Raw genomic sequence first — 144,179 nt, forward strand, 5'->3', positions numbered from 1 at the left:
GCTGACTCCTGTATAATATACGGGAGACTGGAGCACCGATGTTCCAAACTCCAGTACATTATACTGGACATTTATACTTGCTGGAACTCCAGTATATTATGCTGGAGTTCTAGTGTACTTATGCTAGAACTCCAACATATTATGCGGGAGTTCCAACATAGTTATCCTGGAACTCCCATATAATACGCTGGAGTTCCAGCATACCAGTATAATATACGGGCGTATTTTCCGGGTTTTGAACAGTGTTTTCGCTCAGATTTATCTTTACATGAAAAGTGGCTAAATTTCGATTACTTTTGAAACTGAGCTATTTTTGAATGACCAGTTGTAAATCTGGCTATTTTTATATTTCTCCCTATTTAAAATGAACAAATGAATAAATCATTATAATAATAAGTAGTGTAATTTTTTTTATATTTATACTCAATATATTTGTCGTGCTTGTTATCTATATATACATATTAAGTAAAATATTTTGAAGCGGTAACACGTGACACCGCTTGTTTCAGGGTATATTTGTCCAGAGTTTAACTTGTATACATTGATAATGTGAAAATGCATATTTATCATATCAAGTAACTAGAAGATAACTGCATGTAACAATCCATTAATGATGGAATTTCTAGTAACTGAAATATATAAGTCGTATTATTTGCTATAATATGTAATATTTGCACTGGCAATGTAATATAAAATTCTTTATACTATTAGTGTGTATAAGTTCAATCATATATATATATAAGAATGTGAGAGTACATAAGTCTAAAGCTGGAACAATTGAACAAACTCCATAATGAAACAGAAGAAGCAAGAATTGGCACAAACTTAAACGTGAAGAGAAAGATAGATCGAGTGTTTTGTGTCGCTTTCTCTTTTCATTTAGTCGGTGTATTTTCATGCAAATTTATATATTCCGTTACAACATGTTATTAATGAAAGTTTCTGCCTAGTCCACACTTTTTTATTTTTTTTATTTTTTTATAAAGCCAACAAAAGTTAACTCACAGTCAGCACCGCGAGCCAATTCTTGATTTTTACTTTCTAAAGGGCTCGTTTGGTATAAGGGATAATGAATAATTAATTCCGGATTAAATTCAAAATATGTTTATTGTGAGCACGTGATTTTTGTTTCGCACGACAATCGCTCCAAAAGAAATAAAAAATAATAATTGGCCCTGCTGTACAATTTTCGGATTTCTGTGCGGCACTTTGTTGATTTATTTGTGACTTTTGCCCATTTTTATTTTTTCTTATTTATTTATTTAAAATACAAAATGTGTGTGTCAGGCATAATTCGAACCGTAATCCGGTCGTTAAAAAAAAGAAAATCATAAATAGGCATCTTCGTCCGTGATTTTGATTTGTTTGATTTTACCTGTTTTGAAATATTTTAGTGTGTGTGAATAATTGTATTGAGTGTGTATTTAATTTTTTTTAATTTGATTTTTTTGCTTAGTTTTGTTTTTAAATAAAAAAAAAGAGAAAGAAAAGAAAAAGAAAAGACCCCTTCCGGACTTGGGCCAATTTTGACAAAATTGGCCCAAACAAACAGCCCAAAACCCAGGCCTGCCCGGTCCAGACCACCTGATACCCAGGGCGTCCAAACGACGCCGTTTTAGTCCAGTGTGATCTGGGCCGTTGATCTCAGATTGATCAACGGCCAAGATCACTTCCCCACCACCCACTGAGGAACCCGACCCGTTTTCACCCGGACCAACCCAAAACCCTTTACCCTCAAAACGACACCGTTCCACTTAAGACCATCAAATCCAAACCGTAGATCTAGATTGATCTAACGGTTGAGATCAACCCACCCACTAACTATATAAGCCCATAATCCTACCCTGCCCCCTATCCTAACCCCAGCCTTCGTCTCCATAAACCCTTCCCCTCAAACCCTAGCCGCCCCTGCACACCTTCACCAGAAACCCGGCGGCCTGAACGCCGGTGACCTCCACCTGAACACCATAGAACCCCCATGTCATCCTGAACCCAAATCTACCAACCACACACTTCGAATCTTGTCCCACCTTCTCGAATCTTCATTTGAAGATTCGAGTCGGAACCTAATCTACACCGATCTGCCTTAAATTCATACTAGGCACTCCCCATACCCCCCTCGTGACCAAACCATACTTGGTTTGTTGTAAGGGTCTGTTCGTTTTCTGTTTATGTCCTTGACTTCTATCAACTGTGCTTCAATCACTTTGCCTGAACCTCTGTTGTTTGTCTAAATTCCCCCTCCTATTCTGATAAGGCATTATGTATTTGTTTGTGCAAGTAGCTGATTTTCGAGTTTGGATTGACTAGTTGACTCCTCGAGTGCATTTCTGTTTAGTCAGTATAATTCGAACCATGATCGATACTGTTTAAATGTCTGATTTTTGGCTACGATTGTGTATGTTAATGCTAATATAGTCGAGTCGACATGTGTCGTCAATTAGTTTTCAACTGTCCGAACAATAACAAATCGACTTACTTCTGCTAAGCATTTGTTGAGTCATTTAAGAACCAGTTTTGTTTACTTATAGCTGTTGATTTGGATCAGTAATGTAAAAGGGATGTTTGGTTTAAATGCTGCATTGGAGGGCATGTGCACTCTTGCACAGCATGTGCATTGGTGCACCTCATGTGCTTTGTGCACAACCTGTGGCCTGCATAAAGGTCTTTGTTAAGTTTTAAATAATTTGACAGCATATGCTGTCAGATATATTCTACTGCCCATGTTTGTTTTTAGTTAATAAAATAGGAAAGATAAGTCTGCCAGGGAATATTGATGGGTTTAATACTTAATTAGCTAAAGTGGAACTGAAAATGGAAGGGCACATGGGAGGGGTACTGTGATATTAAAAAGAGGCTGTTAAAAGGAGTAGTTTTTAGGCTTATAAAGGGGGCACATTGAGAGATATAAGGAGGAGATAGACATACAGAAGGAGAGGAGGATACACACTGGACCTGGAGAGCTGAAAAAGAAAAACACACACACAGAGAAGAGAAGAGAGCAAAAAGAGAAAAGGATACCACCTGGTATTAAGGAGAGGACATACACTGTGAGGATAGAAGGGAAAAGATAGAGCTGGTTTTAGGAAAACACAGATAGAGAGATGTTAAGAGATAGAAGGTGTACAATCAACAATCAGAAACTGTTTCCTCCTATTATTATTTGGGTTTCAGTTGTTCAACTTGTTCAAATCAATTCTGATTCTTTGAAGTTCCAGTTGTGTCTATTAGTCGAGTGTTTTCATTGGTTTACTACTGGTTTGGTCTGTCTGGAGTTCTGATTCTACTCCACTGGGTGTTGCTGTCATTTGGTTATTGCTTCTTATTGGCCATAGTTGTATTTCTGCACTCGAGCCTGTTCTTGCTGTATTGCTTTGCCTGCTGCTATTCTGCCCTGCTGCTACTGATAGTGCTGTGATTGCTGCATTTTGTTGTCATTGTATTCTGCTGACTCCCTTTTTCTTCAATTATCAAATATTTCCAGGTACACAACCTCTGAAACCTTGTATTGTTGAAAGTTTGAAGTTGAAGCAGAAATAAAAGAAACGAACAGCTGTTTATGTTATAACATTGGTGTTAAAAAATAGGTCGAATGTTAGTTGGGCTCATATTTTTACTGCAAACTGCAAATATTTTGTATAAACTGGCATACATTCTGTTTGAGATGAACTGTTAGATAGCATTGTTCAATAGTAATGACAGTATGACATAGACAGCATGTTTGATTTAGTATACATTCAGTTCAGTATAACACTCTATTTGGTTTAGTTATGACTGTATAACATAGAGTCATGGCAAGCACTTGTATGTATTTTTGTCTAGACCACTGAATTGACAAATCTGTGGTACTAGGTCTGGGATAAATGTATCCCAAACAAACTCTCATGCAGTCACATTAAGAGTTTGGCTATGAATGCCAGCTCTCCTGTCAGATTATTTGTTCCAATATAGGTTCGATATCGGGTCTCGGTATAGATTACTTGTTTCAAAATAATGTGATGATTGTTGAGAGAAACAAATAGTCATTTTGAGTTCAATTAGTAGTAATTTTCCTAATAAACAACCGATTTCGTTATCAATTTCAAATAGGTTAGAGTTTAAAAATAGGACTTGGAGGTCGTTAAACATAACTCAATATATGTTGTTAGTTTGCTTGCAATCTCACTTACCAAAATTAATAAGTGTATCCACTCGATGAAGACGAAGCATGAGGTAACTCTCACCTCATAAACAATCAATCAGGTAATCAAACAAATTTGGGCTCGGCAAACATAATAAAGATTCATGTCTGTATTTGTTCAAACAAGCAAAGTTCGGTATCATCCTTCTTTTTAAAGATAAACGTAGTAGAAATGTAGCCACTGTAGGGTTCCCTTCTAAAATAATGAGACGAGCCTCGCCAAATAAAAATGCAAATTGCGGGGCCCTCAATAATTGATCATGATAAATACTTAGAATTTGGGACGGACTATTTAGTGAATTCCACTGCCCTCCCTAAAGAGAATAACGCGTTAGATTCTTTAGGCGCGACTTTAAGTAAATTATATTCTTAAATTCGGGTGCGCATTGATGCGACCCGAATCCAAATCTCAACGGAGTCGAAATGTGTTGACAACCACGGGTGCATTGATTGTGACGTGGTTCGAGATGCATTTTCACGACGTTGCAATTCTATAAAAATAAATGATAATAATAAAAGCGGTTTAAACTTAATAAAAGCACATAAGTCATAACATGTATTTAAATCAGATATTTAGCCATTATAACAATTTAAGCGACCGTGCTAGAACCACGGGATTCGAGGGTGCCTAACACCTTCCCTCGGGTCAACAGAATTCCTTACTTAGAATTTCTGGTTCGCAGACTTCATTTGGAAAAGTCGAAAATTTCCTCGATTTGGGATTCAAGATAAACCGGTGACTTGGGACACCAAAAGCCAAACCTTTCCCAAGTGGCGACTCTGAATTAAATAAATAATCCCATTTCGAATATTGTCACTTAAATTGGAGAAAACTCCACCCGCGCATCTTACCCTTCGGGGCGGGCGCGCAAAAAGGAGGTGTGACATTTATCATATGTTTGGTTGAGATAAAATTGTGATATAACTAATTTCGGGATTGTAATATTTTTTTCCCTATGGAAGGGTGAGATAACTAATCCCAGAATAACTTGTTTCTCAACCAAACGACCTCGAACCTACACCAAACGAAAAAAAAAACGCCCCTAAGAGTTTCATAAAACATGCATGTATTAAAACAGATATCCTACGAGCCTAAATAATTTCTTGCTTTTTGATAATAGGCTATATAGACGATATTTACACCCTAAGTGTACCATGCTTTATTGTTATTTTAAAGGTTAAATGATAACAAAATGTTCTAATTGGTGTTCTTTTGCTTCACAGGGGCTAATCCAAGTGAGGAAGAACTATGGAGTGTTTTGGAGTCAATAATGTGAAAAAAAAGGCCAATCAAGAAGTACCCGAGTAGAAAGAAGCAAAAAAGAGGACTGGGCTTGAAGCCACCGCGACCGCGGTCGATCGCGGCTGGACCGCGGTAGACTATTAAAGCGAGGCGGAATGATTGTTTCTCACCGCGGTCGCGCCGCGTTTTGCCGCGGCCGCGGTGAACTGTGCAGCTGCCAGAACTTTTGGGACCAAAGTGTAAATCGAGGAAAACTTATTCCAAACCCTTATAAACTCAATAAGCTCGCCCAAGAAGGTTTTAATCTTGTTTTTAGACTACTTTGGAGGTAAGAATAAGTGTGAGAAGAGCAACCAAACATTAGAGTTTTTCTATCTTCTCTTTATTATTGCAATTACGCATTATGAATAATTTAGTAGTTTTATCTTGTTTTGTTATGAGTAGCTAATTCCTTAGTCTAGGGTTTTGATGGAACCTATTGAAGGATGAATTTCTTATTATGTTAATATAGTTTGCCCAGTTTACTCTCTACTTGTTTAACTATGTTCTTGTTGTAGTTAATTGATAGGATCCTCAAGTAGTTGTGCCTATTTAGTGTGCATAACTCGGGAGAGAGTGCATATTTAGGTAATTGTTGAACAACACCACTCCCAAAGTATATGAGGGATCAATAACTGAGGGTTTAAAGGTGGAATTAGGGATAACGAAGCCTTGGGTGCAATCTAAAGTGAGCTGTAATAAACAAAGCCAGCTAGCGTAACTCGGGAGAGTGCGTCTAGTAAATTGTCGTGATTACTCAGGAGAGATTTGTGGTAATAAGAGTGTTCGTGATTGATAGAAACGAATAGACGAATTTATGTGAAACATAACTGGAAGGGATTTCATCAATAGGGGAAATCATAACCTTAGATCTTTCTCTTAATTGTTTACAACTTAATCATAGTTAATCTTTGTTTGCTTAATTAGAGTCAGTCTTAGTTAGTAGAAACATCCTCAAGTGTTATTCAAAATGTTTGGGAAGTTGATTACGTAGAATTTCGTAAGTCTAATAAGAGTAATTGATAGGTTAATTCCTTGTGGGTTCGACTCTGGGCGAAATACAAAGATTGTATTTACAACGTCCGTGTGTCCTTTTTATAAGGCTTAGTTGGGCGTGATCAAAATTTGGCATCATTGCCGGGGAATTAACGATGTTACCAATTACAATTGAAAGAAATACAAAAATTCTTAGTGTAGTCAGTTTTCTCTATACCCAATTTATACATTGAAATTTTAACGTTTGTTGACTTGGTTGTACAGGTGCATGCCTAGAAACTCATCGAGAGCTGGTGAAGTATTTGAAGCATTATCAAATCCCGAGAAAGTTTTCAAGGCCTTGAATCGGGCCAACCAGAAAAACAAACAACTGAACAATTCGAACCAGACATGGGGGATCACATAGTAGACCCAGCTGCGCCGGTAGCGCCAGTGGCACCTCTTGTGCCAGGGCTGCGCTATATGATTGGGCACAACCCACAGCAGAGAACTTGGCCACATCAATTTTAGTCCCGCAGATACAGACTGACTCGTTTCAAATCACGAACAACATGATGCACTTGTTACAGAACAGGGGACCCTTTTCGGGGTCACAAATCGAAGATCCTCAATAGCACTTGAAGAATTTCTTGTCAATCTGCAAAACTCAAAGGCAGCCCAACGTAACCCAGGAAGTAATCAAGATGTTATTGTTTCCATTCTCAATGACAGGAGCTGCCCAGACCTGGCTAAACTCACTCCACATTAATTCCATAACAACTTGGGAGGAGTTAGTCAAGCAATTTGTGAACAAGTTTCACCCACCCAACAAGACTGCTCAACAAATTGATGAAATTTTGAGTTTCAAACAGAGATCAATGGAGACACTGCACGAAACATGGGAACGATTCAAAGGGATGTTGGTTATATGTCAGCACCACGGTATTCTAGATCTGATGTTGGGGCAGCGGTTTTACATGGGTTTGTCAAATGGAGTGAAGGGTAATGTTGATGCTTCAGCTGGTGGAGCATTTTTGAGCAAAACATGGAGAGAAGGCCAGAGCCTACTTGACAAAATGGCATAGAATTCGGGGTGGACAACCAGGAATGCACCTATCACTCCAGTAGTTCACTCAGTGACCTTAGATCCATCCAACACTCTTGCTGAAAACATGGCCACGTTAATGACACAGATGAGTATACTCACCAAAAAGGTGGAAGAGTCAGGGCAGAAGCAGCAGGTACACATTGTAGATACTACCAATGAGGGCTTATGCACATCTTGCATTAGTCAGCCAATTGGTAACCAGAGGAATGCAGAAAGTGATCATCATCACTACCCTGTGTGTCTAATTATGGAGTTCAGAGACAGGGTGGTCAAAATTGGGGCCAACAAAATCAGCAGTACAGGCCAGTCCAGCCACAGCTCAATAATGGAAACATGGGAGGTATGAGACCTCACAACAATATGGTGCCTTATCAAAGCCCACAGGGATATAATAATCAAAATCAGCAGCAGGGGTATCATCCTCCTCAGCAGCAGCATGGTGGACTGCAAGAAGATGGGTTTGCTAGACTCGAGGCAATGATGCAGCAGGTTATTGGGTCAAATGCAAAAATTAGTGAAAGAGTAGATGCACATGATTCGGCTATTAAGAATATTGAAGTGCAGACGGGCAAGATTTCGATGTCTTTGAATAATCGTCCTCATGGGACATTACCTGCAAACACTCAAATAAATCCAAAAGATCAAGGCCCGAAGCAGCTGATGGCGGTAAGTCTACGTAATGGCAGGGACTTAGACTTTGAGCAAGAGAGGGCTCGAGAAAGCAGACAGGCTGAGACACTTGTACCAGTGCCCATTGAGCTAGATGAGTCAACGAAATTGACCGAGGTGACAGTACAGTTTGCCAAGGAATAACATAACACATAGATTGAGGCTGAGAAAGAAGCTGAGACAGCCAAGGAACTGGTAGTTGAGGTGGTAGCTGACAAAGAAAATACCCAAATCATTGGGAAGAAGAGAACCCCCGCACCATTCCCACAGAGGCTGGCCAAGTACCAAAAAGAGGAACAATACAAGAAATTCTTAGAGATGCTAAAACAAATCTAGGTAAATATTCCATTGATTGATGTTTTGAAGGAGATACATGGTTATGCAAAAATGATGAAGGACCTGATGTCCCGAAAATTCAATTTCTAAGACTTGGCCACAGTGACTCTTACTCAGACCTGCAGTGCGGTGGTGACTAGACCAATTGCTGAGAAGTTGTCTAACCCAGGGAGTTTCACAATTCCCTGCACTATTGGTAACTTTGCTTTCCCCAAAACACTTTTTTTTCTTCTTCTTTATTTTCTAATTTTTTTAACCCCCCTAATATTACCCGCCCATCCCCTCACTTTCCCCATCTTCTCTCTCTCTCTCTCTAAACCCTAACTCACCATCTCATCTCCTCTCTTCTCCTTCTTCTTCTTCTTCTTCACTTCAAACACATTCCCACCCATCTCCCCCAACCCCTACTCCTCTCACTCTTTACTCAGCCCAGGTATGGTATGCTTCTCTCCCTCTTCTATTGTATTTTTGTTTTAAGTTTTATATTAGTTCAATGTTTAATCGTGTAGTATCTCTAGTTGAATTTTTCTTTTAATTTTCTTCATTTTTGCTTTTTATTGGGGTATGTGCACAATGTTGTAGAAAGTGTGGACTTGTGTGTGTGGGACTAATTGTTGTGAGGTGAATTGGTGAAGTATAAATTGTTGATTTGGGGGAGGACTTGTTGTATCCCTGAGGGTTAATGTGTTAGGATAGTGCCTTGCTCACAAGGTGTTTGTGGAATTACCCCAATGGAGTTCTAAGGGCAAATGTGACCATGGTAGTGGTGAAGTCTGAGTAACCACCCATGGTTCACACAACTCACACCCTCACTAATAGGAGATTCTGTGTTTGATAGGTATAATGCATCCATCTAGGAAGAGACGCAACATAGGGTCCTCTGCTAGTGAACCGGGCAGTTTTTCGAGAGGTTGGGGTCAAGCTAGTGCGGCACAGTTTAACAGCACTAGGTTTGTCTCCAAACCGGCCGAGGACAGGTATAATGCCAAGGCGTCAAAGAAATTATTACCGGAGGTGCATATTGACCGGGACACTTTGCAAGTGGAATGCCCAAATATCTTTGCTGAGTTGAGAATGTGTCAGCTGGACATCTTCTTTGAGGAACCGGAGGAGGCGAATGTACAGATGGTTAGGGAATTCTATGTTAACTGCCCGGAACATGAGAATGGGGTTGTCACAGTACGCAACACCCGGGTAAATGCATCTCTCGAGGCCATCCGCCGAGTGTACTGGCTGCCAGTTTTCACAGGGGATAGAGATACTTACATTGCTTCTCATCTCCTAACTATCTGGTGGGCACTAATTCTAGAAGCAATATGTGTGCCAGACAGGGAGCATATATGGATAAAGCACTGGATCACATTGAACTCACAGTCTCTCAATTGGGAGGATAAGTGTTGGCTCACAATTATCAACAACTAGCTGCTACCCTCCAGCAATACAACTGATATCAATTGTCCATGAGCAGCTGCGATCTACTCTTTTATGACCCACCAGTATTTTGATGTCGCCAAGCTCCTATATGACGAGATGTTTATTCGCTCCCCCGAGGTACTCAAAGGATTTTACTTCCCCTCTCTAGTTACCAGGCTATGCCGTGCTGCAAGAGTTCAGGAAAATCCCAAAGTTGATGGGAAATTGCCATTGAAAGCCCCGTTCCAGGCTAGCAAAATCTCAATTGGGAGAGCCGGTAGTGATGGTTGAGGATGATGATGAAGCTGATGAGGATAATGTTGTACCACCTCCAAGAGCTGATGAGGCAGACCCATCACAGGCCCGCCGAAGTACCCGTCTGACAGCCTTGGAACAAGAAATGGCTGGTCTCAGCACTTCTGTCACTGACATGGGCACCAGAGTTGACACTCTGACCACTCAACAGGCCAAGTCAGAGAAAAAGATTATGGGATGGCTTCGAGCTCTAGGACGAGCATGTAACCTCGATCCTGGCACCATCTCTGATCAGGATTGAGCTTCAGGGAAGTTCCCTTTCCTTACTATGCTTTATATTTGTTGACATGGGGACATGCCAAAATTTTAAGTGTGGGGTGGGGGATGGCTGTTGTTATAAAAAGATTATATAACTTTGTATGATGTTGCTTTCTTTTTGATTGTTTGGTATTGTAGGGTCATGTTAGTTAACTTCGACTTGGCCCGAAGATGGACACCTTTCGACAGGTTTCTTGAGGGACATTAGTCGAACAAAAAAATAAAAAAAAATATAAAAACAAACAAAAAAGGGAATATAAGGACTCTTCCTGATGACAGATCCTTTTGAAAATTTCTTGAGGGAAGTAAGTCTAAAGAAAAGATCAAAAAGATTTTTTATTTTAGGTAGTGTAGTAACTCCCCCTTGGTTTTTATTTGGGTCACGGTTCTTTTCCAAGAGTTTATCTTGAACCAGGTGTAGGTAGTTTTTGTTTATTTAGTTTTTAGTTTTTAGTTAGTATTGATGGGCTACGAGCTGAAATAGAAAGAGAAACCCCTGGCATTGATACACCTGAACACAATAGATATTAGAGTGTAACGCTTAGTCTCAGTGATTGATTCTTGCTAAAATGGCTTAAATTATATGTTTGTAACTGACTTGAATACTCAAAGAAGAGTGTCTTGATAAGCCAATCTGGAGTGAGTCATGTGCCATGTGTGTGAGCTGTATTGTATTCTATGCTTTACATTTGATGCCTAGAACTTGCCCCGTGTGTTTGCAAAGCGAAATAGTAGCTGCATTCAGTCTTAGAAGTGATATAGGCATTTCTTGTTAAGCCAAATATATAGAGTAGACCCACCTAATTGTAATACATCGTAGTTAACCCCATTGAGCCTATAAGTCTGTTTCTTTGGCAACCACATTGCGAACCTTACCCAATTGTTTGAATGGCCTATCTGTTTGAACCCCTGGACCTCCCATGAGCACTTGAATGGTATTGAATTATGCAAAAGTTAAAGTGTGGGGTGGTGGTTTGTTTTTGAGTGAAACCAATGAAATAGAGGAAAGGTGCAGTTTTTGGAAAAGTAAAAAAAGAAGCACCACTTTCTAAAAAAAAAGAGAATGAATAAATGTAGTGTGGTAGATTGCTCGAGGGAAAAGCTTTGGGAAGGAACTTTGATAGAGTGTGGTGGATTGCTCGAGGACTAGCAATGATTTTAGTGCGGGGTGTTGATAATAGGCTATATAGACGATATTTACACCCTAAGTGTACCATGCTTTATTGTTGTTTTAAAGGTTAAATGATAACAAAATGCTCTAATTGGTGTTTTTTTTGCTTCCCAGGGACTAATCCAAGTGAGGAAGAACTATGGAGTATTTTGGAGTCAATAATGTGGAAAAAAAAAGGCCAATCAAGAAGCACCCGAGCGGAAAGAAGCAAAAAAGAGGACTGGGCTTGAAGCCACCGCGACCGCGGTCGACCGCGGCTGGACTGCGGTAGGCTATTGAAGCGAGGCAGAATGATTGTTTCTCACCGCGGTCGCGTCGCGTTTTGCCGCGGCCGCGGTGAACTGTGCAGCTGCCAGAACTTTTGGGACCAAAGTGTAAATCGAGGAAAAGTTATTCCAAACCCTTATAAACTCAATAAGCTCGCCCAATAAGGTTTTAAGCTTGTTTTTAGACTACTTTGGAGACAAGAACAACTGTGAGAAGAGCAACCAAACATTAGAATTTTTCTATCTTCTCTTTATTATTGCAATTACACATTATGAATAATTTAGTAGTTTTATCTTGTTTTGTTATGAGTAGCTAATTCCTTAGTCTAGGGTTTTGATGGAACCTATTGAAGGATGAATTTCTTATTATATTAATATAGTTTGCCCAGTTTACTCTCTACTTGTTCAACTACATTCTTGTTGTAGTTAATTGATAGGATTCTCAAGTAGTTGTGCCTATTTAGTGTGCATAACTCGGGAGAGAGTGCATATTTAGGTAATTGTTGAACAACAACACTCCCAAAGTATATGAGGGATCAATAACCGAGGGTGTAAAGGTGGGATTAGGGATAACGAAGCCTTGAGTACAATCTAAAGTGAGCTGTAATAAACAAAGTCAGCTAGCGTAACTCGGGAGAGTGCGTCTAGTAAATTATCGTGATTACTCGGGAGAAATTTACAATAATAAGAGTGTTCATGATTGATAGAAACGAATAGGCGAATTTATGTGAAACATAACCGGAAGGGATTCCATCAATAGGGAAAATCATAACCTTAGATCTTTCTCTTAATTGTTTACAACTTAATCATAGTTAATCTTTGTTTGCTTAATTAGAGTCAGTCTTAGTTAGTAGAAACATCCTCAAGTGTTATTCAAAACATTTGGAAAGTTGATTACATAGAATTTTGTATGTCTAACGAGAGTAATTGATAGGTTAATTCCTTGTGGGTTCGACTCTGGGCGAAATACTCAGATTATATTTGCAACGTCCGCGTGTCCTTTTTATAAGGCTTAGTTGGGCGCGATCACTTTTAAAAGAAATTCCCCAAAAATTTGCCCTTTTTTTCATGAACATTATTACCACTTATATTGGTTATTAGTCTATCTATTATTAATATTAGTGTGCAAGTTTGACGATGGAACTGTTTGACCAAAAAAACGTTAAACCTTTTGGCTAAACTAATTAATAGAGAAATGGAGGGTAAATTTTAGCCAAACATAATTAACTCTAGATCTAAACATATTGAATATCAAAATTGAAGGAGACCAAGCTTGTATAACATTCCTTAAGATGATTAACATATATTAAATATAAATAATAAGCCTACATCTTTAATTTATTGTTCCGTAATTGTAAGAGCAAAGAAGGAAAAGAGAGAAAGTTGTTGATAATTATGAGATCTATCTTTGTTGACTCAATAATGATGACTATGAGGGGTGATAACCAACACTGGGCCATTGGTTTGTTGTTGGAGATCTCCTCTTGTTCTCATCTTTAACATATTGATCCTCCCCTTTTCTTGGATGGGAGCCCCTCATATATATATATATATATATATATATATATATATATATATATATATATATATATATATATATTACCAATTTTTCTTTTTATCCAACGGTCTTTAATAGCGTACTCTCTCATGACTGTACTCTTCCTTACTCGCCCAAATATTACGACATATGTTCTGTGGTATAAGCTTTCTGACGGCTCGATCTCGGCAGTGGCCAAGACACTCATTGCTATTATGCCTCCTAGTCAAGACTACAGTTTGGTCGACCCCTTATCGTTCCTTTTAAGGACAACCATCTTGTGGTCAGATTTTGACGTATATAGTTAGTCCTTCCGCCCGTCAGGGTCACCTTTTGGCGAGCTCGATGGGTGGATTCTGTTGATTCAAAAGTTAGGAGAAATCTGAACATTATGTGCGGAACGAGGTCCTTAAGGCAAGGTGGCAACGTGACACTTCAGGGATTTCATTGGAACGTTATGTCAGTTCAGAGTTGGATCGTCGCATCGATTCAGGGTACCATGAATACCCATTATGCATCATTATGGCGCACGTTTCTCAGGCACCGTATCGTTTCCCGTGCCCTTTTAGTTTTTTGATTGGCAGCTCTTGGGTTTCCCGCTCAGGACATTTATGTTCCTATAAATAGGGGGAATCCCTTATTTGATTGTTGCATTTTTCAATTTACCTGAGAAAGAACTTTGCAAACTTCCTAATCCTTTGGTCTTTCATACTTCTGCTTTCGATAGAATTTGAATTGACCACTATCTCTTTTCCCCACCGTTCTTGTTTACCTCGATCAAGGGAAACAAATGGCTAGCACTTCTTCCCAATCCAATAGAGTTGTTGGTGCTCTGGTGCCAGAAAGTGACACATCCCTACTCAAAGAAGGAGTGGAGGTGGTGGAAGATGAGGGATTTCCAATGGTGGATGAGATAGTTCCTCATCCCGGGAAGGCGAGGACAGATTTTTATAGCCCTTCAGGAAGTGAGCCGGAGCCCGTTCCTTCCACTATGGACGAGGCGACGATCATGGCGCTCAAAGCTAAGTGGGGAATCTCTGCTAATGTCGGAATGGTGCTGGCGGGGAAGGATATTATTGTAAGCACGTGATTTTTGACCCTCCCCGAGAATTTTCACATTTTTAGCGTGAATATGTGAAATTGGGTCTAGTATAGCTATTTTAACTATTTTTACTTTATTTCGTTGCAAAAAGAAAAATTTCAAAAATATATATATAAACTTTAGTTTATGTATCTCTCGTAAACTTGAAAAATACAAAAATTGCACTTTATTTTTGTACTTTATATAATTTCGAAAATTACAAAAAATATAATTCTATTAAGGTTTTGTAGTCATTTTAATTTGGAAAAAATGCAAAAAATATTACTTTATATTTTATCTTTATATAAAAACGAAAATTACAAAAAAAAAATAGTTTTATTAATATTTTGTAGCTATTTTAAATCTTGAAAAATATTTAAAAAAAGATATAGTTTTGTTTAAATACTAGTCTTATTTTTGGTAGTTATTTTGCTTACATAGGACTAGTTAAGCAACGTGTTCCTATTTCTCGGGTCCGGGCAAAAGAATAATATTCGGGTTCAAACTACCCGGTTTTAGGCCTAATTTCGGACCTAGCCCATAATAAACCGTGTCCAGGACACATGGGGAACCCCACCACGCGTGGGGCTCATTTTTCTGGGCATTGTGTATTAAATACACGGACAAAGGGCCAAAGCAAGGGGGTTCTGAAATTTTTTGCACGGGTACTGTTCACGCTTCTTCTTCCTAAAGAAGAAGAAGCAAAAAACCCTAGCAACTGAAAAACCAACACCCCAAAACCACCATCAACAACCCTATTGTCACTCACCGGCGAACACCACCAAACGACCACTCCGTCACGACCCCTCCAGCAGCACCAAACAGACCCTTCCACTGTTCGAGCTTCTTCTTCCTAAAGAAGAAGAAGAGAAAACCCTACTCACTCCATCAACAACCTCACGCGTCAACCACTGCCCAAACCACCACCAAACGACCACCCCGTCTCCTCCCAAACTCCATCGCAACCAGTCTGTCACCTTCCCCATATTCTTCCTCCTCAAGAAAACCTAGGAAAAAACCCTAGCGACCATAACCCAAAAACCAGCAGCTCCCTCATCGTCGTCACTGCCCCGGTCGGAACTCCACCTCCATCACCACCTGCCGTAACAACCAGCACACGACCCCTTTCGTCGCCGGAAAACCAGTAGCTCGCTTTCTTCCTCCATTGAAACCAGCTCCATCCTCACGTTCGGTGACCACAACCAGCCTCCCGTCACACCAACAGGCCCCCTTCTCCGTAGTCCAGCCAGTAGCTGAACCAGCCACCAACTCCCAGTCGACCAGCGGCGAAAACAGCCAAGAGGAGCAGCGAAAATCAGCTGCAAATTAGCAAACAAAATGCTGCCAAAATAACCCGAAACAGCAGCTCCCATTACTAAAACACAAGAGTTTCAGTCGAGGTTCGAAGCTCCGTCGTGGTTCTGTTCATTTTTGGGTCTTAAAGCTGTCAAACAACCAAGGTTCAAATTCATTCTTTTAAGGTTAGATTCTTACTCGTCTTTCTTTTCAAATTTCGTGTAGTAAATTTTGATGAAATGAAGTTATATGGTAGATGGGTATTTCTATCCTCTCTATGAGGCTTGGGATAGTGAACATAGCCTTCTACATCCTTTACATGAGCGTAGATTTTGAAAGAGAACTATTCTGCTAAGGTTTTTTTTTTATTCTTATTTATCGTGACTTCTTTGTTTCTGGGGTTAGATGTTCTAATGCTAGAGTAGGTAACTTATTTGGCAGATGGATTGTTTCTCTTTGCTTTTTACCTTCATACATATTCACCTCTCAAATTATTTTAATTAGCTCAAATGAATTTTGCAAAGTTTTTATGTAGTAATAGTGTTTAGGAATGGCACAGTGATATTTTAAAGATGTTTGTGTCTTAAATGACTAATATATGTTTTAGTATACTTTGTTCCTTTCGTCCCTTGTGTAAATTAAGTTGTAGGGACAAATTTCGATATACGTGGTTATTTTATAAATTAAGTTATATATAAATGACTATATACGTAGTTATTTTAGCCTTGTCCTGTTTCTAAAAGAAAAAAAAGGAAAATAAATAAATAATAAAAAATGAGACGAGCCTCGCCAAAAATAAAAAAAAAAACAAGTTGCGGGGCCCTCTAAATGTATATATTAAATACTTAGATTCCGGGACGAGCCGTTTAACAAATTTCACGGCCCTACCCAAAAATAATAATGCGCTAGTTGCTTTAGGCGCGCATTCAATAATTTATTATCCTTAAACTCGGGTGCGCATTTATGTGACCCAAATCCAAGTCTCAACGAAATCGAAATGTGTCTCTAATCACGGGTACATTGACTGTGACGTGGTCTGAGATGCATTTCCATGACGTTGCAAATTCATTTTTAAAATAATAAATGGGACGAGCCTCGACAAACAAAAAATGCAAATTGCGGGGTCCTCAGTAAATACTTGTTTAAAATTACTTAGAATTCAGGAGGGTCGTCTAGCGAATTTCACGGCCTTCCCCAAAATAATAACACGATAGTCTCTTTAAAATCAGATAATCAAGCCGAATATAACAGTTGAGCGACCGTGCTAGAACCACGGAACTTGGGAATGCCTAACACCTTCTCCCGGGTTAACAGAATTCCTTATCCGGATTTCTGGTACGTAGACTGTAATATAGAGTCATTCTTTTCCTCGATTCGGGATTAAAATTGGTGACTTGGGACACCCTAAATCTCCCAAGTGGCGACTCTGAAATAAACAAACAAATCCCATTTCGATTGTCCTTTAATTGGAAAAAACTCCCTTGCGCCCCCGCGGGTGCGGAAAAAGGAGGTGTGACAGCTCTGGCGACTCTGCTGGGGATGATAAATGAAACCCAGAACCACTGGTTCAGGGTTAAGAATTCGAGCTTAAAATAATTGTTATTATTTGGCTTTATTTATTATCTGATTTTTACATGTTTTGAGCCTAATGTGCTAAATGCTGCTTTTACTGCTTTGATATTACGTGAACTGTATATAAATTGTGCCGAAACCCCTATCCTTTCTGAGTCTTCTAAATCATGAAGAAGGGTGTACTTCGTACGACTTCTTTTCTGTATAGTGTCAAATCCCAATTTAGAACGAGGTTCGGACAAGTTGCTAAGCCGGTGAAGCTTCTGTATTCCCGGTACGCTGCCCCCCCTCGGCTCGAGCTGTCCGCTCGGGTAAGCCAGGTCTAGAACAAACACCCAGGTTCTGAACTTAGTATAACAAAGCCACATGCCGGATCCCTAGTAGGAACGTTTATTTGCATCATGTGCATTTGACTTAGGGGACTCAACACAGGGGTTGGGTCCGTCTAGGACAAGCAACCTGAAAATAATAGACCATCTTTTGGCATCCTATGTGCTACATGTTGTACTTATTCAAGGGTGAATTGTTATGTTGATCACGTTTAATAAGAAGGCCGCACGTTTTTCTAGCATGATCTTATTTTAATCAAAAGCATGGGGAACATTTGTGGAATTCAAGAGGCCTTGGTATTCCATATGTCCCCCACGCTTTACATTTTGGGAAAAAACACATGGGGAACCTTTGTGGAATCCAAGAAGTCTTGGAATTCCCTATGTCCCCCATGCCACATTTTTGAAAAAATACAATAAATATATATATATATATATAAATAAATATAAAATATATATATATATATATATATATAAAAGAGCATGAAAATTCAAAAGATTTTGTATGTTGTCATCATTTTCCATAAATTAGAAAATCGTGAAAAAAGAGGAGAAAATAACAGTGTAGAGATATAACTACTTATTTTTAGAAAAAGCAATGTCCAAGTAGTATCGAAACTCTGCCGAAATTTTGAGAAAATAAAAAAAAAATATGTCTTATTAGTTTGTTTTATTAAAGCAAAGGAAAAGTAGAAAAAATAATCATTGTTTTGTCTTATTTTTTTTCTTTTTATTTTAAAAAAAAAACATTAATAGAAAAGAAAATAGTTTGTCTTGCCATAAAGATGAAAAAAAAAGAGTATTGTTTTTAAAATATGTGTTATTTGTTTGTTTATGAAAATGACAAAATTAAAATAATCCAAAAATATTTTCTCCATTATTGACTTCTTTAGGAAGTCTTTCTAATTGTTTTCAAAAAATAATATAAAAAAAAACAAATCCGAAAATATTTGATTCTTTTTTTTTTTCAAAATTGAAAAGAAAATTCAAAAAAAAACACATTTTTTGAGAAGCATTTCTTTTATTAAAAGCAAAATTCCGAAAAATATTTTCTTCTTCTTTAGAATGAAGAAAAAAAAAGCAAATGAAAATTCAAAAAAATATATCTTAGAAGTGTTTCTTTTAAAAAGAAAATCAATAAAAAAAATGCTTCCTTTCTTCTTTTAAAGTAGTTCTTTTGCCCGAACTACGCGGGTTTGATTCTCACCGGATGTGAGATACGTAGGCAACCCTCATCGGGTCCAACCCCACCTTTTGCTAAAAAAGCCAAAAAACAAATAATAATAATAATAACAAAAAATACATGTCAAATTTTAGTTTTTGTCATAAAGAAGTCGGGTGACGCTGTTTTATCAAGACATAGCCGAATGTTCCCGAAAGGGACGCCGGAAGGCTGACTTTGCATAAACTGCCACCTTTGGGTCATTTTAAGATTTGGTCCAGTTGACCCACATAGCCTTAAAAATCTTCGTCTCCGAGACGTTGACAGACCGTGTTTGCAATATTGACTTTTCTAATTTGAAAAACGATAAAAAGAGTTATAAATAAGTCAGGTGATGCTGTTTTGTCATAAATAGCCCAATGCTCCCGAAAGGGACGCCAGAAGACTGACTTGGCATAAACAGCCACCTTTGAGTCATTTTGAGTTGACCCACACAGCCTTATAAATCTTCGCCCCCGAGGCGCTGAAGGGCCGTGTTTGCAACACCAGGTTTATTTATAATTTGAAAAAAAAAACAAAGAGTCGGCGGTCAGGTGAATACCGTTTGAATTTTGTCATAATAAACCGAGCCAGCTTCGGCCGCGTCTTAAACCGTTCTTGCCGAAACAGCCTTAGAGTATCTTTCAGTTGTCGAAAGGTTGTTTTCGTAAAAGAATGGACAAGTTGGTAAAAGTGTCATAAAATAATCCTCCCCGACCTCAAAATTTATATGAAATTTGGAAGGGGCCACATTAGCAAAAAATAACTGTTTGGTTGCATTTAGCAAGCGGGGAAACGAACTGGCTATCTGTTTGGAGTTGGTAATTCTTTGATTAGAGTGTGCAAGTTAGTTTGATTTTCGAGTCCGTTTGTTGTCTCTTGTCAATAGTGTGGCTAGTTTTTAAACTTTTGCAATCAAGTTGGTTTTAATTTGAAAGTTGGAAATACCAAAAAAATGTGTTTATTATTGTTTATCTTTTATTAGTCCGAACTACGCAAGGTCTGATTCATGCGGGGTCATGATACGTAGGCAATCTCCATAAGATTCGACCACACACAAAAAAAAATGATGAAAAAGAGAAAAAAAAGAAAAAGAAAAACAAAGGTAAAAAAAATAATAAAAAAATAAATAAATGTATATATATATATATATATATATATATATATGTTGATAATAATAAGGATCGACTGAGTCTATTCTAACATATTTGGTGTTGAATTGTGAAGAAAGTTGAGGTGGTCTGTTTGTGCCTCAAAGAAAAATGACAACTAACGTCGAAGCTGTTACAAGTGCTCCAGAGACTCAGAGTCGGAGGGTTCCTCGTCATGAGTCACAATTTGCGATACAACAAGAGCAGTACCACTCTCCTGAGTACCACTCGTACTCGTTTGATCTTGCTGCAAAAATTGAGAAGCCTGCCCGAAAGATGGTACAGGAAGAAATGACCCAAAGAGTGAAAAGCTTAGAACGATGGTTGGAAAACATGCAAGGGTTGGCAGGCCAAAAGAGTGTTGCCTTCAAAGATCTATGTATGTTCCCCGATGTCCACTTGCCACCTGGTTTCAAGACTCCAAAATTTGAAAAGTACGATGGACATGGAGATCCCATAGCCCACCTGAAAAGGTATTGCAATCAACTGAGAGGTGCGGGAAGAAATGAAGAATTGTTGATGGCTTATTTTGTGGAAAGCCTTACGGGAGTAGCCTCCGAATGGTTTATGGATCAAGACACGTCTCGCTGGTATGTCTGGGATGACATGGCACAGGCCTTTGTCAGACAGTTCCAATACAACATCGACATTCCCCCAGACCGCATTTCCCTTTCAAACCTGAAGAAGAAACCAAGTGAAAGTTTCAGGGAATATGCCATAAAATGGAGAGAGCAAGCAGCTCGAGTTAAGCCACCCATGGATGACCACGAGCTAATTACTGTCTTCCTTCAAGCGCAAGAGCCAGATTACTTTCAAAACATGGTGTCCGCAGTTGGCAAAACCTTCTCGGAAGCAATCAAAATTGGAGAAATGGTAGAGAATGGTCTTAAGACAGGCAAAATTATAAGTCAAGCTGTTCTTAAGGCCGCAACTCAGGCTGTCCGGGTTGAGTCAGATAATCTTAGCGACACAAATGAGGAGATTGAAGAAATCATGATAACATCAGGGTCTAAAAGGGGTCCTAGGAGAACATCTCGAGGGTATGAGCAGCCTCCTCAAATTTTTTATGGCTCCCCTGAGCAGTATTATCCACCTCAGGACGCTCAATACTCTGTCGCTCCACCTCAGTATGTTGTCCAGCCACCAAAACACCTCAGGAGGCGAGCACGAGCATCACAAAATCTCCAGAAGTCTCCACAAAATTTTCAGATGCCCTATAACCCACATCCAAGCCAGTGGTATAAAGGGGAGCAAAGGTTGAAAGATAATTTTACACCAATAGGAGAGTCCTATGAAAGCTTATTTGAGAAGTTAAAGAATCATGACATGATTGCACCTATTCCTCCAAATCGTGTGGACCCACGTGCAAGAAGCTTTGACCCTTCTAAAAGGTGTGAATACCATTCCAATGCCCAGGGGCACAATGTTGAAAGCTGTCGGGATTTGAAAAGAGAAATAGAAAGAATGATCCAAGAAGGACGGATTGTGATCAATAACAGTGACATGGAGCACTCGAACCCTATCGAGAACTTGTTGACGGAGGGTGATGATGTTGAAGCGGGTAATGGTCTTGGCAATATTGATGCAAAGCTCAGTGGCTAAGATGCCAGGTTTTGATAAAGTGGGAGGACGCTTCGTTCCTTGGTCAGCAAGAGAGAAGCTTGTGGTGGCTTACTTTGTGGTCATTTCTGTTGTTCGGATTGTTAGGGTTATAATTCGGATTTTGTCCTGTGTCAAACTTTCTTATCTTTCCATTTTTTTTATAGTGGTTGTTTAAATTTTGTCCAGTTTGTTTCAGGATTTTGTTCTGGTTTATTTGGTTTGTTTTGTTATTCAAACCATTTCACCGGTCTAATGCAAAATCCGGTCTTATAAATATCCAGTCATCTTTTGTTTAGTCCTTTTGTCATTTTGTTCAGTGCCGATTCTAGTGACATGACATGCGCACACACTTTGGGCCTAGTTTTTAAAGTTAATCATAAAACCCTGGAAAGGCGATCAGACCATTTAAAGAAAATAAGGACGGTTTGAGATTATTCAGAGCTCGAGTCATGTGGAACTGGGGCAAGTTAAGCACAAAGAAAACCGTTAAAAGCAAGATTCGCCAAATTGGCATGAGGGTCGGTCATGATAATGAGAGTGTCGCCCAACGGTGCTTAGAAATGACAAAGGAAAAATAAAATGTTTAACATAATTGTCAAGTCCAGCACCATCAGAAGAGACTACAAATTTAAAGTGTGTTGTTTGCACTTGGCATGTTTTGAAGACTGAAATGACGAAGGCATTTTGTTCTGCTACCTAAACACTTTATCCTTCGTTACCCCTTTTGAGCCTTATTTATTTTTCTTTCATACCCCTCGTTCGGAATCAGTAACAACGAAAAAAAAGAGAAAGAAAGAAAACAACAACGAAAAAAAGAGAAAAAAAAAAAAAGAAAAGAAAAGAAAATTGATAACAAAGAAAAAAAGAATCAAATGAAAAAGAGGAATTGGGAACTACGTTTGACCTGTTTCCTCAAAGAGGATACGTAGGCGCTTCACGGCTCGGTCATAGTTTTGAAAAATGAAAAAAATCAATTAAAATATCCCCAAGCAAGAAACAGGGGCAAAAGTTGCGTTTGATGTAAATAAATCTAATTCTGAAGGTTGTAATTAATAACCCAAAATTAATGCATTTTTTGAGCCTTTAATACCCTTTCTTTCTAGCCCTATCCAAAACCCACATTACGGTCCAAAGAAAGACCTTCTGATCAGTCTTCAAAAGATGCCAAGTCAGACAAATGAAGAGTCTTACCGGCGAACATAACACAGCAGAAAGGACTCTAATCTCCAGCAGAAAGAGTCATACCGGCGACACTCCAAATCCCCAGCTGGAAAGTGATACAAATGAGAGAGTCTTATCGGTGAAAACCTTCACAGGCACCATAAGGCGATGAAAGCTGAGAGAAGAACCCAAAAATGAGAGAGACTTGATAGTGAAAACCCTCCGGGCACTACAAGTCGAATAAGATTGAGAATCAGATGGGGAATCGCCAATTGAAGATCTTGAAAGATGATTGACGGTAGAGGATAAGCCACATACGCATGTCATGGCCATTAGAGTCGGTATCTGCATTTGATAGGGTTTTTATTTATAGTTTCTTTTGTTAAAGAGTCATGTTTTTTTCCTTTGTCTTTTTATTCTGTTCCCTTTTATCTTTTTCCTTTCATAGAAAATCCCCAATAGAGTCTGTCTGGTCAGAACAAGTATGAAATGACTTCAAATAGGCCATCAGCTTTCCAAAATGAGATCTGACTAGTACATCCAAGTGGTATAGTCAGCAGGGAACAAACGCGAAGCCAGTGTCAAAAAGATATCCCCAGCAAAAGGGAATTGACAGAAGGATTGACAAGCGTCAAGAGGGATACTGTTGCCTTTATCAAAAGTTATAAACCTCAAGGCCAAGGCCCATGGACAAAGCAAGGAAAGCAGTGAGCATGATTTGGCGAAATCCATACTAGACTAAAAGGTCGGGGAAATGCCAGTTTCCGAGCTATGCCACAAAAGAAGAGGGATATCCCCAGCAGAAAGGGATTGTACCCAGCAAATAAAATCGTCCCCAACAAGTTGTGCAACGCAAAACAAGGAAGGAAAAAAGGAAAAGCCATCCCGTTGGGAGTATCACAACCAACCACCATGTTTTAAACTAACAATTTTGTTTGATTTGAAACAGGTAAAGGAAACGGCATTGATGCAGAAACGCATGCCACAAGGGATATTATCAAACTGGGGCAGAAAATTTTCCTTCCATTTAGAAAAATTTTCTGGAAGTCAGGTACCCCCAGCTGATAACATTTTACCCCCCAACAGGTAAGTAAATCAAGGGAGGTAGTCTTTGAAGGAAGAAGCTATGCAAAAACAAAACAAAAAGGGAATAATAAAAAAAAAGAATAATAAAAAGAAAAACAAAAAGAATAAAAAAAAAAAAAAAGGAAAGTCATCCCCGTCTAAATAATCCCCAACAGTTTCGAGGGAAGACAACACAGGTAAGTAAATAATTCAAAAAAGAAGAAGAAGGAAATGGTTCACGCATAGGAGACGCACTTCCTAAGTGAATATGTCATTAATATGAGACGCATTTCTTAATTTGAAATCATTAAAGTTTTTACCCATAGGAGATGCATTTCCTCCTAAGTTTGTTTCACTTTTACCCATAGGAGACGCATTTCCTCCTAAGTTTAGTTTTACCCATAGGAGATGCATTTCCTCCTAAGTGGTTGTTAAAGATATAAAAAAAACAACAAATAATGACCTAGTCTGATGAACCTTCTCCTAGGATCAAAATCTTAGTCTGACGAATTTTTCTCCTAAGATAGAGACCTAGTCTGACGAACCTTCTCCTAGGATCAAAATCTTAGTCTGATGAATCTTTCTCCTAAGATAGCCAAAAAACAAAAAATGACCTAGTCTGATGAACCTTCTCCTAGGATCAAAATCTTAGTCTGACGAATTTTTCTCCTAAGATAGAGACCTAGTCTGACGAACCTTCTCCTAGGATCAAAATCTTAGTCTGACGAATTTTTCTCCTAAGATAGAGACCTAGTCTGACGAACCTTCTCCTAGGATCAAAATCTTAGTCTGATGAACCTTCTCCTAGGATCAAAATCTTAGTCTGATGAATCTTTCTCCTAAGATAACAAAAAGAAAAGACCTAGTCTGATGAACCTTCTCCTAGGATCAAAATCTTAGTCTGATGAATCTTTCTCCTAAGATAACAAAAACAAAAATGACCTAGTCTGATGAACCTTCTCCTAGGATCAAAATCTTAGTCTGATGAATTTTTCTCCTAAGATAGAGACCTAGTCTGACGAACCTTCTCCTAGGATCAAAATCTTAGTCTGATGAATCTTTCTCCTAAGATAACCAAAAACAAAAAATGACTTAGTCTGACGATTTTTTCTCCTAAGATAGAGACCTAGTCTGACGAACCTTCTCCTAGGATCAAAATCTTAGTCCGATGAATCTTTCTCCTAAGATGCTAAAAAAAAACATTTTGAAAAAAGTCATTTTCCTAAAACCAGGCGCCCACCTGTATAACGAGAGGAATACATTTCAGTATTTGCATTCCTAAAGCCAGGCGCCCACCTGTATAACGAGAGGAATACATTTTGTTGTCCCAGGCGCCCACCTGTATAATGAGAGGAATACATTTCAGTTTTTACTTTCAAGTGTTGAAGTTGGGAGCCCGCCCAGATAACAGAGGCATACATTTCAGTTTTTACTTCCAAGTATTGAAATTGGGAGCCCGCCCATAATAACAGAGGCATACATTCAGTTTTACTATCAAGTGTTGAAATTGGGAGCCCGCCCATAATAACAGAGGCATACATTTCAGTCTTTACTTTTCAGGTGTTGAAATTGGGAGCCCGCCCATAATAACAGAGGAATACATTCAGTCTTTACTTTCAAGTGTTGAAATTGGGAGCCCGCCCATAGAACAGAGGAATACATTCAGTCTTTACTTTCAAGTGTTGAAATTGGGAGCCCGCCCATAGAACAGAGCATACATTCCAGTCTTTAAATTTCTTGCCAGGCGCCCACCTGTATAACGAGAGAAATACATTTCAGTCCTTACATTTCAAGCATTGAAGTTAGGCGCCCACCTGCATAACAAGGGAATACATCCTAATCTAGTGTTTAGTTCACTCTCAGCACTGCACCAGTAGTATCAGTGGGCTACGATTTTGCTAACGACTCACAAACCTCCCCAGTGCAAACTGGGTTAGGAAATTTTGTTTGTTTTGTTTGTTTTAATTGTCAGGGACCCGGCTGTAGAACGGAGTTTGTGGTATGTCAAAGATCGAAGAAGTCAGGAGTCCGCCTGTCAAAGATCAAGAAGTGACCCACTGGAAAGCAGAAGGATTACAACAGAAATCCCCAGCATTCAATGCAAGTTAGAAGCTCGCCTCAAGAACGCGAATCAATAGTCTGGGATGATCAACAGAAGCTGGTCACAAAAAAAACAAGAAAAAAGAAAAGAGAAAAACAAAAAAGGAGAAAAATACGGAAGTGGAGAACAGATGTGATCTGCTCAGGAACTAGCGCCTACAACTAGCAAGTATCAAGGTTCAAATCCAAAGTCTGTATGAAGCACCATTCAAGACTCAAGATCAAGTTTCAGAAGACTTAGAGATAGGAATCCTTGTAACTAGTAGCTGATAGGTTTAGTTAGTCTTTTTCAGTTATCATTTTTGATGTAATGACAGGACCGCGGACCGGAACCTCAACGGAACGGCACCTCGATCGGCTCTTCACCTCGGTACACTTCACTATCTCTCTCATATCCGAACTACACGTGGCCTGATTCCTGTAAAACCAAGGATATGTAGGCAGCTCAGATACCAGGGCTCGGTCACATTCCCTCCCTTTCCTTAAGTGTAGTCCGTCCAAGTAATGGTCGGGTCAAAAACACGTCTAGTCGTTCTTTGTCGGAAAACTCTTCGTGTTTCCAGTCAAAGAGGGGCAGCTGTAAGCACGTGATTTTTGACCCTCCCCGAGAATTTTCACATTTTTAGCGTGAATATGTGAAATTGGGTCTAGTATAGCTATTTTAACTATTTTTACTTTATTTCGTTGCAAAAAGAAAAATTTCAAAAATATATATATAAACTTTAGTTTATGTATCTCTCGTAAACTTGAAAAATACAAAAATTGCACTTTATTTTTGTACTTTATATAATTTAGAAAATTACAAAAAATATAATTCTATTAAGGTTTTGTAGTCATTTTAATTTGGAAAAAATACAAAAATATTACCTCATATTTTATCTTAATATTTAAAAACGAAAATTACAAAAAAATAGTTTTATTAATATTTTGTAGCTATTTTAAACCTTGAAAAATATTTAAAAAGATATAGTTTTGTTTAAATACTAGTCTTATTTTTGGTAGTTATTTTGCTTACATAGGACTAGTTAAGCAACGTGTTCCTATTTCTCGGGTCCGGGCAAAAGAATAATATTCGGGTTCAAACTACCCGGTTTTAGGCCTAATTTCGGACCTAGCCCATAATAAACCGTGTCCAGGACACATGGGAAACCCCACCACGCGTGGGGGACACAAACCTTGAACCCCACCACGCGTGGGGCTCATTTTTCTGGGCATTGTGTATCAAATACACGGACAAAGGGCCAAAGCAAGGGGGTTCTAAAATTTTTTGCACGGGTACTGTTCACGCTTCTTCTTCCTAAAGAAGAAGAAGCAAAAAACCCTAGCAACTGAAAAACCAACACCCCAAAACCACCATCAACAACCCTATTGTCACTCACCGACGAACACCACCAAACGACCACTCCGTCACGACCCCTCCAGCAGCACCAAACAGACCCTTCCACTGTTCGAGCTTATTCTTCCTAAAGAAGAAGAAGAGAAAACCCTACTCACTCCATCAACAACCTCACTCGTCAACCACTGCCCAAACCACCACCAAACCACCACCCCGTCTCCTCCCAAACTCCATCGCAACCAGTCTGTCACCTTCCCCATATTCTTACTCCTCAAGAAAACCTAGGAAAAAACCCTAGCGACCATAACCCAAAAACCAGCAGCTCCCTCATCGTCGTCACTGCCCCGGTCGAAACTCCACCTCCATCACCACCTGCCGTAACAACCAGCACACGACCCCTTTCGTCGCCGGAAAACCAGTAGCTCGCTTTCTTCCTCCATTGAAACCAGCTCCATCCTCACGTTCGGTGACCACAACCAGCCTCCCGTCACACCAACAGGCCCCCTTCTCCGTAGTCCAGCCAGTAGCTGAACCAGCCACCAACTCCCAGTCGACCAGCGGCGAAAACAGCCAAGAGGAGCAGCGAAAATCAGCTGCAAATTAGCAAACAAAATGCTGCCAAAATAACCCGAAACAGCAGCTCCCATCACTAAAACACAAGAGTTTCAGTCGAGGTTCGAAGCTCCGTCGTGGTTCTGTTCGTTTTTGGGTCTTAAAGCTATCAAACAACCAAGGTTCAAATTCATTCTTTTAAGGTTAGATTCTTACTCGTCTTTCTTTTCAAATTTCGTGTAGTAAATTTTGATGAAATGAAGTTATATGGTAGATGGGTATTTCTATCCTCTCTATGAGGCTTGGGATAGTGAACATAGCCTTCTACATCCTTTACATGAGCGTAGATTTTGAAAGAGAACTATTCTGCTAAGGTTTTTTTTTTATTCTTATTTATCGTGACTTCTTTGTTTCTGGGGTTAGATGTTCTAATGCTAGAGTAGGTAACTTATTTGGCAGATGGATTGTTTCTCTTTGCTTTTTACCTTCATACATATTCACCTCTCAAATTATTTTAATTAGCTCAAATGAATTTTGCAAAGTTTTTATGTAGTAATAGTGTTTAGGAATGGCACAGTGATATTTTAAAGATGTTTGTGTCTTAAATGACTAATATATGTTTTAGTATACTTTGTTCCTTTCGTCCCTTGTGTAAATTAAGTTGTAGGGACAAATTTCGATATACGTGGTTATTTTATAAATTAAGTTATATATAAATGACTATATACGTAGTTATTTTAGCCTTGTCCTGTTTCTAAAAGAAAAAAAAGGAAAATAAATAAATAATAAAAAATGAGACGAGCCTCGCCAAAAAAAAAAAAAAAACAAGCTGCGGGGCCCTCTAAATGTATATATTAAATACTTAGATTCCGGGACGGGCCGTTTAGCAAATTTCACGGCCCTACCCAAAAATAATAATGCGCTAGTTGCTTTTAGGCGCGCATTCAATAATTTATTATCCTTAAACTCGGGTGCGCATTTATGTGACCCAAATCCAAGTCTCAACGAAATCGAAATGTGTCTCTAATCACGGGTACATTGACTGTGATGTGGTCTGAGATGCATTTCCATGACGTTGCAAATTCATTTTTAAAATAATAAATGGGACGAGCCTCGACAAACAAAAAATGCAAATTGCGGGGTCCTCAGTAAATACTTGTTTAAAATTACTTAGAATTCAGGAGGGTCGTCTAGCGAATTTCACGGCCTTCCCCAAAATAATAACACGATAGTCTCTTTAAGCGCGTGTTTAATAATCTACTTTCTTAAAATTGGGTGTGCATTTCATGCGACCCAAATCCAAATCCCAAAACATCAAATAAAATATGTCTCGGATTGTGGGTGCATTTCATGTGACGCAATCCAAAGATATGTTTTAAGCGATGTTCACATTCCTTAAAAATAATAATAATGAAGCAGTAAAAAGTTAAAATTGGCACATTGGTTCATAATTATATTTAAAATCAGATAATCAAGCCGAATATAACAGTTGAGCGACCGTGCTAGAACCACGGAACTCGGGAATGCCTAACATCTTCTCCCGGGTTAACAGAATTCCTTATCCGGATTTCTGGTACATAGACTGTAATATAGAGTCATTCTTTTCCTCGATTCGGGATTAAAATTGGTGACTTGGGACACCCTAAATCTCCCAAGTGGCGACTCTGAAATAAACAAACAAATCCCGTTTCGATTGTCCTTTAATTGGAAAAAACTCCCTTGCGCCCCCGCGGGTGCGGAAAAGGAGGTGTGACAATTATGCATTTGCATCGCCCGGGGTACTGTGCGTTTTACGCGTACCCCTTCGTTATAGGGTACGTGCTTCTCCTTCCTTATTTGGTGGTGGAATTCTGTCGTTTCTATGAAGTGTGCCCGACTCAACTCTCTCCATATGCGTACAAACTCTTCCTAATGCTCATAAAGTACGCGGAACTGGCTGGCCGAGGAATTTTATTAGGGCACATGCTCCACATCTTTGCCCCTCATTTTCCTCGGGGTACGATAATACATATGCGCCATTGAGGAACCAAGAGTTTGGTGGTGAAGATAGACGATAAGGCCAATCGACGCTTTTTTGGGAAAACTACTTCTATGTGTGTACAGAGCACCTTGTGGTGAACTCGGCGGGGTTTGCAAAGACGTGGAATTTCGCTCGTGAGTTTTCCTTTGTTTACTTTGTAATTTTTCTTAAGACGGTCGTCGATCGTCTTCCTTTAAGAGACATCGTTGAGTAGTTGTTTTGCCTTTGCAGCTGAGAGATTACCTCCTCCGATGGTTGTTGATATCCGTGAGTGGGTGAGCGCAATTCTCCCCCACATGGTGGGAATTCGTGAATGGGCTTCCATGAGAAGTTTGGGCGCAAGCCTCTTACTGGTGAGTTGGCTTGTTGTAGCTTTAATTCGTTCCCTGCTTCGTAGTTAGTTTTTTTAGAACTTTGTCGTTATGCAATCCAATTCCTCCTTTCCGACAGGTCGGGGAGGAGTGAGGAGAACGAAGGCTCCTCCGCTCGCATTCCATCAACCGGTGCCCTCTGCCCGTCTTATACCGAGGGCCGTTGCCCGGCTAGCACCAAGGTCTACTGTTCGGCTTGCACTTGTGGCCGAAGTTGTGCGCTCGGAGGTTACTGAGTCGGAGATTCTGACTCACGCAATCCATTCTACGGATGAATCCTCCCAAGTAAGTAGTGGGAAGGCTCCACCGAAGAGACGGAGGGTGGTATTAGAAGGAGTTTCCCCAACCAAAACTTCTTCGAGGGGAGTCCTTACCCCGACGGTGACAGAAGTCGGAGATGGTGCCAACCCAGCCGTGGAGATGACGCCTGTGACGAGCGTGAAAGGGGTTGATGTGGCGGAGAGATAGAGTTCTGAGGTCGTTGTTGTTGTTTCGGGCAGCCCTTCAACATTGCAGCCGAATCACGCCCCCTCTTCGGCCAGTGAGATAGGGAATGGCATAGTGGTTGACGACTATGAATCCGAGTCCGACATTGATCCTGAGGATATGAGGATGTTTGAGGAGGCTTTACCCGAACCGTGGTAGAAGCGGGAGGCCCTTCTCAAATACTCGAAATCCCGCCTGAACTCAACCTGCTGCAAGATACGGTGGACTTTGTGCCACAGTACGATCTTCTGTGCTCGGCCGCTGAAAGTGGAGCTCTTCAGGATGTTAGCGACTTCGAGTTATCATGTGGTGTGGTCGCTCTGGGTCTGAGGGTGAGTTTCTCTTTGTTTCCTTTGCTTGGTGACCTTCGTTTGTCCGTTTTTTTTATATTATTAACTCATTTCCTTCCTCTCTCCTTTATTTTAGACCTACATGTTGGAGGTCAAAAACACTCGTAGGGCCGAGACACGGGCCGTGATTTTTCTAAAGATGGTCGAGAAGTATTGTCGGCAGCGTAACAGGTGCCCTGAGATGCACGAGCAGCTTAGAGTGGGTTCCATTACCCAGTCTACCAAGGGGGAGTTGGAGAAAGAAGATGAGGACCTAATGCGGTCTATCCGTAGATGCAGTGAGCTTGAGGAGCAGCTTCATGCCAAGGACGAAGAGCTTGAGTTGGGAAAGGGGGTTTCCGCGGAGCGAGGATCTTCAGGCGAAGGTGTTGTCTTTGCAAGCCGAACTTGAGAAAAATGCCACCAGAGTAGAAATTTTGAGTGCAGAATGGATGGGGAAATTGGCTGAGCTGGAAAAGAAAGTGGTCGAGATGGAAAGTGCCGAGAATGCTCAGACGTCGGCTTTGGCGAGAGCGGCGGCACTAGAGGACACTATCTGCATCCTCAAATCTGAGTAGGAATCTGAGGGAGCAACGACCACACTGAGGGAGGCACAACTCGAGGAGCGTATTGGTGAAATTGATCGAGAGGCTTCAAACCTAGGAGACCAGGTCATGGCACTCGAGGATAAGAAGGCACAACTGTTGACCCATGTTAGATCTGCTCCTACTGCAGTCCCCCGCCGCTTGTATGAGCTATGGGTCCACGCCGAGGCCTAGCGAGACATATTGAAGGGTTTGTGGGAGGCAGGGAATGTTCCAGAAGCCGCCTTCGAAGATGCTCGGGCGAAGGCACACGAGGCTCGTATTGCCTGTGGTTTTGACCCTACGACACCGGAGGCTGGTGAGGGCATTGATGTCGAGGATGGGCTCCTTTCTGACGATGGTGATGCTGGGGAGAATGGCGGTGGGGATGACGCTGAGTGAAACTTTGCCAGAACCTTTGTACTTAGTTTTTTTATTCTTTTGTTGTTTATTTTCGTCTCTTTTTTAGGGCCTGTTTCGGCCTTTTGTAAGGTGCGGCTGTTGCGCACATATATTTAAATAAAACAGTTGCTTCGCCTTTGTTGTGTATCTTTTGAATTTCTTTTTCTTTCCCTCCCATTTCTTATATTTCTCCTTTTTGGCGTAGACCTTTGGATTTCTTTGTGATGAGTCCCCGATCCTTTTAATTGGGAAACCGACCTTGCGTTGATCGGGTAGGATTTCGTTGTATGAGTCCGAATGAAGTCATTTTGGATTTTCTAGTTCGGGCGAGATTGACTTTTGGTTTTCCAATTAGGGCGGAATCAATCTTCATTCAAACGAGGTCGAATTGAGACTCGCCATCTTGGGCAAAATCAATTTCTGACAAATATTTGAACGAGTTCGAACTTGGAGTCGTCGTCTTGGGCGAAGTCAATTTTTGACTTATATTTGAACAAGTTCGAACTAGGAGTCACCGTCTTGGGTGAAGTCACTTTCTGACTTATATTTGAACGAGTTCGAACTTGGAATCGTCGTCTTGGGCGAAGTCACTTTCTGACTTATATTTGAACGAGTTCGAAGGAGTCGTCGTCTTGGGCGAAGTCAATTTCTGACTTATATTTGAAAGAGTTCGAACTTTTCTTTTATTTGACGGTAGCTGTAAAGGTGTTATTCCGAGCAAGGTCGATTTGTAACCTATTTGACGATGGCCAGTGGCCGTAGGGGTGTTATTTCGAGCAAGGTCGAAATTGTAACCCGTTGTAATTCGAGCAAAGTCGAACTTATCTTTTGGCGTTGGCCGATGGCCGTAGGGGTGTTATTTCGAGCAAGGTCGGAATTGTAACCCGTTGTAATTCGAGTGAGGTTGAATGTCTCTTTTTGGTGAAGGCCGATGGCCGTAGGGGTGTTATTTTGAGCAAGGTCGATTTGTAACCCGTTGTAATTCGAGCGAGGTCGAATTTCTCTCTTGGCGAAGGCCAATGGCCATAGGGGTGTTATTTCGAGCAACGTCGATTTGTAACCCGTTGTAATTTGAGCGAGGTCAAATTTCTCTCTTGGCGAAGGCCGATGGCCGTAGGGGTATTATTTCGAGCAAGGTCGAAATTGTAACCCGTTGTATTTTTTAGGGGGGAACATTACATTTTGTTGTACTATTTATGCATGCGTTGGGGTGAGTCCCGGTGTGCTCGGTTTTGCTTTTACTGGAGAATACTGGGCGTTTCCTAGGTGAGTCCCAGTGTGCTTGGTTTTGCTTTTACTGGAGAATACTGGGTGTTTCCTGGGTGAGTCCCAGTTTGCTTAGTTTTGCTTTCATTGGAGAATACTGTACGTTTTCCTGGATGAGTCCTAGTTTGCTTAACTTCGTTTTCATTGGAGAATACTGTACGTTTCCTGTTCTAAACCAACAAGAGAGAGTGGTAAGTTAAAACCAAACGAAATCGCATGTTACCTTGGCCTGGCAAGTCAGCGAAAGGATGAACGGCGCTGTAGGGTTGCCCGCTTTGCCTCGTACTTTAATGATGGCTTCAGATTTGGCAGTCGTGTTCAGCTTCGTCATTAACCGCGTCTAGCCTTCGCGTGGGTTGGACTTACGTCGCCCGTTGGGACATCGAGACCGAGTCCCAATCCGACCTCGTTCGATATGCACAAAAAATAAGGGAAACATGTCATACTTTGTTAATAAATCATCCAGTGCGTGTGGATATGAAAATAGAGCAGGATATGCCCGATGTTCCGAAGGATCACATAATAGGATATCGTCCCTTCCTAAGAGGTGGGAATATAGGTCGGTATATAAGGTGAATACGTCAAATGGGGTTGCGGTCGTGCTATGTGCGTGGTGACCATGATTCTACTTTAAATGTGCATATGGCGTGTCAAACCCATTGCTACAGGTGAAGCATGGGTTTCACACAGACATTTGTCGCAATTTCTATTCTATGTAGAGATTTAGCCTATGTTGGTACGGTTGTCTCAAAAGTTTACCTACCATTCTTTCGGAGTGGTGTTTATGCCGAGATGGTGAGGCTATGAAAGCTTGGCAGTGATACTTGGCCGGTTCTAGATCTAAAGGAAACTAAAAAATTTGGCTAAGAAATCCCCACAGACGGTACCAAATTGTTTGACCAAAAAAGCGTTAAACCTTTTGGCTGAACTAATTAATAGAGAAATGGAGAGTAAATCTTAGCCAAACATAATTAACTCTAGATCCAAACATAAAGGTGTTTAACGGGCCGGGTCAGCCCGGTTCCGGACCGGCCCAGATCGGTTGAAACCGGAACCGGCCCGGACCAATACAAAGGGGGACGGGTGGGTTGGGTTAATAAGGTAAGGAGGGTTGGTCCGTTTACCTTGGGGAAACTGATTAATCGGCCCGGTCAAACCCAGTCAACTAGATTTACTATTGAACCGGTTAACCGGCCCGACCCGGCTTAGACCGGTATAACAGCTACTTTTATTATTATTATTTTTTTAAATGGGGCCTGACTTTTTCTGACCGTTGGCAACGGTCTTCTGGCCCTTGGGGTTGTTGCCCAACGGCAGATTTGCACAGATAGCCCATTTTTGGGTTTTTTTAAAAAACATTTAACACCTTTTGTAATTACCTAATTAGCCCTTTGAAAAACTATAAATACACTCCCTCTTCTTCATTTCTTCACTCATCTCTCATTTCTCAAACTCATATTCTCAATTATCATTCTCTCATTCTTCACCTAAAGTGCAATTAAGTATTTGGCTCTCATTTTTTTGGAATTTCATTTATCGTATTATTTAATATTTGAAGTTTGAACAATTGACGTTTCTTTGTGGTAACATTGGAGTTGCGAAATCATCAAGTGTTAAATTTATTACCGAATTCGATGCACTCCCTCCAACTCTTTCTCTTATTTACTATTTTATTTGCATATTTATTTTTTGCTAGTAGTTAAATTTCACAATATGTTTAATGCTGCAAAAAGAGTTTGTAATAAGGTTACTAATAAGGGAATTAAAAAAAGAGGTAGTACTTCTGCTTCAACATCTGGTATAATTTAAATGACTCTACACATATTCCTGAAACATTACCTGATAATAATATAGATTATTAACAATTACATGAAAATTTCGATATAGAAGATAATGAATTAGAAATGGAAGATGAGATATCACTTACACCTAGTAGTGTCGGAGCTGGTAGCAAGGGTGATGGTCGTGGTGCTAGTAGTAGACCACATGTGGCCTCGACTACTAACCGAAGAAAAAGAAGTAAGGTTTGGAAATTTTTTGACGAAATAGAAGGTACTGATAGAGTTAAATGCAAACTTTATAATGATATTTTTAAACATAAGCAGGAGGACAATTAGGGGGGACTGGGACACTTAATAGACATATGAGAATAGAGTATAGAATGGGGCTCTCTTGGAGATGAAAATCAAGCAACTCTAAACCCTACTACTGGAGGACTTATGAAATATAATAAAATGAAACATACATATTATGTATATGATTGCTTTGAGTTTTCTACCTTTTTCTTTTGCTTCTTCATCATATCTTATTATGTATATTTAAAGGTATCCTTAGAAGTACTTGTAGATCTGATATCTTTAGACTTCATGGACAATATCAAACATACATACGCTATATGTTTAGCCACATTCCTTGTAGAGTTTCTTTAACTTCTGATATTGGTCATGCTGTTAATAGAAATGATTATTTGACAATTACATGTCATTGGATAGAAGATAATTATTGTATGCAAAAATGTATTAACGCTTTTAAATATGATGAAGATCATAGTCATACTATTGTGTTTATAAGTACTACTATTTGTGAAGTTGTTGAATTTTATAATCTCAAGCAAAAAGTATTGTGTATGTCTTTTGATAATGCTCCTAACAATAATGCCACAATTTCAATATTAAAATTGCATTTGCAACCACCACTTGACGAAAATTTTCATGTTAGGTGTGCATGTCATGTTTATAATTTAATTGTTAAAAGTGACCTTGATTTGTTTTCAACTTAGATACTCATGTTAGAAGAGCAGTTGGTGTTATTCAAGGAAATAATAGACAATCTAGAATTAGGGAATTTAAAAATAAGAGTGCCGAGCATAACCTTAAGCCTAGATTCATGCCAAACGAAATTGTTACTAGATGGAATTATACATATATATTTTTAAAATGTTGCTACAAATATAGATTCACAATAACTGAAGTTGCTAACACGCATTGTACTGATCCAAACCGTATGTTAACAACTACTACTTGGGAGGCCATTAATGATGTTGTTAAATTTTGACATAAATTTTATACAGCTACTGTTGAGTTTTCTGGAGCATATTACCCTACTGTTACTATGGCTTTAGTACATATAGCTGAAATTTCCTTTCTACTCTTTGAATTTAAGAAGAAAGAAAAATATAAGGATGTTGTTGAAAAAATACAAGCAAAATTCAAAAAAATATTTCTTTCCAATTCCTCCGATTTACTTAATTGGTGTTGTTTTAAATTCTTCTATTAAGATATCTGATTGTCACCAATTAATCAATGCTTTATATACTTATATGGAGATTGGACCAACTGAAACCCCAGATATATATGTTTGTATGAACAAGCTAAATGATTCTTTACAACAATTATATAATTATTATGCAATATAATTGATGATATTGCTCTTAATATAGGCAATATTAATCCCACTATGCATTGTACCACTTCTACTATTGTGGATGATGATGAAGGCCTTGATAGTTTTAATATTTTTTCTACATTTTCTAATACTCAAACCAGTAGCAGGAATATTGATGAACTTCAATTCTACTTGCAAAAGCAAAAAGAGCCTCGCACAAAAGAATTTTCACTGTTGGGATGGTGGCATGAGAATGGAAAGCAATTTCCTGTTCTCTCCGCTATGGCTTGGGACGTGCTGAATGTGCCAATTTCAACTGTTGCATCATAGAGTGCATTTAGCCAAGCAAGACAACAACTTGGAGACACCCGTCACTCATTGGGAAGCAATGCTTTGGAAGTATTAGTATGTTTCAAAGATTGGATTAGATCGGAACAAAGAAATCAGGGACGTGCAGATGTTGATAGCCCATAAGACGAGGAACTTGGAGATATATTAACATATAGTAACCCATCTGAATTTAACACTCCAGAAGAAGGCCAATCAGTTCATATTGATTATGAAGAATGATAATAGGCTAGTTTCATATAGTTTGACGACTATTTATGCCTCAACTTGACTATGCTTCACCATTATAAGAAGGTTAAATTACGATAAATTGGCTCTAATTGTGAATTTTATGTTTTGTAGGAGCAAATTATGCTTATGAGGACTTAGGACAGTGTTTGGAGCTAAATTAAAGCAAGGGAAGCCCCTCGGAGCTGAGTACATATGAAAGAAGAAAGAAAAGAAGAGAAAAAGGCTGCTTCACTCTAGCGCGGCCTTAGCGCGACCGCGCTAGAGCAGGAAAACGAGGCAGAACGCTCAGCGATATGCGCAGCCACTAGCGCGGTTCGAGAGCAGCCGCGCTAGTCCATCCGGAGCGCAGAAATTTCAGGGGAAAACTTAGAAGTTTGGGGGGTAATTCCACTTAACCTATAAGAGGTCCAGCTCGCCCAAAAAGACATTATCAAGGTTTTTACAGTTGAGTTGAAGGCAAAAAGAGGCAAGAGGCAAGGAGGATAATTCGATATCGAGTTCTACCTTTTTTTTTTTTTTTGTATTTATCATTCATAATGAATTTTGTTGTTGTTATTATGAACACGATTATGAGTAGCTAATTATTTAGTCTAGGGTTTTGATAGAACCTGTTGAGGGATCAACTTCGTGTTATGTTAATATAGTTTACCAATTTTATCACTATTTGTTCAACTACGTTCTTGTTGTAGTTAATTGATATGATCCTCAATTAGCTGTGCCTATTTAGTATGTATTACTCGGGAGAGAGTGCATATTTAGGTAATTGTTGAACAACACCACTCCCAAAGTATATGAGGAATCAATAACCGAGGGTTTAAAGGTGGCATTATGGATAACGAAACCTTGGGTGCAATCTAAAGTGAGCTGTAATAAACAAAGCCAGCTAGCGTAACTCGGGAGAGTGCGTCTAGTAAATTGTCGTGATTACCCGTGAGAGATTTACGGTAATAAGAGTTTTCATGATTGATAGAGACGATTAGGCAAATCTATGCGAAACATAACAGGAAGGGATTCCATCAATAGGGGAATTCACAACCTTAGATCCTTCTCTTATTTACTTACAACTCAGTCATAGTAGCTTTTAGTTTACTTACTTTCATTCAGCTATAGTTAGTAAAAATATCACCGTTATTCAAAATATCTGGAAAGTTGATTACGAATAATTCAGTGAGTCTGACAAGAGTAATTGGTAGGTTAATTCCCTGTGGGATTCGACATTGGGCTAAATACTCGGATTATATTTGCAACGACCGCTTGTCCTTTTTATAAGACATAGTTGGCGTGATCAAAGAACTTACTAAGGCAATGCAAAACCTTTGAATTCATTCTTTTTTTGTTAATTTACTTGTTAAATGTAAACCTTTCAATTTGTAAGTTTGAATTTTGAAATAAATGTAGCACTTGCAATTTATAAGTGCAATTTTTTCCCATCTTCATTGTATTCTTTATAATTTTACTTTATATTAATATAACTTACAATAATTATACAAAATACAAAAAAAAAAAAATATTACACTAACCCTGCCCCCCTGGCCCTTTGTATTCGTAACCCGTACGGTTTAATTTTTTATCCGAATAAACCCGAACCCGTTAAGCTCAGTAACCCCTAACCTGTAACCGGCCTGGTTCCAAACCCGTACGGTTCAAAATTTTGCCTACCCAGCCCTGCCCGGCCCACCCGTTAGACACCCTTATCCAAACATATTGAATATCAAAATTGAAGGAAGCCAAGCTTGTATAACATTCCTTAAGGTAAATAATAAGCTTACATCTTTGATTTATTGTTCCGTACTTGTAAGAGCAAAGAAGGAAAAGAGAGAAAGTTGTTGATAATTATGAGAACTATCTTCGTTGACTTAATAATGATGACTATGAGGGGTGATAACCAACAGCTGGGCCGTTGGTTCGTTGTTGGAGATCTCCTCTTGTTCTCATCTTTAACATATTGATCCTCCCCTTTTCTTGGATGGGAGCCCCTCATATATATACTACCAATTTTCCCGTTTATCCAACGATCTTTAACCAGCGTACCCTCTTATGACTATACTCTTCCTTACTCGCCCAAATATTACGACATGTTCTGCGATATAAGCTTTCTGACGGCTCGATCTCGACAGTGGCCAAGACGCTCATTGCTATTACGCCTCGTGGGCACGACTACAGTTTGGTCGACCCCTTATCGTTCCTTTTAAGGACAATCATCTTGTGGTCAGATTTTGACCTATACAGAAACAAATAATTCAACATGGGGAAGATTATAAATCTGATGGACCACAGTAAGAGCATATTTGGCCAAGCTTCTAGGAGGCCAAAAGTACTTTTCTGAAAATTTGAAGTGTTTGACCAAAATAAAAATGAACACACTTAATCTTAGTCAAAAGGATTGATTTATCTAGTGCATCGTGGACTTGTAGCGATTGAATCTTATTTCCAATAGAACACTATTGAACGTCTGCCACTTTGATTCAAATATTTGATAGATAAGTTGAGACTCCCTTCAAAAATATTCCGCTGATTTTCAAAGTTCATTGGATATATATCTCCCCATATAATTTCAAATGAAAAGAAGACTAAAGCTTTAGATATGACACTGCAAGAATTTATATTCTAAAAGAAAGTCCAAAATGAGGGAAAATATTGAGTATATTCTTTCAGAAATTTTAAGATTTTTTAACATAAAAAGTGAAAGTTAAAACCTGGGTTTTATACTGAAATGGACCGAAAGGTAAAGAATAATTTTTATCTGAGAAAGAGACGCATTTCAGTTTAGAAGCTTCTTGCCCTAGTGCATCTTTCAAGATTATTTTTAATAATTTTGGTGTATGGTTTGGATGTTTGCCATGGCTTGTTTGCGAGCTTCTAGCCTTGGGCAAGGGCATGGACCGATTAACTCCAAGATATCACCAAATTATATACTTTTTCCCCTCTACTAGATATGATCTAGCAACCCGAGACCTCCAAAATTTAAAATTTATGAATTCCTACGACGGTCTCAAGTTAATATATAATAATAATTAGATTCACAATCAAATATTTATAAATATTTAGTGAATTTCTTAATACATATACGAGTCTAGACAAAAGCTAGTGAATTCACGTAAACTCTGTAACTTTTAAGCTAGATCCATCCTGCTAGCAACCAGAACAAGTGCCTAAGTAACGTCATGGTAATCATACACAAACAACACTGTAAATCAGCAAATCCAATACTCTTCAGATCATCACTTATAAATTGTATAATGGAGTAGTTTTTTACTAGTCAAAGTTGTGGGAGTCCAACTTCTACTATTCTTCTTTCCAATATTCTGGATCACTCTTTCAAGCAGAGACGGACCCAGGATTTAAAGGTCGAGGATGCACTTTTGGGTTCAACCAAAATCTGCTTTATATATAGGATGCCCACTACTAATATATCACTATTTTCTAAAGACATATACATGTATACATAAAAATTTTGCCAAACTTTACAGATGCCAGTGACCCCTCTCGGTATAGCGGAAGTTCGCCCCTGCTTGCAAATTGTCAGTCCTCTCAATTTTATTAGCATGTTGAAGGCTGAAGTTCGTTTTAATTACTTTAGAACAGCCAAACATTCTACTGCAAGATATCAATGTTGCAAAATTAGTGAACTAATCATTTTACAGATCAACTAATATAACAAGCTGTACACAATTAAATAAATAGAGACATTGATATTAGCTAATAGCTACACATGAATCTTCCTGATTAACTGGTAAGCTACTTTAGTTACAGTTTTGACTAACAATCTGAAAGCTAATTCAGTTCTTGATTATCTGCCAGACAACACAATACAACCAGGGGCGGAGCTAGAGCTTCGACAACGGGTTCGGCCTAACTCAATAGCTTTAGTCCAAACTCTATATTTGCCTTAAGAAATTTATTGAATTGGTACAAATTCTTACTTTAGAACCCAATAACACAAAAAGATTAGTATCCCGAACCCAATAACTTCAAATCCTAGCTCTGCCTCTGAATACAACATCACTCAATTCTTTTCATACAATCTTCTCGAGTTGGCCAGAATTTTCTTTTTGAATATGAAATGGATTCTACATAAACACGGCCAACTGATAATTTGAATGTGAGAAGATAAACACAAGAATAGATTGAAAGTATGAGCAAAGATACCGTCTTACGCTTGAATCATTTTAGATTCACACTTTCCAATTTATATGGTTACATCACCTGATGTGAGACACTTATACACACTATTCTATATTACATTTATAATGTATCCTATTCACACGACAAATCAAGCCTTTCCATTTGATGAATACAAATTGAATGCACCGAACATGTATTTCGTAGACCACTGAGAGCCTCGATGATCATTTTTATAAACTGTCAACGTATCTTACACTTTCATGATTCATAGAAGTATCTTGTCTGATGAACTTTTGAAGCTAATGAACAATATGAGCAATGTTCTTCACCTCCCTCCCAACATTCTCCGTGTCTGACCAGAGGCAGATCCAGGAATTTGGGAGGATGGGTGCACCATTATGAAACGGTGGATCCAGAATATAAATTTTAGTGATTCAATCTTTAGATCTACTACTGCATTCATTATACTTTTAGAATTATAAGTTCAGATTTAATATTTATATTGTAATTTTCTTACATCTATATCTATATTCTATACTCTATCGAAAATGTTGGGATCAGTTGAATCCATTGACTATAAGCTACATCATTCACTGGTACTAGTTTTAATATGCACATTTCATATTATCATATAAAATTTTATGGTAACAAAAGAATAATAGGAATTTCAATGCGTGAAATTTTAAAAGAATAAATCAAACAAAGAAAGAAAGAAAAAAAAAGAAAAGGTACTTAATTAATACGCAAAAAGAGACACCTGACATGTTCATCTACTATGGGCGCCTAGTTCTAAAAAAAGTAAAATAAGATTGACATGAGATTTGAACTTACAACTCACTCAAAGAGATGCATCTAATAATCATCGCATCATATGATACTTTGAGTTTGGGTGCACACATATATTTAAGTATTTTTGAAAAAATATAGCATTACTATGGAGGGGAACATGGGTTCACGTGTCCCATGGAACCCTCCCTAGATACGCCCCTGCTTGTCTCTATGCAAGCCGAAGAAATTTACTTTGTTAGAAAAGTGAGTATTCAAGGGCAAATGACTGAATTTTAATTAACTAGGATGGGTTCAGCAGTTTGGAAAATCTAAGTGCTTTGAGACATTTAAAGTAGTTGAATGATATTGGTTTAATAAGCAAAATTCTTCACCTTCCTCTAGCATTCTTCAGTAATCTACGCAATCTGAAAAAATTAACTTTATCAAAAACAAGATTTGTTTGGAGTGAGGCAAATAAACTGGGGTTTTAACCAGCTTAAAGTGTTATCGAATGAAAAGGAAAGATATACGGTTGTAAAACTTCAATTTCAAAAACTTAAGTACCTTGTTCTTAAATCATGCGATGAACTTGTGGTTGTAGTAATTAAGTTGGCTAATGTAGCTAGCCTTCAAGATACGACGTCGGAGAACGCAAACAAGGTGATCAAATTTACTATCCCACAGAGGAAACAAAAGATGCATTGCAAAAAGCAACTCTAGAACAAAAGTCCAAGACAAAAAGGGGGGGGGGTCAAGCTGTAAAGAGTTCAACTTCATTCTCACAATATTACGCCCCTCCCCGAAACAAATGATTGCAACATCACGCAGTGTATTTGAAAAAGGTCAGTCGATGTTCTAAATCTTCAATATCACAAACTATATGTCTAGATATTCATGCTCAGCAGTAGGGCTGTGCATTTGGATCGGATATCCGAAATCCGAACCGATCTGCTCAATTTCAGATTTCGGATATTTGGATCGGATTCGGATTTGGTTTATTAAAATTTCGAATTTTCGGATTTGTATAGTTTGAACCCGATCCGATCCGAAACCCGAATTTATTAGGGGAAGTATAAATACTAATTTTAGTTTTAGGGTTAGGTATAATCTTATTTCATTTTCTCGTTCTCCTCTTCTTCTTCATCACTTTCCCCTTTGTTGTCTTCGTTCAGATCAATGAATGAGACCAATTTGCTGTGGGAGGAAGAATCTAAAGACATTTTTTCCATAATGTATTCCATGGTATTTTTCATCATCTCTTCATTGGCTTGTTTCCCTGAATTCTCAGTCATGGCTAGTTGGCTACCTCTAGCTTTCTGAACAAGTTAGCCTAAGAGGTCTTCAATGAAAGAAACAAGCCTGGATTGAGTATCAAAGAACTCCTTTACAGTGTGCTTCATCATAAAGCCTTCATGTCTTACCATAATTTGGATTGGAATGACTTAGTAAGTTGCCTAACCACCAAATTTGTTTGCCTAACCAGGAATGGAAAACGCAAAAAAGAATAAAAGAAAAAGTCCTTAATAATAAGTACAATCCGATCCGAAATTAACCGATCCGAACTTTAAAATCCGATCCAATCCGATATAATTCGGATCGGATTCGGATAGCATTTTGTGGAATCCGAAATCCGAAATTTCAATCCGAAATGTGCTAAATCCGATCCATGCACAGCCCTACTCAGCAGACAATTTATCCATTATCCGTAAAGATTAGAAAGTATCGCCGCCAAAGGGGTGCTAACACTTGAACTCGAGGGTCGGGGTAGAGGGGTCGTTGTGACACTTGCCTTGGGATATTCCCACATCAGAATCAGTGGAAGGGTTAATAGCCATAAATAACAGCCAAGGTCTCCACTTGGTAGGCGACTTTTGGGTTAAAGGCGCAATAGTACAAAAATCATGACACTCAAAGCCTGGAGATAGCTCAAAGGATCGTATCAAAGCAAAAATAGTTGTCATATTGGACTTGGGCTATGACAAATGCCAAAAGCCTTGAGATGACCTAAAGGGATCCAGCCGAAGGGACAAAATTTGAAGCCCAAAAGCCTTAAGATGGCACAGAGGAGTCGGGCCAATAAGGACAATACCCGCCACATTGGACTTAGACCATGACAATGACTAACAAGGACCCATTATATATCACAGTAATGAAGCCTATACAATATGCTCTCGGTTTCATATCATAGTGGACTAAGAATACCGCTCAATTATATTGAGCAAAGTACGCTTGATCACAAGTTTAAGAGGAAAAAATTGCTAATCGATAATGAAATTTCATGAATCTGTATATATATTTTGAGGAATTAAATAATAATGAAAGATACAAATATGGACATTCTGTCGAATGAAGCGCACATATCATATAGGTATAGATGCAACCTCTTTCTATCATGGCCAAGGTCCCACATGACAGGTATTGTTCGCCTTGCCCAAACCTCTCTGGACTACCTCAAGGCTTTTGGGACTCATTGTTTTGTCAACTTGAATTTTTATCCCAAAAGGCGCCTATCAAATGGAAACTTGGACCACTACTGGTGGCCTTTAAGACTTCAATCTGATTCCTATATTAAATTAACCTAAGGCAACTGGCACAAAAAACCGCCCTTCGAGTTTAGGTATCAACCCCACTTTTGGTTGTGGGACTTCCTATTCTTTAGGAATGATGGCTACAGATTTTATCGATATACACTTGGCAAAAACCATAACAAAGACAAATCATCTCAAAACAATGTATTCGAATGACATGACCTTTTTCAAATTTGTTGTGTGGCGTTGCATCAGAATTTTTTTTTTTTTGGCGGGGGGGGGGGGGGGGGACCGGAATGAGTGAGCTTGAATTTGAAACTCTGTAGAGCCTAGCTCTCTTTTTCGTATCTTCTATTTCCATTCTAGATTTGCTTTTTGCATGTGTTCTTCATGCATTTCTTGCTTTCCGTTAGATAATATTATCACCTTGTTTGTGTTCTCTAGTGCCATCTCTTAGAGATTACTGACATTAACCAGCTCAATTAGTACAGTCTCAAGCTTATCACATGATTTAGGATAAGGTATTTAAGTATTTGAAATTGGAGATTTGCAACCTTCGAATATTTGAGGTTTGCTCTTTCAATCTGCAATACTTTTTTAGTTGGTTAAAACCTCCAATCTTTGAATATCAGGTCGCCCTATTGAATGATGTTTGCCAACTTTAGGACCTCAAGACATTCCAATTGCCCCGCAATCTAATCGCCTCACTCTAAGCAAACCTTGTATTTGATAAAGTTAATTTTTCTAGTTTGCATAAAGACCCGAAGAATGCTAGAGGACGGTGAAGAGCTTTGCTCAAGAAACCAATATCATTTAACAACTTCTAATGTTCCAAAAGCACTTTAGATTTTCAAATTGCTAAACTCACACTAGTTAGTTTAAGACAAGTCAATCATTTGTCCTTGAATACTCACTTTTCTAAGATTACAAGCCCTTGATAGCACATTTCTTTCGCACTATTAGTAAAACAAAAGAAACTAAAAAAGCAATTGATTAATGGTGTGTTTGGTATTTTACAGAAAATATTTTTCAAGTTTGGCTGGCTTAAATGTTATAAAAATAATTTTCTTGATGAACAAGAGGAAAATGACTTCCCTACCAAAAGAAGATAAAATATTTTTCAATACTCTCTTTCAATCATTCTCACCCCTACTGACATCCTCCAATCCACGCCCTTGGCACGGCTAGCCCCTAGAACCTGACTGATCACCTTGCACACGATCTCACCCCGCCTATCCTCGACCCATCCATACCTCGACAACTCTCGAACTCTATACCCCGAGCCACCTCCCTCTCAATAGCAAATCTACCTTCACTACCATCACCAAACCACCCTCGGCCCCTTTCCCTCCGCCCCTGATCCACCAACTCCTGCCACCCCTCCCCTGCTCGTCTTAGACTTCGTTAACCAAAACACAAAGGTCGGGGGGGGGGGGGGGGACATTGTCAAAATAAGGGACCGGGTGTCGGGACAAGGTCAAGTTTGGGGTCAGCTACCAAAGTTGGGTGTCGATGTTCGTGTTCGACTCTAGGATCGGGGTTGCGGTTGAGGACCATGGTAAGGGTTGAGGTTTGACGTCGAGGCCAGGTTGGGGTCAAGATCCACTATCGAGGTACAGTTCAAGGTCGAGGCCCACGATCGAGGTTCGGTTCAGGTTGGGGGTCTACAATCAAGGTCAAGGATCGTGACCGAGATTAGGGATCGAGGCAGAGAGCGAGGTTCAGGTCAGAGTTAGGGATTGTGATCGCTATTAGGGATAGGGATAAGGGTGTGGATCTAGAATCAAATTAAGGATCGTGGTCAAAATTGGGTGTTGGGGTTAGGGATCGTGATCAGGGTTCAATGCCAGGGTCCAAGCTCGGGACGAGTTCAGGTTGGTTTTCGGGTTTAGGTAGGGGATTGTGGTTGGGTTCGACGTTTGAGTTAAGGGTCGGGGTCGGGGGTCAGATGTTGAGGTCTAAGGTGTGAGTCCAGGATTATAGTGCTTGCCTAAACTATATAAGGTGCTCTTTAGAATATATTTTTTCCTTATTAACCAAACACTAGGAAATAAGTAAGAAAGCCACTTGTTTTCCAGGAAAATATTTTTTAGCAAAATATTTTTCGTGGAAAACATATTCCATCATACCAAACACACCCCAAGAAAAATAGCGTTTTGGTTTGATTTTGTAGGACAAAATAGCATTAGTTAGATTTTTGAGACTCGAAAGAAAGTTGAAGAAAAAACAAAAAGAGGAAGGAAATAAGCTTTACTGTGGCCGGAGAAATATTTTAGCGAAGGCCTACTGGCGGAAGAAATTTTTCTAGCTGGATTGTTCCTTTTGCTAGTTGGGTTATATTTTGATGATAGGTATCCGGAAGCCATGGCAGATGTTGGGGATGTGTAGGTGGGGGTGGCTGTGAGGTATATATATTTGCTTCTCACTCTCTCATGAAGAGTGTATTTCACTCTTTGCCACCTCGACATTTAAGGGGTAAATAATTTCACTTTAAAATAGTCCAAGCGGGTCATAGGACCCCGTAAAGAAAAAATGTGTAATTGCAAATAGGAGACAATTTCAAGAGGGTTTACATGCCTTTTCCAATTCCAAAACTTAACAAAGAACCTTGAAGGACGTTGTCCAAATGCGATATTCTTTAAACGAAACATCCCACCGAAATCCTCACAAAACAAAGTTTGAGGAATTCAATGTCCAAACGCCATATTCTTGGAACCATGATTACAATATGCAAATTGTATAGTTGTTAAAATTAAGAGAGCTCAAAATAAAGCTGACCAATTGGAAAGGAAACGACAAATCAAAGAAAAATGTCACTAAGAATGAGAGAGAATGGACTTATTAAAGAACTATATAGGAACCTAGCCCAAAAAAAAAATTATTGAAAAGAGACTAATTTCTAAAAAATTGTCAGTAGCAGTGTTGTGAAGAGCGTGAAGCGAGAAGCGAAGCGCTCGCTTTTTGTAAGTGAAGCGGAATTAAAAATAAAATAAAATAAATACTACATAGACAACACATGTAATTGTAAGCAAATATTCAATACTTCAATTAAAAAACTAAAGAGTAACATCAATTAAAACACAAAATGAGCATCATATTCTTCTACAAGATTGTCAAATTCTTGTATTCCACTATCATTATTATATTGTTCGCCATCTTCTTCAACTTCTTCTTCATTAACTAGGGACAAAGTAGCTGCCTCTTTTCCCTTCCTCTGTGAACTTGAAGTTGAGGTACTCCCCCTCAAACCATAAATCCTCTCCCCAATTCCACGCGCCTTCGCAACATCACCTCAAGTGAAATCAGAAGTATCCTCAAATACTTCTTCATCTACATGATCTTCCGGAACTCCAGTTATCCATTCGTTAGCATCATCGATGTTGTCCAAACTAATTGGATCAATTACATTGCAAGCGTTGTAACGACGCCTCAATATTCTATTGTATTTAATGAAGACTAGATCATTGAGACGCCTCAAGGTTAGTTTGTTCCTCTTTTTGGTATGAATCTGCAAATACTAAGTAGTTAGTAAGATTAGGACAATTGAGATATAATTTAATTATCTCAATATACTAAATCTTTCTTCCTAGTTCTTACATGCTCAAACACGCTCCAATTCCTTTCACACCCGGATGAGCTACATGTTAGAGACTTAGAACCTTGATGGCAAACTTTTGTAAATCTGGAGTGGAATGACCATATTGCTTCCACCATTCAACTGTAGAAGTAGAACAAATTTTCAAAACATAATATTGATAAAGAAATAACTTATTAACTATAAAACAACATATAAGCACTCGTTCACCTGGTGACTTCATCTTTCTTTGTCTAATCGCCATGTTTTTTCCAAAAAGTTGCTCAGCATTCCTATAAATGCTAAATTGCTCTGTTACTTTATCTTGCACAGATTCTTCAGGTATCAACTTCTCAATACATTCATAGTATCCATTCCACAAAGGTTCATCTTCTAGAATCCTCTCTTCATTGTCATAAAACAATTCCGGTTTCAAAACAAGTCCAGTTGCATGCAAAGGGCTATGAAGCTTACTATCCCACCTTTTATCTATGAGCTCAAAGTCTCTTTTATATTTTCTTTGATCACTAAAAGAATAGCCTCTTTTGCCCTATCTATTGCTTTGTACAGGTAGCCTATTGGTGGACTTTGCTCCCCATCCACCAAATGGAGCACTTTAACTAAAGGACCACTAATCTTCAATGCATGAACCACATTATTCCAGAATGAAGGAGAAAGTATAATATCTGCAGATTTTCTCCTTCGAGCTTCCCTTCCATAGGCACTGTTAGTGTACTGATCTGAAACAAACAACTTCTTCAAATTGCTTTTTTGCTCATACATCCTATGCAAAGTCAAGAAAGTAGTAGCAAATCTTGTCTTTGTAGGTTTCACCAAGCTTCTTTGTTTAGTGAATCTCTTCATCATATTCAATAACAAAGGCCTTTGAACAATATAGGAATGCACTCTAATTGCCTGATTAAAGACTACTAAATGGTCTTTCCTTGAAAATGTCACCGAAGATCAAATTAATGGAATGTGCTGCATACGGAGTCCAATAGATATGCGGGTACCCAGCAGACATCAAATCACCAGCTTTAACATTTTCACTGGCGTTGTCCGTGAAAATTTGAACTAACATTTTCTGCTCCAATAAAGTCTATTGTACTCTTGAACAAGGAGTACATTTTGGTTGAATCCGTCGAAGAGTCGCTTGCATCAACGGACTCAGGAAACAGGCTTCCCTTAGGAGAATTCACCAAGAGATTGATGATCATTTTTCCATTTCTCGTCGTTCACTTATCCATCATAATGGAACAGTCAAACTTGTTTCATTCTACTTTGTGGTCCTCCACGATTTTGTTCACCTCTGCCACCTCTTTTTTTAGATATGGCCCTCTAACTTCATAATAAGTTGGAGGTTTCACTCCTGGACCATATTGGCCAACGACTTCAATAAAAGCAGAAAAAGTGTCAGTATAATTAACACAATTAAAAGGAAGACCTGCATCATACATCCACCGTGCAAACTTTATAACTGTACGATCCCTCAAAATCGCTTTGGCATCAATTTGAGGATTGTCACTTTTTCCTCCCTTATCTCCAAATTTTGGCGGGAAATAACAATCCATAGGACCTTTGGTCTTGCCAGTAGATCCACAACTAGAAGACATTGGTGGAAGCATCCTTCCCCGCTTTTGTGATTTTGGTGGAAGCGACGAAGCATCGTCACCTTCTTCTGTTTCATCATCGTCATCATCAAAATTATAAAGTTCTTGTTCATGAATTATTCGAGTCTTTACCTCTCTTTTTTAAGGTATGCTTTCAATTCTTCCTTCACATGCCCCGAAACTTTAGGACAAAATACGACATTTGGATCACCACCGATTAGATGCACTTTTTGACGATAGATTCCCCCATTTGAAATCTTATCACAAAAAAGACATCTAATGGCCATCTTGTTGGTCTCGCTAACTCTTGAAGAGTAAGCCCAACCTGAGTCTTTCCTATCTTCTTTTGGCGCCATTAAAAGAACAACTACATAACACATAAGAAAGGCAATAAGAATAAGAATAAAGGATATAAAAATTGGGCAGAAATTTTCTGAGAAACAACCGAAGGTAAAAAAAAATTTGCCAGCATTTCGCTGCTTTTTGAACGTTTAGAAAGAAAAAGAAAAAGAAGAAGAATGGAAATCAAAAGTGCAGAACATACCTGTTGAAAATCAGAAAAAGTCGCTGATGTATTGTTGAAGAAGAAGAAGAACAACACTAGTTGATGCTTCGAGATTATTTCAGAAATCAGAAGTAGATGAAGAAGAGAAGAAAAAATCGCTGTTGTTGTTGAAGAACAACCCTAGTCTCGCTGCTATTGAAGAAGTCCAGACAGTGTTTAAAACCTCGCTTTTAATAAAATAGGGGTTGGGTATTTTAAACAGAGAAGCGGACGCTTCTAACGTTTCTTCTCGCTTCACCGCTTCTCGCTTTTTACAAAGAAGCGGTCGTTTTTTCTTGCCTGAGTCGCTTCACCTACCTAAAGCGCTGCCCTTCACGCTTCGCCTCGCTTCTCGCTTTAAGCGAGGAAGCAAGCGCTTTTTTAATCACTGGTCAGGAGCAATGAAACTTACTAATAACTTAACAAGTACAATGGTTCATTTCCACCTCCAATATGTTAGAGAACGAAAGAATTGTAGATTTTGAGAAGAAGAAGGCTTTTTGTATTTTTATGTGTGTTTACATCCCATGAGCAAGGAATTTATACAAAGCTCCTAATGTTAATCAAGGAAATGAAAAAAATCTATACAATCAATCCAACTACCAAATCAAATTTAATCAAATTTTCTAAAATTATGCTAATCAACAATCTCTTAAATATAGTCGAATCTCCTGAAATCACGCTAATCAACACTCCCTCTCCAGTTGGTGCTAAAATGTCACACATGCCCAACTTGCAACTTAACATATGAAAAGTTCGCTAGTTGAGATCTTTCGCAAACACATCAGCTAGTTGTTTTTCCGATGGCACATAAAACAAACTAAGACACCAGTTGTCATTTTTTCTTTGATGAAGTGTTGAAAAATTTCTACATGCTTTGTTCGGTCATGTTGGACTGGATTATGAATTATACTAATGGCAGCCTTAATGTCACGATACAAGAAAAGTTTTCTTTTTTCAGACAATCTCAATTCCTCTAGTAGTTTTTGTGGCCAAAGCAATTCACAAACACCTTGGGTCATAGCACCATATTCTGCCTCTGCACTTGATCTCAGTGTTGTCAAAAGCGAAAAGCTCTAAAAAGCGTTTTAGGTCTATTAGGGCTTTAAGCGCAAAACGCAATTAAAATGTGGGCTTTAGTAAAAAAATGAAGGGAAAAAATATATATATATGTAATTCAAGAAAAAAGATAAACAAATTCACTCATAATGTTTTACTTAACAACTAATACACTTATTTGTCAATTCTTATTATTGTTTGGTACTGCTCGATTCAAGATAGAACTCAGGGGCAATGAGCGATTGGTCAACTGACTCTCCAACTCCGCTTTGTAACTCGTGATTACTTTCAATGAGAAATTATGCGGGTCTGCAACTTGTAATACAAGTTTCTTTCAAGAGATCCAGAATATACTTCCTTTGAGAAATAAAGATTGCTCTTTTTGATCTAGCAACCTCAATTCCCAAGAAGTACTGCAATTTCCCTAGATCTTTGATCTCAAATTCATGTGCCAGCAACTTCTTCAATTGGTCATCTCCTCTTTGCCATCTCCCATCGTTACTATGTCATAAAAATAAACTATGAGAAGAGTGAGCTTACACGTTTGATGTCTTATGAAGAGGGTGTGATCAGCAATGCTTTGTTCGTAACCAAAGGAGATTATTGCTTTGCAAAATTAGTCAAATCAAGCTTTGCGGATTGCTTCAGTTCGTACAAAGTTTTCTTTAATCTACATACCATTCCTTGACTTTGGGCAATATCTAATCAAGGAGAAATCTCCACATATATTTCTTCTTCTACATCTCCATGAAGAAATGCATTATTTACATGAAACTGTTGAAAGTCTCAACCAAGATTAGCTGCACAAGACAAAAAAATATCCAATAGTGTTCATCTTAGTGATATAGGGAAATGTCTCTTGATAATCCACTCTATAAGTCTGAGTGAATCCCTTAGCCACCAATCTTGCTTTGAATCTTTCAATCGAGCCATCAACTTTGTGCTTCACAGTGAAGACTCATTTGCAGCTAACCAACTTCTTGTCTGGTGGTGAAGTGACAAGTTCCCAAGTCTCATGTTTTACAAGACCTTCATTTCTTCAATCATAGCTTGCTTCTACTTAGGATCTGCAAAAGTTGCCTTCCAGTTCTAGGGAATAGACACAAAAGAAATAGAACGGCCAAAAACTCTATAGGAGGGAGATAAAAAATTATAGGAGACAAAATTAGATAAAGGTATTTGGTGGTGCAAGATTTGACTCTTTTTCTGTGAACAATAGGCATATCTAACTCATTAGGAAATGTAGATAACTCACCAGTAGAAGAAGATTCAGCTTCAGTAGATTGCATGATGGCTTTTTCTGCTCTATTTCTCCTTGAGTAAGTTTTCAAATCAAGCTTATCCAAACGTCCAATAGTCTCCTCCTGAATTCTTTCTCCAATTTCACTCTATGACAATGTCATCAATTAGTCCAGTAATAAAACTAGGTAGAATCACCTTTTCCTCCTTACTGCTCTCCTCATGAAGAGGTGATAAGGTAATACTGAAATAAGGCTCAAATTCTCGAGAGGTAACATACATGCTAACAAAAGATCTGCTAGAGGCAGGATGATAACATTTGAAACATTTCTGTGTTCTAGGATCAAGTTTCCCAGAATTTCTAGTGTGGACAAAGAAAGCACACTCAAACACCTTTGGAGGAATAGTATATTCATTCTTACCTTTTAAAGCTTCTAGAGGACTATGAAAAATAATAATTTTAAGTGGCATTTTATTGATAAGATAAACAACCACTAGAATAGCATGATAGATGCATGTTAAACATACGAGATCTTGCTCCTTCTAACAAATGCATATGTTTTCTTTCAGCAACCCCATTTTATGCCCTAGTGCAAGGACAAATAGTCTGATGGATTGTCCCATTAGACTCCACCTAAGCACCAAATCATTTATCCATGTATTCGATGCCATTGTCAGTTCTCAAGAGTTTTATTTTGGCATCAAACTAAGTACAAATTATTTTATGAAATGACTGAAAGCAAGAGAAAACTTCACTTTTATCTTTTAACAAATACACTTAAGTCATCCTAGTGCAGCAATCAATGAAAGTAAAAAACCATCGACTACCAAACAAAGAAATAATTTGAGTAGGACCCAGTGTTTTGGAAAGCGTTAAGCGCAAAAAAGCAACGAGGCCTCGCTTCACCGAAGCGAGAAGCGTGAAGCGAAGCGCGCACTTTTTTCATGTGAAGCGCAATTTAACACATAAATTAAAAAAAAATAGGCAAAAGATAAATGGCTAAGAACTCATTAAAAATAACATATTAAGCATATTAAGAACTCTTTTTTTGGCTTGATGCCATTGAATAATCAAATTTAATTTACTACAATCAACAACCAAAAAAAACATAACAGTTAATTCACACGAACCAGAAAACAGAGCATAAAGCATAAAACAGAGCACAAAGTAGAACAGAAGAAGAAGTCGTTTAGGGCACAAAATCAGCACTTAAAAAGTGAAAAAATTGAAAGAAGAAGAAGTCGTTGAAGAAACTTACCGAGAACTGGAGACTTCGCCGTCGCTGGAGTTCGCTGGAGAAGAAGTCGTTGAAGAGCGCAAGTTTATTTGTTAACAGATGGCTTATTTGCCAAAATTTTTTAAAAAAAAACTAGCTGCCTTCTGCTCGCTTAAGCACGCTTTTTTATCGCTTTTTCATCGAGGCGCTTCTCGCTTAAGCGCGAGAAGCAAGTGCTTTTTAAATGTGAGTCGCTTTTGTAGCAGAAAAGCGATAGCCCTGCGCCTCGCGTCGCTTCAGTGCTTAAAGCGAGAAGCAAGCGCTTTTAATAACACTAGGATCCCATATTTAGAATGAATAGTCATAAACGGAGTTGTGCTTTTATTATCACTCACAGAATAAGTGTTTCTAGTATGCTGGCCATATTCACATGTATCGCAAAATCAAATATTCAAATTATGTCCTTGAAAAGAAATCGGGATATAACTTCTTCAAAATAAAGAATGATGGGTGTCCTAACCGTCTATGCCCTCTATTATTTCTTGGTAGACATCCTTACTTTCCCAAAAAAGGCTTGACCAAAATTTTGAATTCCATCTAATATAATTCAAGTCATCACGCGATCTACCACTGCCAATCATTTACCCTGTTTGAAGATCCTAAAAAATACAATGATCGTGAGAGAACTCGATTTTATAGTTTAGAGCTTTGCTAATGGCACTAACAGATAAAAGATTGAAAATGAACTCAAGGACATGGAGTATGGATGATAGTTTAATATTAGGAGTACAAACGACAGAATCTATTCCAGAGATAGGTGTTAAAAAACCATTGGAACATGTCATGTGTCTACTTGACAGAATCTATTCCAGAGATAATGTTAAAGAATCTATTTTAACATTATCTTCTTTGAGACACGAAGAATAGTTTCTAATGCCTTTAGAAGAGCATGTCATGTGTCTACTTGCACAAGAATCAACACTTGGATTAAGGTGAGCAGCAAAGGCAGTACTTGATTGTATATAATTGGATGTAGCAATATTAACAGTCAAGTTTGGCTATGAGGCGACGAAGAAGCTGCATTTCATCTGAAGATAAGATTTCTCCAGAAATTGTCTCCTTAAATGTCTCCATGTTTTCTACCTACTTAGAAAGAAATCTGAAGAAAATTGCTCAGAAACGTTCTGTCTCGCCGAAAATCAAATCTTTCTCGACGGAACCTTAACTCTAGCGAACAGAAAAATTAAAACTAGTAGGCAAAGGTAGTACCTGATTGTACATAATTAAAACTAATTAGAAGGAGTTTGTGTTGCGAACAGTCATCAAAAGAGAGAAAATTCAACCTCTTTGATAAAAATGAAACCCCAGTGTTGTGAGGGAGATAATTCACCTCAAAAAGGCAACAATGACTCTAATACCTAGTGTTTTTGTGTTTGTTTACGTCTCATGAGCAAGGGAATATATACAAAGCTCATAATGTTAATTAAGGAAATAAAATAAATTTATACTATCAATCCAGTAATCAAATCAAATCTCTTGAAATCATGCGAAAATTAACAATCTCCTAAATATAATCAAATCTCTTAAAATCATGTTAATCAACAAAAATAATGGTTGGAAAATGGGTAATCTCAAAGTCGTAGACTAATAGCAACTAGTACGCCTAAGAGAGGTGGTGTTTGGGGGGCCGAAAATGGTTTGGGGGGCCGAAAATGGCTGGAAAGCACCTAGGTAAAGACGACACAAATAATCTTAAGAATATCGGAAACGATAAGTGAAAATATGGAGGAACAATTACCTTAATCTACAAATTGCGATGAATAAGCTCATGAGCATCGGACAAGGGACGGTTGAGCAACTCAAGTGAACCGCCTTACCTTATTCCACCATAGAGATAGAAGTGAGAAGGTTGTGAAGATGGCCTCATTTTCCATACATCCGGTTCGATAAATGGAGGACCGACCGACCCGAGTTCTCACAAGCCGGAATGCCCGTCAAACATTCGATTAGAGATAGTCCAGCACGAGAGTTGTGTGATATAGAAAAAGTCACTAACTATTCAACGCATGCGCAACCATGGCCACTCCAACGAATTGCGCTGGATTTTTCTACTGGAATATCGTGAACCTCTTGGTCATGCTAATTGAAGCACAACACTCTCTCACACACACACACAAAAAGGCACCTTGGGTATCACTCATAGCCGCTGGAAAATTGCATAGTGATGAGATTTCTCTAGCACACATTGTTGATAAATGCACAATGAGCGATTTTTCACAATGTTTTGATGTCCCAAAAAAAAAAGCAGGAAATAAGATTAAGTGAATGCATGGAAAACCTATCTTACATCCCAATCTCCGTATTTTATACTTTTTATATGTATTTAGTGAAATTTTTTATGTGAAACACTTATAGACAATTCTCAATATAACATGTATGTCTAATCAATTTATATAATTTATCAAAACCACATTTCAGAACAAGAGTTCAATAGATGAATAGATGATACAATAGTGTGATACTTCACCTGACCATATGAAGAGATTTGAGGCACCATGCTCCAGTGATTTGGTTCAGATTTCGTATCCTATGGCTTTAAAAATGGACATTCTTGAGACTGCATATGAGGTTTGATCGCAATCAGAACAAGGATAAAGATATAAATATGTGGAAAGAGCAAATCAAAAACCAAGTAAAATTTAGATAACAGGGAATGCAGCAACTAAAGTTTTTGGGAATAATATAACAAAAGGAAGTCTGGTTGTTATGTGTTTATTTGTCCAAATGACAGTAAGTAATACACCTTTTAGAAACTTGACAAGTGACACAGAAAATAAAATTACTTTAACAAGATGGAGCTTTAGGGCCAAACTAAAATTGCACCTAGGGAAAGATTAGACCATATTTGAACAAAATAGAGAAGTCAAAAAAGGGAACAAGCTCAGAAATACGCTACTTCTCCCATTTCAATTTGAATATCAAGATTCCAAATTTCAACATTCTCATTTCTATCACCTTCATCTTCTAGACATGGGAATTCTTGACTGGACAATACTCTGTCTCATACAGCATAGTCGGTCTAATCACCGCTCTGTAGAACTTATCTTTAAAAATAATTGGCAATATCAACAGCCAACATAAAAATAATTGTGCTGAAACTTGGTGGAAAATTCAATAAGATCATTGACTGTGTCAAGATACTCCTTCAATATTTCCAATAAAAGTACAAAGCACACCCAGTGAAGTCATATCTAAGATTCTAAGATCACCTGTGCTCTTTCAGTTTTATGCACTTTGTGAAAAATCAAAAAATTGAAGAACTTAAAACCTCTTACAAGTAAGTTTTTGAAACTCCACTCTTAACCATCGAAGAGTATTTCACCATCTACGTGGTCTTGCTGTATCACTACAATTTATCACCCATTCTTCAATTTCCCGGTGCAACTCCCACTCCAGCTGAAGATAGACTTCAATTAAAAGCAAGGTCACAAAATACAGCCTTTAAAATGGCATGACGAGATATCCAGATGGCAGATTCCACGCTGCATCGAAACAACAAATCCAGCTTCTGAAGATTGGTCTGCTTGATCAAAGAAATCATCAGTCTTACATGCAAGTGACAATCTTCCAGATCAACAACATAACAGTGTTAAAGAGGAATATGGTGAAAGGACTTTATAACAGGTGTATATGCTGCAACTATTGCGCCCTAAGCATTCAGAAGCCACCTCTAAAGACAGTCAATACCACCAGCCTGCTATAAGCATTTTGATCCTAATGAGCTGGTCCCATAAGCACTTCCTAACTACACAATTAAAATATGCATCTCTGAAATATAACCACCAGCCTGCTACAAGCATTTTGATCCTAATGAGCCGGTCCCATAAGCACTTCCTAACAACATAATTAAAATATGCATCTCTTTTATTTGAATTTGTTCTTTCATACTTAACACTCCTCTATGAAGTTTAAAATTCGAATGGGAAAAGAAAGTCGTATTTGAACATGACATAAATGTTCACTGATCAGACAAAGAAAATAGAAATACAATACACGCATCCAGAAATTGTTGGAAAATGTACCTAAAACATGAAATATGTGTGGTTGGATACAATTGACCCAACACAAATATAATAACATTTTGGAAGCTTTGTTCTTCATAGAGGGGTAGCATTCTGATTATATGGTACGGTTAACATTAAACAAACAACAAAAGTCTATTTAAATATTTGAAATAAAACTGAAGGAACCAAAGAAAACTAGAAGAATTTGGTTCTATAACATTGAAACTAAAAACCAAAAGAAAACACCAACAAAATTTTAGTGCGCTAATTCCATTTTTCAGCTGAAAAGAATGGATGCCACCACTACACTTGGAGGTCCTTCTATGGCTAATACGCCACTGATTTTTTTCATTACGCAGTATATTAGAAATAAAGTAGTCTATATGCATGTGGAAATGAATTGTGTTCTCAGTACTACTAGTTGATTCTTGAAAGGTTGCATACCTGCTACAAGAGAGACCCCAATGTATTTGTTTCCCACTAACTTTATTTTTCCTATACATAACAAACAACAATTTCACCTTAGCCCCAAAAAAAGTTGAGGTCGGCGGAACGAATCCTCACTTTTTTCTTTATAAGCTCCATTCATATCATCATCATACAAAAATAAAATAATAGCATTGAGTAATAATATATACATATAAGTTCTCTAACAAATTGAAAACCTATTCCTAACAAATTGAATAGCTTTTATATATATATATATATATATATATATATATATATATATATATATATTAAAAGTTCTCTAACAAACTGAAAGCCTATTCCTAACTAGTGTATCACCTATATGATACTTGTTCTTTTATTATGCCATATCTTTAACTAAGTCTGCATTGATTCAAAATTTGTAGGTCTTCCAAGATAACTTAATTCCATGTGATTATAGGTCTACCTTGTCCTCTTCTAACACCTTCATTTATCATAGTTTCACACCTACAGACTAGTGCGCCTGTTGAGAGACACAAGACATGATCAAAGCATCTCAAGCAACCTTCTCTCATTTTATCCTCAATGCGTGCTACTAGCACACCATGGCAAATTTGATCATTTTTTATCTTATCAAATCTTGTATGATGGCACATCTATCCTCGCATCCACATCTCTGCAACACTCATCTTGTATATATGTTGGACATTAGTTGCCTAACATTCACCACCATTTAACATTCTCAGTCTTATAATTGTTCTATAGAATTTACCTTTCACTTTGGTAGATATCTTTCTATCACATAATACCCCAGTAACACTTCTTCATTTCAACCATTGGGTTTTAATAATGAGTAACATTTTCATCTATTAATCCATTCTCTTGAAACAACGAGCCAAGACACCTAAATTGTTTGCATTTTGGTACGGTAATCTCTAGTCTCACCTCATTTCGCTCTTCTCATGTTGACTAAACGTAGAGTGCATATATTCAATCTTGCTTCTACTTATCCCAAAACCCTTACTCTTTAAGATGTGTCTCCATAATTCAAGCTTTTGGTTGCTACCCTCACTAGCTAGTTTCGTTGATTAATACAATATCATTAGCAAATAGCAGAAACCATGAGACCTCATTTGGCATTGTGTGGGTTACCTCATTCCTAAGTTTATGTTGTATTGCTCTTTCCTAAAGTTTCATCGTAGGACTCATGAGCTTAATACCACAAAAGCTTGCAAAATTTTGAATATCTCCTTTGTTCTTATAAATTGGAACCAAGGAACTATTCACCACTCATTGGGCATCCTACCGCTTCTTATTATAGCATTGAATAGCTTGGTGAGCCATTTTACTCCAATCTCTCCAAGACACTTCCAAACCTCTATAGAGATACTATCAGACCACAAGTTTTTTTTAATACTCATATTTTTCATGGCACCCTTTAACACCGTCGACCTAATTCTATGAGTGTAGCTAAAGCTTTTATAGTACACAGACGTGTGGAGGTCTAAAATGTTATTCTCTTGGTTTGAGTTGAATAATAGATTAGATTTGCCTCTCAATCTCTCCTTTAATCTTCTTTTGTCATCACTTATTGAGAATCGACTTTAATATACTTCACCTGGTTTAAATCCTTACCCTTCTTCTCTCTCAGTCGTGCTAGTTTAAACATTTCTTTCTCCCCTTCTCGGTGTCCTTAGCTTTTGGTACAAGCTATCTAGAGCTTATTCTCGAGCTTTACTAATAGCCTTCTTAGCTTCCCTCCTAGTTCTCTTATGTTCTTCTAAGGCTTCTTCGGCATCTGTTGTTGGCAACTTTCTATAATATTGTCTTTTAGCCTTAATAAATCTTTGTACCTCATCATTCCACCACCAAGATTCTTGTGGTTGAGGCTAGGCTACCTTTGCTTAAAGTTTTTCTTGAAATGCTAACTGGTTATCACCTTTTAATACCCACCACCCAATGGGTGGTTGTTTGCAAGTCATCTCCTTTTCTCACTATACACTTGAGTTGAAATGTAAATATAAATTAGCTTTACTTCATGTATTTACATTATGTCTAGCTTATTTATGTAATTTCATGTAACTTGCATTTAGTTTTCAAAACATATATAAAGGAGGGGTCTAATACTCAGAGTTTCAACAATCATTCAAATTTTGTATTGGTGTCACTCTTTCCTAGTACCAGGTTGGGTTTCTGTTGACTAGCTTGATTTTAGAAACTTAATTTTACAAGATTTGATTATGTTGGCTAGCTTGATTGTAGGAAGCTTAATTTTAGGAGATTTAATTATATTCTAAAAGAGTTTATTCTAATTAATTTGTGTAATAACTATAATTGATTTCCTTTCCTAGATTAGTCATAGGAACCTCTGTATAATTATTAGTTCTCATTGGATGTAAAAACATACTGAAATACAAGAAGTTTCATTCTCTCCTTGAAATCCACATGGTATCAGAGCTATTGATGCCTTTTTCGACGTGAGTTATCACCTTCGCAGCACTAGAGTTCTGTGTTATCAAAGAGGTTGAGTTTTCTCTCTTGATGGTTGTCTGCAACACAAACTCCTTACGAGTTCTGGTGTGGAAGCTACTTTTCCGGCGAGGAGTGTGGCTTTCCGGTGAGTTTTCCGGCGAGATCAGGCAGAGATAGTTATTTCTGTATTTCTGAATATCCCTATTCGAAAGAGGGGTCTTTGCCGGGACCGATGCTTGTAGTTAGATTCAATATTTAAAAAGTCTTAAATAGAAGCTAAATCCAGTTGAGAAGAGACAAGCACGGTGACATCCATCGAAGGGATCTCGGTTTTTTGACAATAAGAATTATAATTTGTTCAAACTATGGGTGATACAAAAACAGATAATAATTTTATGTCTCAAATTAGTGTTGTTAAATTGGATGGGGCTAGTACATATCTTGCTTGGTCAAGATCTTGTCTACTTTTTATTTAGTCTAGAAAGTTGCTTGGTTATATTACTGGAGAAAAGAAAGCACCTGCTGTGACTGACCCTAACAATAGTCAATGGGATTCTGATAATTCCCTTGTTATGACATGGTTGTTGAACACTATGCACCCTCGAATCACTAAGCAATATTATTACTTAGTACTGCGAAAAAGATCTGGAATTTGGCTAGGCCAAGTTACTCTCGCAAGGGAAATGATGCCCAAATCTTTGAGATTCGAAATAAAATCCCTGTGACTACGCAAGGTGAGTTGACTGTCACTGATTATTGTTCCAAGTTAAGTGGGTTACGGCAGGAGATTGACTACTATCAGGATCTCCAAGCAAAGTGTTCTAATGATGCAGTTCTCTTTCAACAATTAATTGAAAAGGAAAGGGTCTATGATTTTCTGGCCGGTTTGAACCAAAAATATGATCAAATCAGGGTTCAAGTTCTCGGTAAAGTTCCTTTTCCTTCTCTGGAGGATGCATACTCTTATGTTCAACAAGAAGAGAGTAGACGAGGGGTCATGCTTTATTCAGCACCAACGGAAAATCCGGGTTAACTGTGTCTCATGAGGAACCAAAGGCAATCACTCCTGATAAAGATCACATGCATTGTGATTATTGTGAAAAGCCAAAGCACACAAAAGAGACATGCTGGAAACTACACGGTAGACCAACTAGAGGTCGTGGAGGAAAGCGTGCAGGTCCATCAAGGGTTATGTTAATATTGCAGAAAATGTGGAAACATCTAGAGAAACTACCTTCGGTGAATCTTTGTCTTCAGACGAAGTTCAGAATCTTCGTCGTCGTCCTGAACAAATTTGACCATTCTATTATTGCCAGTTCCAACTATGCGCAGTCAAGTATTGCCTTTAATGTTCACCTTAATTCTTGGATTATTGATTCTGGTGCGAATAGACACATGACATGCTCTTCTAAAGGCTTTCAAAATTACTCTCCTAGTCCCAAAGGGGATTATGTCAAAATAGCCAATGGTTCCCTAACTCCCGTCTCTGAAACAGGTTAAGTTGTTTGTACTCCATATTACATTATCATCGATTCTTCATGTACCTGAGTTTCCTGTTAACCAGTTATCTGTTAGTGCCATCACCAAAAAACTAAATTGCAGTGCTGAGTTCTTCCCTGATCATTGTGTTTTTCAGGATCTTCAAACAAGGAAGAGGATTGGTAGTGGTAGATTGCATGATGACTTATATTGGATTGATGGAACTCAAAACTTTGGTCAGGACATTTTTGGAGGAAATAAGGAGTCAACCAAAAAATAATACAGTGGCATATACGGTTGGGGCACCCATCATTTTTTGCTTTGAAGAAATTATATCCTAACTTATTTTCTAGAACTGAGTTCGAATCCTTATTGCGTGATGCTTGTGAATTTGCCAAGCATACTAGAAACTCTCATCCTTTAAGTGATAATAAAAGTACAACTCCTTTTTCGACTATTCATTCTGATGTCTGGGGTCCTCCTCAAACAATTTCTTTGTCTGGTAGTCGATGGTTTGTTACTTTTTTTATTGTTGTACTAGGATGGCTTGGGTATATTTGTTAAAGGCCAAAAGTGAAGTTTTCTCCTATTTTCAGTCGTTTCATAAGATGATTTGTACTCAATTTGAGACCAAGATAAAATCTTACAAACTGACAATGGCACAGAATACATGGATAGAAAATTTCGTGCTTATCCAGAGTCTTATGGGATTATCCACCAACCAAGTTGTCCTTATACTAGAGCACAAAATAGGGTTGCTGAGAGGAAGAAAAGGCATTTGTTAGAAGTGGCAAGATCTCTTATGTTTACCATGAATCTACCAAATCTTACTGGGGATGCCATTTTAGTAGGTGCTATCTCATCAACACAATGCCGCTTAAAACCCTCAATTTTCAGTCCTTTAGAAGCTTTAAAAGGTAAAAATGACTATGTTGTTCCTCCGAAGGTGTTTGAGTGTCTCTTCTTGTTCGCACTAGAAACTCAGGGAAACTTGATCCTAAAGCTCTTAAATGTGTCTTTATCGGGTATTCTCCAACACAAAAAGGGTACAAATGCTATCATCCTCCCTTTAGGAGATCCTTTGTCAGCATGGATGTTACGTTTCAAGAGTGTGAGCCCTATTTCAGTATTACACCATTACCTCTTCAGGGGGAGAGCTATAAGGAGGAAGAGGTTATTCTCCCTGGCGCCACTATTGATACACTACCACAAAGAAAAGTGAAATTGAAGAAAGAATTTAGGGGGAGACTATTAGGCGTTTGGATAGACTGATTTCATGACTTACTCAAGGAAAAACAGAGCAGAAGAAGCCATCATGCAATCTACTAAAGCCGAATCATCTTCTACGGAACCCTCTTCTATTGGTGAGCTATCTACAACTCCTAATGAGTTAAATTTGCTTATTGCTCACAGAATTGCAGCCAGATCTTGAACCACTAAACACCCCTTATCCAATCTTGTCTCCTATAATTTTGTCTCTGTCCTATAGAGCCTTTACATTGTCTATTTCCTTGAATTGGAGGGAAGCTTTTGCAGATCCTAAATGGAAGCAAGCTTTGATTGAAGAAATAAAGGCCCGCTTGTCACATCAACCCCAGACAAGAAGTTGGTTGGCTGCAAATGGGTTTTCACTGTGAAGCACAAAGCTGATAGCTCGGTTGAAAGATTCAATGAAGATTGGTGGCCAAAGGATTCACTCAAACTTATGGAGTTGACTATCAAGAAACATTTACCCCTATTGCTAAAAAGAACACTATTAGAATTCTCTTATCTTGTGCAACTAATCTTGATTTGGACTTACAACAATTTGATGTGAAGAATGCTTTTCTCCGTGGAGACTTGGAAGAAAAAGTGAATATGAAGATTGCTCCTACATTTGATACTGAACAGAGTCAAGAAAAGGTGTGCAGATTGAAGAAAACTTTGTACGGATTGAAGCAATCCCCTAGAGCTTGGTTTGACAGATTTTGCAAAGTAATGATCTCTTTTGGTTACCAACAGAGCAATGTCGATCATACTCTATTCATAAGACATCAAAGCGGTAAAGTCACTCTTCTCATAGTTTATGTTGATGATATAGTAATGGCAGGAGATGACAAAGAAGAGATTGTTCGATTGAAGAAGTTGTTGGCATCGGAATTCGAGATCAAGGATCTTGGAAAATTGCAGTACTTCTTGGGAATTGAGGTTGCCAGATCGAAAATGGGAATCTTTCTTTCTCAAAGAAAGTATATTTTAGATCTCTTGAAAGAAACTGGTATGACAGGATGCAAACCAGCAAAATCGCCTATTGAAAGCAATCACAAGTTACAAACAGGAGTTGGAGAATCTGTTGATAAGGAGAGATATTAGAGGTTGGTTGGAAGACTCATTTATCTCTCCGACACTACTAGATATAGCTAACTAAGTCATCCTGGTATTTCGATAAGTTCGAAATAACACCCTTTAAGGCCAAGGATCTTCGCCAAAAAGAAGAGTTCGACCTCGATCGAACGACGACAAATTACTATTTCGATAAGTTTGAAATAACACCCTTTAAGGCCAAGGGCCTTCGCCAAAAAGAAGAGTTCGACAACTGGAATAAAACAATCACACAAAATTTGTTCCCTTGTCTTACGTCAGCCTTCTAAGACACCTTGAGAACATGTGGTGTGACAATTGATACAAGGGCATTAGCTCGACACTCGAACAGGGATACATTGTAACGCTCACCACTTCTTATCATGACAGGTGGCTAGAAATATCAAGCAAATCACATTGCAAGTGTGCAAGTAGCTGAGGAACTGAGGCACCTCACATGCACAGCACCTAAGCTAAATCTAACTTGTATTCGTTAAGTGATGACTCCGAGAGAAACCGCATTACTGCATACAATGATGCAGTGGAGATCTTTGAATTAGAGGCCTTGCAACAGTAGCAAAGGATGTAGCTAAGATAGCTATTGACAAACTATTGTCAATCTAATGCACCACAAGGCTTGCTCAGAGGAGAGGCAATCTTGGAAGAAGTGCTCTAAACCTCGCATCAATGCAGTAGAAAATTAAGGTACTTGAACTAAAATCCTACAACGGTGGTCGAAATGCCAAAGTCATTGAAACTCATTTTCTTTACGTCAATTAATATTTTGCGGTTGGTGATGGATTGGAATCAAGAAGGTGACTGATGTCGCCAAGTACCTAGTAAGTACTGCCAAGCTTTGGTGGCAACTAGCAAAGACAAGCCGGAGCAGTCCGTGATCCAGGTAAGGCGGTACAGTGAAGATACAGGTACGTTCCTGTTACCTCAATGCCACCACTAGTGGCAGAGGCAACCCTAAAGCGCATGAACATCTGAATCTAGGGGAACATTTGGGTCCTACAGGGGGCTACAGAGATCCAACAAGACTCAAAGTCTTTAAGGCCCAACTCCGATAAAGGCCCATCTTCACAAGGGGGCCGTGTCAAAACAAGTGAAGCCCCACAAGCAAAACGTATTGGGCTGAAAAAGGCATCTGCCCAAGTCAGACACACAAAAGATGCCACTTTAGGAAATATTTACATTCCCAAAAAACCAAATGCAATCTACGAAAATGGGATTGTCGACCCCCCCCCCCCCCCGACAATGCTCCTCCCAATCGGGTACTCTAATACAAATAGAGAATATCTCCTTTTTGGAAAAGGATCTCATGTCAGCACAAATCCCATCCTAATTTGGCCCACTCACTCACAAAAGGCCACTCTAATGCGCTCGCACCTACGCAACACACTACACGCTCTCTTCTATCCCCCAACTTTGCCTCTTCTAGTGAAGGTAATCAATTACCTGTTACAAACCCAAGAACCAATAATATCTTTGAGGTGACACCCCCTGTCAATCCCTCAAGACTAATTGCAAAAGGCAAATTGTCCCACACAAAACCCAAAGAGGAGATGGACTATAATGCTTCTCCCTCCTCCTGTCCTCCATTCACCCGTAGTCACACCACTAGCCTCATTCACTCTATCCTCTCTTTTTTTTTATGGCCGAGAAATCCGTCTGGGGCCGATCCTTTGGACCAACCGCAGCCTTCAAAACTCGGTGGATAATGGGTTCACCCCTCTAGCCTTCTCCACTTAAATACCAGGCTTTGCTTTTGCATGGTGTGAGGGCTTGAACCTGTGACCTAAGACACAAATCCCCCACCTTTTGCCACTTGAGCTAGGCCCTGGGGGAGCCTCATTCACTCTATCCTTTCTGATAGAAAACAACAACCCTCCTTCCCAAACACAGACCACAACTCCGTTAACTATCTCCACACCCTAATGCCTCCAGCCTCTAGAGCTCAAGCCGAAGTCATGGTTGGAAATGGCACTCCAAGGACATACCCAGAACCTCCATATGATAGTTGGGTCGGTCCCAATGGAAATAACCATCCAAAATCCCAGGTACCTAGCTCGACTAGCCACACAACTTCTCCACCAGGGTCTGGCAAACTTTGGTGTTGCAAACTTTGGACACCAGTTATGGATGTCCACTTTACTCCAAGCCCAGTACATAAGGCACCAACAACCTCTTTCCATCGAGGAACTCAACAAACTCATGGCCTTCTTCCCACTCATGAACCTGGAGGCTCCAGTCCCATCTCCAACCTTCCAACTCTGGCCACCAATAGTCCAAGTTCCACAGCCACCACCATTACAACCACTCTCACCCATCAATCTTCTGAGCAGGGGCACCACCATGGCATTGCACTATCTCAAAGAGTCCAATGTGGACTTGGAGAACATGCTAGAAAAATTAAGGATGCCAAAGACAAAGGCATTCCTCATGCAGGAACCATTGGAGATAGAGTTCAAAGAGTAGTCGGAAGAAATGTTTATTGTTATGTGCCCCAAAAAGCTCATAAGCTCAAACTCGATCTCCGGGTACACTCATTTCCAAACTCATAAAACTCAGCAGTGATTGGTCCCTCTGGTGGGTACCATGAACCCAATCCTAGTGAACAAAAGGGAAGGGAATCAAAAGGAGAGATCCAACCCAAGCACCCTCTTAATGAACTTCATAATACAGAATGCTAGGGGGCCAACATTGCGGAGTTCTGTAGGCACTGCTCATCTATGGTGAAGCTCCATAACCCTGCCATGCTGGTCTTGCTGGAGACTAGAATGGCAGACCACAAACATCTAACTGATAAGCTCAAGTTTGATGCCGAATTCCAATCCCCCTACTATTGGACAGTCTGGTGGGATTGTTCTCATGTGAAAGGATGATCTGGTTAAGTTAGAAGAAGTAGCTACTACTCCACAGGGAGTGCATGTCATAGTCAAGGTACTCCCCTCCATCACTAAATAGCTTTTTTCTTCTATATATGCTAGTAATTGTGTCAATAATAGAAATAAGTTCCGGAATACATTAGAGGATCTGGCTTCTGTGTATGGGGTAGTTGGCTTCTTGGAGGGGATTTCAATGAACTTCTAAAAGCCATAAGTTTGGGGGTAATAGCTTGAACACTAATAGAAGCAATAGATTCTGAAAATGCTTGAACGGTTGCAAATTAGTGGACCTAGGTTTTAAAGGCTCTAAATATACTTGATGTAATAAAAGATACTCCAATAAGCAAGACCTAATCCTAGAAAGACTTGATAGGTGTTTTGCAACTGATACTTGGATTGAGAAGTTCCCTGAATCAACTGTTACCCACCTTCCTAGGAATCACTCAGACTATTGTCCTCTCCAACAGAATCACAACAGGGCCAACAAGCCTTTTAAGTTTGAATCTATGTGGTGCAGCCACCCTGACTTCATCCCTCCTGTGGAGGGCAGTTTTGATGCTAGTACTGATATCATGTAAGCTACCTCTATTTTTACCAATAGAGTAGCTGACTAGAATAAACATGTCTTTGGCAACATCTTCCATAGGAAAAGGCATATTCTTGCCAGACTTTCTGGCATTCAGAAGTTCAATGCCTACCCCTTTAGCACTTCCTTCAGGAGCTTGAAGCCAAGCTTCAACATGACTTCTCTGTCATTCTAAAGAGTGAAGACTTCTGGAAGCTTAAATCCAGAATTAATTGGTTAAGTGAGGGTGATGCTAACACTAAATTCTTCCATATATCCACGCTTAACAGAAGGAGGAGGAACAGGATCATGTCCCTAAAGGATGAGGTGGGGAACAATATTCAGAATCCCAAGGACATTAAAGACACAATCCTTAACTACTTCACCAAGATTTATACCCCTGAACACCATAGCTCAATGCTGAACAAGATCCACATCACTGATAGTACTAATGTACAGAATACCAGGGAGCAGGACACCACTGACTCCACCCTTAGGCTCTCTGAAATCAAGTGTGCCATGTTCTCCTTCAAGGCCATGAAGGCACTTGGGCCTGATGGCCTCCACCCCTTCTTCTATCAGAAGTGCTGGCACATAGTCTCTAACAGTGTAATCCAATTCTGCAACACTGTCTTTTCCATAAGTATGGTCCAACCTGAAATAAACCAAACCAACCTCCGCCTCATCCCTAAATGCCACTATGCTGAAAAACTTCAGGCCAATTGGTCTGTGCAACACAATGTATAAGTTGATCACTAAGATCATTGTCAATATAATCAAACCATTGCTTCAAAACATCATTAGCCCTACTCAAGCCAGCTTTCTAGCCAATAGAAGAGCCGCTGATAATGCCATTATGGTCCAAGAGTACATTTCCCACTTCCAAAACATGAACGGTAAGAATGCCAGCATGATTCTGAAAGTGAACTTAGAGAAGGCTTTTGATAGGTTAGAATGGTCTTTCATCAGAGAATCCTTTCTCTTCTTCAAGTTCCCCATTAAACTTACCACCCTCATCATGTCCTGTCTCAATACAACCTCCATCTCCATCCTTGTCAATGGTACCTAGACTGATTACTTCAAGCCCAGCAGAGGCATTAGGCAAGGGGATCCTATGTCTCCCTACATGTTCATCATATGCATGGAAAGGCTTTCAAGAGATATTGACAATGCTGTAACTGATAAGGATTGGTTCCCTATCAGTATCAGCAGGGGAGGGCCTAGAATCTCCCACATATTCTTTGTTGATGACCTCACTATGTTTGCCAGAGCAAATAAAAAAAAATGTGAGACAATCTTAGCCATTTTGGGCAATTTCAATGATGCATCTGGGCAGAAGGTCAACCTCCAGAAATCCAAAGTGATTTTTTCCTCTAATTGCCAAGCAGAGTGTGCCACATCTTGCAGTGCCATTTTAAGCATCAAAGGTGCTAAAGACTTTGGGAAATATATTGGTTTCCCCATATTCACTAAAAGGCCTAGGAATAGTGACTTCCAGTTCATCATAGATAACCTTAACAGTAGAATGACAAGATGGTAAACCAAGTTCCTGAACATGGCTGGTCAAACCACTCTGGCCAAGTCCTGCCTTAATATCATCTCAAACCATGTCATGCAATACATCCAGTTACCCTCCAAAATTACCAACCAAATTGACAAAATCCAAAGGAATTTTATTTGGGATATAACTCCTATGAAAAGGAAGTTACACATGGTCAAGTGGGCCACTGTCACCAAACCAAAGAACAAGGGAGGGCTAGGCCTCCAGCAGTCCCACCTAAAGAACAAAACATGCTACACCAATCTTGCTTGGAGACTCTACAATAATACTATCTCCAAGGGCTGGAAGATTTGCACAAATTGCACTAGATGGGTGGTTCACAGAGGGGATAGGATTAGATTTCTTACTGACTCATAGTTGCCCAAGATGCAACCTCTAAATAAAATCCTTAATGGTCCATGGCACCACAGAGACATAAACATCAGAATTAATGAAGTGTTCTCCAATGGGGTTTGGGATTTCAGCTACATTCCCTATCCAATACCCATGACATCACCTTGATAATACAAAACACCTTCATCCCCAGCTCCACCTCTACTAATCTGGAACCTTAACCCCAATGGCACATTTAGAATCAAATCAGTCTACACCGATCTTGATGCACTTATGCACAATGACAATGCTAATGAAGACCACTTCAGTTGGATTTGGAAACTAAAGATCCCTAATAAGATCAAGTTCTTCATATGGCTCATGCAACAAAACAGGCTGCCTATAGGGAATCACTTACATCACATTGGCCTGAGAATTATCCCTAATTGTTACTTCTGTGATCATGCAATAGAATACATAAACCACATCTTTGAATGTGCCAATGCCAAAAAGTTCTGGTAGCATTTGCTGCACAACTGCACCCAAAAGCCTAGCTTTAGTGTAAATCCCTTTTCTATGCCAAATTGGGAAGACACATGGCATAAGCTCCAAAATGTGGACTACAATGCTTGCATCACATGGAAACAACTTTTGTCATTCTGCCTCTGGGCAATCTGGCTAACCAAGAAATCTAATGTCTTTAAAAGAGGAAAAATCACATCACTGTTCACCATACAATAGCTAAGGCTGTTGAATACCACCATGTAGCAGCCACTTTAAGGCCTGTTAGAGCAACAATCACCTTATACCTAAAGTGGCGACCACCAGATAAAGGCTATTATAAGCTGAACATTGATGGGGATGCATGCCTTAACACAGGGAAAGGGGGTATAGGGGGTATTCAAAAACAGCATGGATGACTGGATGTTAGGCTTCATGAGGGGGCTCCCAAACACTGATAGCCTTAGGGCAGAGCTCCAATCCCTATGGTCGGGGCTAAAAATAGCCCTAAATCAAGGCTTGTCACCTCTGGTGATTGGTACCGACTCTGAAATGGTGTTGGAAATGTTAAGGAATGGCAACTTAATTCACAACCCCATAATTTCTGAATGCAAGTATATAATGGAGCAGTTGGGGAACCCAGTCACCAGCCATAGCTACAGGGAGCAGAATCAAGTGGCAGACCTCCTCGCAAAGGAGCTAGGAAGGAAGTCTTTTACAAGACCCAGTTTTTGGCAGTTCCTCCGGTGTTTGTAAACGAAGCAGTGTAGGCAGACATCTTAGGAACTACTTTTGAAAGAAAAATCAATGTTTGTAATAGGGAGACTTTGGTAGACAATGATGACAATCAACGAGGGATCTCATCCCCCCTTATATTGATGTAATTTTTTGAATGTTTATATATGTTTATATATATCAAATTAACCAAAAAAAATACTAAACATTAATCTAATTTTTCAACTGGTCCGGTTTCAAAAGAATGGTAGGGCTCAACGCACGAGGATCACACCATTTAATTTGCGATCTCAATCCGTAAATCATTTCATTTATATTTTTGAGTGTATATATATATATAAAGGTACACCAAATAATAACTTATATTATTTATGATATTTTTGAAAAACATATTGTGAACGAAATGCTATTTAACTCTCCAAATAGTAATAGTAGAGTATAACTAGTGGAATATAAAATGACAAGTGGAGTATATATTAAAAGAAAATAACTAGATTTGAATATCAAACAAGTAAAAGTACAATAAATTGAACAAGCAAAAGACTAAACATGAACAACAATAATTAAATAGCTACAAATTTGTCTGATAGTTTTTGTTAAGAACCTAAAGGTCTTTTTCCATTTGACCTTGGATTATTTATTTTTTTGAATTGGTAACTATTGTATATATTAAAAACATCAGTACATAGGTTGCACTGAAAACCAGATTTACATGGAGAGGATTAGTAGATGTTCTAATTCGAGACCTAGCAAGATCCTAGTATGTCTATGATTGTCAATGTATCTTCTATGTAAATCTGTTTGCACCAAAAACAAAAAAGAAGAATACAATTGAGTTTGATCTTCTGCACTGGATTGCTTCTATCTTCAAAACATTTATTGTTCCTTTCCCTCCAAACTGTCCATCAGAGTTTCACAGTCTGAATTTGTTCATACTTACTGTTACGCGGCGCCTTCCTGAGATTCCTTGGAAGGGCGACGTAAGGCTAAGCAACTGATGTCAGTGCAGTTGCTGTCCGCCAACTGAGGTCCCCTCCGTACGCTAGACTAGATTGTCAGTGCCGTACGGGAAAACCAATGTCAAGAGAAATTGAGAGAACAGGAATGAGAATTGAGAATGAAAGAAAGCTTGATTGCATTAATGAAAGCTATTACAGAAAGGAAATGCGGTGTCGAGGGGGAGAGACACCAGTACAGAGAATTGTTTGCTTGCTAGAAAGTTTTGATTGTTTGGTCCCCCTTAATAATGCTTAAAAAAATAATCCAAAGCTACAAGACTAGACTTGATTAAGCTAGAGAAACATAATGGAATTACATGAAATAAAACTACTCTATTTACAATGAAAAAGACTTAGTTTGCTATAAGGCAGAAAACATGGCCGTTGTCGGCAGCATAGTCTTTGGCATCAGGATCTGCGCGCGCGGCATTGTCTGCGCGCGCGGCGCTGTTGGCATCTGCCTGCGGTTGGGCGCTGGCGAGGGATATCGGTGGGGCGACAGAGGCACATGCGCGCTTGTCACTTGGCGCGACCAAGACCACGGGGCCGTCCGTGGCGCTAGGCATTGGAAGGCTTGCTAGGACGCCACGGGGCGCGCCCAAGGGGTCATGGGGCACGGCTGGAAAGCCGCCCATGACATTCTCCCCCACCTGAGTTGGCGACGTCCTCGGCGCCTTACTTGCAAGATAATCTTCAATTAGGCTCTTGTAGGCTTTGAGGTTTGTTCCCCTCTCCCAAGTGTTCTCCTCTGCATCACAGCCCTGCCATTTCACCAAGAACTCCTGGTGATCTTTCCTTGAGGCATGAATCACTCTATCATCAAGGATAGCTTCAACACGCCTTTTCCCGGTTGAATTGGGCCCTCGAATACTGGGTATTGTGAGCTGGCTCCTTGAAGGATCCTCTGTATCTTCCCGAAAAGGTTTCAGGAGGCTGACATGAAAAACAGGATGAATTTTCCACCAAGCTGGGGTATCCACCCGGTATGCAACTTTCCCAATACGCCTTTCAATGGACAAGGGTCCAATATATTTTTGCAATAAGCGAGGGTCATGGACCCCTGCAAATAAGTAACGTTTTGGAATTTTGACCATCACTTTGTCTCCTACTTGGTATTCAACAAAGCGACGATTCTGATCAGCATGCCTCTTCATCCGCTTTTGAGCCTTGACAAGATAGCTCCGCACTATCTCCAAATTTTGCTTCCACTCTTTAGAGAAGCTAGCAGCTCGAGGAGATTTAGACATATTTGGTGCATTGACTGTGTGTGGGAGTAGCGGTTGCTGTCCGGTAACAATTTCAAAAGCGCTTTTGTTTGTACTAGAGCTCTTTTGTGAATTGAAACACAGTTGAGCAGCATCCAGAAGCTTCACCCAATTCTTCTGCGATCCGGTTACAAAATGACGCAAATATTCCTCCAACATACCATTGAACCGCTCCGTCTGGCCATCAGATTGCGGATGAAAACTTGAGCTGTGATTCAGCTTCGACCCAAGACACTTAAAGAGTTGGGTCCAAAAGTTGCTAGTGAAGCGTGAGTCACGATCACTAACAATATCTTTGGGTAGGCCCCAATATTTGACGACATGAGAGAAGAAGAGTCGAGCTGTATCTTCTGCTGATATATATTGTGGGGCAGCAATAAAGGTAGCATATTTGGAAAACCGATCTACCACAACCAAGATAGTTGTTAGATCCCCGACCTTGGGCAATCCGGTGATGAAATCCAGGGAAACACTTTCCCAAGGTCTCTTTGGGACAGCTAGTGGTTCCAAAAGTCCCGCCTGTGTTAAGCGGTCTGACTTGTCCTTCTGGCATACTAGACAAGTCTTCACATACTGAGCAACGTCATCGGCCATTTGAGGCCAATAATATGCACGGCGAAGTAACGCCATGGTGCGTTCTTCACCGGGATGGCCGGCCCACAGAGTATCATGACATTCCGCTAGAAGAGTCCTTCGTAGATCTCCTCCTTTAGGAACATAAAGTCGGTTCCCTTTCACTTTCAGAAAACCATCTTCCATGTAGAACTGGCGAGTCTTGCCTTGTCCTACCAAATCAACCAAATACTGTGAAGCAGGATCTCTGATGAGTAGATCTTGTATCTGGTCCTTGATGGAGGTGGCTACCTCGCTCCCCCTTAGGGTGGCGAGTAAGCACACTGATGCTAGATCAGCTCTCCGACTGAGCGCATCAGCAACATGATTGGTCTTCCCACTTCGGTACTCCAGGTTGAAGTGGAATTCAGCTAGGAGTTCCTGCCACCTGGCCTGTCGACCATTCAACTTCGGCTGGGTCATGAAATGGCTAACAGCTGTGTTGTCTGTCTTGACCACGAACGGGGTTCCCAGCAGATAGTGCCTCCAGAGGCGCAAGCAGTGGACGACAGCCAATAATTCTTTCTCATGGGCGGCATAGCGCCGCTCTGCATCTTTTAGCTTCCGGCTCTCGTACGCCACAGGATGCCCTTCTTGTAGCAAGACGCCACCGAGGGCATAGTCAGATGCATCTGTTTGTACTTCGAATGGCTTGGCCAGATCAGGAAGGGCCAAGACGGGGCTACTAGACATAGCCGCTTTCAATGCGTTGAAGGCCTCCGCTCGCTTGGGTCCCCATTCCCAAGGCGTGACCTTCTTGAGGAGTTCTGTCAATGGTACTGCAATGAGGGAGTAGTTTTTCACGAATCGCCGATAGAAATTGCATAGACCAAGGAACGCCCTCAAGGCGTGGATATCCTTAGGTGGCGGCCAATCTGTGATTGCCTGAATCTTCTGCTGGTCCATCTTGATCCGCCCTTCCCCAATGACATGTCCGAGGAAGTCAATTTGCTTTTGAGCAAAGGAGCACTTAGATAGCTTCGCATATAGTTCATGCTCCCGCAATCGAGCTAGGACCTTCCGCAAGTGCATCAGGTGTTCCTCCAATGTTTTGCTATATACCACAATGTCATCCAAATAGACCACCACGAATTCATCAATGTACTCCCGGAAGACTTGGTTCATCAAAGTGCAAAATGTAGCTGGGGCGTTAGTCAAGCCGAATGGCATAACCAGGAAATCGTACGACCCATATCTTGTCACACAGGTCGTCTTGTGCTCATCACCCTCTGCAATCCGAACTTGCCAATAACCTGTCTTCAGGTCTATTTTGGTGAACACTGTCGCACCACCCAGTCTATCGAACAAGTCTGCCATTAACGGAATAGGGTACTTGTTCTTCACAGTAATTTTGTTTAGAGCCCGATAGTCCACACAGAGTCGTAGACTACCATCATGTTTCTTTTGGAATAGCACAGGGGACCCGTATGGGGATTTGGAGGGCACGATAATCCCTGTGTCTAGCATTTCCGTCAATTGTCTCCGAAGTTCGGTGAGTTCGGGTTGTGACATTCTGTAAGGCGCCCGGGCAGGTGGCTTCGCGCCCGGCACCAGCTCAATTTCATGATCCACAGTGCGCCTAGGCGGTAGTCGCTTTGGCATGTCTTGTGGCATGACATCTTCAAACTCTAGTAGTAGCTCCTTCACGGGTTCAGGAATGGGACCCGAGGAGCATTCTACATCTTCGATGCAGAGGGTTGCCAGGAACGTAGGTTCGTTTCTTTTGACCCCCTTCTTCAACTGCAAGGCCGAGATGTTTTCAACGGCCATCTTCATGGGCATGCACGGGATAACGCAGGGCTTGGCCCCGTTTGCTCCCATCATCAGTAACATGTCAGCATACGGTACAGGCATGGTGTTGGTTTGCCTCAGGAATTCCAATCCAACTATCAACTCGAAGTCATCTATGATCACCACGCGCAAGTTGAATTTTCCTTCGTAAGGGCCAAGCTTCATCGGTACTTCTTTGGCTATTCCACCCACTGGCTGGGGAGGTGAGTTGATAGCCTTGACACGGCCTCTACCTTTCCCTACGACTAGACCAAGGCGCTCCACCTGAGTCGAGGCTAAGTAGTTGTGGGTAGCACCCGTATCTACCATGGCCCGAATGGGCTTGCCATTCACCTTCATCTCAACGAACATTAAGGTCCTCTCGTGCTTAAGAGGAGTCTCATCATCCGCCTTCTTTTTCCCTTTCTTGGTGACTGGACATGGGTCCTTCTTCTTACGGATACCAGCACTAGTCTCTGCTAATGCCTCAGAAATGGAGCCAACAATTGCATTGAAGGCACCTACTGGTTCAGTCTGATCCGCATCGTCTGAATCGTCATCCGTCCCATCATCAAAAGTCTGATGGGCATTCATCTGTGCATGTGGGCACTCATTGTTCCAATGTGGTCCGCCGCAATGACGGCACCCTGAAGGAGGCTTCCTCCCCCGATCATTGTTGTTAGACGCAGCACTGTTGCTGCCTGTGGAGGGAGCCTTAGGTTTGGTTGAGCTCCGATCTCCCCCACTTCTGCTAGGGCCAGCATTGTTAGACTGGCCCCCTTTGAATCCCGCTCGGGCAGGCGGTTGAGGCCTATCCTTCCGAGCTTCCATTTGATAGTCCCCAAGGCATTCAGCTGCTTGGATCGCCTTGGGCAGGGTATCTACCCGTTGCCTTTGTAGCTCCATACGGGCATAAGGTTTCAGCCCTTCTAGGAAAGTGAAGAGCTTGTCTTTGTCCCCCATGTCGCGTATGCTTAGCATGAGCGCGGAGAATTCCCGCACGTAGTCCCGCACAGATTTGGTCTGACGGAGCTCCCGTAGCTTTCTCCTTGAATTGTATTCAACATTTTCGGGGAAGAATTGTAGGCGGATGGCTGCCTTCAGTTCTGCCCATGTTTCGAGAGCATCTTCACCGGCCTTGATGGCTTCGTATTTCACCCGCCACCAGAGTTTAGCATCACCCTGAAGATACATGGCAGCAGTTGCTACCTTCTTAGCTTCTTCTAGGCCCCCAACAGCATCAAAATATTGTTCGACATCAAAGATGAAGTTCTCCACTTCCTTGGCATTCCTAGCTCCACTGTATGGCTTTGGCTCAGGAATTTTCAGTTTTTGTGTCGCGGAGGTGGGGTTTGCAGCGCCCCCGACCTGGTTTCCACTGCCTCGCAGTAGGCCCTGTAAAGCGGCATTGACAACATTGAGCTTGTCTGTCAAGTCGTCAATAGTTTGTTGCATGGCAGTCACCCTGTCTGCCTCTTGTGCCCTGTAAGCTAAATCCTCGGCACGCTCCTGTTGGAGTCCCTCGAATTTGCCAAAAATTTCGGCTGCCTCTGTGGCTGCCGTTTGCCGATCTCCCTCGGAGTCACGACTGATGTTTTCTATGTCAACTTCGGCCTGGAGCACCCTGCGGTCCAGGTCATCCAACCTTTGCCCTAGGCTGGTTCTTAGTTCAGGCACCGTATCCATGATGGGCAGTAATCCGTCAACCGTCTGTTCAAGGGCCGCAATGCGGTCCCCATGATTCACCATGGTCAGAAATGGTGGTAATGGCAATGCGTTCCCTCGTCCGATGTCGAGCCTAGGCTCTGATACCAACTGTTACGCGGCGCCTTCCTGAGATTCCTTGGAAGGGCGACGTAAGGCTAAGCAACTGATGTCAGTGCAGTTGCTGTCCGCCAACTGAGGTCCCCTCCGTACGCTAGACTAGATTGTCAGTGCCGTACGGGAAAACCAATGTCAAGAGAAATTGAGAGAACAGGAATGAGAATTGAGAATGAAAGAAAGCTTGATTGCATTAATGAAAGCTATTACAGAAAGGAAATGCGGTGTCGAGGGGGAGAGACACCAGTACAGAGAATTGTTTGCTTGCTAGAAAGTTTTGATTGTTTGGTCCCCCTTAATAATGCTTAAAAAAAATAATCCAAAGCTACAAGACTAGACTTGATTAAGCTAGAGAAACATAATGAAATTACATGGAATAAAACTACTCTATATTTACAATGAAAAAGACTTAGTTTGCTATAAGGCAGGAAACAGGTCCGTTGTCGGCAGCATAGTCTTTGGCATCAGGGTCTGCGCGCGCGGCATTGTCTGCACGCGCGGCGCTGTTGGCATCTGCCTGCGGTTGGACGCTGGCGAGGGATATCGGTGGGGCGACAGAGGCACATGCGCGCTTGTCACTTGGCGCGGCCAATATATCTGTAACAAGTTGGGCATGATCAATATATATGCTCCAACTTGAGGGGGAGTGTTGACATACAAGTTGTCTAGCACATGTATACACATGTACTACATCATAGCTAGCACATGTATATGAGTTGTATAGTAGGTGTAATACAAGTTGTGTAGCACATGTATACACATGTACTACATCATAGCTAGCACATGTATATGAGTTGTATAGTAGGTGTAATTAGGTGTATGGCAACTAATAGATTAGGTGAATTAGTATTATAAATAGGCCTTGTAATCTTCTCTTCTAGATATGAAATATAGAACTTCTTTGATTTCTAACATGGTATCAGAGCATTGAAGTTTTTTCAGCAGTTTGTTGTTGGGAATTTTTTTTCCCCGTTCGAATTATTTTTGTTCAGAACAGTCGTTCGCTGCTTTGATTCTATTTCACTATTTCCGGCCATTTTTTGCCCCGGCCACTTCTTTACAGATTTTTCTACTCACTATTCCGACCAAAGTGGTACTGTCAGAATTTTTTTTTCCTGACAACTTTCATTTTCCAAGATCACTGTTCCGGCATTGTTCACTGTTCACTGTTCAAATATTACTATTCACTGTTCACTGTACTGTTCAAATATCACTGTTCACTGCATTGTTCAAATTTCACTGCACTGTTCTTGACTATTTGATTCTACTATTATTCGGGTGCAAGATGACTGAAACGAAACCTACCGTTGATGTTATTCCGGTTATGTCCAAAATTACGGAGAATAAGTTCATGGGTTCCAATTACATGAATTGGAGTAAGACGATTCGTCTCTATTTGCGGAGCATCGACAAAGAGAACCACTTGGTTGATGATCCACCCAAGGATGAGACTAAATTAGTCTAGTTAAAGAAGGATGCAAAATTGTTTCTCCAAATCAAGAATTCGATGCACACTGAGGTAAATGATCTAGTTTCTCATTGTGATTATGTGAAGGATCTAATGGATTATTTAGATTTTTTGTACTCTGGCAAAGGAAACTTGTCTCGCATGTATGATGTGTGCCAGGCATTTTACCATCCATCCATGCAAGATCGCTCTCTCACCACTTACTTCTCAGAGTTTAAGAAGGTGTATGATGAGCTTAATGTTATATTGCCGTTTAGTCCAGATGTGAAGGTACAACAGGCTCAGCGTGAACAACTGGCGGTCATGAGTTTCCTTTCTGGTCTTTCTCCCGAATTTGAAGGGGCCAAATCGCAGATTTTATCTGGGACTGCTATCTCTTCCTTGAAAGAGGCCTTTACAAGAGTGTTGCGTACTGAAAAGTCTCATCCAAGTCCGACAGCCACGATCGATAGTGGTGCTCTGCTTAGCCGTGTTCAAAAGAATATGAGTCATAGTAATCGCAATCGGAGTAGCGATAGTCGAGACCTAAAGCAAGGGGAAGTTGAATGTTTTTATTGTCATGAGCTCGGTCATACCATACGTTATTGTGTGAAGCTTCAGAATAAGAACAAAAGATCTCAGTATGCCAACATCGCCACTTCCGAGACTATTTCACCATCTCAATCATTATCTCCTCCTATCAATACTATCCCCGAGTCAGGTAAAACAACTAAGTGTCTCCTCTCTTCGTCATCCAAATGGGTCATTGATTCTGGTGCCACAGATCATATGACAGGTAACTCTAAACTTTTTTCCACTTTTCAGTCACATACCCAATGTTCCACAGTTACTTTAGCCGATGGGTCTACCTCATATGTTTTAGGGTCTGGCACTGTTAACCCAACATCTTCTCTTTCCCTTAGTTCCGTCTTAAATTTGCCTGATTTTTCTTTCAATCTAATATCTGTCAGTAAACTTACTCGTACTCTAAATTGTTGTGTCTCATTTTTTCCCAATTATTGTCTTTTTCAGGATCTTACGACGAAGCAAATTATTGGTAAAGGTTCTGAGTCTGGGGGTCTCTATGTTCTTGAATCACAGGTGCCGAAATCCATTTCTTGTTCAACTGTGTTGTCTCCCTTTGATGTACACTGTCGATTAGGTCATCCATCCTTGTCTAGTTTGAAGAAGTTATATCCTCAGTTTCAGAGTATTTCCTCTTTAGATTGTGAGTCATGTCAGTTTGCTAAACACCATCGCCTTCCTAAAGTTTCTAGAGTCAATAAACGGGTCGACTTACCTTTTGAGTTAGTTCACACCGATGTTTGGGGTCCATGTCCTATTATCTCTAAAACTGGTTTTAGATATTTTGTTACCTTTGTGGATGATCATTCTCGTGTTACTTGGTTATATTTAATGAAAAATCGTTCGGAGTTGTTTTCAATTTTTTGTGCTTTTTGTGCTGAAATAAAAACTCATTTTAATGTTTCCGTTCGTAATTTAAGGAGTGACAATGCAAAAGAATATTTTTCGGATTTGTTTAAAGATTATATGGCTACAAATGGTATTCTACATCAATCTTCTTGTGTTGACACCCCTTCTCAAAATGGGGTTGCGGAACGAAAAAATAGACATCTTCTTGAAGTAGGCCGAGCACTCCTCTTTCAAATGAAAGTGCCAAAATGTTTTTGGGCTGATGCCGTCTCTACAGCTTGTTTTTTAATAAATCGTATGACATCTTCTGTACTTCATGGTAATATTCCTTACAACATTCTTTTTTCCTCTAAGCCATTATTTCCTATTGAACCCAAAATATTTGGTTGTACTTGTTTTGTTCGTGATGTTCGTCCACAGGTAACTAAATTAGATCCAAAGGCCCTTAAGTGTGTGTTCTTAGGGTACTCACGTCTTCAGAAAGGTTATCGGTGTTATTCTCCAGATCTCAAAAGGTACTTAGTGTCTGCCGATGTCACATTCCATGAAAATTATCCGTTCTTTTCTTCATATGTTTATAACAGTCCTGAGGAAGAAGATGATACTTTGGTCTACACTGTCACACATCCAGTTAGTTCTCCAACACCTCTTCCTCAGTCACCCGTTTCCCTCGATCGACCATCCGAGCAGCCACCTGTTCTTCGTGTGTATACCAGGCGACAACAAACCTCAGAACCCGATCCTTTACCTACTTCTGCTTCGTCGGTAGATCCAACCTCCTGTGTTTCAGATCCTAGTTTGGATCTTCCTATTGCCATTCGCAAAGGTACACGACAATGTACTTATCCTATTTCTTCTTTTGTGTCTTATGACCATTTGTCTACTTCTTCTAGCTCGTTTATTGCATCATTAGATTCTGCTAGGATACCTAAAACTGTTCGTGAAGCATTGTCCCACCCAGGTTGGCATGATGCAATGATAGAAGAGATGATGGCTTTAGATGAGAATGGTACTTGGGAGTTGGCCGATCTGCCCACTAACAAAAAGGCTATTGGGTGCAAGTGGGTATTTGCTGTTAAGTTTAACTCCGATGGGACAGTAGCTCGCCTTAAGGCACGCCTTGTTGCAAAAGGGTATGCACAGACCTATGGAGTCGACTATTTGGATACTTTTTCCCCGGTCGCCAAGTTAGCTTCTGTTCGATTATTCATTTCCATGGCAGCTACTTATGATTGGCCTCTGCATCAGCTTGATATAAAGAATGTTTTTCTACATGGAGATCTTCAGGAAGAAGTATATATGGAGCAACCACCTGGGTTTGTTGCTCAGGGGGAGTGTGGAAAGGTATGTCGTCTTCGAAAATCTCTTTATGGGCTGAAACAGAGTCCCCGTGCTTGGTTTGGCAGATTTAGTGAGGCTGTTCTAGAATATGGGATGAAGAAAAGCAATTGCGATCATACGGTGTTTTATAAAAAGTCTGATGATGGTATTCTTTTATTGGTAGTATATGTTGATGACATCGTTATTACTGGAAGTGATATTACAGGAATTTCAACTCTAAAGTCTTTCCTTCACACTCAATTTCAGACGAAAGATTTAGGGCAACTAAAGTATTTTTTGGGAGTTGAAGTTACACGGAGCAAGAAAGGCATCTTCTTGTCCCAAAGGAAATATACTCTTGACTTGTTAGCTGAAACTGGAAAGTTGGGATCTAAACCATGCAGCATGCCAATGGTTCCTAACACACAACTCGTGAAAGAAGACGGTGAGTTATTCGAAGATCCAGAGAAATATAGGAGATTGGTTGGGAAACTGAACTATCTTACAGTAACTCGTCCCGATATCGCATACTCTGTCAGCATTGTGAGTCAGTTTATGTCTTCCCCAACAGTCAGGCATTGGGCGGCTCTGGAGCAGATTCTTTGTTATCTAAAGGGATCTCCAGGACGGGGTCTAGTATATAAGAATAATGAACACACTAACATTGAGTGTTTCACAGATGCAGATTGGGCAGGGTCAAAAGCCGATAGGAGATCCACGACAGGATATTGCGTTTTTGTTGGTGGAAACTTGATTTCGTGGAAGAGTAAGAAACAAAATGTCGTATCTCGATCTAGTGCGGAAGCAGAATACAGAGCTATGGCACAATCTGTGTGTGAGGTTGTATGGGTACATCAACTATTAAGTGAAGTTGGCTTCCAAACTACATTGCCAGCAAAGTTGTGGTGTGATAATCAAGCTGCTCTTCATATCTCCTCTAATCCTGTATTTCACGAAAGGACTAAGCACATTGAAATAGATTGTCACTTTGTTCGTGAAAAGATTCAACAAAAGCTCATCTCTACAGGTCATGTTAGAACTGGAGATCAATTGGGAGACATTTTCACAAAAGCTTTGAATGGAGCTCGAGTTGAATATATCTGTAACAAGTTGGGCATGATCAATATATATGCTCCAACTTGAGGGGGAGTGTTGACATACAAGTTGTCTAGCACATGTATACACATGTACTACATCATAGCTAGCACATGTATATGAGTTGTATAGTAGGTGTAATACAAGTTGTGTAGCACATGTATACACATGTACTACATCATAGCTAGCACATGTATATGAGTTGTATAGTAGGTGTAATTAGGTGTATGGCAACTAATAGATTAGGTGAATTAGTATTATAAATAGGCCTTGTAATCTTCTCTTCTAGATATGAAATATAGAACTTCTTTAGTTTCTAACAAGATACAAGCCGGGACAATCCTCCATCTATCTCTACTAGTTGCTTCAGCTCCAGCTTCTTCCCAGCTATAAAGGACATCTTTAAGCCTGTATGGCATTGACCAGGAAATACCCCTAAGACTAATAAAGATTTTCCATAGTTGGTCTGTAATCTTGCAATGTAGAAACAAATGTGTGACAGTTTCAGCATTTTCCCCGCACAGAAAACATATTGAGCACAGAGAAATTCCCCTTTTTATGAGATTATCCTGGGTTAATACCGCCTCCTTTGCTAGTAGCCAAGTGAAGCAAGCTACCTTGTATGGAATCTTTGTTTTCCATATATGTTTCCAAGGTCATGGGTCCACCTGTTGATTATTATGATTCAAAATCTTATATGCATCCTTCACCCGGTAAACCCCCCTTTTGTGCCTCTTCCACCAAAGTGAATCAAAACCTTCCTGTAATCCTTTAAATGCTTCCAGCTCTTTGTAAAGGTCAGCTAATCTTGTTATCTCCCAGTCATTCAACTGTCTTCTTAGAGCGATTTCCCATCCTTGATGACTCCTCATATCAGCTACTGTCTTATGCTGGTTTTGTGCTAAACCAAACATATCAGGGTATCTTTCCTTTAAGCTTCCGTTTCCTAACCAATTATCATTCCAGAATGATGTGTTCCTTCCGTTGTTCACTCTTATGGAGGAGTGATTCTTCATTATAGGCCAAAGTTCTCTGATGGATTTCCACACACTTACTTCATATGATGTTCTGACTTTTTTTGACACCCAGTTATTTTCCTCACCATACTTTGCTTTGATCACTTTGCCCCATAAAGATTGGGGTTCTTGAGAGTACTTCCATAACCATTTCATTCTAAGAGCCTTGCTATGATTCTTCAAATTCCTTATTCCTAAACCACCTTGTTTTTTATCCATTGTGAGTGTCTTCCATTTAACTAAATGGAAGACCTTTTTCTCCTTATTACCTTGCCAAAGGAATGATCTTCGGAGTTTGTCCAATCTCTGTAAAATGCTTGCTGGAATTGTGAACAAAGACATCATATAAGTAGGAAGTGAGTCTAATACTGAGTTGATTAGAACTAGCTTGCCCCCCAATGATAGGTATTGTGATTTCCATCTTGACAGCTTCTTCTCACACTTTTCTATGACTGAATTCCAGATTTCTTTTGATTTGGATCTTGCACCAAGAGGCATCCCAAGTTAAACAGTTGGTAAGGACCCAACTTCTCCTCCCAATATCTGTGTCAGTTGCTCCATGTTGTTAACTTCATTAATGGGAAAAATATTGCTCTTTCTCCAGTTGATGTGTAATCCTGCGACTCCCTCAAATAAGACCAAAATGATTCTTAGGAATCTAAGTTGGTCCTTTTCGGCATCACAGAAGACTAGAGTATCATCAGCATATTGGAGATGTGTGATCTCTAGATTGTTTGCCCCACTCCTGTTTACCTCAAAACCTTTAACCCATCCACTGACTTTAGTCGTTTTGATCATGTTGTTCAATCCTTCCATGGCTATAATGAATAGAAAGGGAGATAAAGGATCACCTTGTCTTAGACCTCTGTGTGAATGGAAAAAATTTTTAGGAGATCCATTTATGAGAATGGAGAATTTTATAGTAAATATGCAAAATTTCATCCATCTATTCCATTTCTGCCCAAAACCCATTAGTTCTAACATTCTGAGTAGGAAGCTCCAATTTACATGATCATAGGCCTTCTCAATATCTAATTTGCATAAGATTCCAGGTTCCTTCTTTTTTATTCTTGAATCCACAGCTTCGTTGGCAATCAACACAGCATCTATTATTTGTCTTCCTTTGATGAAAGTCATTTGTTGAGCATCGACAATTTTCCCTACCACCCTCTTAAGTCTTTCGGTTAAGACTTTTGAGAGCAATTTGTAGAAGCTCCCTATCAGACTGATCGGTCTAAAATCTCTCAATTCTTTCGCACCTGTCTTCTTTGGAATCAAAGCTATATATGTTGCATTGAAGCTTTTCTCAAACATCTCCTGAGAATGGAAGTTGTTGAAGGCCGCCATGATGTCTTCCTTCAAAATGTCCCAACACTTTTTCTGAAAAAACCCATTGTGTATCCATCCGGACCTGGGGCCTTGTCACTTGCACACATCTTCAGACAGGTCAAAACTTCTTGTTCCTCAAAGTTACTCTGTAAAAACTCCCTTTCTGATTCAGAAATTCTTGAGCTATTTTCGAAATTGATCGTTGGTCTCCACTCTTCAGGTTCTTTGTATAACTCCTTGTAGAATTCAATTATCTCAATCTCTATTCTGTCTAGATCCTCGACTACTTCATGTCAAATCATTAGTTGATCAATGTTGTTGTTTCTCTTGTGTGCATTTGCAGTACGATGGAAAAATTTTGTATTCCTGTCCCCTTCTTTGAGCCACAGAGCTCTTGATTTTTGTCTCCATACAATTTCTTCATTCTTGAGTTGTTCCTCAATCTCCATTAGAGTAGCTGCTTTCCTCACTGATTCCTCCTCTGTCAGCGCTCTTAGTTGTTGTGTTGTCTCAAAACCTGCTAGTTGACTTAGCAATTTTGATTTTTGCAGTCCCAAATTACCTTCATAAACTCTGCTCCATTCTTTTAGCTTGCCCTTGAGAGCTTTTAACTTGCAAGCTAAAATGTAATCTGGTCTTCCTGAGAATTCAAAAGATGTCCACCAGTCTCTAATTCTGTCATCAAAACCTTCCACATTCAGCCACCAATTTTCAAACTTAAAGTATGATTTAGCTTGTTCCCACGCACCACAGTATAGAGCCACAGGTGAATGGTCCGAAATCAACCTTTGTTGGATAGTTTGCTTGATGTTTCTGAAGCTTTCATCCCATTCTTCTGAAATGAGAAATCTATCGATTCTTGAAGCGGCTGTATGATTGTCCCCTTTGAACCAAGTATAGTAGCCTCCTTCAAGTCGTAGATCTATCAACTCCATATCTTCTATAAAATCCGAGAATTCCACCATCGCTTTGGACCTCCTTAAACATTCCCGTTTTTCAGAAGGGTACCTTGTAACGTTAAAATCGCCACAAACCGCCCAGGGACCTTCCATCAATCCCTTCACTGCACCAATTTCTCTCCATACTATTTTCCTTTCTATTCTACAATTTGGAGCATACACTCCTGTTATGTGACATTGAAAATTTTGTAAAAGAGCCTCGAACTTGCAAGTCAAAGTGTATGCACCAGTCTGTAACACCTCCCCTTTCCATACTCTGCAATCCCATAATAACAAAATCCCCTCTCGTGCCGCTAACTTCTAAACTTGCATACCTCACCCATCTACCACCCCATATTTGACTGACTATTTCCTTAATATCCCCCTCCACTTTTGTCTCTTGCATGCATATAATGTCTGTCCTCCAGTTCTGCACTTGACTTTTTATGATCTCCCTTCTTCTTGTCGTTTAATTCCCTTACATTCCAGGAAATTACTTTGATCTTCATATTGAAATGATTGATAGATCTCTTACCCTACTCCTTTTCCCGTCACTCTTGAATTTGACATCAAACGAAGTAAAACCTTTTAATTCCAGTGATCCTTTGAATCTTTGTTTCTTCACCTCCAACTCTGTCTCCACCTTTCTAACCTGTCTACAACTGTCAATTTGCATTAACAACTCCAATGCTTCTTCTTCATGGCCTTGAAAATCTACTCCAAACATTTTCCCCAATTTGATCATATTTTGATGGACCCATAGTGTTGCATCCATGTCTTTATCCATTAATGGATTGTGTTGCTGAACTGCTATAGGATACACCTCCTCGATTTCCCAATCTTGGATAGAGCTAAAGATCTTTAGTTGTTCCAAAGCACTTCCAACTTAATCTTCCCCCATATTTGTGTTTGTGCTCTGCTCCCTTGCCTTCTATTCCAGTCTTGCTATCTCTGCTCCACCTTCTGGCTGACTGCAACTGTTAAGTGTTGCCTTTGGCATACTTTCAAGGTTTTCATTGGGGATTGGGTCCCCTGGAGTGGACTCTTTTGCCCCCAGGTAAGAAGGTCCTCTCATTTCCTCTATACAAGGCTTCAGCCTAATATCATCAGAAAACTCACACGAGAGATCATTAAAAATGACTTGTGCAGCCAAGTCGGAGTCATAGGATTTCAGCTCGTTGTTTGTCGCTTTACTGCTCTGATTCCTCGAACTCGAACCTTGTGTAAGTTGCAATGTTTTTGAGAGCGCGAAGCGCAAAAAAGCGACAAGGGCTCGCCTCGCTTCAAAAGCGAAGCGCAAAGCGAAGCGCACGCTTTATTAAAGTGAAGCGCAATTCTTAAAAAACATAATGTAACATTATAAATAATCAAAAACTTCAATTTAAATACTTAAAAGTAGGTACTAGGTACCACCAAATCATCTACAAACCATAGGACAAGTAAAATCAAAGCTACTAAATTACTAGAATCAACATCTTATTCTTCTACTCTTCTTCTTCTTCAAGATTGTCAAAATCTTGAATTCCTCTATTATCTTCATATTGCTCGTCATCTTCTTCTTCCCCCTCCTCTTCATGATCACTTTCATCTTCATCAATTAGGGATAGGGATCGACTTGTAGTAGCCAAAAAGAAGCAGAAGAAGCATAAGCAGCAGAAGAAGCAGAAACAGACACAGAAAAAGAAGCAAAAGAAGTAGAAGGAAAATAAGCAAAAGAAGAAGCAGCAGAAGAAGCAACAGAAGCAGAAGCAGAAGCAAAAGAAAAATAAGCAGAAGAAGAAGCAGAAGAAGTAGAAGCAGAAGAAGCAGAAGAAGAAGCAGCAGAAGCAGAAGAAAAATAAGAAAGGAGAAGGAGAAAGGAGAAGAAGAAAGGAGAAGAAGAAATGAAGAAGAAAGGAGAAAGAAATTACCTGGACTGGAGAAGCAGTGGTCGAGCTCGAGCTTGAGAGAGAAGGGGTCAACCCTACCCCTTTGTCGATGTCTCTGTTTTGACGGGAGAAGCAGTGGTCTGTTGTGACTATTTAGGGGTCTTTTTTGTATAATTAAAAAACAGACCCCAAGTTTTTTTTTTAAAAAAGGGCCAGTGCGCTTTTGTAAAAGAAGCGATCGCTTCGTCGATTTTCTCGCTTCGTCGCTTCAGCTAGTGAAGCGCGCGCTTTTCAAGATCGCATCCCTTCGAGCAGCCAGAAGCGATACACTGTCGCTTCGCGCTTTAAGCGACGAAGCGATCGCTTTTCTAAACACTGGTAAGTTGCACATGTGCCTTTCCTTTATCAATGTTTTGCAATATGGTGCACCCCACTAGATTGTTCAAATATCTCTCTATTTCAAAACATTGTTCGTTTTCTTGCATCTTCAGCTCATATCTTGTCTGTCTTTCAGCCCAGATTGGGATGAAAAATTTAATACCGTCTCTTTCAATCCCAACCTCATTGGGAGTCTTTCTGCCATCACCAACAATTTTAATTCTTGCCCACTTAAGATGATTTTTGAGATCAGTTTCTTCTTCAGTAGCTATCCATCCCCCACAGAGATCTCCTATTTCTTTGAAGATCTTTTGTGACCATAGCTGTAAAGGAATCCCCATGGCTCTAATCCAGCATGTTTCCTCGATTTGTGAGTTTGAAATGCATCCAGCAGTATGACTCCACCATTCCAGACGAAACTTGAACTTTTTCCAACTCCATTCTCCTTGCATAATCTGCTCCGCCATGAATCTCTTTGGAAATTCAAAAAGAAACATGTTGTCTGTCATTTCATACATGTTTACTCCATATGCTTTGTTCCATGACGCACTAGCCCATCGACTTATGTCTGCTAAAGTGGGTCTCTCATTGATTTCTTTCCCAAAAAACCCGACAATGCATCTTTTTAGTAAACCAGAATCCTCGCTACCTGTCGGTTCCACAACAGAGATATCTCCATTGTTTATGCTGACCTTTGCCTCTCGAAGGGTATTGGATTGCCATTTACTCTCCTTGATTGCTTTGACATAAGGGTAGTTGTCCACAGTGATTCTAGGTGGGGCTGTGGGATTCATTTTGGGAGTCTGATGTATGAATCTTTCTATCTTAGCTACTATGTCTTTCCAACCTGCATTCAAAGCTAACTCTGGAATTATAATAACAGACCTCCCTTCTCCCTTCAGTGACAGTATGCTCATGTATCGACCATGAACGTTGAATTTCCTGGTACAGAAATATTTTGTCATATGTTCCTTGTACTTCCATCGCTTCACTAAATTCATTTGATCTTTTGACGCTTCTTTAAGTACAAAACAAATCCATTCCATTACCTTTCCGCCCATGGATGAACGTCTCATCATGCTGCGGCTTCTCTCCACCCATTCGAACCATACCTCTTTGTTGGAATTCCATCTGGTGATGTCAAAAGATTTGAATCCTGCGTTGAAATAAATCCGGTTGTCTCCCATATTGTACAACCCAGCTGTTCAGGTTATGGAAATTATAAGGAGTATTTGATGGTCATCACAGTTGAGCTGTTGAGGTAAAAGAAACTGAAATTTGGGCTAAAACAGAGGTTTCCCGCTCCCGTAAAAATAAAAGTCGTCGGAAATCTGAAAAAAATGTACCGATCTGGTCGGAATTAGCAATACAGGAAGCTGTCCAAAAAAACTTTTTTGAAAAGCTGCCGGAAATTGGCTCACGCGCCCGGCACGTGGTGACTGTGTCGCCGGAAAGTGCCGCGCGTGGAGGCTGTTTCGTCGGAAAAATTTCAGTGGAGTGGTCGGAATTTCGAGGGCTGTCTAATAGTGTTCATGGAAAGCTAAAAAATTCTTGTACTCAGGCTCCTCGGGGAGTGTGCCTGAGAGCTTGAGAGTCTACAGTATATGCTGTTGTTTTAAATGATTTGACCTTGGATTATACATACATGCAAGCACGAAATATACTACAACAACTTCATATATATACTAGTCTTAGGGTACGCGCTTTGTGCGTGTATCCTATTTCAGTAAGTATATAATTTTAAAAAATAACGCGACTATTATTAAATAATATATTTGAGATATTGAACAAAAATTAAAAAAATATTACCTCTTAAAAATGAATGTTGGTCCAATTTAGCTTGTTCACTAAATAAAGAAATCTTGTCCAATAAAAGTCCATTATGAGAACTTTGGGACTATATTATGAAAATTATTATTAATATTGTTACCTAATACTGAAAATAAGTAACAAATTAATATTATAATATACCTAATTTTACTCAAATTTTAATTTCTATCACCACTAGTGCTCTTCTTATGGAAACAAATTTGTGTAACTTAAGAGTTTGATCAGCTTAAAAAATAAATTTACTAACATGAGATTTTGAAAAAGAATTAAATTGGATTTTTATACTAATTAATTAATTCAAAGAGTTGATTATTTATTCTTAACATTACAAAAAATAATTTATTTATCTTTTTGCAGTGGGGATTTTTACTTTTACAGCTTGTATGGATGGTTGTTACATATCGTTTTATTATGTATCGTATCGTACTGTATTGTAACGTATCGTTTGATAAATACAATGTTTGGATAGATTGTGTCGTTTGCCATCGTTTCATAATACCACGCACCAGCAATATGAAGAATAAACTTGCAATATTATAAAGAAAAATTATAATACAGGGTAAAATTATTATATAAAAAGGTATGTTAAATGATAAAATAAAATTATTTAATAATAATGAAGGGTGAGATTGAGAGAAAAAGACAAGGTAACGACGCGACCATACCAAATTGGTCGTTCCATAAAATGGCACATTTTGTCGTTACGTAACGACGGATTTAACGATACAATACAATAAAATTTAAGTAACAATCAAAACAAACATCATATTTAACGTAACAATACGATACAATACAATGGGTAACAACCATCCAAACAAGCTTTTACAATAATAGAGAAAATATAAATAATTTTTGAACTCCTTTCGTATTCAAACAATACTTTTCTTTTCACTATTTTTATGTAACATATAAAAACTGCATTTAATAATTAAAAATTTTATTAAGTATAAACCTTTCAATATCCCTTAAAATTCTAAGTTACCTATTACTACGAGTCATCTGTCCCACGCATCTAACCAGCTCGCGTGGTACACCAGTTCCACCGACTAGACCAAAAGACTAATTCAATCGATACAGAGGTGCAGTTGAAGTGCGAGGGGGGGTCTGTTGTCCCTATTGGGATGGGCCATTCCCCATAAGGCCCCACCGTCGGGGCATAAACGCCCTCTTGCTACCCATATGTGAGGCGCCATCTTAGCCTTCCCTAACCAAGACCACACATGTAGCGTTTGTGATTGGCCACCTTAAGAGAATGAATGCCTACATATATTTCAAAAGGGAAATTGCCGTAAGAAAATACAAGGAAAAAAAACATACTCCTAGTTCTCCACGACAATATTTATTTTGAAATCCTAAATATTAAACTTTCTATTAATTTTAAAAGGAAAGATTTCATAACCAAAATTTTAGTTGAGTCCTACATACTTCAAATAAGGAAAGATTTAATAAATAATATTTTATTTAATTTGAAACTTCTACATATTAGGAAAATATTTGAATTACTATTTTATTCCGTGTGAACTCTATTTTTAAAGGGTAAAAAACGCGAACGACATTTTGCTAAAGGTCTTCGTGCTTTTAATATATATTATATATATAATAACAACAAAAAATACATGGGCTGGATGAACGAGCCTGCAGGGCTTAACTTCTCCACGACTATATTTTCATTAAAAGGCTAGATGTGCTAAGTGGGTCATGAGCCCATGGACGGTCCAAATATAAATGCTATTTTTCTTTTCACATCCATTTTTCCCTTTTTATCTTCCTGCAGTCAATAAATCTTCTAACCTTTCCCCGGTAAATGATGTTATCTCCCTTTTAGATTACATTAACTCTCTTACCTTGATTTAGTAGCCATGTTTGTTTTGATACTGGTTAGCTCATAGTCTAGTGCAGGTTTTTTGTAATAGGAGCTAACCTTTTATCCTCTTTTGTATTCTCTTGCATCTTCTTGACGCCTTTTATAACACCTTAGATCGTCAAAAAAAATAAAGCAAAGAACAAAAAACATTTGAAAGAAAGGGTCAATTCACTCTTCTATTTTTTATAACTCTTGAATTCATTTAACAAAAACACAAATTTAGCAATTATCCTTCACAAGGTTGTGAAATCTCACACAAACAATCAAGATAAATGAATATATGTCCACGATATTTTAGAAAATCATTGTTATTAAGAAATGCACATAAACTAACTATTTGTTATAAACATAGCAACACAATTTTAAAATTTCCTATGGGTGGAATTTACTAAGAATTACTTTGGTTAACCTTTTGTATTTTGTTTATTGGCTCAGGTCTCTCAGTTACTAGAAAGGAAAAGAAAGAGTTCAAAAATTAACTTCCATATACCTTTATTGAGCATTAGAGAAATGTGTGGTCAAGATGGTATTTTTGTAAAGGTGATTGTAGGATGGCTACCAAACTATTTAATATCTATACTATATTAAAAACACAAAGGCCCTTAGCGAAATGTCGTTCGCCTTTTTTACCCTTTTAAAATATATTATATATTGGATAAAATAGTAATTTAAGTTATTTGCCTTCAATTTAGGGCTTCAAAATTAATTATATTATGTATATTAAATACTTCCTTGTTTAATAAGAAAAAAGAAAATATGAAGTCCCTCCAAATTAATGTTAATTATTATATAAAAAAAATACGTTATTTAATTATTTTTATAACTTTTAGAAGTTTAAAATTAATTAAAAAAAATTATTATTTGGACTAAAATTTCTAATACTTAGAAATTTGAAATTTTACTTTATATAGATCATTCACTTAAATTATGCGAGATGCCTTATGCACCAGACTACCTTTTTTTAATTCTAATTCTATGTCATTCTCTAGAGTTAATATGTCATGGAAAAGTCTTCTTTCAATTATAAATTCTCACAAGCTTGCTTTAGTATCCTTTTAAATGTATTTTTTTCATTGCTATTTAATTTGATTTTGTGATCAAATGAAAGTTGTAGATTATTAGTTGCCTGATTATATATATATATATATATATATATATATATATATATATATATATATATATATATATATATATATATATATATTGGTACTAACTGATTATATATTTTAAGTTATCATTCAACACTATTTAGGTATTTAAGGATTTGTTTTGGCTAAAACTGAAAAAGAAAGCATGATAACTTGTGAAATTAAAGTTATAAGGTTTTTAAGGACTTGTTCTTGCTGAAACTAAAAAAGGAAGCATGATAACTTGTAAATTAATGTTATAAGGTTTTTAAGGACTTGTTCTTGCTGAAACTGAAAAAGGAAGCATGATAACTTGTGAAATTAAAGTTATAATATTATTAAACTGAAATAAATTTTAAGTTGAATAATTGACTTATGATTGACGATTTTTACGAGAGCTTCTTTATTTATTTAGTTATTATGCACATTTAACATATATAATTATCTTTAGGAACTTATACTTTTATTTTATTGTTTAAACACAAATTTTAAATAAATTAGTATTCATTGAAATAGAATACACACGCATCACGCGTACCTTGATACTAGTAATACTAAGAAGTAGTAGCATAGTTGAAGAGTGCAGGAATAGTACATTGATTCCATTATATATATGAAGAATGGAGATACCCAAAGTTGTGCAAACTATCATGGCATTAAACTTATGCGCCATGAGACTCTGGCAAAGAATAACATAGCATAGGCATAGGGATACTGCAAGAGTAGAAGAAAACCAATTTGGATTTATGTCAGATCTACAATGAAGGCCATAATCTTACTAAGAAAATGATGGAATTTTATCACAAGAAAAATCTACAAATAACGTTCATTGACCAAGAGCAAACATATGATAAGAGGACCAAGAAAGGTCCTTTGTTGGATGTTCGAGAAGAAAGGAATTCATATTAAAAATTTAAATGTCATAAAGATTATGTATCACTAGTGTGAGAACAATAAAAGAGAATACAGGATTTTTCCCATAACCGTGCGACGATCAACATTGAACCTTACTGGTTTATAATTGTAGAATCACATCAAACATTTTGTCACGTAAAAAATGAAGAGTGTGTTATACAATAAGGACAGAAGTAGAATAATCGAAATAAACGATCACTCAAATAGAACTTTGCAGTCCAACTCGCACCATTTTAACTGGTCTCTGTTAGATTATCCTCATCTCTTCTCTTACTTGAAAAGTGAACTTCTGAATTTTTTTAGCACTAGTTGTAACGCTAAGAATAGGTCAAAGGCTCTCCACTCTCCGGTCTACTTATCCTTCCACAGTTACAGAGATTCTAGTATTCTACTGCTACTAGTGTGTGTGGAAGAAAGAGGAGCAACCAAATTGCTAAACTTATAGATGCTGTTACAATTGATAATGATGTCTGTCTATACAGATTGTCAACTCAGACAAAACACTCTTCGTCCATTTGGCAAGAGGGCCAGATACTTTTTCTTTTTTTAGAATGGTACGGTACAAGAGGGCAAGAATCTTCATAGTTAAAATATGACTGGCAGGCAAGCGTAGTGTATTCTAGCACCAATCTCTAACAAATCTTACTCCTGGCCTTCGGACAACTACCAATCAAACTAAATGATTTCTCCATTCAACCTATACTACTTTCCAAATGAAACTCAACCAAATGGCAGGTCGTGTTATCCATACATCTCCAACTGCCCAACCACAGTTACAAACCACAATATAACTAAATTTCCCTCTCAGAGAAATTACCCATCAGCAGAGTAATCAGAATAGCTCCGTGCAAAAAGGATTAACTGATAGATTCTCAGCAGACCACTTCTACCCCATAGATCATCCTGAAATCCATCATTGTCATCAAAAAGATGCAGGCACTATGTCATTCAAAATGCATGGTTTTGCCCTGAATGTGCTATGGTCGCTTATGATGCATTTTTACTTATGAAGGGTGCTTTAGACACTAAGTTATATCAGAACTACAGTCTAAGGAAAGTTCATTACCTTCTAATTCCTTCTCCGAATTACATATTCTTGAAAGGAGAGGCAATTATGCAAGAAACTATGAGCTGAAGAAGCTCATTTCCTTCAACCAGTCTTTTCCCCTATTACGAGGCCTTTACTCCTGTATGATGACACTTGCAAGAAACACTTGAGATTAAAGGAGCATGGCGCCTTAAGTGCAACAACAATATCTCAAATTGCTACACAGAATTAGGCAGCATGGATACCGACTAAGGAAGACATAAATGAAACAGAAAAGTATAGATTAATTGGGTAATTCTGTACAGAGACATTCATGGTAAGAATGGGAAGTGGAGGAATATATAAAGCCCGCAAGCTCCAGAACAACTCTAGCCTTAGCAGAAAAGGCAGAAAAAAATTGCAAGAACTGGAGCAATATATGGACATCTGAACCAGCTAGTAGTAGGTAACAGGGAGCAAGCGACCAAAGACACGTCACTTCGAAGGGAAGACTTCTGCACAAGAGGGAAACTGTAATTAGTATATGGAAAACACGAAGATGATCATATGAGTGAAAAGCTGATACACAAGATGAAGAATGAGGTTACTTTCAGCAACTGGCACTACATAAACGCATGAATTGATGTGCTAGAGGAACCAGAATATGACTCAGGAAAGGAAAGTGAAAAATAGAGAGAATGAAAACAAGAAGACACCAAAAACCAAGGATAAACAAAAGGTGGACAACAGAAAAATATCACTGATGTCCGCTACATGGTTCCATGAGCAGAAGGTCAATGGAATGTTGGTCCTCATCAAGCTCAGATCTCACAAAATACTAAATCACCACTTTTGCAGTGATCTAATAATTTTACATTATTGTTATCATCATTACAGAAAATACAAGCATATTGTTTTATATCAATTCTTATCTAAGAAGGATAGAACGATCTTTAAGAATAAAAGAGCGCTCTAAGGTCTTCAGGTCTTCAGTAACACTCTCCGATGGCAAATATTTGGCTGCCACTGTTAGTTCAGTAATCTTAATTCAGGATATAATGCATTCCTAACTTGTCACTTGTACCTCTACTAACAAATTATTTCCTTTCCACAAATACACCACCTACCTACCTATATATATTATGTCCAAACTTTTTTGTTGCCGTAGTCTGTATGCTTCCCACACTGTAGGTATACAGTCTAATATCTGTACCAAACATATTCTTCACCAAAATTGTTCACATCGTAACTAAAGGGTCTTAGTAAGCAAAGCAGTTAAACTTCACTACACTGACTGGATCAGAGAACGCAAACCCTCAACAGGGACTCAATAGCAGAGAACGGCTCCAAGTGAGCACCCTAACGAGAAAATTGTAATAGATGTAGAAGCCAGGACAAGTGTCAGATATGTAACAAGTGAAATATAGAATTATGATTATATATATCATTATACGTTCATGCATCCGACACACTATTCCTCTTTTAACTTTTTTTCCTCCTAAATCACCCAAAAGCCTCCAATGAACATTTAAGTTTCAAAACTGCATAGCACTAGCAGTAGCAGCTCATCAAACTTTCGCTACGACTCCACCTATGCTTAATTCACCTTGTTCCCACTCAGAAGAATCTTGCATCAAAACAAACTACGACAAAGTTAACAGTTAATAAACAAATAAGTTTCCAAAGTATCTTAGAATAGGACCAACTGACAAACACAGACTAGTTCACTCAATTTTGAAGTAGCAGTCCTTGAAGCCAAAAGCATCACCATTTCAGCTCAAGTTCCCAAAGGTGCCTTTAGTGGGTAGCAATTACAGTTTATTACACCAATCAAGCATTACTAGTGACTGCCTTTCTCAATAGATGAATCAAAAAGTTTTTGTAGAAGAAGACTTTATCATTCCTTATCGGAATTTTGGTACAAAATAAGCCAGATATTCATGGAACGCTACCTCATAGCTTGACTTTAAAATCTAAATAGAGGTTTGATGAAATTCTCAGGAGATAGCAACCATGGACTTTGGAATATTGAAAGTGGAGAAAAGAGGAAAAACTTATAACTTTATGGAGCTAAATATGTCAAGAAATACATCGAATAGTACCTCACTTGAAGTTATAATCCAAATGGAGGTCTGACCTTATCGAGCAAGAATCAGCCCATGGTTTTTAGAATACTGAGAGTGAAGAAAGGACGAAGATATCCACAATAAGAAATTGCAATCATCTCTTGTTGTAGTAAGCTGTCCGATTAATGGTGCGACACCATCGTCATCAGAAAAAAAAGTTGCCAAAGAGAGTCAAAGAAAGAGACCAAATGCCTAAACTCCAGAAATAGTTACATTATGATGGATTTCCTCAAATTTCCCAAATGTGGCCAAAGAACACAGTATTAGTTTGATGCCCAATAAAGAGCGAACATAACCATTTGTCTGCCCACCAAAGATTCTAACTAGCCATTCTCAGGAGCCAAAGATGTATCTTCCATGGTCTGATCCTTTAAGGAACATCTGTATTCCTCATTGGCGCATGGAGGAAGAGCCCGAGCTAAAATTTAGTATTTATGTCTAAATGGGATTCTTTACCAGCATTCTACCCAAGGATTGGGGAGTATCCATGTCTCGTATCTCAACTGAAGGGTCTGAATTTTTAGAAAAAAAATTAACCTCTTTTTGTTCTTTCTTTCTTTCTTTTTGAGATAAATATAAGCTAGATGAATCTGGGTTTGGTTCCCAATTGTGCTACTCCATGCTGATAAATATGGGTGGTCTATGAAAGAGAGCTGCTTCAGTTCTCCTTCAGTAAGCTACTCAAAAACGACCAACAAACGTGTGTGTTGCCAACTTGCCATTGCAATTACTTGTGCCGTTTCAATCTTGAACTTGCATATTACAAGCTTAATTGATTTAAGCCCCAAGGGAAGTTCTTTATCAAACCTCTGACTAGAGAAAAGCACTCCTAGGGAACTAAACCTTAATCACAACTAATTGGTACCGCCTACAAGGATTTTCTTACATTCTACTGTTGTTTGCACCGACTCTGGAGTCTGGACTTGAAGAAATTGTAGGTCTTCCGAGACAACTACCTTCAATATAAGACATGACCAAACCATCCTAATTGACTTTCCTCATTTTATCCAAGCACAATTTGGTCATTTCAAATCTTGTATGACCACACATCCATCTTAACATTCGCATTTCTGCGACGCTCATTTTTTGTGGATATGCTGGACTTTAGAGGCCTGTTACTCCCACAACTTGGCTAATCCTACATGCTTCTATGTCTAACATCTTCATCCATCATACAGTTCTATGGGAACATCAAACCTAGATATCTGAAGTGTTTGTTTACACACCACTATCCCATCCTAACACATCTTAGTTTCACTCTTCTTGTACTAGCTAAACTTGTAGTGCATATATTCAGTCTTACTTATTAGAACTCTTGTTCTTTAGGGTGATTCTCCATAGTTCAAGCTTCAGGTTAAAACTTTTGCTAGCTTTGTCAAATTAACACAGCATTGTCTGCAAATAGCATAGACCACGGGAAATAACTAGGGCAAAGAAGTACGGGGTCAATGCCAAACTCTTGTCTAAACCCATAATATGAGCAACTTCTTTGTATCTCCAACTAATATTCTCACGCTAGTGACAACTCCCGTATATAGAACTTTATAGCATTTATGTATGTAATATGAATTCTTTTCTATAGGCAACTGCAAACAGGAAAAGAGTGTATAACGAGTTGTCATAGAGGAGCAGAATAGGATGGGGTGAACAGATTAATCTCAAATCCTTCTCAATAAAGCTGCAATGGAGCAGCTTGATTTCTCATGTTACTTTGTATATCATTACTAGCATGACATAAGTGTACAGCAATAAAATAACATGCCAGATTGGAATAATCTGTATCCTGGATAACAAATAAAAAGCAAACGATAAACGGGTTCACATACCTCTTTATTCTCCTCCCCAGTCTATTAACTCATTGCGTGGTGCATACAGCTTCGCCATTCGTTCCTCAGCTTCGGTATCATTTACTACACCTCGGCATCTTGGGAAGCCACAATAACACGCAAGTTGTTCATCGATAGAAAAGAATCTGCAACATGAACAAATACAATTTAACACACCAGAGATGGGAGTGACAAAATAATAGAGCGAGATGATGGAAAAACCTGTAATCATATGTCAATTCTTCCCATTGTTTAATATCTCGTTTGGCAAATATGATTATATGTTGATCGTTATTGACACTTATAACTCTTGAATAGCAATTTGGCTGCAAGAAAAGTGAAAGTTGTGAACTGCAGCTCATTTACAGAATGTCTTCTTAAGTACTAGCAATCAAAAACTCCACTACATTCTCCATTGCAGCAGTCTTTCCAAATAAACCCACTGACTAGCCAATGAAACATATATATTTGGATCATGGCGAGGAATCTGGATGTGTTTACCGATGATACATTATGCTTAGATCTGGCTCTATAACAACACAAAGTAAAAAACTGACAAGTCAGGTAAAGGCTTATTCACCAATTCACTTGAGATTCTCATGCCATCCCAAAGGTCCTAATAAGAAGTGCTCTCCAAAACACAAGAGGGTAGCTTAGACTTAACAGATAAAAGTTGCTTGCTGGTATAATCAAAAGTAACTTTCAAGAGAAAATATTCTATCCCTCCCAGGGATCCAAGGTCACAACAAATATGTTGTAAGAACAGAATATGTTGTAAAGCAGATATTAATAAAGATGCTTCAATAGCACACCAATTATAATTTGTCCACTCAATTGAGCAGTTCCACAAGTATATTGTCAGACCCATGTTTATGGCAATAAACACATGATGGATCTATATGATGGTCACAACAAATACTGAAACCGTTAAAGATGGATCTATATTTAGATGTTATAAACATGGAGACCCAACAGAAGGAGTTCTCATGAGGGCGGTAAGCTCCAATTAGACTGTTCAACTTTGTTTATACATAAGCATCTGCTCATATGTAATCTAACAGAAGAATACATCTAAGAACAGAATATGTTGTAAAGCAGATATTAATAAAGATGCTTCAATAGCACACCAATTATAATTTGTCCACTCAATTGAGCAGTTCCACAAGTATATTGTCAGACCCATGTTTATGGCAATAAACACATGATGGTGTCTTTGTTCATGTAATGTGGGTGTTCTCCATCTAGTGAGGAAAGAAACATTTACCCCCAAGAGAATAAAACCATTAAAGGAACAGGGAAATAGGTAAAGGAGGATTTTGCATACTTCACATGAATGATTGATCAAATGTGCAATGCTTCCTGCCCTTGTTGCATCTATAACACGCTCATCATCAATTCGAAACATGTATGTTCCAGCACCCTGAGAGTAGAAATCATGTTATTGGTGAAACAATATAATTACCACCAATGGAAGCAGCTTTCACCCTCCATCAAGCCAGTGCACAAAAATGGAACGACCAAAATCAAAAAGGGATATGCTTATGAAGTATATAGGTATCTATTCATCAAAAAAAGAATCTCATAGGTTTCTAATTTCTTTCAATAGATACTACAACTACTATATCTTAAGCATTGAGCATGACCAGAACAAGCAACATGATCACGAAGAATTCAATTCTTGTGACCAAATGTCCTATGCAGAGCAATGCAACTTAGGGATTTCACTTTTGCAAGTACATTTTTCAAGCCTTAATTGGAAATAAGTTTATTTATGGATCCCCCCCCTCCCTTTTCCCTGCTGCAGGTATTCGTGGAATGTGACCCTTACTTCTGAAATGAGCATGAACCCACATGTTTCCAGAGCACTTCAAAAAGAATATCAGGTCAACTGACATAAAAAAATACACATGTTTTGGTTAAAAATATGCTTAGCAAACATATAATAACTATCAATCTGCTTCTATTGAATGCAAATGTTCCTTGCTTCCATGTAAAAGGGGAAAATAAAAATTGGCCGTGTAAACATAAAGAAAGTATTAAGAAACGTGTAGCCTATCTTTAGCTAAAGAAATGGAAAAGAAGCATTTTCAGAGATTTGCAGCCATCAATTGGACTTCCGCCAAGCACTCCCTATAATGGCCCACTAGTAGCGAGAGTACTAGGAATCCGGGTATTTGGAGCCTTGAAGGTGTAGCAGAGCACACATTATGTTTTCTGGCTTACACTTTTTGGAAGTGATAAAGATTACATCTCTCTCCAACCAATGTTCAAAACTATATCTTCAATAACCAAACAATGAAAAAAATAACTACTACCATGCAAATCAAAAAGATGACCATTTGGAAACCACAAGTATGACCAAGCAACATGTAAACATCCTAAACAATGACATAGTTCTTACCACCAGTGAGTTGTAAATTAGGTGCTCCCTTCGGTCAGCAATAGGAGGTCTAACAAGTTCTCCAGTGTACTCAATTACCTATTAAGCAAAGGAATTGTCAGTCCTTGGTATTGAAACTTTACAACAAAAGAATACGCATGAATATTTATATAGCTACTTTCTCTCAAATCATATCACTGTAATAAAGAAAGGGACAAATTACCATGTCCCCAGCTTTATGAGGAAGCTTGGTAAAGATGCCAAATCCATGTATTCCGGATTTCCCTGGAGGCAATGACAATCTCAAGAATAAATTATTGCTACTTGTAAGAGAGGGGGAAAGTGGTGATACAAGAGCACAAAGGAGCTCAAAGTAGCACCAACTAGCAAAATAATCTAGTTAGGTGATAGCAAGAATATTCAAAAGGGTCCATTTTTGGCATTATTCGATCAGTTGCTCTATTCCCACCATGAACAATAACACGAGAAAACACCCAAACAATGGAGCACACAATAGAGGACAAGAATAAGATTGCAGGTGTATACAATATACAGCACACATCCAGATAAGACAATTTCAAATTTGCTTCAGATAGTGAAGGCATACAGAATATTCAGCTTACCAAATGCCAGCCTTTTTCTAAAGGTTTCTTTCATGTAGTTGTATTTCTCAACCATGGAAAGTATGCTCCTTGACACATCAAGCAACGAACACTTTAGCTTTTGAAGGTCAACGGTGTATTTGGAACCAGCAAATGAGGAAGATAATGTATCACTCAATTGCTCATGTTGGCTGTGGCCACCAACCAAATATGGCCTATTTTCAACATACAAGCGCTTCAACGATGCAGCTGTAAGGACTTCAGGTTCTTTTCTTCCTCTTCTTCCAAAATAATTGTAAGGCTCTATTCATTAACAAACAGAAATCAGGAATCATAAAGTGCACTGGTAAACAGTTGCACACAGAGAATAGTAGCAAAAGATGCCATCAATATAAAGCATTAACCAAAATCATTTCAGGAAACAACAGATAATGGAATAACAGATCTGAGACATATAAATAGTAATGGAGAATAAGAATAGCATACCACTGCGAGCACATCCAGAAGGATTTGGTGGAGGAGTATAATCTGAATGTTCACAAGCTTTTTGTGCAACCCACTCATCAACAGCAGGACGCTCATTAGATACAGCTCTATGCTTCTTGCAGAAAGAAAGCAATCGAATGCACTGATCCTCCTCATCCTCATCCATGGGGATTAAATGCAATCTGTCTTCATCCTCAAGCTATAAAAACGTTAGCATCAAAAGAAGATAGGTTAGCATAACATATAGGAGAAAAGGAGAACACGGAGAATCCATACATCACATAAAAAAACTTCCATCACTATAATAAGAAGAAATCACCTCGACACAGAAGCCAGCAGCTCGTGCACAAAGAGGATGATAAGCCACCCGACACGTATGGTTTGAGCACTACATGACAAAGTAAGGAGGGAAACAAACAAAGTAGTGAGTTGGACAAGCATATTTTAAAGTAGAACTCAATCAAGTGACATGGATGCTAGTGCCTCTCCCAAAAGATCAAATTTATAGTACACAGAGAAAAAGGAAAAGAAAACTAATAAAGAAATCAAAGAAAGGAAGAAAATATTAGAAAAGGAAAGATAGTGCGAGAGGCCTGTAATGGAGCTAACAAATTCACTTTTGCACTTAGTATCTTTTTTGTACTACTTGCATCTTCTCGATGCCATCGGTGATATCATTTACTTCATCAAAAAGAAAGATAGCATGAGAGAGAGAGAGAGGGGAGAACTTGTTAACAAAATGCAGAAAGAAGAAAAGAGATTCCACTTCGATAAAGATAAGAGGATCAGCCGATGACTATCAAATTAGAGCTAAACATTATATCTTAAACGTCACAATTAACAGAAGTCCTTTTCCTTTTTTTGAAATGATCAACTAACAGAACTCCCAAGGATTAGTTTTACAAAGCATCTGCAGAGGCAGACCAGAGTGTGTCACATCTTATCCAACCACAATCTGTTTCCAATCAGTTCGTAGACTACCAATTTGCATCGTTATTCTTTAACATTTGAGCCCATATATTTGAGGATGAAGAAACAGAACACAGAATAAAAAATTAAATCTATACTTGTAATCTCCTAATAAATAGAAATGGGGTTAGGATATAAATCACAAGTTTACCTGAATGCAAGCTCCATAAGGAACACCACAGATACTACACAAGAGCTTCCAGCGGTCCTTTAAAAATAATAAACAGAAGAAGATATTATCACGAGAAACTGCAACAAACCCTATCTATGTGGGCGTCTTCCACAACAAAAGACTTCTCTTCCTTTCGATAATTAAGCTATGAAAATTAATTGCATAAATCAGCAATATATGAGATAATGAGAGGTATAAGTAATTCTGGTCGATATTCTGAAAATCCAATTAGGAAAATTAGTTGCCGCATCTACATATATATTGCAATGGATTAAAAGTGAAAAATGGCTAACAATCTCAATAAAATTTAGAAAAAAAATAGTAATAGATCTTAATGGCTAAAAATACGAAAGTGGGGTATGGTGGAATTATCATTCACGATAACAACAACAATAATAATAATAATAATGGTGATAGTAGAAGAAGAAGAAAATAGGGGCAGTCTTGGGTTTAAACATAATTATGAGAGCCTAAGTACTTATTCTACGGGGCTTGGGCATTTTTAGTAGTATAGCCACGTGAAATATGAAAAAGTCATGGTTGAGTACCTTTAAAAGTGCAAACAACAACAGAGGACAAGACTGGAGGGTTTTTAGACAATGATAAAAAGATAAATAGAACTGCTATAGTACCTTGCTGATCCTGCTCAAACCATCAATTGGCTCCATTCTCTTTATATCAGATAAGCAAGTTTCTGAATCATGATAGAGGGAATCAGGGAATCAAAACACTTATCGACAACGATAATCAGTCAGTAATATGACAAAAAGAAAAATAATGACCTGGTATCCAAATGGCACAAGCAAGATGAGCCCAACGTCCATCAGTAGTAGGCTTCATAGCACCGCCTGTATGGCATTAAAAATAAGACACAGAAGCAAGAAAAGAGCTGGGCAAATTAAGAGAAAACATGCAAGCAAAAGTAAGTACCGATAACAGGGCACAGGCAACAAGGGGGAGGGACTACTGGAGCTCCTGGACGACACAAATTGCATAACCAAAGTACTCCATCCATAGGCTCCCTCTCCCCATAGCATCTAGCATGGACCTGAACAAATCATGACCAGCAAAGAACTTCAACCCGGAAGAATGGAATCAAATATTCAAGCCCAAATAAGAACAATGTATCACTCAAATATCATAGTAAAAGAGAACATCAACCAACACAGAAAATTTGTAATAAAACGTTCTGGGCACCCATAGGGAGGAACAACAGAGTCAAATCAATAAGTAATGTCTGGAATGTTCTCGCATAATTATAAGTTGATACAATATGGAAGCATCATAAGTAAGTAGTCCTTTTTTACATGATGGGTAAAGAGTCACTTTGATCAATATCAAATAAAAAGGAAATTCCATGCAGGTTTAACAGAAAACAAGCAGCTATCACATCCGCACAATAGATGTGTGGATAAGAGAAATAGCAAGCTGGAAACATTCAATTCTAAAATAAAAAGGGAAAATAGATTACTATACTTTGTCCCAAAAAGAAGGAGAGACAGAGATTAGTATACTCACCATCATTCGGCATTTATCACACTGCAAAAATAAATTATTCTCATACTCCTGTAAAAGAAGAATCTACGTCAGCATGATCCGAAGAAACTATATTGTTACTACTCAATTAGGGAAAGACAAAAATGATACGGATCACCAAGATGCAACTTCAGTAGTTGTCATATAACAACAACACCCAAATAAGCAAAACAGATATCTCAAAAATCACACACTAGCTGGAAGTAACAAAAGCATAAGAAATGGAAGCAGCTTCTAACCTCATCCATATGGCAAACGTTGCATTTGTCCAGATCTTTCCATTTAACACGGACAGGCCTATATCCAGCAGGCAGATCTTGATTTTTCGAAGAAGCCAATTTCAAGGATTTTGCAAGAAGCCTGGAGTTTGATAATTCCTGACAGTATAATATATGCCTTAGCTAAGCAGGAGAAAAAGAAATAAGCAAAATATAGAATAATGCTTTCCAATTTCCATCAAATAAGTCATTCGCAGATTAAAACTTCTTAATGTGAGACTAAGCAATGCGCTCACTATATTATGAGTTGGAACTCTAAGCTAAATTATATTATCAACTTACTTTAAGATATTGTGCCAAACTATGTTTGTTTGATTGAGCAAGTCCAATAGATTTAAGACTTAATTTTTTCTAAATTTATTTTTAAAATAAAAAATATAATAGATGAAAAATCAGCAGTAAGAAGATGCTGCTATTACTAAAAGTCAGCAAAAGAGAAGCCAAAAATGAAAACACTGGCTATCCATACAAAAGATACAACGAACTATGACAGGGTTTCGCTATCATCTACCCGTTCATGTTTACACCAAAAGGATATCAGATTCTGCTCCGTACATGAGATACACATTTAAGAAAAACTCTAAATATTCAAAAGGGACTTCTATTCCATTTAGGCACCACTGACAGCATTAAGCATCTGTTGCCTTCAATTACAACTAGATAATGGGAGAGTAGAACTATACGATATTTATAGTTAAATGGCACCGTATATTTACCAATTAATGGTATCCACCATATTCAGCTTCACTCGAAGATAGCAGTGCATTTTTATGATCTTTTTTTATAAGGCAAAATAATTTTATAAAAGTAGAGGCTGTAATGGTCTTATATGTTTATATAATGTTCGTCTTATCTTATCAAACACTTCTGAAGTATAATCGCTTGGTACAATTTGACTCCAAAGTGTTGAATAAGGAAACAAAACAGCACATAATATAGTCACTTAAATCTTATTCACAAGTAAAGTAAAACTGTACTAAGACAACTTCAAAGTCATTGGAGCCAATGATAGTAATATAAAACATGCTCAGATTTGCAATAATAAGACAGAACAAAAGTTGAAGGAACAGAACCACCATAAAGTGAAAATTGGGTGGAAGAGCAACTTATAATACCTTTATAAGTTTCAAAATTTCAGGATGAGAAAAGCCAAACATATGAGAACCCGATCCAAAAGTCCTTTCACTTTCACCGCCAGATATTGACTCATCAAAATTGTCAACTTGCGTCTTTCTCATCCGTTTGTAAACTTTATTCCAGGAAGCAGATGGTGTAGATCCCTTAAACTGCAAAAACAAGTACACCACGCGACTAGCACTATCACTTCTCTTAACATCTAAAGGCTAAACATTAATGCCTATTCGAAAGCAAAACAAATCCTAGATAAGAAAAACAAAAACTAGATCAAGTAGGTTTTCCATGATTGCCAGCTATTTCCCTTAGAGAGAGAAAAAGGTAGCAAGTTGATGTGGTAGAGACCATACGACGTTTCTTTTATGAGCTAAAAACTAGTATGTTAAAAAGTTGAAACTAACCCCTACTAGGATAAAGAGCAGCACACATCTTAGCCAAGCTCTCAAGTGGACACACAACAGCGTAGATACTCGAGGATTCATCAGAGATTCAACATTTCACAAGCCAGCGGTTCAAATAACTGAATAAGGATGACAATGACAAAATAAAGATAACCACATTGATTATCTCCATTGAAATCCCCGACGGCTTATATTAGTGTTGTGCAACAACACAATAAATCCTTAGTTACTTTGTTTTATATATTACTGACTGAAAGGTAGGGACTTCTAAGATTTAGCTGGCAATAGTCTTTCAAAGCTCAAACTTGAGCCTTAAATGTAAAGTTCAAACATAGCTTGAGCTCAATTTAAAAATCCAAGCAATACCTCTAAGGTACTTTAAATGCCCAAGTCAAACCCGAAGAGGCATGCCACAGAATTTAATCAAAAAGCCTAAGATATTTTTCAATAACAAGGTGTCGTATTCATAATTTAGCAACGAAGAATACATCAGTCTGACAGGTGATTTACATGTATATCATCAGAATCCAAAACCCTTCGAGGCATAAGCTCCTTGGATATGAGATGTTTATCACTCATATCAATAAATATTACTCCCTCCGTCCCAATTTATGAGGCATCCTTTCCTTTTTAGTCTATCCAGAAAAGGATATCATACTTCTTAATTTAGTAACAATTTAACTTTAAACCTCCCATTTTACCCTTAATGAGATGATTTATAGCTACAAAAGTCTGGCTTGTTTTTAGTCCACAATTTTCAATAGTCTTTCTTTATTTCTTAAACTTTGTGACCAGTCAAACAGCGCCACATAAATAGTGACAGGGAGTATTACTTCATCTGGAGAAAAAAGAGACAACTACGGTTTTAAGCATTCAACTGCAGTATCTAAACAGAACATAATGTAAGAACTTATGCTCTCTCCAGTCATTCCTATGGGATCTCAAAGTGCTTGAGATCATCAATTCACATTTTAATTCAATCCATTTCGACTGGTCTCGTCCTCTGACTCAATCTTAGAGTATGATTGACCATCTTTTTATCAGCAGAGCATGATTGACCGTTTTTACTCTTTGGGTATCAGTCTTGTTTTATAAGAGAGAATAGTGTAGTGTCCTTTTCATCTAATTGAAAAGCTTAATGAGCTTCAATAGATCAGTCAGTCCTTTATTACATCTACAAATAACTTCTATCCAATGCTTAAAGTTCACAAGCACTAGTAATTTGAACACAACATTTCTTAGCAAAAGGTGAAAAAAGAAAAGTTCCTCTCAGATTCTGGAATGGATATGAAGAATCTGAACAAGGGGCCCATTGTTTCAAAAGGGTGCTATAAAATTAATTGTGACAATAATATACTCAGTGCCTTCGTAAGTGAGATAGAAAACCATGGAACTTGACAGCAATTGAAAAACTGAATTGCAGAATCAAAGGAGAATAGAGCATATAAGTTAATGAATGAAGCAGTTAAAGAAAAAAATAAAAACTTGATTTGACAACATTGAATTGCAGAATACCTGTTCTCCACTATCTGACGTAACTCTAAATAAAGGCCGTGTCCTGAAATCAGGATCTCTCAGTACCTCCATCTTATACGAGACACGTACACCGGGATCTGGCCCAATTGAGACGTAGAAGAAATGGATTAATTTTATACCAATTAATTCAAACAAAGGCACAGCAGAACTGTTGCTGGAGAGGGAAATATGAACAAATACCTGTTACCGAAGGGAACTTCCTCACAGCAGTATAGCCTTCTGGCCAGATAAATTTCTCATCTCGAAAGAGCTCTGTATCTTCTACTATTTTCCCTGTACAGGACATTTGCACAACGAAGACTGATATAAATCGAATATTCATCAAGTGAAGAGAGAACATCAAGTCAAATTATGAGAATAGGGAATGTTACTCAACAAAATAGAGGGGGGAAATGAACACTGCAGTTTGGCAGATAATATGTTACAAAGGTGGCTTTCATGGACAAAATGACTGATTAACTTATGTCCATAGAATCTGAAAATACCAATTAATCACTGTTGGGACAGCTATATGCTAAAGTAGTAAAACCATATAGGATTAATGATTATCTAATTGGAGGTAAAAATCTCATGATGTAAGAAGGGTGAAGAGGATGGGGAATGGTAAATGGTTTTCTGATACATCTGGAAGAATCTCAACCTCAAAAATATAAAACAAACTCAATACAATAGAATATTATTGCATTCTTTTGCTCTCCAGTAAGCATCTAAGATTTGAAAAAATACCAAGGCTAACTACTTGCAAGTCCCCCAATTCAAATGGGCAACTTCTGATATCCTCAATCTTTCTCCTCAACCCTTCATCCTCTGAATCAGAACTGCCTTCACCTTCTTCGCTTTCAGTATTGTTGTCAGCAGCGATACGATTCTGTATCCGCAGCATCCTCTTTGAGAGCTTCTGTTCAGTAAGATACCTGATCAAGAAAGTCAGAAGTATGAAACCAGTACAAACCTAGAGACCGAGTTAATACTAGGTAGGAAGATACCAAGATACACAAACCCCAAAGGCAGCAATACAACATATGCAGGTAGAAGGAAACTTCTTTTGCTGCCAGAAGAAAGAAAAAGGCACAACAAATTTTTAACTTAAATTCACAACCAGGCTTTTGATTTATAAGTCAGCATGCCTCACGAAGGACAGTAGGAACATTCTCCATAAGACGAGGAAAATAATGAACAGTAGATTTTAGGCATGGATGGGTGTAATTTATCCACGTATCTGTTAGCTATAGTAGAACTTAAGGTCGGAAAATGAAGGCATTTTAAGGTTTGTTCCTCCAATACAATGCACATGGATCACAATGTTTTGGCTGAAAGTCCAACACTAATAGTACTAAAGGATAGAAGCAAATCATATCACATGCACCTGAATATTGGTAATTATGGGTTGCTATGTTAAGCTGAGATAAAGGCTAAGAATTAAGATAAGACCAAAGGCCTAAATTAACACCCAACAATTCTAGCAAGAAACATATCCAATTATTTGGCTTCACTTTATTAAATATTAACAGTGTCAAGTTACCAATGAGACAACCTTATGATCTAAGGCCATGCTGAATAGTGCATAGTGGGGCCATAAAGTTCAATGCATGTGAAAAAGAACAATTAAAAATGCAAGAAAATATAAATACAGGAATCATGTCTTTAATCATCAAAGCTTTCACATGAGAAGAATATAATGTATGTATCAATCTTTTAAGAGTCATTTCTACTAGTCTAATACAATAGCTTTCCCTATTGTAATGACAGACATAAAATGGAAAGAGCAACAATATCTAGCGAAGGACTAGACAGATGGAAAACTACAAATATAGGACATGCAAAACATTTAATCCTGGTGAAGTAACAACGAAATGACACAAAAATGAACTCAGATCAACAAGGCTCACATTTTTGCTTCCTCCAAACCTTGAACAAATTTTGGCTTTTTGCACTTGAGGTGAAATGAAGAAAGAAGCCCTCTCAGGAAAGAGATAACTTGCTTTAATTTAACCCTGGAATTCAATAACAAAGTTTCATAAGCCCACAACGAAGTAACTGAGCATATTACTGCTTAAATAGTAAATACAACTCCAATTACATTCAAAATAAACTTCCAAATTGCACACCTAGCAAAATCATGGGTGCCAAAAAACTGCACAAGAACAGATTTTTCCCCAGAAACTTTGTTTAGACCTTTACGCCCACCAGCAAGAGATTCATCCAGAACAATAGCCGGCCACATGGCATGACCTGTATTGGCCAATAAAACCAACGAAAAATCGGATATTTGCCATTTGGGAGATTTTGACCTCATAATTGTTGCAGGAAGTAAACAACCATGCAAAATTTAGTTGCTAAAAAATTTTATCTTTGTTATTTCTTCTACTTTGAGAGCTTCTTCCTAACTGCTTATTGACTGTGTGTAACCAACCATATGAGTGGACATGATAAAGTTGCAAATCACACCAGAAGTTATCAAAAGCTGAGAAAAATTCAGAAGTTGCAAATAAAGGCCATAACTTACCAGTCAGCTTGGCCCATATAATATCTCCAGGCTCAAGAGCTTCGCAGTCATCCAAAGTAGCAGCTAATACAACCATCTCATCAACATCAATTCCATCAGTTTCAGGACTCGTATCACTGGATCTCAACTTCAAACGGCTCATCTCCTCAAGTGAAACAGAAAACTTGACCCTTTCATTTGATAAAAGCAAATGCTCTTCATCCCCATCTACATATTTCACCTGCATTGGACTCAAAACTTGTTTCATACACTTACCCGTCAAAGGATCAAACAAAATTTGAACGAAAAGGAGCCAGAAAATCAATTACATGATGCCGTTCAGTCTCAGAGTTGTACCCAATTACACGACCAGAGTACCAATCAGCATCTAATGGCCAATACACCTATCAATAAAGACTGTACAATTAGTCTCTTAAATTGATAATAACAAAAGTACAGAGCACATTCTAACCATTCTAAGTTTGATCAATTCACACCTTACATTGTAGTCCAATAAATTTCTTGGGATCAACTCCTTCAAAACTCAACCTGTAAACCGCACAAACCCAAACACTTTCATACATGATAACACATACATACTAAGCATAAAATTGAACAAGGGAAAAAAGTACCAAACCCATTTCTTGGTGCGAATTGACCCTGAGCTTTTGCTACTCAAGTGATTCTCCAAAACAGAATTTTCTTTTCGCTTCTTAATGTTGTTACCCCTAAAGTTAGAATCTTTACAGTCATTATTACTGTGATTGGTATCAATTTTATTTTTACAAGCACTATTTCGAGTTTCTCTCAAACAAGACTCATTCAACATAACACTATCATCCACTCCCAAATTTGCTAGCTCCGAACTACCCACCTTCCTCCTCTTCTTCTCCTTCTTCTTCTTATTATGCTTCACGACCACTACTTCATCATCTTCTCCCTCATTGTCCCTCTCATTCTTGACACACATATTCACTACTTCTAAAGTCCCCACCTTCCTCTTCTCCGTGTTCTTTATAACCACTATGTCTTCTTCGCCCTCAGTTTCCCCCTGGTCTTCTCTATTGTCAGTCGAAAAATTGGCTAATTTTTGCTTCTCCTTACTCATTATAACCATTTCCTCATCTTCGCCCTTGTCTTCTCTGTCCCCATTCGATAAATTGGCTAATTTCGCTGACCGAGAAGCAAGCTTTGAATTAAACACTTTTCTCTTTTGTTTCCCCTTACTCTTTACAACTTTTTCCATGTCTTTGCCCTCGTCTTCTCTATCTCCATTCACAAAATTCCCTATTTTCACGGGCCGAAAAACTAGCTTTGAATTGCCCACTTTCTTCTTCTGCTTTTCCTTATTCTTTACAACCATTTCCTTGTCTTCGCCCTCATCTTCTCTATCGCCATTGGATAAATTCCCTAATTTCCCACTCACTTTCCTCTTCTGCTTCTCCTTATACTTTCTACCAGCTTCCTCTTCTTCGCCCTCATCTTCACCCACATCGCCATTGCAACTACCTAATTTCACTGATCCAGACTCGTTCACTAACGAGTCATAAAACGAGGGTTCATCCTGTCGTTTCCTTTTACGGCGGCGAGTGTAGAAGTGAGTAACCGGTGGTTTCGTTGCGGACATTGAGTAACTGTGCTGTGTGTGTGAATAATGTTTGGTGCGATCATCGTCGGTGTCGAAATGTGGGAGAATTTTGCGAGCGGCTTTAACTTTTTTGGATCCAGTAGCGCCGCCGACGTAAGGTGAAGTAGCGGAGTAAACATCGCACAACGGAACGTATTTTAACGGCGTCACTCTATCGTCTCTATCATCGTCTACGTCATCAACCTGCTGCTGATTTTGATTAGGTTTTGCGTCTCCGTCGATAGGAAACGCCATTGAATTACGGAATACAAGTTGAATTTATTCACTAGTTTTGTATGAATAGGGAAGATTTTGAGCTGAATTGGGATTTGGGATTGGAATTGGAATGTTTAGGGTTCGAGAGAATAGGGGATTGGAATTTGAGGGAAAGTGATTGGTGTTTTTGGAGGGAGGTTTTGGGGAAAAAGGTATGGTTTCCCGCCGTAGGGGCGATACACGGCTTATTTATATGGAGGTGGAAGGGGAGGACTCTTTCTCTTTTACATGTTGTTACTATTTTTTAACAACAACAACAACAATTATGTAAAATCACACATAGTACATCTGTCTCGGGAGGTAATGTGTACACATATCTTACCCCTCCCTAATCAGGACAGAGAGTTTGTTTTCGATAGACCCTCGGACTTTACTCTTGCCCCGATCGGGACAGAGAATTTATTTCCGATAAACCCTCGGCTCGATAAGATTGTTACTAATGGCATTTGCATCAAATCGTTTTGGATATTTTGTTATTTATAGTAACTAATAATGATATCAAAATCCAACTAAGTTTGACATTGCTAAGGATGAAAAGTCTATAATGATTTGTTGAATATCATATTGTTTGGTATGAAAAAGTTTCTAAGAATTCTTCTTCCTCTTTTTTATTTGTTATTATTCAATTTAATTAGAATATTTTTTATTTGAGGTATGTATAAAAAGTTACAAATGTTTTTTTAAAGTAAATAAAGTATTGAAGACGGCTAAGTATAAAGAAATAAAATTAAGACGTGTTCATCGTTTAAAAAGATTTTGATTTTTTATCAATAATGTTACCGTTACTATTCTCTAGATTTAAAAGTTCGTTACGGCATTTAAAATTCCGTTATTTCGCTCTGGTGTGGAAAGATTTGAATTTCGCGCAAATAATGTGTCATTTCGTATGAGCTTTTCTTTATAAAGTTACTATATATTGTTTCCTTATCATTTTAAGCGTGTGTGTTTCAAGGATTATTAGTAGTACAATGTATGTGTAATGTATACATACACATACAGCGTAAGCACAACATATGCACGCCACAAACCCCTATATAGAGTTCTTTTATTAATTTGTAATCTAACTATTGCTGTGTGCGAATGCTAAAATATATATATCTTTAAATCGTGTTTAGTGTGTTGAGATAAAAAAATTCCAAATAATAAGTAAATGTTATTTGTTACAAACGCGTAATATTATTCTACTTAAAGACGCCAAACATATAAAAATAAAATCAAGACTTACTTACCATCTAAAAAGTTTTTTTCTTTTTTTTAAAATAATGTTACTGTTACTATTCTCTTGATTTAAAAGTTAGTTATGAGGTATTTAAAAATTCGTTATTTCCCTATGTTGTCAAAAAAAAAACAAATTTCACGTAGATGACATGTCATTTTTGTTTGAGATTTTATTGTTAAATTTACCATGTATTGTTTTCTTATTGTTTTGAATGAGCATGTTTTCAAGGATTTCATTCATCCCCCGTATCCCTTAATATTATTTCAAGAGTTGGAATACAAGACTTTTGATTAATGATGGATGACCAATTAACCAACCAACAAAATTATTTGTTACAAATAAGATCTTGTTATTGTATCGAAAGAGATAAATATTAGCTAATTTGACTAATATTTAAGGGTTCATCCCACCGTAACCTTTATGGTTGTTGCTTCTCTTTTCTCTCTTTTTTTTCTTGTAATATCAAATTGTTATTTTTATAAGAAGTTTGTATTTTCTGCCCTTTTATGATTTTCTTCATTTTGGCATATAGGTTTTTTTCTTCGCTTATTTTTTTTTCTTTTGGGCTGCCATTTGCATCAAATTGTTTTGGATATATATACGTATTATGTTGTTTATAGTAACTAATGATGACATCATAATTCATTTAAGTTTGACAATGTTAAGGACGAAAGGTCTTGATGATTTTTTTTTTACATCTAGTGATTGAGATAAAAATTAAAGTTACCATGATATATGTTCTTGTTTCTTTTAAGGCTTGGTATTCAATTAAACTATAATATCTTGTATTAACCTTTATTCGACGTATGTACTAAAAGTTAAAAGGGATTTAGATTAAATAAAATATTTTATTGAAGAGTTCAAGTGTAAAAAAATAAAATCAAGACCAACTTACTGTCTAAAAAGATTTTAAACATTTTCCTCAATTATATTATTGTTTATGTTTTCAGGATTTAAAAGTTCGTTACATGGCATTTAAAAAGTATGTTATTCTCTCGGTTGCAGAAAAATTAAAATTTCATGCAGATGACGTGTCATTTCATTTGAGCTTCTTTTTGTAAAGTTACCATATAGTGTTTTCTTATCGTTTTATATGCACACTAGTATTAGTACCCGCACAGATGCGCGGACACTAATCATGTCAAATATTTAAGTTATTTGGATTGTATGTAAATAATCTTAAAATTTATATTTTTTCAGTAAATATAAATAATCATTGGATATTAACTACCTGGAAAAAATTAACCATTTATTCTATTTTTCTTTTTTGATATTATTCTTCCCGGTGTCATTGGATCCTAAAAATAGTCAGGAAGCAAAATAATAACTCATATTTATGGCATAACAATCAAATGTTGAGACAATGAATGACTCTTTGGATAAGACTTAACTCTTTTACTACTACTTGAACTCTTATTTGGTGTGTTGATATCTCTTAAAAATATTTCTTTCTTAAAATTTCAGTTTCTAAAACATTATATTTCAATAATAATTATTTTTATAATAATATAAGTGAAAATATTATTCTTAATTCAAAACTCATTTTAGTTGGCTATCTAAAAATATAAAAAATTCTTTAGCTAATGAATTTTTTTACTCCATTTTGATATTTGACATTAACCATGTTAAATATTTGAGTTGTTTGAATTATATGTAAATAACCTTAATATTTAAACCCTCTAAATAATTATAGATAATCGTCAGATATTAATTAAGAAATACAACATGAAAAAAGACTAACATTTTCTTAATTCTCATAGTGATAATTTTATTTTTGCATCATTCTCATAGGTGTCATTGGAGCTAAAAATAGCCACAAAGTGAAATAATAACTCATATTTATGGCAAAGCACAAAGGCCGATACGATATAAACGATTATTTGATTACGACGTGACTCTAATACTATGACTTGAACTCCTATTTGGTATGATTTATCTTTCGAAAAATATTTCTATTTGAAATTTTAATTTCTAAAACTTTATATATATATATATATTATAGTAATGATTATATTTATAATGATGCAGGTGAAGATATTATCCTTAATTTAAAATCCACTTTAATCGGCTATCTAAAAATTTAAATAATTCTTTGGCCGGATTTATTTCAATATGACTCCATTTTAAGTTTATCGATATCTCTAGCCCCGGAATTTGAATTTTTAATATCCTATATGTACAAAAAATTTGCTTTTCGGATCATTAAATGTTAAATTAGTTGATTATTATTATAAAATATTGTATATAATGTCTTAAAATTGTCAAGTAGTTTATTTTTCGACATCATACTTGGCTCAACTTCACTGTAAACTACTCAAATTGCATTTCAATAGAAATTCAAATATCATATTATTTTGTTAATAATAGTAATTTTTTAAAAATAACACATAATGTAAATTAAAAAACTATTCGAAGATATTCTTATCTTATAATCTATGTATTTGAGTTGAAAAAAAAATATTTGAAATCGATGAGATTAACTTTCAAATTTTTTATACTCACCAAAGATGGAACATAACATCTTTTATTTCTCGTTTTTAGATCTTTCTAATATATTCTTCATTATTTATTTTCATTTATCTTATTTTTTATGTCATTATTTCTTTTATTACAAAAAATTAATTTATTTCACTATAAAAGGATGAGTTTTAATAAAAGTTGTCTACATATAAACATTAATTATATTTTTAGTCTTTGGTTGAAATTATTTCATATTTTTCTTTTGGTTTTATCTAATCAACCTAAATAGGTTGTCACCTAATGTCACGACCTGGATTTCCCAACCTCGGGGGTCGTGATGGCGCCTACTAATGGGAGCTAGACAAGTCAAACCTTAACTACTTGCTACGCTTCCATATTGCTTCATTTTAATAAACACAAGGCGATAACATAATAACAGCGGAACTTTAAATAATTAAGCGGAAGTCAACAATTAAATATCTTACGTCTACGTATATTACAACTTTTAAAACCTCAAATACCCAAAACCTTGTATCACAATATCACAAATTATCTAAGATTTCTACATACAAGGTCTGAAGAAATAACAGTATGCTATTTATGAATAAAAGAAAATGAAACAGGAAGTAGAGATAGAGGGAGACGCTAGGGCTTGCGGACGCCTGCAGTCTACCTTGGGTCTCTGGGTGGACTGAAGGAAGCACTCCAACTACTGTCTGAAAGTTGCTCCTGGATTTGCACACAGTGCAGAGTGTAGTATCAGCACAACCGACCCCATGTGTTGGTAAGTGTCTAGCCTAACCTCGACGAAGTAGTGGCGAGACTCGGATCAGACTACCAAATACATCTGTGCAGTTCAAATGTATATAGAGCGGAAAAGAAATACAGAAAATAACCAGTCAATGTGGGAGGGGGAAACATGTTGTGGAGAGATAACAGTTCTGAATAGAAAGCATCAAGCAAGGAAAGAAACAACATAACTCGAATATCAACAAAGAATGAGAAATCAACAATTTGCACGACATCACCCTTCGTGCTTTTACTCTCGTCCTTTTCAAAGCAATTTTATAATAAAAGTGTGCACGGCATCACCCTTCATGCTTTTACTTTCATCCTCACCAAATTAATCATATAATAAAGATGTGCACGGCACCACCCTTCGTGTTTTTACTCTCTTTCCTCACCATATGATCAATGAAAATCGGTACGGAATGGTACATCGTACGGCACGGCATCACCCTTCGTGCTTTACACTCTTTCCTCACAATAGCAAACAATGCACGGCATCCCTCTTCGTGCTTTAACACTCTTCCTCACCCAAACAACAATCATAAGCAAAGGGGCAAGGGAATAAACAAAATAGTAATAGAGATCCCGGCAAGGGAACAACAATTAAACAATTAAATTCCGGCAAGAGAACAACATCAATAATCTCAACAATCCGGCAAAGGAGATAATCAATAAAGCAACAATATTCCGGCAAGGGGACATTTAATAACTCTTTCTCTTTTCTTTCACTTTTATTTCATAACTCACTTTACCACTTGAGCCAATGCTCCAAAGAGTTCAATCATCTCATATACTTTCACAATTCATAATATAACTTGAGCCAATGCTCCAAAGGGTTCAATCATTTCATATACTTTCACAATTCATAATATAACTTGAGTCAATGCTCCTCAATGTTCAAATGTTACAATTCCTTCCACAAACTTCCACAACAATTAGAAATCATCGCCAAGATATGAAAGATACAACGAAATCAAGATCTTCAAAATTTAAAGACTCGAGGTCATGCTAGACACCAACGTATAGATACTCGTCACCATGCCTATACGTCGTACTCAACAATTATCACGTAGCAAATAAGACTCAACTCCTAATCCCTCAAGCTAAGGTTAGACCAAACACTTACCTTGATGCCACGAACACAACTCAAGGTTCAATTATAGCTTTACTCCTTAATTCCACCGCCAATTCACTCGTATCTAGTCACAATTTACTTAATTACATCAATAAACACTAAATGAATCAATTTGAATGCATGAAAATGAGTTTTCCAAAATTTTACCCAAAAAGTCAAAATTACCCCTGGCCCACGTGATCAAAACCCGAGGTTTGAACCAAAACCCGATTACCCATTCCCCCGCGAGCTCAAGTATGTAATTTATTTTGAAATCGGACCTCAAATCGAGGTCCAAATCCCTAATTCTTGAAAAACCTAGGTTCTACCCAATTTCACCCATGAAAATCATTGATTTGAAGCTGAAATCATGTTAAAAAATGTTAATGATTGAAGAAAACTAGTTAAAAACAACTTATAATTGATTTGGAGAAGAAAGATTGTTTGAAAAATTGCCTCTTATGTTTTTTGGGTTTTGAAAAATGCACAATGACTGAAAATCCCGTCTTTATAACCCTCTCAGACCCCCTGTGCGGGCTGCACAAAATGGACTGCGACCGCACAGGCCTTCCTGAGGGTACTGCGGTCCAGTGCCCTGTGCAGACCGCACGAAATGGACTGCGGCCGCACAGGCCTTCACCGTGCACCGCACAAAGCCGACCGCGGACCACACTGGCCCCCTTCCACGGTCGCACACATTTTCGTGTAGACCGCACTGGCGGGTTCAGAGATCTGCAAATTTCTCTGAACCTGCAACAACTGTGTTTTTAGGCCTAAGCATTCCGGAACCTACCCGAAACTCACCCGAGCCCTCGGGGCTCCAAACCAAATACACACAAAATCCTCAAAAACATCGTATGGACCTACTCGTGCGATCACATTATCAAAATAACATGTAAATTCATGAATTAAACCTCGAAACTCAACATATTCATCAAAAACTCTCATCATTCATAACTCTCCCACTAGAAGTCCAACTCACGTCAAATAAACTCTGTTTTTCACCAAATTTCACAATTATCTTTCAAATACTATAACAAGTTGGTACCGGGCTCCGGAACCAAAATACGGGCCCGATAACAATGGTTTCAAACATTAATTCTTTTCTTTATTCCTTAGATAATTCAGTAAAACAATTTCTTTCAAAAATTGATTTCCAAGGCTTGGGACCTCGGAATTTATTTCCGAGCATACGCCGAAGTCCCATATTTTCCTACGGACCCTCCGGGACCGTCAAATTACGGGTTCGAGTCCGTTTACCCAAAATGTTGACCGAAGTCAAATTTATTTATTTTACGGTCAAAACTTATCATTTTTCACAAATTTTCACATTTAAGGTTTCCGGCTACGCGCTTGGACTGCGCACTCAAATCGAGGTGGTGCTAAGGGAGGTTTTTAAGGTCTCAGAACGTAGAATTTCATTGCAACACAAGTGATGACCTTCTCCATCTCTAAAATAATCGTTCGTCCTCGAACGGGCACAAGAAGGAAGTACCTGACTCGGGGAAAAAATGGGGATAACGGCTCTGCACATCGGACTCGAACTCCCAGGTCGATGCCTCAGGAGGCTGACCTCTTCACTGAACACGAACAGAAGGAAAACTCTTCGATCTCAGCTGACAAACCTACCGGTCTAGAATAGCTACCGGCTTATCCTCATAAGGCAAGTCCTTGTCAAATTGGACAGTGCTGAAATATAACACATGGGATGGATCGTCGTGATATTTCCAGAGCATGGACACATGAAACACTGGATGCACGGCTGATAATCTCGGCGTCAATGCAAGTTTATGAGCCACCTCTCCCACTCGATCAAGAATCTCAAACGGATCGATAAACCTAGGGCCCAAATCTCATCACGCCCTTCATAGGCGACACTCGGAGCAATACCCGCTCTCCAACCATAAAAGCCACATCTCGAACCTTGCGGTTTGCATAACTCTTTTGCCTAGACTGAGCTGTAGGAAGCCTATCATGAATAATCATGACCTTGTCCAAAGCCTCCTGACCATATCCGTACCCAACAATCGAGCCTCTCCCGGCTCAAACCATCCAACCGGAGATCGACACTGCCTACGATATAAAGCCTCATAAGGAGCCATATGGATACTCGATTGGTAACTGTTGTTGTAAGCAAACTCTGCTAAAGGCAAAAACTGATCCCACGAGTCTCCAAAGTCAATGACACAAGCTCGGAGCATATTCTCTAAAATCTGAATAGTCTGCTCGGACTACCCGTCCGTCCGAGGATGAAATGTTGTACTCAACTCAACCTGGGTGCCCAACTCTCGCTGAACTGCTCTCAAAAAATGCAAGGTGAACTGCGTACCTCTGTTCGAAATAATAGATGCAGGCATACCATGAAGACGAACAATCTCCCGAATATATATCTCAGCTAACCTCTCGGATGAATAAGAGACCGCCACAGGAATGAAATGCGCTGACTTGGTCAGCCTATCAACAATGACCCATACTGCGTCGAACTTCCTCCGAGTCTGTGGGAGTCCAACAACAAAATCCATAATGATCCGCTCCCACTTCCACTCGGGAAGCTCAATCCTCTGAAATAAACCACCAGGCCTCTGATGCTCGTACTTAACCTGCTGTCAATTCAAACACCGAGCTACATATGCAATGATATCTTTCTTCATTCTCCGCCACCAATAATGTTGCCGCAAATCCTGATACATCTTCGTGGCGCCCAGATGAAAAGAATACCGGGAGCTATGGGCCTCATCTAAAATCAACTCTCGGAGCCCATCCACATTAGGCACACAAACTCGACCCTGCAATCTCAAAACTCCATCATCATCTAAGGCAACCTGCTTGGCACCTCCGCGCTGCACCGTGTCTCTAAGGACACACAAATGGGGATCATCATACTGCCGATCACATATACACTCCAATAATGAAGAACGAGCGACTGTGCAAGCTAACACCCGACTGGGCTTAGAAACATCTAACCTCACGAACTGATTGGCCAAAGCCTGAACATCCAATGCAAGCGGTCTCTCACCGACCGGAATATAAGCAAGACTTGCCATACTGGCTGATTTCCTACTCAAGGCATTGGCCACCACATTGGTCTTTCCCGGGTGATATAAGATAGTGATATCATAATCCTTCAACAACTCCAACCACCTCCTCTGCCTCAAATGCAACTCCTTTTGCTTGAACAAATATTGAAGACTCTTGTGATCCGTGAACACCTCACATGCCATGCCATACATATAATACCTCTAAATCTTCAATGCGTGAACAATGGCTGCCAACTCCAAATCATGAACCAGATAGTTCTTCTCATGAATCTTCAACTATCGTGAAGCATATGCAATGACCTTGCCATCCTGCATCAACACTGCACCAAGCCCAATACTTGATGTATCACAATAAACTGTATAAGGGCCTGAACCTGTGGGCAAAACCAATACTGGTGCCGTAGTCAGAGCTGTTTTGAGCTTCTGAAAGCTCGCCTCACACTCGTCTGACCATCTGAACTGGGCACCCTTCTAGGTCAATCTGGTCATCGGGGCTGCGATATATGAAAACCCCTCCGCGAACCGACGGTAATAGCCTGCCAATCCCCAAAAACTCCGAATTTCTGTAGCTGATGCTGGTTTAGGCCAGTTCTTGACTGCCTCAATCTTCTTCGGATCAACCTGAATACCTTCTGTTGATACAACATGATCCAAAAATGCAACTGAACTCAACCAGAACTCACACTTCGAGAACTTAGCATATAACTGACTATCCTTCAAGATCTAAAGAACCACTCTAAGATGCTGGTCGTGCTCCTCCAGACTGCAGGAATATATCGAAATATCATAAATGAAGACTATCACGAACGAATCCAGATAAGTCTTGAACACTCGGTTCATCAAATCCATAAAAGCTGTTGGGGCATTTGTCAACCCGAATGACATAACCAAGAACTCATAATGCCCGTACCGAGTGTGGAAAGTTGTCTTAGGGACATCGGATGCCCTAATCCTCAACTGATGGTAGCCAGGTCTTAAGTCAATCTTCGAAAATACCCTAGCACCCTGAAGCTGATCAAACAAATCATCAATCCTCAGCAATGGATACTTATTATTGATTGTAACCTTGTTCAACTGCCGGTAATCAATACACATTCTCATCGATCCGTCCTTCTTCTTAACAAACAACACTGACGCACCCCAAGGCGAAACACTAGGTCTAATGAAACCCTTCTCAAGCAAGTCTTGCAACTGTTCCTTCAACTCTTTCAACTCCAGTGGGGCCATACGATATGGCGGGATAGAAATGGGCTGAGCGCCCGGAGCCAAATTAGTGCAAAAGTCAATATCCCTGTCGGGTGGCATACCTGGCAGGTCTGAAGGGAAAACATCAGGAAACTCTCGAACAATGGGCACATAATCAATAGAAGGTACCTCGGTACTAGAATCACGAACATATGCCAAATAGGCCAAACACCCCTTCTCGACCATACACCGAGCCTTCACATACGAGATAACACTGCGGGTAGAATGACCAGGAGTCGCTCTCCACTCTAAACGGGGCAAATCCGGTAAGGCTAAGGTCACAGTCTTGGCATGACAGTCCAGGATAGCGTGGTAAGGTGATAACCAATCCATCCCCAATATAACATCGAAATCGACCATGTCTAGAAGTAATAAATCCACACGAGTCTCAAGACCCCCAATCACCACAATACAAGAACGATTGACTCAATCTACCACAATAGAATCACTCATCGATATAGACACATAAACAAGAATACTCAATGAATCACTAGGCACGACCAGATACGGTGCAAAATAAGATGACACATACGAGTAGGTAAACCCTGAATTAAATAACACTGAAGCATCTCTATCACAAACCAGAATAGTACTTGTAATGACTACATCTGAAGCCTCAGCCTCGGGCCTGGCTGGAAGGTCGTAACATCGGGGCTGGGCCCTACCACCCTGAACTACATCTCTAGGACGACTTGCAGCTGGCTGGCCTCCACCTCTAGCGGCCTGAGCTCCACCTCTAGCACCTCTACCCCCACCTCTAGCTGGCTGGGCGGGCTGTGGAACACCTGGTGCCTGTACCATAGCACGAGAACCCTGATGCCGAGAGCTACTCGGTGCTCGAGGGCAAAACCTAGCAATATGGCCCAGATCACCACACATGTAACAAGTCCTCGACTGCTGAGACTGTTGGTCCTGACGACCTGAATGACCACCCCGAAAACTCTGAAGCGGCGGTTCATTGATAGGAGTAGGTGGTGCACTGTAGGACTGCTGATCGGGATACTGCATCTGGGGACCATGACCACCTGAAGTACCGTGAGAAACCTGGAGCGCTGACTGAAATGGCCTAGGAGGATGGCTTCTACTATACGAATCTCGACCTCCGGATGAGGTACCACTGAATCGGCCTGAATGACGGGGCCTCTTGTCTGACCCATGACCACCTCCCTATGATAAAACCATCTCAACTCTATGGGTCACATTGGCCGCCTCCTGAAAAGTAATCTCACTCCCAACCTCTCTAGCTCTCTCTCTCTCTCTCGGCGGGGAGTATGATAAGAGCATGACGAGCTAAGTCGATGAACCTAGTCTCATGCTGGGTAACAGTCATGGAACCCTGCTGGAGGCGCTTAAACTTCCTCTGATAGGCCTTTCTCTAAGTAACGGGGAGAAACTTCTCTAGGAATAACACTGTAAATTGCTCCCAAGTTAAGGCTGGCGATCCGGCTGGTCTCGCTAAGCAATAATCCCTCCACCAAGTCTTGGTTAAATACACCAAATAACACGATGTGTTATTCTCTTCTCACTTTCTAACCAATGAAAGTTATGTACCAATATTGTTTATATATTATAACAATTAACTGTGGCACAGACACCAATAATGAGAAGAAAACACCCAACAAAAAAAAATTAACGTGCACAAAATTTTTAATGAAAAAGAAAAGAATGGTTTATGAAAAGAAAAAAACGAAAGTGATGCAAAGGAAAAGATATGCTTTAGTATTTATAGTAACCAAAATGCAAATAGTAACTTACATTGAGTAATAGAAAAAGAAAATGTAACGTATATTGAGTAATTGTAATTAAAAGGGTATTAAGTATATTAATAATTGTAATGAATGTGTTTATAAAGAATTAGCAGGTACGGTTAATTGAAGAACTAAGGTAAGTGAATCATGGTGCAGTCATTAAATGTAATGATCATTTTTCAATTATTAAACAATTTAAATGAAAGGAATGAAAAGGAAAAGGCAAAAAAAGGAGAAAAAAGATAAATATTATCTTTTGGCCAAGGAGAGGTATCAAGTCATCTTTTTTATTCCATCTTTTATATAATACTAGCTTTAAAATAAAAGCGTTGCGCGTCTTATCCATATCAATGAATATAAAATTTGGAAATTATACAAAGATTATCAAACTATGTGATGAGTTATAAAATAAGAAAAAAAATTAAAACGTACAAGCTTAATAAAGACTATTGATCCTTTTTAGCCAGCTTAATAAAGAAAAAAAATTATATCACGCAAAAGTATTCTAATGCCTTTACATAACTTCGATATATGAGCTGTGCATTTGCTTTAATAGCTCAAATAGAGAATAATATGTTGACTTGTATTCAAGTATCATGTAAAATATACTATGTTCTCATAGCCTTAAATAAATAAATTCTATTTGCTCAAAGTACCTAATATAAATTTCATGTTAGGGCTAGAGTATTACTTTCTCTATTGTTAGTAGATACCCTTCCTTTTCCTCGTTGCCGAGGAGGTCTGTATACAGGCCTCATAATCTGTAGAAGTAAATGAAGAACTATTAGTTCAGATATTCTCTTGTAGGAAAATCAGGAAGGGTATTATCAGACCTTTTTTTGTATATAATTTCGAAACAAAAGGGGTTAATAAAGCTTGCCACCTTGCAAACATTTATTTAGAAACATCATGTTTAAAATCTTTATTAAAGATAAATTTTGTTGCATGACAATCAATTTTAATCAAAAAAATTTGATTATATAAATCAATCTGAAATAAATATACTATGTTCTCATAGCTTTAAAGAAATAAATTCTATTTGCTCAAAGTACCTATTATAAATTTCATGTTAATCTTATTGAATTCAAATTGAAAAATGCGAAAAATTATAAGATACTCCATATATTGTTAGATCTAATTTATACATAAAGAATTTTATTAGATTAGTAATACTAAAATCCAACAAAATTTATTTTTAGAAAGAAATAAATGATATAAATTTAATCATTATATCATTATGATATAAGTTAAATTTGCTTAAACATTATTTATATTGTTAATGTACTCAAAATAAGTTAAATTATCTACGTTTTTAGAGTATTATTTAGCTGCAAAATTTTAATGTAGGATATAGTATTGGAGTACAAACCCATAATCAAACATTAGTAAACAACTATTAAATAGAAAATTATAATTTGAGATTTTAACCAATATAAAAAATATGCATGTACACTTTGTTTCGGTTATATAAACTAAATTTATAAAACGTGTATGTTTTTGCATGTCACACTTATAAGCGTTCCCAAATGTTTTTTAGATATTTCAATATAGTTAGTAATTTTCCTTAAATATGTAGTATACGCTTGCAGATTTTATTTTTTTAAAATCCTAAATATTAGGAGCTTTTACATTAATTATATAAGGAAATATATAATAACAATAATTTTAGTTGATTTAAAATCCTAAATTTTAGGAAAAATTATCAAATGACAATTTTGTCTAGTATGAACTTTATTTTTAAGGGTGTAAAAGGCGAACGACATTTCGCTATGGTCGTTCGTGCTTTTAATATAGTATAGATATAGATTGTTTTTGATATTCTAAGACAATATTTCTTTTAAAAAAATAAGTAAATGTCACCTAGTATAAGTAAGCAACATTATTAGTGCCACGACCCAATTTTCCCTCTGTTGGGTATCGTGATAAAACCTAGTCTTACGGACTAGGTAAGCCTAACATTTATAGAATAACAATAATAATTAAATAACACCTAACAGCTTCTGAAAATAGAAATCTCTATTAAATTTACAATTCCCAAAACCTGTAGTACAAGTCATAAGCTCTACAAAGTTTGCTAAAAATTCTAAATACAACTGTTTGAAATAAGGTAAATAGTGTGAATACAAAATCAAAAGGTGACTCTGAAGCATGCGAACACAGCAACAAGTTTACCTTGAGTCTCCACAACGACAATCCGCACAGCTAGCTAATGAACAACTAACCCCGAAATGCCTGGATTTGCACAAAATGTGAAGAAATGTAGTATGAGTACGCTACAGCGGTACCCAACAAGTATCAAGACTAACCTCAATTGAGTTATTACGAGGAACAGTCAAGACGCCTACTGGACTAAATAACTTGAACAAATATAAGTATAGGAACAACAAAGTATGATATCTACATGGAGACTACACGGAATGGTAAATAATACGGTGATTGCAGTAAGAAATGAAAACAACAACTTCAACGGAATACCATAATAATGATATGGAAGAATGAACGGAAACACAGCCTAAACCCGATAGTCCCAGATAAAGAAAGGACATGTAACAACTCAACAAAAACAACCTCTTTCAGACCAGATTTTAGCCAATAAAACTCCACGAGGTACCAAACCTCAAACTATTCACAACTCACGGGTCCCAATACTTGAACGCTAATATTTGACATCTTGTGCTCTCATTACACTTTATAACCGTACAGGCGACTTACGTGCCAAATAGAGCCATTGTCACATAGAAGGCAAGTAAACAAGGGTGTGCATCTATACTCAACAACATCAAGAATCCTCTTTAACCGATAAGAGTGTTTAACTATGTATATGCTTGTGCAAGTGTTCTAACATAGTTCATACCAGCTAGTAGGTGTAGAAAAAGAAATGGACAGCGCGTAGAATATTTTCCCACAACTTTTCATAACATAAAGCTCACACGGTAAGTGTACCACTACACAAATACCAACAACAAGAATGCCCTCAGGCAATCACAAGTCATCACAATCAATCCCTGATACAACCCACTTTGTCTCGCCACGTGTAGAATAGTAAAGTGAATGCCCGCCTTGTCTCGCCATACATGCATAATAATGTTTTCACCTTGTCTCGCCACATGCGCAACCCCCACACATATATATATATATATATCGCCTTGTCACACCGCATGTTCAAATATAAATAGTAACAATAGCACGACATAAACCTCGTGCAGTCCCATAACAACAACCGCACGACAGAAACCTCGTGCATCATAACAACAAGTACAACAACAACAATAACACTAATACAATGGTACGACAAATAAATCAACTCGAAAATTCTAGAACTCAAAGAAATGGAAGAACAAGTTCACAGGAAGTAGCCACAATAGGGAATGCTAGTCATAATAAGAACAGCTCAACAAGGAAGGAAAATAATATGTAACAACGGCCCGCAATGTACAGTTCAACAATAAGGGAGCTAACACAAGTCGAATAATTCCAAATAAGAACAAGTCAACTAAGATATAGGATATCTAAACTTCTTTTAAGGTTGGACAATTACGAAAGAGATACAACAATTCAATTAAGGATAAGCAGCAAAAAGATAATCATGGCCTCAATGAAGGATGAACAATTACAGAAGAGATAATTATAACTTCAAATAAAGATAAGCAGTTAGGGGAAATAACATGACAATATAAGAGATAATAATTTCAGTTAAGGCACAGATGAATCAAATAAGCAATAAAAGTGGATTGTAAAGCAATTAATTCTAATTAAAGCAGGTATAAGTGAAATTAAGAAACGTATTCATAACGAAACAAATGCATATTCAGTAAATACAAAGACCTAAGACCCTAAAAGGCCAACTTTCCATAAAATAAGTTCGAGCACGTACTCGTCACCTCGCGTACACGGACTACAATTAGCATAGAGACTCAAATCCTAATGGGTAGTTCCCCCACACGAAATTAGGCAAGATACTTACTCAAAGAAGACAGACAAATACTCTAAAATGAATTTCTCGGGTGAAATGGCCTCCAGACAGCTTAAATCTAGCCAAATAACTTCAAAGCACAAATAAAATTCATAAGAAACCATTCTAGACCATAAAGCCTCAACATTTATCAAGATCCAAAAATCAACCCAAAAGTCGACCCCCGGGCCCGCACCTCGGAATCCGACAAATTTCACAAAATTCGAACACCCATTCCGATACGGGTTCAACCATACTAAAATTATCAAACTCCGATACCAATTCGTCCCTCAAATCATGATTTTCCTTTTTTAAAATTTCTTCAAAAATCCCCATTTTTCCAACTCAAAAACACTAATTAAATGATAAAAATAAAGATAAAATTATGGAATATAATAATTCTAGGTGAAGAACACTTGCCAAATTGATTTGTTTGAAAATCCCACGAAGAATCGCTCAAAACCGAGCTCTACAAGTCAAGATGTGATAAAAATGGTCTAACCCTCAATTTGGAAGATATATTCTGTTGCCCGGGTGTTAACGCATCGCGAACGCAGAAGAAGGATCGCGTTCGCGAAGAAGAAAAATGAGGGTTGCGAAGATTTGCTTCGCGAACGCGGAGTAAAAAGGTCTGATGACTCACGAGACGCCTACGCGAACGCATGGAAGGGTACACGAATGAATAAAGGTAAGGGTAGGCTTCCGCGATCGCAAGAGGAGGCATGTGAACGCGAAGAACAAATATTCCTTCCTCCAAAATTAGCCTTCGTGTACGCGGAGGAACAGACGCGAATGTGAAGGAGAAAACCAGATGACAGATTCAGCAGTTCCAAAATAGGAGAAAATGGCATGTAGCCCATCCGAAACATACCCGAGGCCCCGTCTAAACACACCAACAAGTTCCATAACCTAACTTAGACTCTCTCTAGGTCTCAAATCACATCAAACAACATCGAAACTACAAATCGCACCATGAATATAACTTATGAACTTTCAAATCTTCTAACTTCTAAAACTCGTGCCGAAACTTACCAAATCAACTCGGAATGACGTCAAATTTTACAAGTAAGTTCCAAATAACATAAAGGAGTTGTTCCAACTCTCAGAATCGCATTCTGACCCCGATATTGCCAAAGTCAACTCTTGGCCAAACCTCTTAAACTTCAAAGCTTCAACTTTTCCAACTTTCGCCAAAATGCTCCAAATTACCCTACGGACTTTTAAATCTAAATTCGGAGGCACACCTAATTCCAAAATCACCATACGAAGCTGTTGAAATCATCCAAAACCCATTCTGCGGCCGTTTATACAAAAATCAAATTCCGGTCAACTCTTACCACTTAAGCTTCCAAAACTTGAATTCTTCTTTCGATTTGACTCTGAATCATCCGGTAACTGAATTCAACCGTGCACGCAATTTAATACACATAATACGAAGTTGCTCATGACCTTATGCAGCCGGACGAGACTTAAATTTTCAAAACGACTGGTTGGGTCATTACATCATCCCCTTGTAAAACAAACGTTCGTTCTCGAACGTGCCAAGAATCACCTCGAAGACATCAAATCACTAAATGCACACATCCAACACACACCCGCGGGTCACCCCACATCACCCCAATCCACATAAGCCCGACGACATCATCTCAACTGTAATCTATCTCTTCTACCAACACCAATAAGCCTTGGAGTCAAAATTCTTACCTTCCATTTGTCTCCTAAAAGACCTGATTCCAAATCCACACCTGGTATCAGTCTCAACCAGCTGCAACAACTCATACCCACACCCACAAGGTACGACCACCCAACATGACACACCAGACATAAGCCCATAATAACTTTCATAATCATAATAGCTGCCCGTAATCAAAAGCAGCACCAACAATTAGCCTCATATCTGTTAGAAACCCGTCTTGAAACTCCACAACACTGACAATGATACAAGAAACACGATGACCTCATAACTATACGCTCGGATGAACAATTCACATCTAACGCCACCGGGTACACACCCCATAACTAAAACTCAAATAAGCACAAGACGAAAATGACTGAATGTGTAGGGAGAAACACATAAGAGAAATATCAAACATGCATAACTCTCTATCAGTACCATACTACGAATCAATTTAAAAAGGAAGAATCAAGGTATATGAACAAATCACAATGATCTCATCCTGATATAACTTCCACCGCAGCATGCAGCCCGGATCAAACATATCAAATCACATGAAATCGCGAGGGTCTCACCCTCAACTCTGAATCACAAGTCGAATACACATCATACCAATTAAACCTTTCACTAACTCAATTCTGCCAATTAAATCACAACATTTACTGAACTTTCACCCTAGTATAGTATATAAATCACAACTCGTAACCAAATTGCTTAGGAATCACATCAAAACCTACCATAATGAACAGTAGAAATTCACTTCTAGCCTCACAATTCTCAATAATGAATAAAAACAAACGATAGACATGGGCTGCCACCCATAGAATCTCACAACATGGACAAACACATGCACAAAATACTAAGTCATGAACTCACCTATAAGTGAAGCAACAAATAAGGGAACTCGCTCCGATAAGCAGAATTGAAACAAAATACGAATGGTGCCTCTCTGTAACAAATCAATAACACTTGTATGATATCATCTGGCACAGTGCCCTCAAGCCTACTATATGAAGCACATCAATGGGTCGGGCCTCCCTCTTTTGGGTGCCCTCTACTCGCCTAAATACCCCGCTGTGACACATCTGTCCGAAGTCTAGGACAATCTCTCACCCTGTGGCTGGTATCTCTACACTCAAAGCAACCTCTCTATTGACGTGGTTGTGGGAACTATGCAATACGGGTACTTTAAGACCCTTGAGCACCCAAAACACTGTGTGAAGCCTAAAGTGCAAACTGAATTGGCTGACCCACAAAACCTCTACTATGACGTACCCTGCCTTTGAAATAAGGACCAGTAGATCTCTCCGGTCTACGAGGCCTCCTCGCCTCCCTGTCCTCTCTCTTCTGACCTCGATTGTCCTCTCTCCCCTGGACCCGCCTATCCTCTCTCTCCTAGCCCCACCTATCCTCTCTCTTATGGTCCCACATGCCCTCCACTAGGCGAGCGATCCCTACCACCTGCTAAAACAAAACATCTAACTCCAACGCCCGAGCCATGATGAATCGAATATCATGCCTGAGCCCCCCAATAAATCTACGGACACGCTCTCTAACTATAGCGACCAAAGTAGGTGCATGTTATGCCAAATCACTGAACCTAATGGCATACTCTAATACGAACAAAGTGTCCTAGCACAGCTGCTCAAACTCCGTGCGCCATGCATCTCAAAGGGACTAAGGGACAAACTCTCTCAGGAACATCTCCAAAAACTGAACCCATATAAGTAAAGCTGGCTCGGTCGGGCTACCCAGCTCATACACCCGCTGATAATTAGGGATTTTGACGCATTTTATACTTCTTCTTGCTTACGCTTTGATTATAAATTCATACAAAATAGTCCCAAAAGGCTCATAAGTTGTGCTTGATTACAGGTTTGATCAATAAAGTGACAAGATGTCAAATATAAGCTCAAAAGGAGTAAAACTTGAAGAAGTACCAAAGACAAGACAAACTCAGGAAAAACAAACCTAGTACGGCCGCACTACACTTTGTGCAATCCGTACTAGGGAGATTCAGAGAGCTGGTAATTCAGGCATTAAGGCAGTGCAGCCACAAAAGGTTTTGTACGGTCCGCACTGAAGGCAATGCAGCCGCACTACCATTCTGTGCGGTCCGCAGAGTCAAGTTCAGAGAGGGTGAAGTTGGAGCTTTCAAGCATGTGCGGTCCATGGTCCAGTTTGTGCAGATCGCACTAGAAGCCTCCGTGACCGCAGTCCATTCTGTGCGGTCCACGGAGCCTGAGTTCAGAGAGCCAAGTTTTCAAGTTCAAGAGCTCAGTGCGGTCGCATACCATTTTGTGCGGTCCGCACTAACCCCGCAGGGGCATTTTTGTTCAGTTTTCCAGCTTAGTATAAATAGATCATTTTTCTATTTTTACGGCATCAGACATTTTAGAGTAGCTGTTACACTCGTGGGAACGTATCTTGTAGCCATTTTGGGCATTTTTACTTACTTTTTATCACTGAATCTTTGTATTTATCTTAGCAATTAATTAATATGTGTTCATCTTCATCTATTTCTCTGTTTTTTCTCTTCAAGTATGAGTAGCTAGACCCATTAGCTAGGGTTGTGGCTCAACCCTAGTGTAGGTAATTGATGGGTGTTGCAATTTAGGCTAGATTGACTATGGGTGTTTGCTATTTGGGTCAATTTCATGGTTTAATTACTGAATTAGTCGTTGCAAACACTAGTTTGTGCTAAGTTGACTTGGGCTCTTCTTGAGAAAGAGAGCCTAAGTCTCCGAAATTGGTCCAACAAGGAATTGGGATGGACTTAAGAGAATTGATAGTCCCAATTAAAGGGTTAAACCTCGAGAGAGTAATACCCGACTTGAACCTTAGTTGCTTGAGCAAATATGCATACCCAATTGGTCTCGAGAAAGTCAATTGGGAAAAATCATTCTTCTTACCGAGAGGTGTGAGAATGGTTAATATCGAGCAATGGTTATAACATATTCCCCAATCATGTCAATCGTGTCTTAGACACAATTACCCGTTAAATGGCCACCTAGATGAAAGTCACTACCCTAGTGCCTTTTAGAATATTTGAACAACTTGTAGCATTTTACACTTAGCTTAATCTAGTTGCAATTTAAATTTGTAGTTTGATAATAGTAGAATTATAAAAGAAAACCCAAAAATGAATAGAAGTGCAATTTGGAACCAATACGCAATCACAACCTAAATAGATACTCAACTCCCTTTCTAGCTCACTGTGAAAATCGATCCCGATCCAAAATCGGGTAAAAGCTATTGCAACCCTCTCTCGCTACATTTTAGTGGTGCGGAGTAGGTTGTGATCACTTTTTGGCGCCGTTGCCGGGGAGCTAACATTTTGGATATCTATTTTAGTTAGTTTTGTGTATTGTTCTTCTTTCCTTCTTTGTTACTTACTTGTTTGTGTTACTACTCAGGTACTAATATGGCATTGAACAACGCTAATGACCCTCTTGAAAATGTGATTGCGGGGGAGGAGGTAGATGATGTTGAACAAGATGAGGTGCCTCTTATACCTCAAGGACAACGTAGAGGCTGCAATGCCAATACTAATACAAATGACAATATTCCAGACCCTCCTCCGCACCCTCCAAGAGTGGCTCCCAGAGTACTTCCGAATCAGGGTTATGCAAGTGCTATTGTCCCACCTAAAATTCGGGCGGGCAACTTTCAGATAACCAATGTGATGTTGACCTTACTTGAGCAACGTGGGTACTTTACTGGCGTTGCGGATCAAAATGCCTACAAACATCTCAAGGGGTTCATAGATACATGCTGGGGAAACAAACAGACGAATGTGTCCGAGGATGCTCTTAGGTTGAGACTTTTCCCATTCTTACTTCGGGGGAAGGCATTAGATTGGCTCGAAAGACTCTCCAACCATTCCATCACAACTTGGGATGAGTTGGCGGATAAATTCATTTCTAAATTCTTTTCACCCGGGCATATGGCGGCACTACGAGATGAGATATTGGCTTTCAAGCAAGAGTCCACGAAACATTTGCATGAGATTTGGGAGCGGTATAGAACGATGGTGAAGAAATGCCCCAATAATGATATGACCAATGCTATGATCCAACAAACTTTCTACAGGGGCATCAATACAACAAATCAATGCATAGTGAACTAACTTGCCGGGGGCAACTTTATGAAGCTATCATATGATGAGGCATGTGATGTACTTGATGAGATGGCTGACATTTCTTCTGCATGGCAAAGTAGAGCCAATGTACCTCAAGGCGACCCTACGGTTATTCATTTACACAAGGAACTACATAACCACGGGCAAGTTATAGCGAAGTTGACAACTACTATGAATCAATTGGCTAAGGTACAGTTACAACAAGTCCAAAATCCTCGCCAAGTAAATGCCATGGAGGGTGTTAATATGCTTGTCAACAAGAGAAGGCAAATAAGGCAACAAAACCAAGGGAATTCTGAGCAATTTGATGATGCATGTTATGGTTTTCAAAATAATGGTTATGATGACCAAAGTGAAAAGGTTCAATATGTAAACAACTATCAAGGCCAACAGGGCAATTCTTCCAAACAACAACAGTGGAGACCTCAAGGCAATTGGGGCAATCAACAACAAAATAGTGACAATTGGGGGAACAATAACCAAAACAACAACTGGGGTAATCAGAACAATAATCAAGACAGCCAAGGGAATTGGAATGGTAATAACAATAATTGGGGTGGCAATAATAATCAAGGAGGATGGAACAATGGAAACCAAGGAAACCGAGGGCAAGGCTTTCAAAGGCCCCCAATGTACCAACAACCGAGCAATCCACCACCATTTCCATCTTAAGGTCCTAGTTCTTTGGGTAATGATATGGGTAGAATTGAAATGATGTTCAAGAAGATGATGAAGAAGAATGTGAATTCTGATGCACAGTTAGCTTCTTACAACACCTCTCTCCGAAACTTGGAGGTGCAATTAGGCCAAATCTCTCAATCATTGAATACTCGCCCGAAGGGGGCTCTACCAAGTGATACGGTAATGAACCCAAAGGGTGGGAACAATCATGTTATGGCGGTTACAACAAGAATTGGGAGAGGCGGTGATGTGAATGCCTCTAAGCAAAAACAAGTCATGGATGATGATGTCGAGTTGCAAGATGACGAAGTCCCTTTGGTAGTTGAAGATGTGGTTGATGAAAATATGAACAATGAAGTGAGGATTTATATTCAAGAATTCAAGGTGGAAACTCAAAATGATGTGAACCCGTCTAGGGAACACATAATTGACATGCCAGAGCCGGTTGTGCCAAAACACAAGGCTCTTTTGCCAAGGCCAACTCCACCTTATCCTCAAAGGCTCGCGAATCAGAAGAATGATAATCAGTTTAAAAAGTTCATTGATATGATGAAGAGCTTATCTATTAATATACCGTTGGTGGAGGCACTTGAACAAATGTCGGGCTATCCAAAATTCATGAAAGGCTTGGTTACAAAGAAGCGTTCTATGGATTGTGAAACTATAAAGATGACTCACCGAGTTAGTGCTATAGTGCATTCAATGGCCCCGAAGCTTGAAGACCCCGGTGCTTTGACCATTCCTTGCACCATTGGGAGTGTGGATTTTTCCAAGGCTCTATGTGACTTGGGAGCTAGTATCAATTTGATGCCTTACTCGGTTTTCAAAACTTTAGGTATTGGGTAACCTAGGCCAACCTCAATAAGATTTCAAATGGCGGATCGATCGATGAAGCAACCTTTGGGCATTATTGATGACGTGCTTGTCCGAGTGGACAAATTCATATTACCAGCCGACTTTGTGATTTTGGATTGTGAGGTGGACTATGATGTTCCTATTATCTTAGGAAGGCCTTTCCTTGCAACAGGGAAGACATTGGTTAATGTTGAAGCGGGTGAGCTCACTTTCCGAGTGGGAGATGAAAAGGTCGTCTTTCATGTGTGCAAATCTATGAAGCATCCCAACGGTACCGAGGTGTGCTCTTTTGTTGACCTCGTCACAATAGTGATAATTGATGACACCAGTGCAATGATCAATGTGGAGGACCCATTGGAAATTGTATTGTTAAATCTTGATGTCAATGAGGATGCAAGCCGAGTGGAGTGCGTGAATGCTTTACATGGAATAGGCTCTTATTCTTATGAGCCTAGAAAACTGTCTTTGGATCTTGAAAACTGGAAAACGCCACTAATAAAACCATAAATTTAGGAGCCACCGGTGTTGGAGTTGAAACCACTGCCTCCACCCCTCAGTTAAGAGTTTTTGGGCTTAAATTCTACTTTACCGATTATTCTTTCTTCTTGCCTTACTAACATGCAGGTTGAGGCCACTTTGGCGGTGCTTCAAAAGCGGAAAGGGGCAATTGGATGGACTTTAGCTGGCATTCGGGGAATAAGCCCCGCATTCTGTATGCACAAAATTATCTTGGAGGATGATGCAAAGCCTTACTTGGAGTATCAAAGAAGATTGAACGACGCAATGCAAGAAGTGGTGAAGAAAGAAGTGATCAAGTGGTTAGATGTCGGTGTTGTGTACCCCATTTCCGATAGCTCATGGACTTCTCTGGTGTAATGTGCACCTAAAAAGGGTGGTATGACTGTGGTAACAAATGACAACAATGAACTTATTCCCACTCGGATAGTTACCGGATGGAGGGTATGTATGGACTATCGGAAGCTAAACAAGGTGACCCAAAAGGATCATTTCCCATTGCCATTCCTTGACCAAATGCTTGATCGTCTTGCGGGGCATGCTTTTTATTACTTTTGGATGGATACTCAGGGTATAATCAAATCTTGATTGCTCTAGAAGATCAGGAAAAGACCACATTCACTTGTCTGTATGACACATTTGCTTTCTCTAGGATACCGTTCTAGTTGTGTAATGCTCTGGCGACCTTCCAACGATGCATGATGGTGATTCCTTTAAAGAGTGTTTGAGAAATTTGGATAGAGTATTAGCCCGAAGACACAAATCTCATGCTTAATTGGGAAAAATGTCACTTCATGGTGGAGGAAGGTATAGTGTTGGGCCACAATATTTCAAAGCATGGAATTGAAGTTGACAAAGCCAAGATAGAGGTGATTTCAAGGCTTCCTCCCCCATTTCCGTCAAGGGGGTGAGGAGTTTTCTTGGGCACGCGGGGTTCTACCGGAGGTTTATAAAAGATTTTTCAAAGGTGGTAAACCCCTTGTGTAAGCTACTAGAAAAGGATGCAAAGTTTGTATTTGATGAGGGATGTATGCAGGCATTTGAGCTTCTCAAGCTTAAGTTGACCACTACCCCAATCATTACCACACCAAATAGGAGCTTGCCTTTCGAGCTCATGTGTGATGCAAGTGACGTTGCGGTTGGGGCTGTCTTGGTTCAAAAGGTTAACAAGATGTTTCATCCGATGTACTATGCAAGCAAGACCATGAATGAGGCTCAAAGGAACTACACGGTTACCGACAAAGAGTTGTTGGCCATAGTGTTTACAATGAAAAAGTTCAGACCGTATCTTATGGTGGCCAAGGTCATAGTACATATCGATCATGTCGCCCTTAGGTACTTGATGACAAAGAAAGACTCCAAGGCAAGATTGATGCGATGGGTGTTACTACTTCAAGTGTTTGATCGAGAAATTGTGGACCAGAAAGTTAGTGAACCAAGTGGCGGACCACTTGTCCCGTTTGGAGGAGGAGGGGAGGCTCTGTGATGGCCTTGAGATAAATGATTCATTTATCGATGAACAACTCTTTGCGGTGTCAATGGATGATATGTCATGTTTCGCCGATGTTTCCAATTATCTTGTGACCGGAGTAATCCTGTGTGAGCTCTCTTCTAACCAAAGGAAGAAGCTCAAGCGGTATAGTTTGGATTTATATTGGGATGAGCCATACTTGTTCAAGATTTGCACGGATGGTGTGATTCGTAGATATGTCTCAGAGGAAGAACAATTAAGTATCTTAGAGGCTTGCCATTCTTCACCCTATGGTGGCCATCATGGTAGGGTGAGGACCGCCTCAAAAGTTCTTAGTTGTGGATTCTATTGGCCAATCTTGTTCAAATATGTGGGTGATTTTGTGAAGAGGGATGACGAATGCCAAAGAGCAGGTAGAATTTCAAAAAAGGATTAGTTGACTCTCAATACCATTCTTGAAGTGGATATCTTTGATGTTTGGGGCATCGATTTCATGGGTCCATTTGTTAGCTTTTATGGGAATACGTACATTCTCTTGGCGGTTGACTATGTCTTAAAATGGATTGAAGTTGTGGCTTTGCCTAGCAATGAAGTCCGGAGTGTTGTTGCATTTCTTAAGTAGATCATTTTTACAAGGTTTGGCAATGTCCGTGCGATTATTAGTGATGGGGATCTCATTTTTGCAATAAAGCTTTCGACAAGTTGCTTTCTAAGTGCGGTGTCAATCAGAAAGTTTCTACCCCCGATCACCCTCAAGCAAGTGGTCAAGTGGAAGCCTCTAACCGGGAAATCAAAATAATATTGTCAAAGATGGTCAATGCAAATAGGACCGATTGGTCGAAGAAGTTGGATGACGCTCTATGGGCTTATCGGACGGCTTACAAAACTCCGATTGGTATGTCTCCGTATCGGTTGGTATTTGGGAAAGCTTGCCATCTTCCGGTTGAGTTAGAGCACAAGGCCATGTGGGCTTTGAGGAAGTTGAATCTTGAATGGGATGTTGCAGCCAATCTTTGTGTAGAGCAACTCAATGAACTCGATGAATTCAGATTCCATGCCTACTCTAGTTCATTCTTATATAAACACAAGATGAGGTACCTTCATGATAAATATGCTCTTGGAAAGGAGATCAAAGTAGGTGATTTTGTTCTCTTGTTCAACTCCCGGTTACGTCTGTTTTCGGGAAAGCTCAAATCCAAATGGAGTGGACCGTTTGAAGTTGTGTTTGTGACCCCTTTTGGTACTTTTGATTTGAATTAAAAATGGTGAAGTCTTCAGAGTTAATGGGCACCGAGTCAAGCATTATCTTGGAAAAATTGATGACATCTACATGGTGGCGCTCCTTCATTTCAAATGATGTGATGGTAACATGCGTTGTGCCGCGACGTTAAATCAGGCGCTTCTTGGGAGGCAACCCATGTGTTTTTCTTCTTGTTTTATTTGATTTTCTTTGTAGTAGAGGATTGATTGTTGGGCTAACTGGTTGTGAGATGTTACAGGGTTATGTTGATACTGCAGGACATAGTGGAATAAATGCACAGGGCTCTGGAGTTTCCAGTGCGGCCGCAATATATTTGGTGCGGACCGCACTGGTGTAGGTAAAATGAAGCCTCTCTGAAGTTTGCCACCGCGGCTACACTACATTTTGTGCGGTCCGCGGTGGACCTCTGCGGACACAATCCATTTTGTGCGAACCGCAGAGCGTTGCCTTCTCAAACTTGAACAAAGCAAGGCAGTACGGATCACGGTCCATTTTGTGCGGTCCGCACTGGTTGGTGAGAATGGGCCACAGGGTTTTTCTATAAATAGACCCCGAGGGACCCTTTTTACTCTTTTCACAAAATTTGAACCTTAGAGCTTATAAACACTATTCATTCGTATCTCTGCTCGTAATTAACTGCTTAGGATCATCATTCCTCAATTCATCTCATAACTGGTAACTTTGAAATCATTTTTTATTCCTTGTTAATTTTGTAATTTCGTTTAATTTTGTTTTTCTTAGCTTCTTTTCTTCTTCCTCCCATATTTATTTCAATTGCCTAGTCTAGAGTAGTTAAATTTTGAATTTATGAGAACTTTGTTAGTTTAATGGACTGGGAAATGATTTAGGGACACTAATTAGGTAGAAAATTGGACTTTAAGGTAAAATTTCAAGAACCCTAATTTAGTGCCATTTTTGGGCACTCAGTGCCGACCGCGATCGTTTATGTGCAGTTCGCGATGCCCTTGTACGGTCCGCAATGCCATTTTGTGCGGACCGCACTGAAGAACTTTTGGGAAGCTGAACATTGGGCAGTGCTGCCGCACTACATTTTGTGCGGTCCGCACTGGCCCCTGTGTGGCCGCACTACTGTTTTGTGCGGTCCGCACTGTCACCATACAGAGGGTGGGTATTCTGAACCCCACCCCTGTGCGGACCGCAGTCAATTTTGTGCGGTCCGCACTGGGCTATTTTTTGCAACTGTCTGCAATTCTTCATGCCTGATATGCAACTCATTCTGTAACACTACTTTCAACTACTACAATGATATTAACGAGTTCATTTGATTGTGCTTGCAGGCTATGGTTAAACAACAAGGAAAAGGCTCAAAACAACCTGGCAGAGGTGAATCCTCCTGGGGTAGAAAACAGACAATGGTCAAACTCACTCCTCAAGCTAGGCAAAACATCAAGAACAAGAGGAAGGCCATAAAAGCGGCTGACAGAGCCGTTGACTTGTCGGGGAGTGAGTACGAGCCCTCTCGGGAGATCTTTTCGGACTCAATCCCATAATACATCCCGTATTCGGAGAGGGCCAGACATAGAGACACTCCTCCTTCTTCCCTCGTTGCCCAAGCATCAGTGAACATTTCTTCTGGGTCGTCTGAGGGCTCAGGCGAAGGTAGTGGGGAATACTCCACCTCTCCCACAGCTTCATTATCCAGGGAGGGTACAGGAGGAGGTGAGGAAGATATTCAGGGAGATTAGGAAGTAGAAGAAGGGGGTGTGCTTCAGGTGGGAGGCGTTTCTAGAATTAGGAAACCCGAAGCTTGGGAGGATAGATTTGTAAGTGAGGTAGCATACCATAAGTTTCGGGAGTGGTGGCCGGTGAGAAAATTAATTTCGGAGACGAGCTTCATAGATAGAGACCTACTACCCCACAACCCCTACGTACAGAGACAGTTTAGGACTAGAGTGGGCTGGGAGCCAACAAACACTTGGTCAAGGAGTTTTATTGCAATGTAGCCCACATAAAAAAGGGCTCCAAAGTGACCAAGATTCGGAATCTCAAGGTGTTATTTGATGGGAAGTCGATTAATGAATATCTGAGCTTTAATGAGGAGGATGAGACTCTGCATATGGCGAAGATGGAGATGGGCGAGGAGGTCCGTCCATGGCTAGCACGGTACCTGGCAATCCCAGGTACCGTCCCCGATTGATTGACTGCTGGGGTCAAAATATTGAGAAGGACCTTGAACTTTGAAGCGAGGGGATGGGAGACTTTTGTTTGCAGCCGATTGGACCCTACCACTCATGACAACACCCTTCCTCTCCACCGGGTTGTATTGGTTGCTTTGATTATGGCGGGGTACCTCATAAATGTGGGGAATGTGATGTCCCGGATTATCACTGTTGTGGGCGCGGAGCATGACCGGAACTATCCTTTCCCCAGTTTCCTCACAATGTACTTCCGGGACTTGAATGTGGACAATAGGCCCTATGATATCAAGGTCAAGGCGACAACCCCATTTTCCTGGTATAGCATGAAGGGGGATGACAACCCCAAGAGTAATAACTACAAAGAACCAGCTACTACTTCAACTGGCCAGTCTGAGGAGCCAGTTGAGGTAGTGGCTTCTACTGAGAATACCTCCACATCTCCAGATATCCATCCCGGTCCATCCACATCCTCAACCATTCCTCCTGGCCCATCCACACCAGCAGGCCCGGAGATCCCATCTACCCGGGCCCATCCTATTACTGCCCACAGTTTGAGCCAGGCACTTTTGAGTATCAATAACTGAATGCAGACTGCCTCATCCAAGTTGTCCATTTTGACTACCATTGTAGAGGCTCAGTCGGTTCCCCCAACTCCACATGTGTCATAGTCGTTAGAGGATGCGCTCAAGGAGATACTTGATAACCACAAGAAGATCCTTGATACTCAGGTTGTGCTCTCAAAGGCAGTCGATTCACATAGCAAGGCTCTCAAGAAGCTTGCTAAGGAGCATAAGAAGCTGCGGAAGACACGGGCCTCCAAGGAGTCCGTGAAGGTACTGCAGGCAGTTGTTGATAGATGGAAGGCAGACCAGCTACCTTTAGACTTGTTGCTTGATGACCCAGTGCCAGCATCTCACCCACAACCGGAGCAGACACAAAGGCCTTTGATGAGGAGGAGAAAGATTCTTAGAGCTGATGATGCTATCATCCAGTTGGCGGACCCACTGGAGACTTCCTCCAGTCAGCCACGGGATGTACCAGTTCCAGAGCCTGTCTAGGTCCAAGCCCAGGTCCCAGTAGTAGAGGAGCAGACCACTGGGAACCAGTCTGAGGTTCCCGAGCACACAGAGGACCTAGGGACCACCCATGATCCTATGTAGACAGACAGGGCTTAGGGAGTCTTCTATATCCTTTTTCTCTATCTTTTTGGTGCTTATTTAGACTAGCTGGCATTGCAGACAATATCAGCTTTCATTTGAGGGGGTATGCCTTACTATTCATTTGATGGATGACTGTATATATATTGATACATTTTTATGCTTTTTTGATTTTTCATATTTGGTCTGTATATAATTTGATATTTAGTTACATTTATTGCACTTTTATTTTACTTTGGGTCTGTATATAAAGTTATCTCAAATTGTATATATTCATCCCATCCGTTGTATATTCAAATCCCCTCTTGTATATATTCATTCTATTTTCCGCATAATTTTTCGTTTTTAGCTTCTTATTTATGTTCATAGCTTTTTGTTTTGTTTTGGACATTTTCAATAAGCCTTTGGTTTTCTTAATGCCACGGTTCTTTCCAAAGGTGGAGTGTTGTGTGAACTGAGTGGATCTTCCCAATGATGGATGTTGTGACAACCTTCTTAAGGGTTTAAGTCCGCTTTCCTTTTTGTTTTTGGTAGTTTGTAGTTAAGGATACCTCAAGCAAAGCTTCACTTGGGCCTAGCACATTTGCCTTTGATCTCATGATCAAAAACAAGTTGTTGTGTTTAGGATGGTGAAAGTCGTGACCTTGAGACTCTTGTGTTGACCAATAATCATCAAGTGTTTTTTCGGGATCATTGTGTGCTCAAATTGTATCTAATATTGTTGTGGGCCCCCGACTCTATGTCTTTAGCAATCCCTTAGCTTGAGGCGAAATACTAAGTGAATTTTGACTTGAGACGTGATTATAGTCTCTCCTTGATCCAAATGATAGTTTGAACAATTCCATATCCGACCAATGATATGATCCCTAGTTAACCCTTTTGAGCCTTAGACTGTTTGATGATTTCTCACAAGTTCACACTGTCTTTTTCCAAAACTGTTGTATTACTAATCAATTCCTATTTTTCATAAAACTTCTCTACGTAATTAAGCCCTTTCCAACATCATTTTTTCATGTCAAAACTATTTCAAAACTATGTCAAGCACTCTCACTTTACTTTTAGGATATTAAGCTTTGCCCCTCTGATATGTGTACTGCCTTGAGACCCTTGAGATCTCTCTGAACTCTGGCATGTCAGAGCTGGCCTTCCACACTGCATCTAAATCAGTTATTGTTTGAGAAAGTCTAGGTGTGAACACTGCCCGGGATCTTTGAGGTCCTTAAGGAACTCTAACACACCTAGATATGATACTGCCTATGGAACTTTGGCATTTGAGGCTATTGGAGGCTTGGAAGTCATTTGGGCCTACTGCAGGTTCCATATAGATTAACTTCTGTTCATTTATGTATTTTAATTCATTGGTCTATAATAATTATTGTAAACAACATTGGGGTGATTAGTGAAAAGGGGTGGGTAGTTA

The 144,179-nt window shown here is 38.9% G+C and overlaps 3 protein-coding genes across 8 annotated transcripts; all 3 read right to left on the bottom strand.

Moving 5' to 3' along the window:
* Positions 1 to 40,391: 40,391 nt before the first annotated feature.
* On the bottom strand, positions 40,392 to 113,452 carry LOC104247965 (histone-lysine N-methyltransferase ATX2-like). Of its 6 annotated transcripts, none has more exons than XR_011403397.1 (29): positions 112,008 to 113,452; positions 111,873 to 111,924; positions 111,705 to 111,779; positions 111,397 to 111,616; positions 110,999 to 111,122; positions 110,780 to 110,884; positions 109,617 to 109,804; positions 109,071 to 109,163; positions 108,870 to 108,967; positions 106,935 to 107,105; positions 105,781 to 105,918; positions 105,524 to 105,571; positions 104,936 to 105,053; positions 104,788 to 104,853; positions 104,638 to 104,699; positions 103,985 to 104,041; positions 103,184 to 103,252; positions 102,865 to 103,063; positions 102,400 to 102,681; positions 102,000 to 102,061; positions 101,798 to 101,875; positions 100,721 to 100,816; positions 99,619 to 99,722; positions 99,397 to 99,542; positions 92,433 to 92,484; positions 58,550 to 58,600; positions 57,377 to 57,621; positions 56,569 to 56,658; positions 40,392 to 40,974 (listed from the first exon to the last, which is right to left on the bottom strand). XR_011403397.1 is itself a non-coding variant. In XM_009804131.2 (25 exons), exons 1-24 carry the CDS (start codon positions 113,255 to 113,257, stop codon positions 99,401 to 99,403), a joined length of 3,897 nt encoding a protein of 1,298 aa, XP_009802433.1. In that variant the 5' UTR covers positions 113,258 to 113,452; the 3' UTR covers positions 95,730 to 95,959; positions 99,397 to 99,400. The 6 variants fall into 6 exon arrangements, 1 of the variants encoding a protein (XP_009802433.1); XR_011403395.1 differs by lacking the exon at positions 58,550 to 58,600 and adding an exon at positions 94,041 to 94,216; XR_011403396.1 differs by lacking the exon at positions 92,433 to 92,484.
* LOC104224461 (uncharacterized) lies at positions 43,380 to 49,589 on the bottom strand. Its single transcript, XM_070153591.1, has 7 exons — positions 49,423 to 49,589; positions 48,941 to 49,315; positions 48,604 to 48,854; positions 48,458 to 48,516; positions 48,121 to 48,306; positions 47,881 to 48,075; positions 43,380 to 43,586 (listed from the first exon to the last, which is right to left on the bottom strand). The coding sequence occupies exons 1-7, from the start codon at positions 49,587 to 49,589 to the stop codon at positions 43,380 to 43,382; spliced, it is 1,440 nt and encodes a 479-aa protein (XP_070009692.1).
* LOC138880364 (uncharacterized) lies at positions 85,791 to 87,222 on the bottom strand. The gene is made up of 2 exons (XM_070160387.1): positions 87,021 to 87,222; positions 85,791 to 86,620 (listed from the first exon to the last, which is right to left on the bottom strand). The coding sequence occupies exons 1-2, from the start codon at positions 87,220 to 87,222 to the stop codon at positions 85,791 to 85,793; spliced, it is 1,032 nt and encodes a 343-aa protein (XP_070016488.1).
* Positions 113,453 to 144,179: the final 30,727 nt, after the last annotated feature.

The sequence above is a fragment of the Nicotiana sylvestris genome, chromosome 1 (genome assembly GCF_000393655.2).
Source record: "Nicotiana sylvestris chromosome 1, ASM39365v2, whole genome shotgun sequence".
NCBI lineage: Eukaryota > Viridiplantae > Streptophyta > Magnoliopsida > Solanales > Solanaceae > Nicotiana > Nicotiana sylvestris.

Coding starts and splice junctions, on each gene's coding strand:
- LOC104247965 (XM_009804131.2), bottom strand. CDS start 113,257: ATGGCGTTTCCTATCGACGGAGACGCAAAACCTAATCAAAATCAGCAG. Junction 109,164..109,616: donor CTTGCAAGTAGTTAGCCTTG/GTATTTTTTCAA, acceptor TGTCCTGTACAG/GGAAAATAGTAGAAGATACA. Junction 107,106..108,869: donor CGTCAGATAGTGGAGAACAG/GTATTCTGCAAT, acceptor TTGTTTTTGCAG/TTTAAGGGATCTACACCATC.
- LOC138880364 (XM_070160387.1), bottom strand. CDS start 87,222: ATGGATAAAGACATGGATGCAACACTATGGGTCCATCAAAATATGATC. Junction 86,621..87,020: donor AGGATCACTGGAATTAAAAG/GTTTTACTTCGT, acceptor GTCACATAACAG/GAGTGTATGCTCCAAATTGT.
- LOC104224461 (XM_070153591.1), bottom strand. CDS start 49,589: ATGATCATCAATCTCTTGGTGAATTCTCCTAAGGGAAGCCTGTTTCCT. Junction 49,316..49,422: donor AATTTTCACGGACAACGCCA/GTGAAAATGTTA, acceptor GACATTTTCAAG/GAAAGACCATTTAGTAGTCT. Junction 48,517..48,603: donor AAGAAAGATGAAGTCACCAG/GTGAACGAGTGC, acceptor CTACTTCTACAG/TTGAATGGTGGAAGCAATAT.